This window comes from Mastigoproctus giganteus, chromosome 12 (assembly GCF_048544385.1).
Source record: "Mastigoproctus giganteus isolate SK-2022 chromosome 12, ASM4854438v1, whole genome shotgun sequence".
Classification (NCBI taxonomy): Eukaryota; Metazoa; Arthropoda; class Arachnida; order Uropygi; family Thelyphonidae; genus Mastigoproctus; species Mastigoproctus giganteus.
In genome coordinates, this window is record NC_143586.1 from 76,631,945 (window position 1) to 76,776,123 (window position 144,179).

Here is a 144,179-nt window from a genome sequence, read left to right on the forward strand (position 1 = left end):
TAACTAGACTTCCTTCTCTCTTTTGAATAGAGCCAAATGCTTGAGAGAAGGTTACGGGTCCCCGCCTTATTTCTAGAATATTTTTCACTGGTGAATTCCACATTAAACGTTCAGAGTCCTTCCCCGACTCTGTAATAACTGCAACAGGCTCCACCTAGCTGACTACTTCATCCCCCACCAGTATGCTACAGATAGTACAGTACCTGGATGCAGATCTCCATTAGTTTATCTACAATAAGAGAATTAGTATTAGTATAGAAATATCAAAATTACTTTATTATCCTACTAGATGTCATATCCTGCGAGAGTTCTAATCGTCTTCTTTCTCTTTCTGCCAACAGGTCAACCGTCCACTCGCCATGAAAAAGGAAAACATCCAAAGACGCAAAAGAAAACCAAAATCGGATGGAAAAAATGAGGATACCTCCCTTGCTTCACGTCAGACCTGGAGCGGATCGACAATCGTGAAATCGGAACCATCTGGTAAGCAGAATTTGTGCGCAAATCAAAAAAAGAATTGTTCAAGAATCACATCTTCTGTTGTTGTTGCTACTGTTCGCACAGATAATGGCCGCCCTCGGAATTAAAAAAAAATAATGATTCTATAGCTTATTTTGATGTTCTGATCAGGTGTGATCATAATGACCTAGAAACAAAGGCCTAGTCCTCTCAATAGAAGATTACATCTTCTCCAAGAACCAAAAAAAGTAGTACAGTATCAAGTGGAAGATCATGCTTATCGAATCTTTTGACTCGCAGAACGTTGTTCATTATGAATTTGTCCCGCATGGTCAATCAGAGAAAGAATAATACTGCAAAACAGTTCTATGGCGATCGTATAATGCTGTTTGAGGGAAACGTCCAGAAGAGTGGGTCTCGGGGCATTGGCGCTTACATCGTGACATTGCCCCAGCCACACTCGGCGTTTTGCAGAGTTGAACTGACGTTCAGGTGCCGTCCTACACTTCCTTAAAAGTCATAGATTTGCAACGACTGAGGAAATTATTCAGAACTGAGATAGGAACTGTTAGAAATTCCAAATGAAGGCGCTCAGGAATGCGTCCAGAAGCTTTGGAATCGGTGTACACAGTGCCAATGAGACTTCTTCGAAAAAGATCCATCTGGTTTGCCAGAAGCTTCATTTCCCAAATATTCGCTCTTCTTCATATCTTCATTTCCCAAATATATTTGTTCGAACTTTTTGATCGCACCTCGTATTCTATTTCCTGGAATTGTTTCAATAACGTAGTTACTGGTCAACACTTGTACTGCCACCTGTACTTTCATCTAGCCTTTTTCCATCACTTTTATTGGCCTTCAGCTCAGAGAACTGCTGGCTTGAAATTTTCAGTAAATCGCATGTATATCACGTGTAAAACTTGAATTTTAAGTACATTTTATGAACAAGCTGTAACGCCGGATTATTAGAAAATGCCACTTTTGATACCACACGAAACGTTGCATCTGATCTCAGAAGATGTAGTTTTGGCACACTGTAGTTTTAAGTTGTAATAATTTCTCTTACAGTAACAGAATTAACTTTAGAAATATAATGGCTAAATTGCTAAAGAGGAGAAAATTCTTGATCACTTAAAACTTCCCCGTCACCAAAAAGCTACTGTCCAATTCCGCTTTGTAGTTTACCAAACTCTTTCCCTCTAAAACTGTAGAAGACGATTCATTCCAGTAGTCAACAACATGCTACTCAAAGGTAAACTTCGTGAGATCCAGCCCTCTCTTACTCTCCAAAAGTTTGTTTTCTCTGGTTCTACTCTCCTCTGCAAGGGAAAATATACCTCCCTTGTTCGTTTTACTGATTTCCTTGTGAGCCTTATGTGACTCTAGATGGTGCTTAGCAGTCCGTACGCGCCTTCTAGGTCGTTCTTCGTATGGACAACAATCAGTACCCCTCACCAATGTTATAGCCCTTCTTTGGACCTTTAAATTTTGTCTTATTTCAGTATTCTAAGTATGGTCCCACCATCGTCTGATACAGAGGACCAATATACGAAGGGTGGTCAAAAAAAAGTGCTAAGAAAGGAGTGAAAGACATAGGTAAAAAATTCTGTTCTTTTATTATTTTTTCCTCAATATATTCACCCCGAAGTTCAATACTTATTCTATGTAATCTGTAGAGTATAATCGTTGAAAGAAAATTCTCCAGGTTTGGCATCAAACCAGGTTTCCACAACTGCTTTAGCTCTTCATCTTTAAGTTCCACGAAGGTGAGACTTGAGGTTTTAGCAATAATAGTCATCTGGAGTGCAGATCTGACCTTCACGAGGTAATTTGCTCAAATCCACATTCATAAATTTTAGCGTGTTGAACGCGGTCTTTGTGCAAGGGTGCATTGTCATTGGAGAAGCAAAACCAGATGAACCAACTTTCCTCGTATTGGCATAATACTCTCTTCTGTTACTGTGGTTTTAGGTGCAAAGTAATCACTTAACAACCCTTTCTTTTTTTTGCCCAAAAAATTTGAGGCCAACACTTTTCTAATTGATGGGTGAGTTCGAAATTTTTGGAGTTGGAGATGTCTTTCTCTTCTACCGCAACTTTCTAATTTGGATTCAGGGTCCTAAAGATGTAGAGAGGTGTCGTCACCAAACGGGATAAAAATCTATCTGATTTAGGAAGAATTAATTTTAAATTCTCTTTTGATGACTCCATCCTCTGATGTTTTTCATTGAAAAGTTCCGGGGAACATATCTTGAACAAACTTTAGACACTCCCAAATGTTCATGTATTATTGCTAATGCTTCAACTTCAGACACTTTAATTCTTCTGCTTTCTAAATTTTATTTTTCAAAGATTGCAATTATTTCGGAACGGATTGCCTCAGATGGCCAACCAGACCTTGGGTTATCGTCGACTGATTGCCGTCCTTATTTGAACTCTGACAACTATCTTGTATCAGTAGCATAACTGGATTATACTTCTCAAACACTCCAGTCATTTTTTCATGGATTTATTTAACATTTCTCTCCTCTTTGGTCTAAAATTTGATTACTGAACAATGCTCGATTTTCTGGATAATCATCCTTCTTCCACCTACCAATATAAAAAAAAATTAATATTAGAAATTGCGTAAGACATTGACATATTTTATTTCATATTTTATAACACATTAAGCTATCAAAATAACTTATTGTATTATTTGTTAATGCATTTATATATCCTGTTCTCAGAACCTTTTGACCACCCCTCGTATTATAGACAGAATACTATGTTCCTTTATATCCACCTGTTTACGCTGCATTGAAAATATCAGGTCTCACTGAATTATAACCCTTAAATCTTTTTCATCCTGGACTACTCTTAACTTCACTTTCTTCCCCTTATAAGCAACTCCTGTATTTGTGTTCTGTATGTGCAAAACCTTACATTTAGAAGCATTAAATGACTACTCCCTGCCTCCTATCTTTTAGTCAGCTCTTCATTGGACGATGGATTTTACCAATAATTCCAATCTGCTCTAGTTTATATACTCAGTGATCTTTGAATTATGACTATTCCATCCTTAATGGACTATGCCGCATAGCTCACAGTATAAAAAACCAAACAGCTTTCTACGCTAGAGCAGTGGTAATTTGCATCTGGTCGTGCAGTCCAAAGTGATAGAGTAGCAGTTAAAGAACGCAGTAAAGATTTCATGGAGCTTCAAGAGGGCATGATTGTGAGAACTCGTGCGTCAGGTGCTTCCATATCGGAAACGGCACACCTCGACGGTTGCTCACGGTCACTGTGGTTAAGGTGTACAAAGAATGGTGTCGAACGGGTTAAACCACCTTCGCCGACAGACTGTAAAGGATTACACGAAGGGTGAAGTGTGTTGTATGAGATCAACGGTAGGTCATTGTGCGACAGTTGATATCGCAATACAATATGGGGAATGTAAGAACAATATCCCAAATGATGATGCGTCACACACTCAGATGTATGGAGTTCCACAGCAGACGACTCAAGGGGCGTCTTCTCCTCCCCGCTGATCGTCGTCGACAGCGAATGCTCTGGTATCAAAAACAAGCTGGTCGAACCTGGAGGACTGAAAACGAGTGTGCTTGTTGGAGGAGTCCAAATACCTGGTGCAACAGTCGATGGACGCCTCCTTATGTGGCGCAAGCAACACGAATGCATGGACCCATCGTGCATATTGCCCACTATCCAGGCAGGTAAAGGTGGTTGCTTAATATAGGACATGTTCTGCTGGCAAGAACTACGACCCCTGGTGCGCATGGACCAACGTTTTGCTGGTGAGATCTGTGGACAAGTGTTTTTGTAAAGGGTGGTTCCTAGAACGTCAGTTCAAATCCATCTCGTGTCTCTGTAAAGAACAGAACCACTCTAAATGGGCCAGATATGTGATCAGTGTAAGTTTGTGTCAGGTCAATCGGCAACTGTTAGGAGATCATGCACGTTGCCATGTTGCACGATCTCCTAAAAGCTGCCGCAAGATCTCACAGGTGATCACATATCCAATTGAACACCTGTGGGATGTTTTGGAACGGGAAGTGGGGCGTATGGAAATACGTGCTTCAGCTACAATATACTGGGACTTCGACTTAAACCTTTAATGCTATTGAATTATCATGTCAATCAGGAAGAGGTCAGAGTTCTTTACAGATCTTCGTGCTATCGTACGTCATGATCTTCATCCATTGGTTCATAAAAATTACTTTTTTTCCCAAAGATTTTCGGCTTTGTGGTGTTAATAGACGCTCCCTCGACTTTCCGTACTCAAGGTGCTATAGGGATCCTTTTCAGGCAACTAATTTTCCCTGTTGACTGTTGCGTTATTATTTGGTCTCCGTCCCATCCCAGAAATATCTTTCGAGCCTGTGATTACATGTTCTTGAAAGCTGTAAATAGTTGCATCTCATGTTAATTCTTATTTTGTATTTCTTTGTAGAGACGAACTAGTGTTTATCACTGTAATTGCATGCATTATTATTAACAAACAAACAAGCCATAGAACATTTATTGCTGCAAATAAACTTTCACCAGAAACAGGTGACGTATCCGTCACCTGTTACTCTAAACTTAATTAATTATCGTAATTTCAGAAATAGACTTTATGGATCCTCTCTCTCTCTCTCTCTCTCTCTCTCTCTCTCTCTCTCTCTTTGCTAAGTAATTATTGAATTTTGTACATTTTTAGGAGAGCTGCCCTCACCAAGTGAAACCTACGTGAAGAGTCAGTCTTCTGCAACACAGCTCCTTCCATCTCAATCCACGTTCTACATGTACACCCCGGTGACTGCATCTACCTCTGGCACCATCCATCGACAGTCTCCCCCAGGGATTACTTCATCAGCTTCTTACGTTCCTCCCAAACTATCGGATGTTTCTTCCTACACCGTATCCAGTATCCAGAGGACGCCACAAACTGTAGTTTTACCTGCTCCTAGTTATGCTTCAGTAAAGCAAGAATTCCCAGGCTACACCACCTACACAAGTCTTCCGAGAACATCTCAAACCATACAGTCGGGAAGTAACCAAACACAGTTTGCAATACTTCCCACTGGTCGCGCTACTCTGAAACCAGTAACTATAGTTGGCCAAGATGTGGCGTTGTCTGCTGCTTCTGCTCAATCTTTGCATGTGAATTCTACTAGTCACTATTCCTCCAATAAGATCTCTTCGACGCCTTCTTCCAGCTATGAATCACCTCTTGAATCCCATCAGACATCTGTTCTGGAACCAGTTGAGGACCCTACTGGAAGGCCCCATTCGCATTCTCTGGATGAAGTGTCCCCTTCTTCTTAACTTGAAGGCTAGAAGAGATAATCATAAGAATTTATTTTTCATCAAATATCATGATAAAACTGTTAATTGATTTTAGTCGGAAGTTTGCCATGCTACAAGTTATTCAATATTAGTAATTCTCTTACTAAAAAGATTTACTCTACAGTACACCCATTAAGTGAAAAATTCGATGGATTTAAATGAGGTATCATGTAATCAGGGGGAAAAAAATCCACCGGTGATATTAAATACTTTTTAAATTATACATCGACATCGGTTTGATGGTGGCGCCTCCTTTTGAGCTGTAACGTAACTTTTTAGATAATTTAATAAAACGTAGAGGAAATTTTATCTAACTGTTATATTTATAAAAATTGTTGAAAATATTTATACTGCGAATTTTATTCATCTCAATAAATTAGCTACAACTGCTGATCAACTCGAATTAAAATTCTTCCAGTACGCACGTGAGTTATGACGCAAGAGGAGGCGATTATTATATGGCAGGCATAAATTCGCTGATTGATAGGTCAACAACCTCAAATATTTGCTTCAACTCTTGCTAACAGCTTCGCAGACACTTTTGTAAACATCTTGTCACTACGCTTGTTCGCTATACTTCTGTAGATATATTCTAGAATTCTGAGTCTAACGGGCAATGTTTTTCTGTTGCCAGAGTGCCGATTATTCTTAGTACAAATCCCTCGCGATCTGAGACAATAAATAAGATATCAGCTCAATGAATCTCCAATCCAAGCTATGCTGCTCAAAGTGATTTCTGTTTTAATTGGCTCACTCGTGTAACTGGAGTGGTTAATAATGAAATAACAGTTGCAATTTGAGAAGTTTATTCTTAAATAGCGGTTATTGTACCCTGTACTACTCTAATATTTGTTACAAATTAGGAATCTGAAATTAAACCGAGCAATAATTGGTATGGTTTGAAACTTTTCAGTGATAACAATGGAAAAGAATATCTTTCAATGAACTGAACACAGCTTCTAATTTCCGTGTTGCATTGTCTGACGTAATATCCGGTTTTTAATTATCATTTTAATGGCGAACCTCCAATTCAATGAAGAGCATACTCAACTGTCAAAGTTTTAATAATTCAAAGAATGGTAGTCTTTTATTAAAATAAAAAATAATAAAAAATAACGCACATGATGTATTTTGAAGTTGAAGAAATAAAATGTTTAAAGGCTGGTTTGCTTGGTTAATTTATATGATTACAATCATTCCGGTGTCATAATAATACCCGTATGTGTTTTTAATTAGAATTTTAAATTGTTTTAGAAATTTCTTTTTCAAATAACAAAGCTTATTTTTATAATTTAACAAGCACGTGTGATTTATTATTAACGTATGTGAATATTTGATAAAATTATCCCATTTAATTATACAAATTAAGTTTTTTTTTTTTGGTTTTTCGAGCTTAAATTCCATTTTAATAAAAAGAATAATATTTATTGCAAGTAGACAAAAGGGTTGTCTGCAAAACTATAAAAAGAAACACTCTTACCATGAGACGAGTACACACTACAATTAGGGTAAATTCTTTACCATAACCACTCTGCTATGGAGGCCTTAGAGAAACTGTCTAATCAACCACGGATCCGAGAACCAGTATTATGCTGGTTCTTTGACGAAACGGTTAGTATATGGGCTTGCCTAAGTTTTCAGGTAGGGATATAAATCATTAGACTACGGGAGATGATTGTGGTACTCTTGACCAACGGTTACGGAGTATTCTTCACCTGTATATACGCGATCCCTACCAAACTTATTTAGGCCCACATACGGATTCTGGATGCATGAAAGCATCTGCTGTGGAATAAATCGGTTGGATAGCAAAAAAGAGTATTTGAAGAGGAAACAGCTGCCGAGTTGACCGAAGATGAGACATTGAGATCCTCCAGGCACAGCAATTCCAGAAGGAAGGAGCGGAAATGAGACCATCCCAGCCAGAAGGTTAAACGGTACGAGGAGTTGTCTCCCTCTTCAATAATCCATCGAGCATTGGAGTGTTGATAGTGTGCGCCATGGATGTGGTCCGAGGCTGGAGCGAGAAGCTGAGCCAACGCTAAGATGCGAACATCAGTTTGATGATGGCGAGGGCTGCCGATGCCCATAACACAGAGTTGATAAAGTCTCAACCAGAGGATAGTTGTTAGTGGCACAGAGACCAGGCCTATTGAATGATTCTCTGCATGCTTTATCCGGAAAGATTCCAGCAGATTTGTTAGCTGATAAAAATCTTGGATATACTGTAAAGAAACAAATCACAAGAAAGCTAATGAGAATAGAGCTGGGGAAGTTGGAGCATACCCTATCCATCAGCATAGCTAGAAAATAAAATATCACAAAGTGTCTTTAGACTATGGCAGGATCCCTAGGATAAAGCAGATCAGGGAAGAGACACTTACAGATTTGTCTCTAAGGTGGATAGTGTTGATTTTAAGGGGAGGCCGTGGTGTGTACCGGAGGCCAGTGTGGTGATTTAATGACTGGTCATGAACTCAAGGAAATACTTTAATTTGATGGAAAGTGGCTTATGCCGTTGTGTATAGTTTACATGTTACATTTGAATGCCCGAATCATTGTGATCTGAGTTTTAAATTGAATATGATGGTCGAGGGTATTTACAGAAGATAATGTTAGTTGTTGTGGTGGTTTAATGGCGCATAAGCTGCTATGGCTATAATGCAATAACGTTAATAAATTGATTCTGTATAAAGTGGTTCGTGGCATTTTGTAAATTCGTAGACAGTTTTTAGAAGAAGGAAGTCTACAAAATTCAAACTGTACAATGTTATGCTTATGCATTATAATACATAACATTGCCACACTGATCCCTAGGTCGGTGTGGTTTTGAATATATAGGATGGAAACTCCTTCCAGGATAGGCTGGATGAGTCTTGAATGCTGTTTTAGTGAGATCGTGGTTTCTGATTTCTTTGGATTGATGCACTAGCCGAATTTCTACTTGGTGGATATTGGTCTGCAACAACAACGAAGCACTGTACTTTGTTATGGGTTTAATTAGTGGTGAAACTGAGGGCCGCGAAGAGGAAGTCAGATAGTACAGCATCTTTCAGAACAAAGAAATATTTGGGAAAAAAAACGAAAAAAATTCTAATTACGAGAAAAAGTATTTCAAAATAGCTTATCTATTTGTACTCAAAATAAAATCAATGTATCAATTTTAAATAGTCAGAATGCTTTTAACAGTGAAAACCTAACTCGTTCACAAGTTAGTTTGGAATCATAAATAACCCAAAGAAACTTGACAGAATAAACAGGAAAGAGCTGAACCCCATTCAACTAGAGATTTAGTGTAGAAGAATGACCCGAACAATATTTAATTTTGTTGAGGATTAACCAGTAAACTGAAAAAATAAGGGGATATAATTTAAAAGTCTTAAAGAAGAATGTTTTATTGAATATAAATAAAATTAACATCGGCTAAAGAAGATTTGAAGGAAACATGAAAACAAACATCATAAGCATATTAGAAAACTACAAGAAATGATTAAAAAAAATTATAACATCTAGAATGAAGTAGCTGCGTTAGTGAAATAAAAGCAAAAAAGAGTAGGGTAGACAACCTCAAGTTTTATTCCACATTCAGGATGATTACAGGTATTCAAACTTTCGCTCCTTAGTGACCTGATACATTCTACTGATAGAGATGCTCATCTCACAGGGGCCCAGCATTTTTCTGGTCAGTTATGACTCCAAAAGGAGAATTCCGTTGAGGTTAAATCAAGGTACCTTGGTGACCGGAAATTACACCTACATGGTTTATCCCAGAATTGGTCAGCATATCCATATACTGTATTCTCACACATTAGAAAGGGAAGAAGCGCCTCATCCTGTTCAAAAACGATCCTTGTTGCATGGTGGTTCATCAAAATACGAAGTACATGAAAATTACAAGTTAATTTTAGCTTACCCTGTAATATTCTCAATCTAACTTTATAGATTTGTGCTACTCAATTATTGTGGTCAAATTACATTAAAATAAATGCAACACAAAGATCGGAATAAATGTAAAAATAACAAATTTAGTCTACATATTACTTCAAAAATGCGCTTAATTACATTTTTGTTATGCATTACCCCTAAATCTTACATCATTTAAATAAATAAATATTCATTTATTGCAAATACAGCAAGCCCATCACAGCACATGGCTAGGGGCAGGTAAAAATACAAAGGGAATGACATAAAATAATCGAGTATATGTACATAGCAGATTTCATATAGATATTAACAATGGCTAGGAATTTTAGTTATGAATTTAAAAATTGCAGAACAGTTATGAATTTTAAAAAAATGCAGAACAGGACATTTGGCTTTCAGTTGCAATTACTGGGTTGGATTATTTTTCTTCATTTTATCGGAGATCTGGCTCCTGTAGGCTTCAGAGTCCATTAACCTGTTGCAATCAATGTTGTGATGATTTATGAGGTGAAGGGATGCATTGGGGAACATTCTGTCCATTTGTTTGAGCCTGGAGAGGTTGGATTTGAATTGCTGGTTTCTTGAATTTTCCCTGTTGGGGACAGCTATTATATTGGCTAAGTTTGGTGATTCGCATGCAGAGGTGATTAACTTTGCAAGAAGCATGACTCCAAACTCGTTGATCATCTGTTGCAGAGGCTTTGTTTTTAGGTTTTTATAAAGCTGTTGCCTGGATATTGTATGTGGAAAACGAAGCTTACTATTGAGCCATCTAAGAACCCAATATTCTAGGGCAAGGAATTTCTTGACGGTTACTTGAGGAGCACCAGACCAGATTTCGGAAGCATAGGACAGAATGGGAAAGATGCATCTTTGAACATGCTTAATGACTGTTTTTCTGTCTTGAATCGCTGCTGTTTCTTGTTTGATTAACCATTTTGCTTTTTGAATTTTTTGAGCAACATATAAATAGTGGGCATTAAAGGAGAGATTTTTATCAAAAACAACTCCAAGGTCTTTGTGAGCGTAGACTTTTGGGATTGGAACATCTGCAATTTTTATTTCTATGTGGTTGAGTTGTTTCTGAAAGGAATAAGTAATTTGAGCAGATTTGCTTGCATTTATATTCAGATTGAGATCTTTCAGGTACTCGGTGATTTCACAAATCTGTGAACTCGCATCATTGATAACTTTGCGAATATCATCACTGGGTTTGGAGATTATAAATAACTTTAGATCATCGGCATATGCCAGTAGATTTGGATTTTCTTGTAGAAGTGGTTGAAGAGATGCTGAAAATATAGTACTGGAGAGAACGGTTCCTTGGGGAATGCCTGTTGAGGTTGTGACGAGAATATTGTCAGTACTAGTGGGGAAGAGGAGAAGTCTGCGATTTAGGCTGTATTGAAGATAGGAAATAATCATTGTGTCACCGAGAAAATGACTTTTTAGTATTTGAAAAGCTTTTTTGAGATCTATATTGTCGAAAGCACCTTTGATGTCAAAATAAAATACATCGCATTGTGCCTTATCTTGAAACGCAGTTTGGATGCGTACAATGGTGTCAGCTAGGCTTGTTGTTATGGAGCGCCCTCCAGGACCAAAATGCATATTGACAGGTGCATTAGCGAACATTGCATGTTGATGATGTGGGAGCATGATTTTTTCAATAATTTTTTTAGCTCCTAGGACGAAAAATGAGTTGGACAGCAGCTTCATTTGTAAATTATATTTGGGCAGGGGAAGGTTAAAGTCGCCCATTATAATGATGTTAGTTTGAGACTTAAGAACAGTAGTGATCCAGGTTATTACTTCATTAATGATGTCATCAGTACGTCCAGGTGGAACATAAATATTATAAATTTGAAGCAGAGAATCCTTAACGTGGATTAATAGTGAAATTCCCTCAAAGTTGAAGGTATTAGAGTTGTATGTGTTAAAAACTTTAATAATGGATTTTAAAATTATTGCTGTCCCACCACCTCTACGATTAATTCTTGATGTCATGAATGGCGTGTAGCTGAGATTCTTCGGCAGTAGGAAAACATCTTGTAAAGATTCCTGCATCCAACTAAGCATATGATGTCATGCGATTCTTCAACCATAAATGAAATAAGCGTAGAGTGTTTATTTTTTATGCTTCTTACATTTTGAAGAAAAATGCTGAGATGAACATATGTGTTGGAAGGATGTTTGCAAACAGATGGATTAGGTGGCAAGTTAAATGATGGATTAGGATGAGAATCAAGAATATCATTCTCTAGCTATGCAGAGAGTTCAGCAGATTGAGAATTAGTTGGTAACTTTTCACTAGCCTTGTTGACCGATCCTCCAATAGCTCCATAAAATGGCATGACGAGTAGACCATTTGGCCACATGTCAGGATTTAGATATTGTTGTAGGTCACAAAAATCGTGGAGGTCCAAATGTTGTTCGGAATGTTAAAGAACTTTCTGGATCTTTTGGTTCAATCTTGGAGCGATTAAATTTCCTCGTATAGGAGGTATTAGTAACAGCCGGTACGAGTCGTGGCAAAGATGTTTATGTAATTGCAAAGAGGTATAATTATCGGTTGCATGTCAGCATTTCTCGATACGTGTGCTACAGCAGAATGTTTGAAACTTGTAAAGTAGACAACGAGTGAGAGCGTGAAAAGACACAAGACCTAGGGTTTCATTAGTCAACCATGGTTCGGTTGGCTAATGAAACTGACCGATAGCGGCGATTACATTATTTTTGAAGACGACCCAGCAGAAATTAAAATGGGATGCCAAGAAAACTGAAAACAAGAAAGCTTACAAAAAGTGCAGGCACTTTTTGTAAGAGTAGTTGAGCTGGCTGATTTTCCATGGAAGGAAGCAGCACAAGTCCCATATAACACCAACAATCGTCAAACGTTATTAGGAATGATACATTGATTATCTTTTACGTACTCTGGAGCAATGAAAGGAAATGCTATGGAGAGAAAAGCCACTTCGCACAATATCCAGATGTCATGATGTAATTTACGTTGGTAGAATGCACTGAGAATTCCACTTATCATAGTCCATTGTCCCAATAATCATTTTCGGAGCAAGAAGGGTCATGATGCGTGGATTCCTCTCATGGGTCGAAGTGGGAACATTAATCGCGGTGTCAAAGCCCTTCAATTCCAGATTATATGTTGAAATTTTGTACAGTCTGTCTAATTTACAATTTGGACCATAAAGAATAATTTGTCGTTTGTGGCGGGTGCTACTGCCTGGTTGTCTCTATCTTCCTTCTGATAAATGGTTCGAAATTCGGAACAGGACAACCTAGACTTCTGGGCCAGTTTAACCCAACTCATTATGTAGTTTTGTATCTTTTAAGGTACCATCCAGGTCTAGTAACACTGGTGAAACCAAAGAAAATAAACTTATTTTCTGTATCTTTCTGGTAGACACGTAATGCGCAGACTTTACATAGAGATTATACTCATGTATACCCTTAAAGAGATAAGCAGATGGAGCCGCATGACAAAAGCCTGAGTGATGAACTTTAAAATATTCAAATACACGTATTTTAATCGATCCATAGACATAGAAACGAACCACAGAATACTGAAGATAAAAGTAAAATAAAAATGGATGAATCCTTAGAAATGAAGTATATTGCCAAATAAATCATTTATGTGACACTAATCGCAGCTGTAATCTGAATGGTAAATTAGAATATGTTATTAGTGAGTTCAGTAATATAGAAATGGAAATTAGAAGCTGTCAATGGGTATTCAATATATTTTTTCACTGAGGTTCCACTTTAGATTCGATGTAATTAAGAAACTTCAAATGCCATCATGGATGGATCTGTCCAATGCCCAAAGTACAGTTTAACCGTCATTATTTTCCAAATATTCCTGTGACTTATTACAGAATGTTGAAAACTAAACTACATTTACCTGTTTGTTGTTCCTGGATGGCCGTGAAGGCGTTAGACTTCAGAACACCTCCGAGTCTTATCTCCTATCACCATGGCGATACCGCACAGGTTGTAGCGAACACAGTTCAGAGTTCAGTCCAAGTCAGATAGGGTGATCTGCTTGTTCAAAAAGAGGACAGAACCAATGAAAGCTAAAGAGAATGACATCACTAGACCATACGGAGGAAGTTCCTTAGTTGGGGAAAAAAGTAACGGTAGGTCGCCATTGTTAATTCGAAGCCATTTTGAAAAGGACTTTCAAGACTGGACGGTTCCTTCTCCATTTGAGACCTGGGCACCCATACCGTAAGGGCCGACGGCTGCCACTGCTCTGACCAAGGACCAAAACTTACCTACCCTACAGGTAAGAGAACTGATACGCTTAATCAGCTTAAAGATTAGAGCCTAGTAATAATGGCCGCTGCCGCAAATGGTCTAATCTACCTTAAAAGGCTTAGCTGTTAAGCTAGGTTTCGAAATTTTAATCAGCTACTGATATCGGATAGCCCACTTCATCTTATCTCCGCTCTAATATTTACAAGTCTATCCATGGCAGTACTATAACGTTATATATCTTGTTCCTAGAGAAACTGATTTAATTGTGTGATCTAGTTAAAACTGCCAAGACACCAAAACGTGGCATTCTAAGGAATTCCTTAGCATCCTTTTTCCTCTTTCCGTTCTTCCCAAAATTCGCTAGCTTACCAGATGACCGGATGTCAGCAGCGAAGGATCCTTTGACTCCATTTATCTAATGATTATTGGTCCATAAATGTTGTTCACACAAACAAACAGTGCACATGGCCCGTACGAATCCTACTGCTTCAGAATTTGGTTGAGTTTCAAAATGGCGTCTTTTCTCCATGTAAGCGTTAGCAAAGATCACGTCAATAGGCGGGAGAACTGCTGCACGAGGTGAGTAAAGAGTAAGTAATGTTGCGCATTGCTTTACCCCTATTCGGTATTTGGCTCTTTAAACAAATAATTATAGTTAGAGGATGTGATGTGCTTGTGTGCTTAATACGGCCTGAGTACAGTTGCAATCCAGACATCTGTCATTCATCGATAGTGTTCGTATTAAATGGGACAATAAGGTGTATGTAAGGGAGACTCATGATGGTTTTTTTCTTCTAATGGAGAACGGCGATTCTATCAGCTGTGCTACCCACGATTACATCTGTAATTTGCGTGTTGGTCGGTTCCCCCGTTTTGTCGGACCAAAAAAACCCAAGGTCCTGGAAGAAAAATAAAGATCTTCCCTTCCCTGCCCTCACCTCATTGATGGAATTTGAACTGAGTCTTTCCCCACCTGGTGTATTAAGACGGTGAGTATAACCTCTGTGCCATCGGCAAGGGTTGTGGTATACACACAACATGAACAGTTACCATACTACAAATTAATAGCATAAAACATTGAGTAGTTAGGTCCAGTTTATTGGACGATTATCCGGTCCTGTAACCGTCACGGACTCTACGATATCTTTTATTACTACCCAAATTAATTTAGAAGTATTTCCCTTCGTGATGTGTATGTAGTATATGTATTATTATATTTCTCAAAGAACATTTATAAAATAAGTATTTTCTGTAGCTGTCCTAAAAATCAAAGAGATAAATAAATGATTAATTATTCTTGTAAAACTAGACAGATTGTTGTGAAAATTAACCATTTAAATGTTAACAGATAGACACAAGTATCAAATGGCATATGGACAGAAGTCCGGGGTCCATCTGTTCTGAGTTTGACAAATGAGGATCCAGTACTCAAGAGAAAGGAATTTCTTACATGGAGTTTTGTAGCTTCTGATCAAATTTGTGATCCTTGTATGAGGATTGGGTTGATGCATCTCTGTACATGTTTTATAATGGTTGGCCTTTTGCGTATAGTGATTGTTTCCTGTCTAATCAGCCATTTGGCTCTCAGCAGTTGTTTCATGATCTTCAGATTTTTGTTATATGATGATGATTTCTTGTTTCTCATTTTGTGTCCTTTATCAGCTAAAAACTCTTTTTATTTATTATCAGTCAAGGCATGTCAGCGTTTAGATTTTAAATCTAAAATATTTAGAGAAACTGGTCTCATCTTAAAATATTATATGTTATAAGTTTATTTATGGTGTTGTGATTTGATCGGTTTGGTATAAACAAGTGAGAATTCTCTTGTGTTGCGATTATTGGATAACCTGAACTCGGACGACTTAATTTCTATGCCCTATAGGATCAGCTTTCTTTGATTCACAAATGAATATTTCTGTTGGTGAAATGCTTCTTTGGAATCTTTTCTGGGAATGATGATTATGCGGGTCTCACTGATAATATTGAATAATGGGAATCCCAGTTGTGACTGATTTTTGGATCATGTTTAAATGGAAAGAGTTTATTATTAGTTTCAGAGTGCTAGATTGTTATCCATTCTGATAGGCATGCAGCCTGCATCATTAGTGAATAGTCTGTTGCTGGAACAGGGATATTCGTTAAATCTAAGGTGGTTGGATTTTTTGCAGCTTTGTCGGCAAGTTCATTGCCTAAAATACCAGAATGTGCTGGAATCTAACAGAAGGTGACTAATAGGTGCCGTTTTTCAATCTGTAATAACAAGTTTATAATTTCATCTAGAACAGGGTGAACTTTATCTGAAGAATTACATAACGCTAAGATTGAGCTTAGGAAATCAGTGTAAATAACAGCTTTTAAAGAACGGTCAGAGCAAAGATTTTCTAAAGCTAATTTAATTGAATATGGTTCGGCTGAGAAGATACTGAATTCAGATGGAAGCGATGCTGAAATTTTGGTATTCTGAAACACTGCGGCTGCTCCAACATTTGAGTTAGATTTAGAGCCATCTGTGTATATTGGAGAAAAATCAATATATCTTTGATTGTGAACAGCATGACGTTGTCTGACGTTTGAAGCTTGTAACATATTCTTTCCCCTTTGACAGAGGTAAGTGTCGCAGGTCGGTATAGGAGGTGGAACCCATGGTGGCCGAGAATGGATGGAAACATTCCAAACCTGCTGCAGTTCAAGAAGTCGCAGACCAGCTGGTTTTACTATGCTAGGTTTATTTCTGTAGAGGATTTCTAACGGTGGATTGAAAAGGTATGACTGAATGGGATGAGAGGCACAACTTTGTATCTTGACAGAATATTTCAGTAACAGTGTTTTCCTGCGTAAAGTTAGTGGGGGCTCGTGAGCATCAATGCACAGACTATGTGCTGGCGACATTCTGAATGCACCAATTGCAATTCTCAAAGCACTGTGTTGAATGGAATCAAGCCAGCGTAATGCACTGTTTCTAGCAGAATCATAGATGGGGCACCATAATCGAGACGGGATCTCATTAATGCCCTGTATAAACGAAGCAGGGAGGTACGATCTGCACCCCACGTTTGGGTGAATAATGCTCTGAGTATGCTTAACTTTTTTAGACAGGATTTTTAATATGATTTTTACATTTTTAATATGATCTAGGAAATTTAACTTATTTGTCAAGGGTTAATCCCAGAAATCAGATATTACTTGGACGGAGACGTTATAAATCTAAAGTTCAGGATCTGGATGAAGTTTGCGTTGTCTACAAAAATGGATGGCAACTTTTTTCTGCTGCGAGAGTCGATAGCCATTGAGGCTTGCCCATTGTTGCATTTTATTAAGTAATGCCTGAAGCTGTCTTTCAATAGATGTCATATTGTGGGAATGGCAGGAGATGGAAAGGTCATCTGCATAAAGGTAAGTCTCAACTGTATTTGGAAGTTGTTTAGTGATAGAATCTATTCTAAGAGCGAAAAGAGTGGCACTCAGTACTGATCCCTGTGGAACACCTTCTTCCTAGATGAAAGTTTCGGAAAGGGCATGTTGGTATCGAACATGAAATGATCTAGTAGGTAGAAAGTTCTAAACAAATATAGGAAGGTTACCTCGTAGTCCGAGAACGTAAAGATCACTAAGTATACCATACCGCCAGGTGATATCAAAAGCCTTCTCTGTATCTATTGAAACCATTACTAGATGTTCATGTTTGACAAAAGCATTATTAATTGCAAATTTAGCCTTGACCGTAAGATCCAAGCGTGATCTATCTTGACCCAAGCCATATTGACTATGGCTCATTAGCTGTCCCGACTCAATTATCCAGATGAGTCTTCTGTGGATAATTTTCTCAAGGATTTTGCTGAGGCAGCTTGAGAGAGATATGGGTCTATAGCTATAGGGGTTGGACGGATCTTTTCCAGGCTTCAGGAATGCCAAAACTGTAGAGTGATGCCAAGAAGCTGGAAAAACATTTTCTAAAAATATACTCCTCCTGGTCTTTTACAAAAAGATTGTAAAAGACCAGGAGAAGGCGCAAGGCTTTGTCATTAAGATGTTGTAGCATGACATAATAAATCCCATCTAGCCCGGCAGCACCATTGCGGGCTGTTTTAATGACATGTAACAGTTCAGAATATTGCAGAGCTTTGTTGTCTGGGAGAAGGCGGGCAGTTTGAAACTTAATAGCATGCTTTTCTTTAATATTTTTATTTAGTTGGAATGAGGTAGTGTAGGCTGATGTTGCGGAGATTTCTGCAAAAGTATTGCCCAAAGCATTAGCTATATCTACTGGATTAGATAGATCTTGCCCATTCCAGGAGAGGATTGGAGAAGGTATGGTAGGAAACCTTACCAGACAGCTGTCTCTAATTTTTTTCCATATTATTTTGGGATCCATGTTTCTGTGAAAAATGGATGCAAAACGGGTCCAGGATTCTTTCTTAGCTTGCTTTTGTATGAAGCGTGTTTTTGCCCTTAATTTCTTATACTTAATGAGATTGTCTGTGCTCGGACATTGCCGAAACAAATTCCAGGCTTTATTTTTTGCTCTCTTTGCTTTGGTGCATTTCTCATTCCACCAGTAATTATAATGCTTTCGGCCCGGCGGATTTGATTGTGGTATTGTGTCTTTAGCCACATTTAGAAGATGCGATGTGATGTAATCTGTCACGTTATCGATATATAGTATTCTATCAGTACTCGCAAGATTCTAGTATTACTATAGTATTTTATGTTATTTTTATTTTCTTCTAAATTTATCCATTATCATTACTACATAATTTAAAATGTTATATTAACTATAATTTTTAAACTTATATTCTTGTATTAATTACACTTATATTCTCTAAAATTTTGACATGTTTGTTTTGTTAAAAAAACAAACAAAAATAATGTATGCTTCGTTATATTTAAGGAAAATCCTTGTCATTTATTCCTTTATATAATTCATAAATTTTAATTAATTTTTATTAATTAATTTTAATAAATTTGGATTCTTCATATTAATTTCAGTCTGACCCATTCTCATTTCTCTCTTTCTTTCCATATATTTTCTATAACATCTTTATAAGCTCTTTATATTCCTCCTTTTTGAAATATAAAACTTTTCAAAGATTTATCGGACGCACAAGCGTGCTTATTTTAACATGTTTCCATCACTTTAACCAACATTATCCAGTTCAATATTACTGGAAAGCGTTCTGGAAGGCTTAGCAACTACGTACCTGCTCTAAGTACCAAGGCGAACAAATATTTATCTTGTCAAAGGTCGACTCTCAACAGTAATACTCTGAACTCTAGAATATAGCTGGAGAAGACCCCTTGACACCAAAGAATATGAACCCTTAGTCACTGTGAGGATTGACATGTGAATTATTTTGAAGAACTGGAAATTATTTCTTCTAATTTTCGAAGAATATAAGTTAAACTAGATGAAAATTATTCCTTCTAATTTATCTTATATTTGCCAGTGTCCATTATGCAGAATGAACCAATGCATTAAATGAATCACATATACTGCCTCAGCAGAATAAAATGAGCACTCAAAGTTCTTTCATTGTAGATGATATTTATAAAGACCGATAACTGTAGTAGCATTTGGTTTTATCAACAGGAAAAAATTTAATGTTATCTGCCATTATCAGTTGTATGCTTGATTGTATGAAATTCTTTTTTATTAGGATAAATAAATATTCTGATTCTGTTTTTATTTATTTAAAAAACAATGAAACTATATCGTTTAATCTGTACTATTCTTATATAACGTATATAAGTGTATCCAGTCTTTAATTTTCTGAATACGATTTAACCAAATAAACTAGAATGTGGCGTAATCAAAGAATGCATTATCGATTATAATTTCATTTTGATAAAACTAAGTATTAGGGGGAGTTATCCATGTTTATAAATCTCGTTATTTACATTTACATTCGAATATGCATATTTACTTTACAATAAGCAACTTTATTGATGCAGCTTTTATTTAACAATTCTTAACTTTACAAATGACGAATTGAAACGTTTTCCATCTGCCCTACATTTATGAAATTCGTACTGTGAACTTTGCTATTCGAACACACGCACACACACACGTTAAAAATAAAAAATAAAAAAACACGAAAAATATTCCCAGAAAACGAAAGCACCTCTTTCAACACAATACACTTTTGGAGTACATTCAGGTGACTCAGAGATAACAAACGCCACCTACCTATGCATAGCGAACAATGCATTTGTCTGATAACAACACCGCTTTAACCGGCATATTTTTTATATTTTTTTGGACCTGTGATGCAATGCTCTAGAAAATATTCTGTTGCTAAGTGGGTACTTTGCTTTAAGCAGCTACGATTGAAAAAAAAAAAAAAAATGGAAATATGTCAGTACATTCTGGGATAAACATTTTGTCCTTCTGAGGAAGTTGACCATTACTTTTGCACTAAACAACTGCTTTGGTTCCAGCTGGATGGAGCATCTACTTAATAAGCTATCTGTGTTCATAAAGATTTGTCCTTATACAGCAGTTTGCTAATAGGTTTTAATGACTAAATTACGTACAGTGTGTGTATATGATCAGAAAGAAAATTATATATTTAAAGCCCTCATGGGTAGCGAATTCAAATCCCGTCAATAACAGGTCCACTTTGTCCATCTTCGGATATCCAATATCCTAACTCATAGAGCCCAAAACGGTAACCCACAATTGTATGAATGGTGCTGAGGATCGTATATGATAAACGTAAAGTAAGATGGTCATGAGACACTTTTTGATATAATGAATTATGATTTTGGTGGTTTTCATACCCCCATTTACTCCTGCTTGATGGACCAAATAGCGCCATACGTTTTAGTATTTGTGTGGGCAAAGTATTATTTAAATGACACGCCCTCGTCTCAAGTTAGACTCAAGTCCAAGCGAGATGAGACTTTTAAGCTTTTCCCATTCTTTATATTTGATTTCGTTGGCTGAACTCCAAGCCTACTGAATGTAGTAACCTCTCAAGCTGTTGCATCTATCGATTCCCTTTCTGTTGTCTGTTTGGAAGTTGATCAGGTCCTTTTGAAATTCTGAAATATTTCAAATCATCGCGCATTAACTGAACTCCTTAGGTGACGCAAGGAATGATTCTATAGCAACCACGAAAGGGGCTGCCGAATGAACTCTCCTCCCTGTGAAACTCCTGTGCATATTGTATGTCTTGCGTGCATGGTCATTTAGTTGATATAAAGATGTCTGTTGGGATTTTCAGGCTACCATGTGCTACCTGTACATCTAAGGATATGATGTAAAGTTGAGCTCTGTTTCTGATTACATTCTGAATTACTTACTGTCGGGTCAAGGAGATTTATGGATGTTGAAAACAAATCTCGACACGTTAGCGAAGATGTGGAATAGCTGAATGACCTTATCGATTATTTTTCCACTGCGCAGCTGATTGTGATGGGCAGGGTTAATTGCTTCTTTGGTAATCTGGCCAAAGAGATATAGCAGTTGGTTTCTAAAGGTGATGTAACTTATTACAGAAGACAGTTGTACAGTTTTCTGAAATTTTAACTAATAATAAATGTTTTTAATACACAGGCCTACATTAAAACATCTGCGTGGCTTTTCGGGGCTTAAGTAGCTTCTCTCGCGTTACTCCAATGAAATGTATGCTCTCCAAGAACCTATCTATATTTTAATTAGATTAAAAAGACAGCTATTAGGCTGTATTGCCGCTTGAAAATGTGGAAAACCTTGACATTAGTCTCGCTAGTGTGAATCATGCTGCTCCAACAGTTATTTAAAGATCCATAACATTTGTAAAGCGTAAGTTTCTGACTGAGCTTGTTTCAGAAACTTTGTCCTTGAATGCAAGTGTTGAAATAAGTCTTTTTGCACTGACCTGTTTTCTTGAATTGTTAAACGATATGTTTACTTAATAGGTTTACGTTGATATAAGCACAGTGATCATTTCTTTTGCTCAATTAATTATCAAGGATAAAATAGAGGCCATGCTAAGCGGCCTCCGTTGTTTGCAACCAAAAATGATACAATTTCTCAACAAAGAAAAGGCGAAAACCAATCATATATTGGAAATTCAAAGAGTAATAAGAAAATGTATAATAAATGAGGCGACTTGTCAGTAACTAAGACATGATTTAAGCTAACAGCGGTCGTTACTTCTAACATTTCGTAGATAGACAGACAGAATGATAGCGACAACATCTCTCGGTCCAGATAACAGATGACAGACAAACATTCTCAGATAAAGAGAGCTGTTATATATAGCCGCATCTGTCTGGGTGAGGTGCAAGTACCAAAGGGGTTTCGACCATTGGTCCCTTTGCTATCTGAAGCGGATAATCCGACAGAACCAGCAAGTGACCTCTAGGTCATGTACAAAGATAGTCCTCTGTTCCCCTTTATAGTGCCAGTCCATGGATGAGACAGACATATGTCCCGTGGAATGAATTGCTATACTTATCTATTATCCTTGTATTATCTTTGCTATGATTCAACATCTTATCTTCCGCTACTTGTGTCCATACACAAATATTTATTACTGCTTGTAGAATGTAATATTCACCTTTTTACTCGCTTCCGTGAAGATTACCTTCAGCTGTCCACACCTTTCTTTGTGTACGCTATCGTATTCCATAATGAAGGATTTCAATGAGGTCAACTATCCGATGGAATAGAGCCAATGAAGTTCTAATGTCCACAGTCATTATCCAGGTGGCCTTCGCAATTAAATTAATGCTTCCCTGTTCGCAGTAAGAGATGCATTTCATGATCTGCTTTTAATTTTAGAAGTCTGAAAAACTCTCGGTAACCCGGACCGAGTTTTAGAATGCCCGAAGAGGATTGAGGGACTGAAATACTTTGGGCAACCTGAAAAGCAGTGATAGGTTATCAACAATAATGACATTTTCTGAAGTGTTTTACATTTCTGGTTTGAAATGCTGTCCATTTTCAAATTATGCAGATTGGTAGCTTTTACAAATCGATAAGAATGGATTCTCATGGATAAGCACTTATGCTTGTGTGTGCGTGTGATAGAGAGGAGAGGACATTAAAAAAAGCACCAACTAAGATGTGTAAATAAATAATAAATGAAGGGCATTATACAAAAGGACTACAAACTAGAGGGGTTAAAAGGCAACTGTTTTCTCTACTTATTCCAACAAAACTTATCAGCTGGGTTGATATGAACAATAGGCTAGGCCAGCTTCAGCAAATAAAGCTCCCATTTGATAAGCCAGCAAAATAATCTCAACTGGCGTACACTCCAAGTTATGAATCATTTGGGTAAAGGACTGCAAAGAGTTGCTGAAATGATGTGCTTATCAGAACGGTAACATGTGTTATGGGATTTTCGTATTTCTTTGGCCATTTCTTTTTTATAACCAGATCCTGTTGCGTTCCCACAGCGATGCAAATAAACTTGGCCACGCAAACATCTTTATCTGAGATAGAATAAAGGTGTTGATAGAAAAAAAAAAAAAAAAAAAACATTTCTAAGAACGTTTTCTCATTATTTATCCTTGGGTGACATTTGGCACTGGATTGGTTTCTAAGTGAATTCGTTCCCAAGTTGCTTTGGGATACACTGATGAGTTTGAAAGACAGGTGCCACATTCATGACGTCAGCCATAGATAAACTATGGAAATTTCCATAACTGAACGTTCTTTCTTCTTAAACTGGACAAAAGCCTTCCAATTTAGAAAAGTCACTCTACGAAGCTGTTTTATAGAAGTTTATTATTGGCAGGAGGTTGAAAGTACACAATCATTAGTTTGAGATTTTAAAATCTGTATCGAATAGATATCAGAAATGCTACTGACCATTATCGAAGATAACGGTGTCTGTCATTGCAGAAGGAGATGATAAAAAATAAATCTGCTTTGAATAGTTTCTGAATACCTTTACAAGGTATTTATTTTAATTTTAAAAATACGGTCCAAATGAGACGAACTGAACCCGTATTTCTATATCAACTAACACAGCAAACAAATAAATAGCAATTTTTGTGCAATTCGAAGTAGGCTGATTTAATGTCAGGTCACACTGTTCGGATTATCTATTTTGTTTCTTTAAAAATCCGAATCTCCGGGAGAAGTATCTATATATGCAATACCGACTTATTTGGTCACAGAGTGTGGGGATAAAAAGTCCATAAAGCTTATTTTTATATAGTATGGAAGAAGAACCTTATGTGGTAGGAATAGTTCGTGGGGAGTAGCCCTCACGAACTATTCCTACCACATGGACATCAATGGGTTCTCCTCAGTTCCATTGAACACACCCTCACAGCCAGATCCTAGTTTTACTCTGTACAGTGATCATGTGTCCACATGGCAGTGTACGCTTTCAACAAGACAATGTCTCCTGTCACAACGTCTACATTATGCAGGAACAGTTCGAGGATCGTGTCCAAGCATTTAGGGTTTCGACTTGGCAGTCAAATTCTGCCGACATCAATCCCATCGAACATTTCGAGAGCTTAGTGTCAAACAACGTTAACTACGCCTGTAGTTTCTCATAGAAGTGGCCTGGTTATGGGAAAAGCATACCAAAGGAACTTCGTGAAGTACAGAAATGATGAAGGAAACAAAACGGTACAGAGGGACTTTATTCAAAAATGGCAATATAGCACTGGCTGCCATGATACAGATGCATCACTGCCAAAGATGGAACAAAGGGAAGAGGTGGTCCTCAGTAGGAGATATGGCCACTCCTGATGTCGATGCAGACTTTGCACCGCCTGTCCACACTGAGAATAATGTTGTTGATAAGTTGTTGCGGTAACATCGTCCATTCCTCTGTCAGCTGGTGAACATTTTCTGGTGGGTGTGGACGTGCCGCTAGGCGTCTCCTCAGAGCGTCCCATATGTGTTCGATGGAATTTAGATCGATGGAACGGGCAGGCCTATCCGTACGTAAAATGTCCTCACTTTCCAAAAGCATATCAACAGCTGCAGTGCGATGGGGTGTGGCGTTATCATCCATAAACACGAACTCCGGGCCAATGTCACCTCGGACATGGGACAGGATTACCTCAGTACAGTAGCGTGCACCGGTTACAGTACCGCCTTCCAGTATCTGGAGTTGTGCACGTCTATCCAAGATAACGCCTCCCCCAGACGAGAACACCTCAACTGCCATATCGTTCCTTTCAGTGATGTTTGCGGGGTGATACCGTATGCCAACCTCTCGTTTTATATAGGAGTGCAGAATGCAGAATCGCTGCTGAGACTGAATCTACTCTCATCAGTAAAGAGTACCTTAATTAAAGATTTTGTGGTTGTAACCTTTAGAAATAGTGCTAATCCTTAAGTTTTGCACACCAGTGTACAAAATTGTATTTTTGTTTTGAGACAACTTTAGTTTAACTTTATACAAATAACAATGCATTTCATGTCATGGAACTGTATTTCTCTAGCAGTTTACAAGTTAGCTTGGGCTATAAGTACATTTCCGGTAAATCAAGAAAATGTCAAATGACTTTTTCTTGGTTAATTACAAAAACGTTTACTACAAAATGATTTTGTAGTTAACGTTTTCTGACACTAACTCTCGATTTGTGGGATGCGGTGGAATGCAGCATTCGCGAGTATTGAAATGGTGCTCTCGAGGCCATTGCCTACTATGCAAAGTTCATCTCCATTTAGAGATTGGAAATCAATGATCCATAGCCACTGAATTGCTCGCCACTGGAAAAAAGCTGAGACCCGCTGGTTAAAAACTCAATCCAATCTTTATTTAAAACAATTAAAAGCTAAGAGCGAAATAACTGTATCAAAACAGAGCAGAAGTTACTGATATATGCAGCAGAATTCTTATTTTCAAATAGGATTTTTGCTACTGAAGAAAAACAAAGGAAGTACGAAATAGAAAGGTGTATATACTTCTTCCTCCTTAAGTAAACTAACTATTCAGTAACAATCCTTGAATAAATATTATAAATTATGAATAAAGTTGATATTATTTCTATCTTTGAAAATTCAATTTGTACCTTCTATCATTATTTAATGATTTTTTTTTCATCCTAATATAAAGAAGTTATAAAGCAGTTTCAAAACTTATTACTGAGCGCCATCTATTAGTAGGATAAAAAATAAACACTAATTTACAAAGTCAACAAATGACGCACTTTGTCCTAAATATGATTAATATCATCCAAAATGGAACAAAAGTGCTCCATTATCAATATGTACAGGCAAATAAATAATATAAAAATTTACATTCTGTCTTATTTTAATGAAGAAACAACATTAAAATATTTTAAAATGTACTTAAATGCACTAAATAAAATAGTAAGGTCCAGAAACATATCAAGCCTAAACTGAGTTACAAACGTAAGAAAACTAAAGTGAGGGACTAATACGCTGCTCGCTCCTCATGAGCTTTAAATAATCACTTAAAAAAATCCCCTCTTTCTCCCCTACCTTAATCGACACCTGTTTAAACGGGTCTTATATTAATTCATCCTTGATTTTTCAGTTAACTAAATGCAGAGCATCTTGTACTTAAATAACGAATTTCACAATACAGTTATATATTGTAGATGGCGCTATTTACAATGACATACTGTAAGTGTAAATTTGCCAATTGTAGCGAATTCAAGAAAAGGAATATCGTTTTAGTAAAAATAACTCCTCTAATGCTATATGGAGTACCGGAAAATAAACATAAAATCGATTTAATTAATTTTATAGAACGGGATCAGGATTGTTTCAATGCGTCAATCTCAAAAACCCATAATATAGTGACAAATTCGGAATGCCATAGATATTAAAATGAAAATATGTCAAACAGTATTTATGAGTTGTCCTGGTGGAGCGGCCATGACACAGATTAATTGTTGGGGAAAGTTAAACAGCATGATGTCAAGAAATTCCACTAACCCCGGGTATCGCCTAAATTTCAACATTGATATTTACAAAACCGCCAACTGTTATCTGTTTGTTTACATGAGGTACAAAAGTTTGTTTTTTTTTAAATTTAATTCGTGGTTGGAATTTTATTTAACACCCGCTGTGGCATACCAGTTTGTCACTTTAGACCTGCGGTTTCAATGTCTTACTCGTGATAATCTGGTATCATCTTGAAATTGTCCAAAGAACCAATGTACATGGAAATTTTTCAGACCGAGAGAGGATAAGATGGGTGGTTTTCGAAGTAGAATCATCTGGATGCAAAGCCATTAAAGATAAGCCTAACTTATTCTGACATTTGTTTTCACATCAGAAGAGGGTAATACAATCAAAGAGTGTAATACGAAGGTGTGTTCGAACTTTCGGGGACTGCCTTGTATCTTAAATTAGGGCACTGTACAGATGACACCTGTTTGCGACGTGTTTATGGTGACTCATCTAGAAACAGAAAAGCATGAATCACTGGTTAATCCGCAGTTAATCTGAATTAGCACACTTTGAATGGAAGGGTCTTCATGTGTTCTGCCACATTTTAAAATGACTCATTTTAAAATGACATTCTCAGTGACATTTTAAAATGACTCATTTTAAAATGTCACTGAGATCAACGGGAAAGGGGTATTATGCATTTAAACTACATATATATTACAAACTTCAAGGATATATATCACAAACTTCAAGGATATATATTACAAACTTTAAGGATAAAAATCTAAACTGTTTCAAAAGCTAACTGAAAGACATTTATGTTAAATTCTTGTTCATTTATAATTATGAAACGCAGGGGAACTTTGTTGTCTCCTATTGGATTTCTGCAGCATCGAAACCGGCTTGTAAACACCATGAGTTTAATTTACAATAGAACGAACTAGTCCTTACAACGAGTTGTCTTAATATTTCATTACTTTTAAATAAAATATTTATTTACAAGCTGAGATATTGCAATGATAGCCTGTTTCAGGAATAACAAATCCCTAACCAGATAGCAGGTGGTCCCTAGTTGGTAATTTATAATTTTAATATTTATTTAAAGAGTATTTCCGATCCTCACAAACCTATATAAAGAAGACAAAAATGCAAGCAATCAGAACAGTGATAATGATGATAGAGATGCTTTATGGACTTATTAGGCATCATTCAGTTAGCAAATTTTAAATTCTTCTCCCAATTTTCTCTGCACGCATACGATAAATGTTCACATTGACAAAACAAATTTGTATTCTTTCATGATATCAGGTCATCTTCTCTAGAAAATACCTGCAAAAAAAACAGCCACCGACCTACATTAGTGGAGGCGCAGAATGTTAATAATTATGAGTAATACTCATTCTGCTCTATTCTGTATTACATGATTTATATATATTTTGGTGGTTCTCCAAAATGTATTTTTGACGGAACAAGTATGATCATAATTCAATTTCAAATTTTATTTTGAAAGGAATTAATTCATTAATCACTTTCAAAGAATCTCTGTGGTTCTTTCTCTCTCTCTCTCTCTAAAGCTGACTTCTTAGTATTAGGAACATTTCTAAATTAAAATGAATTCTTAGATTTCCTAACGAGCATGTTTTGTTTTGTTTTTTTCCACTTATTTTAGATACTTGAGCTACTTACTGCAATGGAAACCTCCAGTGCCACCTGGTCCGAGAATAATCAACTCACAGCGCCCCCTCTTACAGCCGGAGAAAGAGACATTTCCAGATCTAATGATCACTCCCCGGCAGCCACCCCGCCACAGCCGCTAGTCGTAATCCGTCATCATGGCTCCTCCCCGACGGCTCAGCTGTCAGCGTCGGCTGATCCGGATAGCCCAACAGGTCCTCTGGGTCCCGCCCCGGTAGCTGTCGCCGCCTACTCAACAGACAGTCCGCTGCACGATTCGCTAACTCGCAGAGACTCCGTACCCGACATCCGGGATCTTAAAACTCTCAACCCGGTGGACACGCTCCCTAGCGGGGAGGACCGTGAACCTGTCTATCAGTCGCTAGGAAGTGCAAACAGTGGCGTCCCATCCGTGATGGTCAGTACTTACGGTATGGCCCCTGTGGCCTACAATGTCGCTACAAGCCCGACTTACGGCTCTTCTTCGTACTCCAGCCTGCCGATCGCTAAACATCTCTACGGCTACACACCCAGTCAGAGTTCAAGCTTTAGCACCATGACTGGTTACCATGCCGAAACTCAAGCGGGAATCATGCACTCCCAAACTCCATCATCCACTCTGTATTCCCCTCCCGGAGTCCTGCAGGTTGTGTCACCCCAGTACTCCTCATTGTCCAGTCAGCCCACTATGACTGCAGGCCAGCATGGACAGTCTTTGTGGGCATCAACTCAAACGTTAGATCATCAAGCGTCTCCAACGTCTTACGGCTTACCTTCGACCATTACGGTAAATCCAAACGGATCGGCGTCTGTTGATCCTAATGACTTTATCCGTACAAATACGTTCTTCCACGGAACGGGAACGTCACCGTATGTGCAGGACCTGAACTGGAATGCGTACGATAGGTCTCCAACAGTACAGCATAGCTCTTATCTAGAGACCATAGGACGTCGGCAGAGCCCAGGTGAGTAACTGTAGATAATCTGTAACTTCAATTAACATTTCTATAGATTAAAATAGATATCAAACCATCCGACATCCAATTACCATGAAACCATAAAGATGAAGAATAATTAATCCGTCATCATCAGACAACTACAGATGAAATAAAATGCTTGGATACTGTTCAACGAAAGAAAGACCCGTATTTGTTATTTAATTTTTATCCGATTCGGGTCATATCCAAGAATTTTATTTCATTATGAATCCCCGGAAGGGTCTTTCTTGAAAAAACTGTGCAATGTATGGTCTATATAATCCATTCAGCTGCTCATTAGTGTAATTATGATTCTAATTCTAATTAGAAGTCCTGGTTATAATTCAAGGTGTTAAATTGTATGCTAAGAACGAATTAAGGAACAAATAAATATTATTTATTTATATATGAATATTTATAACACTCATTATGGATCCAGGCTACGTCTAGCCTGTAAACATAAACTGGACTTAGCCTGGATCGCTTTGTTTCAGTAACTTATAAAACTAAAGGACCTACAGCCCCCAAAGATTGGAAATTTCCAAACATCCCTATTAGAATTTTATGCATTTAAATCCGTTATGCTTTAGTGAATTCCAATTGGAAAACATCTGCTGAGATAAATCATTCAATTTAATGCCATTTGACTGATGAAATTGGAATGAATCCATAAGAATTCTTCAATCACTAATCTTCAATCAGAAATGTGTATATATCGGACTCATGCGAGTAAATTTTAACTCGCGTGAGTCATAAGCCACATGACTCACATCAGACATTTGGTGAATTACAGGCGCGCTTGAAATAAGACATGGATATCAGCAGAAACCACACTCTCTTGTCCAGGAAATAATTGGATTACTGGTGTCCATTTATTCTGTATTGTGACTGCTCATTTTATAAATACTTCGTTCGTAACTTGGTATTTATTAACTTCGATAGACAAGTTATTTTTGCTTAGATTTTTGTATATCGGTTATTCAAAGGCCTTAACAGTTAGTGCCTTAACAAATTTTCTTCAGAAAAGGTTTTATTTATCTGCAGTTCTCGTATTTCTTCATGAATTTAAGTAAGCGGATTCCGAACATAGCTTTAGTTTTTGAATATAGCTCCAATGGTTTGCTCAAGAATGAAAGAAAATAAACATTCAAGACCACAATATTAAATTTATTAAAAATGTTTAAATTCTTTATGGAATAGAGTACCAGAAATCACAAATAAAAAAGTAGAGACCTCCTTGTGTTAATGAAAAATAATTCTTAAAAATGTGCATGTGACAGTCTTTATTTTTGTGGTCAGGTGATCATCCCGAACCAAGAACCAGATATAGTTGCCCGTCATCCAGATAAAGCATCTTCCTTGGTGCCTCTTTTCCAATGGCCGTATATCCTAGTAGAATCCCCCCCCCCCATGTTGTTTCGCTGGCATGGAGCTCGACTGAGATACTGTGTCTTAAAAAGTAAAGTGCAGCCATTATCAACCCACTGCAGGATGGAAGCCTCCTCAACAATTCATGCTGAGGGAAATGGACCATAATCTGCCACGCTGGTCCAGTGCGGGTTGGCAGATCGACCGTATTCAGCAGTCAGGGGTTTGAACCCCGATCTACTCAAAGATCGTGTGCTACTGCACTCCCGCTCCTGCCCACTCGGCTACGGGTCTTATTTTCCCTTAATTCTCAATGAACTTGTTAACTAGCCTATAGAGCGAAACAACTGCCAGACATTTCGCCATCAGTCATTTTGTCTTCCATTTCTTGTGAAGCCAACATTTGCTAAACTTATGGACCCAAGATTTGTGAAATGGGCCCCCAGAGGATCCTGGCTTACCTTTTGGCATCACTAGGTGGGCCAGAGTCTCTTTTGAGACATTACGTGCTCTACTGGAACTGGCCCACCTTCCCGTGGTGTGGACGAGTACCCAGAATCATCTGTCCAGGTGACTGATGCTTCTCGGTAGCCAAGCAGCCAGACAGAACAACAGAATACACACAAACCTACGTCACACACATATCTGGCCCATTTGTAGTGATACTGTTTTTCACAGAGACACGAGGCGGAGTTGACAGACGTTCTAGGTGCCGCCCTATACATATATACATGTCCACATAAACTTGTGGACCAAACAAATATGCCATCTTTCACTTTCATCAGACAGTTTTGAAAATATAGACTCTATATGCATGAAGATGTAACCCCGAGAATCAAATGCTTTAACAAATTGTTTGGCCAGTCCCATCTTGATGAATATTGGCTTTGAAGCAAGACAATATGTCTTGAAATCGAGGGATTGTTTGCTACATTGTGTGCGCCAGGCTTAAATTCAGTTTTGGCAGATCATTCTGTTACCCTGTAGTACTGATCTACCCCTCAGAAGCAAGAAAGCGAGAGATCTTAGTGAAACCTCGCAAACCAGAATGTACCCTAGCTCTTTGAAATCCCCACAGACATCCCATTAATTTTGGTCATACAGGCTTCTTTCTGAACTCGATTTCCGCAGTCTTCCTTAATATGAACAGAGCATGCAAGAGGACTCAATGGGTGTATATTCTTCTCATGAAGCAACACAGCTTTCAAATGTTTACTTGAACTGTCTAAAACACGTTATTCTTCTGGAATGTGACTAATACCAATTCCTTCATAAAAATCAGTTAAATCAAAACAGTTGCACAGGGACTATGCAGCGATATAAATTGTGCATTATCGAGATCTCAGGGGCTCTGTATTGAATTTGGTTAGACATAAGCCCGAAAGAATTTTCGCGGTGAGTTTTTATTATGCTCTAATTTTTGATAAAAATTCTAAAACGGTGATTTGATTTTATGCCATTGTTTTGTCTTTTAGATTCATTACCAAATTAAATTCGTGCTTCTTATTAAAATGAAATAAGATAATCGGATGAAAATATTCGTGGTTGAAAGTTCACAATCCGATCACTAATAAGTAGTGGATTTCCCTCAAGAGGATTCAGAGGTGAGAGGGGGGGGAGGAGTACATAAGTACCTAGAGGTGTCAATCTATGTTATGACTCGAAATCCAAAGCAGAGTTGATATTCACTTCATACCAGTCAGTTTAAACTTTATATGCAGAATGTCAGCAAAGTTGGAGTGGTCTGTAGCAGTACCTCTGAGTATATCTTCACGATGGTGAATCTATTTTATTTGATCAACTGTATACTCGGAACCTTTGAGTTTTTAGCAGTCCAAAACGTGCAAAGCAGAGCTGGCTACCAGTCAATGATGAAAACACTTCAGCAGTCTTCAAAGTTAGTTGGCGAGTAAGATGTTAATACTCTGAGAAAGCCACATAGGGTAAGAGGAGTATATGGCTGCTGGACTACAGTGTTGATCTCCAAGATATTAATATAGCAGGAAAGATTTATTATAATCTTCCACTTTTATGGTGGCTTGTATCTTCTCTGCTTGTTTGCTGCGCATGGTGATGGGTGTATCTTTGTATCTTTGCAAATGCTGGAGTACCACAATATTCTGGGCTTTCTCCTTTGTCCTTTTATACAGCTCTTGAAGATATGTAAATTGGACCTTGCAAGAATATCCTATCTGTAAAGAGATTTATAAACAGTGATATCTTCTGAACACTTAGATTTATCATGATAAAAATTTAACCAGATAATTTCGAATTTCAGTGTTGACATAATCAGTTGTTTATCAATGGATATTGTTAAATAACTCATTTAAGCATGGTTTAGAAACAAATAACTCGCTCAAGACTTGAATGAGTTATTAGATTTAATAACTCGTTGAAGATTGATTTAGAAATAAGCACGTAAATAAATTTTCTGTTAATATGTTGGGACGGCCATATAAGATAAAAGGAATTTTTAAGAATATTAGCATATTTAACAGTCATGTGGACTGCTAAATACCTGCATTGCCGTACTTTCGCGTTGATCATCCGATACTTCAGGCTGTTTCCAAATTTTGTAATTAATTATAATTCACTTTTTTCAGGTTTAGTTAATTTTTAATTCGACTGTAAATCTTAACCACTGTTTCGGGATAATGCAATCTTGTTCTACTCAAACAGAAAACATTATCTTCCACCAAAATCTTATACGCTGAGCTGGAGATTATCCTCCATGGGTGGTGAACAGCCCAATTTACTATATTAATGTGATAACTGTAAAATCCAATCTTGTAGAAAATTAAAAAATAATAATAATAAATGAATCGCCTTGTTTATCTCGTAGCGTACTCTACAAATCCCAAACCTCCCTGCCATGGAATATTGTACCTCCACCTAGAGAAGCGGTTCCAGAAAACTTCTATAAAACACCTCGACTCCACAAAGGAGAAATTCAACTAATCAATGCTTATTCTTTCATCGCTATTATAGAAAATTCAGTTTTTGGTACATTTTCTGGTATTGGTAGAGGATCGGATGGCTTTTCCTCCAGGTAATTTGGGTTTTTTATCGGGCAAACAAGAAAAACGAAAAGAGAATACATGCAATTTACAGATACGATAAAATTACGTCTCGCAAACTTGGCTGCCTCGTAACTCATCCTAAAAATCAAAAGAGGACAGAAATAGAAGAGATGAAGTAGACCTCAGCCCAGGTCTACTTCATCTGTTCTATTTCTGTCCCCATTGCGTCTGCGCGGTAGCACAGTGGTTATTAATCAATCCTCCTCACACCCAGTAAAAAAAGCTCCGGTTCGAATCGTGTTCAATGGTGCGAGTAACTTTTATGGGCTTTTTTTTTCAATGCATGGATGATTAGTTGGTCTCAAGGGTTGATAGAAAGGTTTTCCCACCCGGAACCTGGGTTTTTCGTCCAGTAAAACAGGAAGATCGACCAGAGAACACACGCAATTTATAATACGTTACATATGGGCAGATGAGTTGGTCCCCGAGTTGCTCTGACTTAATGTGACAAACAAAAAAAGTGTACGTACATCGCGAAAATTTTAACCAACAGAAATTGAAATCTGTCACTCAAATCTTATTTTTATCATTATTCTCTCATAAACAATATTAAAATTTCTGTAGATTTATTAACCTTTGGCTGTTAAGAAATTATTATAAAAATCGCAATGAATGAATAATTTATAGCGTGATAACCCAAAGTATTTCTGCTTTAACAAGGACTTTGTTGTTTCCTTTGATTATGCAGATGTCTACAGGAAGACAATAAATCTTCGAAGAACAAAACAATAGTGAACCGTGACGAGATTGCACTAACACACCATCCGATGAAAATTGCCTTTTATATACTTTGTTTCATAAATAACGATGTGCCTGCTAGCCTTAATTAAACATTTCCTTTTTTTGTTTATAAGCAGATAACAGTCGTGGAAGCTTGAACCCAGAGTCCAGTCTATATGAAAAATATCTGCGAGTTATAGCGTGCATAGGTAAACTCTTGAAGATCCATATTCCTAGAAATAAAATTATCTTGCTGCTAATATCACTGAATATCTATTTAAAGGAAGTGCTGAGGCTACCTCAAATACTCTTACTATTATTCTATAGCTGCTGTTTTGGTCTTTTTCTTAATTATAAAAAATCATACTAGAACTAAACAGAAGGGAAAAAATAATAAAATACAGCGAGCAAAAATTCTTTATTGACCTAGTCAGTTGAACTGCCATTAGAAGTATTCACCATCTAGCGTGGCCTCCAGCTAAGAAACAGTTGCCCAACCTAATTTAAACTTCCCTTTGACCTCGGGGAGAATTGCCATTTGGAGGAAAGAATTATCACTTGGATCTGGAAGCAGGAATGTTTTATCGTATTGATTTACCCAAGATCTTAACCTGACTTAAAACTTATGCCCTTCTTCTGTAGAGTATTTTAAATTATAACAACAGAGCAAAGCATTCTAAAATTCATTTTTTAATAGGGCTAAAAGTTATCTACATTTTTAGAATTTGTATGTTTTTCTCTGGTCTCGGGCATACCTTTCTGGGTGAGGCATAATTATGACAACGAAGACTTTCTGTACGTATTTTAAGTTGAAATGAGAAAAGATGTCCTGGTATCTTCGTGGGCAATGAAAATGTTTTGGAGAGACCATCCGTGCAAATCCAATAAAGCTTGAAGATATACAAATGGACAGTGACGTTGAAGGAATTGAGATCGTGGAAGGGGTTGGACCTATCACCATGCGTTTCCGATCTTTATACAGAAATGATATTTAGAGAGACGGAAGAAATCAAAGGGTCATAGGCAGAACGAATGTAGATAATCTAGAGTTTGCTGATGCCACTACTTTATTAGCCGAAAATTAAATGTAAATGCTTTAAAGAGAAAGAGTAAAGCAAGAAGGTAAATGAATATCGATTTATCTTGGAAATGCAATAACCAGTGATGGAAGCAATGGAAAGAAAATAAAAAGAAAAATTGCTATGACTAAACAAGATCTATATATACAAATTAGACTTGGACGAATCAATAAATGTTTTGTTTCGCTCGTTCTATCATAAGAAAGTCAAACTTAGACAATAAGTAAAAAGACAAAAGTACGTACATACTCTTCAAATCCAGGTATATCGAAGAATGTTGAAAATATTACGGAATAGAAAATTACGGAAACGAAAAGGTTCTGCAAATGATGAACGTGTTAAAGGAGTGGAAAATAGCCTAAATAAAGGAAGAAAAGAGAAGAGAGGACTTCCCCTGGACAATATCACAAATGTAGAATGTGGCGGAATAGACTGCCCCAAGCATAATAAACTTGAAAAGAGATAAGAGAGAAAAGTAAGATCCTTGGCATTCAACCTCCTCAGAGGAGAAAGTATTTGGCGGGTACGAATTTTGCTTTTGTATTCAAATAGTTAACCCTTCAACTTTCGTTGAACAACTTCAATTTATATTTTAATTTAAGTGCATTTATTTGTAATTTAAAGTCACTTTTATCTTTCATAGCATTTCATTTTCACTTAAATTCATACTATGGTAACCAGTAGCTCGAGAATGTGTTGGCATCTATTCGCAGGGATGAAAATAACCAGGTCTATTTGGAGTTCTCGAAATTGTTTCAACTATCACTTAAAACAAGAAACCACTCGTCTATCAGGTTCGCCACTACCACGGAATGTTCGCAAAGCTCACCGGAATCCCGTCACAGGGTGGGATAAGCCTCTCCGCCAGAACTCGCAGAGTGGAACTGACAGATAACTTTGGCAATTAGGCCGTAGGGTGTAGATCCGAAAACACCATAAATATTAAGACTAAGCGAGTCAACCGCAAGTTAGATTGCATAACTTATGTTTATCACGAACACTCTTACTAGTTCCTATTCGATAGGTCTTTTTATTTTTATTTTCAAGTTTATAAATTCTGAAAAAAATATTTGAAACACTTTCAGTCTATAAACCATCAAATCAGAAACGTCAAAATATAATCCCTGGAGGGATAAGATTTAATATTCAATGCCTGTGGGGAAAGTTCATTCGAACGATAGCTCATTCGATACAAAAGCCACGAGTTTCTTTCCAAAAAATATTGCAACTTTGAATATGTATTTCTTGGATTGGTAAATTCTACAGTTGAATCATGTTTTGTCTTGTGAGACCAACAGCAGCGCAAAGGTTCATTACAAATGAACATTACAAATAAATAGTACTGTACATCTCTTTCGACAGCCGCTATAATCGCTGATCCCAAAATTTAACCCAGCTTTCCGAGTACCTACTCGAGGTTGTAGTTATAGTGACCCTGGTCATAGTCAATCAACTGACCATAGAATTTGCTCATCAAGCCATCAGATGATAGTGTTTTTTTTAGTCCGTAAATTGCGTATATTCAATGGGCCGTTTGTCTGTTTCTGCTGAATGAAAAATCTATATTTCATGGGTTAAGCACTTATACAATCCTTGCTCGAGACCAACTAACTCAGCCATGTTATGAAAAAACGTCCATAAGAATTCGTCTCGCTGAAACGGGAATCGAACCAAGCCTTCTCTGTATACGATATGTGTTAAGCCACGATGCTATTCATCGTGCCACCCACGAAGGTCATGGCAAGGAGACTTTTACCGTTTTTCATTGATGACTATAAACAGGTGCGCAGTCACAAAGCGTCTACACGACAAATGCAATATCTCCAGGGGATTCTCTTAATTTTCACTTCAGGTATTTGGCAATGGAGTGAACCATGAAATCTGAGACATCAAGAAAAATATGTTCACGGAATTTTGAACACTGCTATAGTATTTTTCGATATTAATTTTGGCCATCTCTTTCTATGCTCTTCTATCCCTTTTCAAATATACTCCATGTGCTGTGTCATCTGTAATGACCAGGTCATCCACAAACAGGGCTTCCCAGCTGCTCCCTTTGTTATGTACCTCTCTGTGCGCATGAGTTGTGCCAATGAATAACAATGAGCAAGTCATGCTCCCGGGTCACACGAACTTGGATATCAAAGAACTCTTTTATCTTCGCCCTTGTTCTTACTCTGGTCTTCATAATTTGATGCATTGACTTTATTATCTTTTCTGACTTCTCTGTTACTCCCTCCTTTGTAAGTGCCCAACAGATGGCGTGTTTAGGTACGACAAGAATATTTGAAATATACGCTCATCCGGAGTACATAAAACTAGTAGATGAGCTTGAGATTTATGACAGAATGCGTGATGGTATCCGGTAGTCTTTCAAACCAATCCTATCTTGGTCCCTTCGGGCGTGCTTTTCATACACACCTGTTTGCTTTCGAGGTGGGATTAGCTTTTGCTTACAGCCAAATGGTTGCCGATTTCTGCATCATTTTTACTTCATAAATTCTCTTTACTATTATCTCCTCATTTTATCTTTGATTATCATTTTTCTTCTGATATAGTGGATATTGTTACTCTATAGTTTCTCTTTTGACTTGTCAAAATGAGAAGTATTTACGAATCAATAAACCTTTTACTTATATTTATCGATCTGATATATTTATTTAATTTATTCATATTTTATTATGATTTTTTGTGATTTACATCCATTCACAGAATTTACATTCTTATTTAGCTTGCATAAGAACTGTAACCCTTTAGGGGCCTTCATACGATTATGTCTCGGGTATGTTGAAAATGATCCAATTATCAAAGTAAGCTCCATTTAACAATGATCATCTTCATGGATTACACAGTTGGTAGAATCACTGTCCTCCTCGCACCAGGTGATCCTGATCCTCCCAACGGTGATCCTCCCAACAGCGATCCCGTGACCAGAAATAGCTCGTCGATGAGAGAGTCCAATAGAGGCTGATAAGGTGTGTGCAGATTAACATAAAAACTACGGTTAGTAAATAGCAATCCAGTACAAGAGTGGTACCCAAAGAGGACGCGTATCTTGTCGTGAATGGGTACCGCAACCGACAACCAAATGGGTTTCCACTCCTCTCATCAAAAAACAAGAAAAGTACAGTTACAGTTTTTGGACAGTGAAGGATCAGAAAATCGTTGAGTGGTCTGGTAGATCTTGCTATATTACGCCGATGGCAGGATTAAAATATGTCGAAAACAGCATGAGTCCAAGGGCACATCCTGCCAAGTGCCAACAATCCAAACTGGCGGGAGCATATAATAGTGTACAGAGTGCTTTCGTAGTGCCCATTAGATCCCCTCATATCAGTGGAGCATCATTTGGATACCACAGATTATCTGGAAACTGTTTCCTACCAGGCGCATCGCACCGCGGTTGCAGTGCATCCACCTGTTTAATGGGTTCTTCCAACAGGATAATGTGCCATGTACCAAGGCCAGAGTTGTGCAGATTATCTCCGTCGAACCAGAGAATTGGTTCCAAGGAGAATTGAGAGTAAGTTCAACCTATTCTGCGGTCTCCACTATCACCATATCTGAATCTAACTGAGCACCTGTCGGGTGCTCAATTGTATTCAGATGTGGTGACAGTGGAGGTGAAACAAGCTCTTCAGAATACAGATATGCAACCTTCCAGTTTGCAATGACTGTGGACGAAATTAAATGAACGTCGTCCAACATCCTTAAAAGGGTTAAAAGGATACCTACATGTTATTAGATAGGTGTACCTAATAAAGTGGCTACTCATTGTATATAATGATCAATATTTTTATGGCTATTCGTGGTTTTTATAGTTATTTATAGTTCTGCACTTATTATTATTAAATTCTTAATTGAAATTATGTACAATACTTGTGCGTAAGTATGCGAGGCTAACAATAGCCACTTATAGTTTTATTTATACATTTTTTTCCTTATATAGTTTCTAAGCACGTTTCTCGCAATGGCGTGTAGTATATATTAACTCCACCAAAACCTATGATTCGCTTGTTCGCATATAAATATGTGCCTCCAGTGCAATGGACTTTCGCGAAGTTTGATGATGAATTTTAGTGACAAAATGGTCATGTGTTGGATGAAATTAAAGAAGAAAAAAATCGTCGTTTACGACAAAATTAAAATTTGGTTGTACTGGATAATTGTACTGGTAGCACAGTTGGTAGAATCGTTGCCCTCCCCACAAAGAGTGAAAAAGAGACTTGATTTCAAATCATGGGTCTTTTTCACAACGTGGCCAAGTTAGTCGGTCTCAGGAAACTTGTGATTTCTTCCAGTAAATTGTAAATCGACAACAGAACACACGCAATTTAGAGACATATTATACACTGCGCAATATTGCCTAAGCTGCAGATGCTCCTAAAACCCTACAAACAACCACCCAACACAAGCTATCCAATTCTACAAGAATAGATGGCAATTTATTCCAATAGCTGATAGTGTTCTTTCTTTATTTAAATGCATCTTTTCTAGTTTGGATCACCTGCAAAAAAAAGAAAAGAAAATTCTCATTATTTAATTTATTCAAGCCCCCTTCAAGTCATAAATACATCAATCATGTCCCTAAGCGAACCTCTAACCTCAAGGATTTGCAACTCACAAATCTGAAGTCTCTTCCACTGTTGGAATGCATCTTTATATCAATAACTAACCTTGTTGTTTCTCCCTGAATCTTTTGCAGTGGATCCACCAATAGGGGGGAGGGTTCCTGACCTGTATAGAAATTGCCACCGCTGAACATCGTTGACAGCAAATGCTGTGGTGTCAACAACAGGCAAACTTTATCCGAATAATTTATGCAGGCTTGTTGAAGTAACATACCTTTACTACCCTCTCCACAGTTCCTGTAAACTGGGGAGAGGGTGGTAAATCAGCGAAGTGTGACATGAGACTAGTTTTTCCTACAATTTCGTTAAGGAAAAATATCATAAACTCAAATTAAAAAGTATCAGAGCAATAGCATACATAACTCTTTGTCTCATATCCTTAAACCACCCTTTTATTCACCGTATTATCTTTCTACCAATAGTGCATTTTTTCAGTTTATAAAAAAAATCGTTCATGTGAATAAAAACACGCTATACTCCAAATAAATTATGTAAAAATTATTCTTTGCATCCACTTCTTTTATGACAACCTCATAATACCTTATCAGATTAGTCAGATACGATTTTCCTTTAACAAACCCATGCTGTGTTTATCGCATAATTGCATTCTTATCCAGATGATATTGTAGTACATTCTTAATTATGAATTCCATCATTTTCTTTGCTGCAAAAATCACAGGTCTGTATTACCTATTTCACTTTTGTAACCAACCGTTTTTTTTTTTTTCAAACTGGAGAAACAATTATGACATTTTCAATTTGGAATTTCATCTATACGTCAAGATGCTGAAAAACTCTTCATATCATCGAAGGGATTTCAACTGAGGTCTCTGTCAGAATATTTAGCCGATTCCCTGGTATTTTATTGACTTGGATGAAGTGGATCAATGGGATAATTCACAAAGAAACATAAATTAGAAAGGCTGAAACAAATTCTTACTGGACTATACAGAATAGCTTATCCATTGTTTGTTGTAGGATTTTAAGCAAATCAGCAAATTCCGTCATATTGCGCCGTAGATAATATGTCTGCAAATTGCGAGTGCTCTGTGGTCAATTTGCTTGAGACCAAATAGCTCAGCCACCTCGTGAAAAAGGCCCGTAAAATTTCTTCATGTCATTGAAAGGATTTGAACTCGCATAACCTGCAAAGATCAATGGCTATGCCATTTACAAATCTGATTGTCTTCGTTGGAACATGATAGCCAAACAGCCTAGTTGATCAAGGGACGGACTTATTTACACTGTTTGCTGGACAGCGATACAAGCAGCTTTTTACACACTTTGCACGACAGAGCTGGTGAAAATTTTGAAACATTACTTCAGAATCGAAGGAAACTTACTTGTTCTAAATCAAATTCTTATCAAATATAACCATAGATTGAAGAGCACTACCACAACCTCTGTCGGCATCCCACAAGGGGGAGTTCTTTCCTCATAGTTCTTTGCCACAGCTTTAGAGCCCTTCCTTGCGAAGCACCCAAACTTCCTCTCATATGCTGATGATCTCAAGATGCTCGTCACATCAGATGATTCAGCAAAAGTAGATTGATGCAGTCGCCTCCAAAACACAGAACGTCCTAATTGAACTCAAGGATTATCTACGGTGTCTCGGGCTAATGTTGAATCCTCAGAAAGCAGCTCAGATGACGTTCACAAAAAGGAAAATATAGAATGAAATAACACTCAAAATCGACGGGTCCGTCATTGAAAAATTCACTCTCACACCGATTTGAGGTTGAAGTGGGATGACAGACCGATCTTCAAAGACCACCTCAATATGGCCAGGCAGAAAACGCTCGCGGCCCACTGGGCGATCCTACAGGAGCTGGTCGGTCTTAGGCCTCGAGGGTTTCTCTTGGATTACGTCCAAAGAAATTTGTTCCACGTACCGGCTGTATGCATCTGTGTTTTGGTCATGGGGCTCCTCTACTCAACTGAAGATTTCTTGGAACAGAGTATTGGTTCCTGAGATGGTTAAACAGGGCGATAGGCCATCAGGACAAGTGTATAAAGTAGAACTATTGACTGTACGACTTTCACAGTTTTGAAATTTCAGTGTCTATGTGAGCTTACTTTAAAATACAATATGTTTTCCTTTCTTTTAATTCAATCTACGTAATCGCCTTGAATATTTATAATGTACACCCTTCCAGCCAAACCAGACTGTTCCGGGGTACCCATTGATGTAGAAATAAAAAGATGTTAATAATAATTCTTCTGTTCGCCTTAGATAGAGCGATAAGTCTGTGATTGTCAGACACATCTACTTTTCCCCTGAAAAGTTTAGCAAGGATGACAATGTTCCGGATGGTGTTAATAAGCATCAATAGGACTGTTTCCAAGAGGAGAGCAAAGCCGCCTTGGAGGTAGCGAAGGGATTTCCAACTACTTAAATTAGCCATCTTAATATCCAGTACTCAAATCTGTTTTGTTGTTTCCAAATATGTTGGTGGAATCCATGTCCAAATCTTTCAAACATAAAGAGAAACCGGTGTCATGCAACTAATCACAAAAATAGTTTGTGATTAGTTCGATGTTTCGAAATCTAACTATCTCTTGTCGAGCAAACCAAAGAGCAGCAAGAAATCATTCATTTAGTTTCTGCAGGTCTCCCAGTGCTAAAGTATTTCCCGTTTGCTCCAACAGAGTATTCGAGGAACCAATGTATGCAGCTACCACACTGGATCCATTGTGACATTTTTGATGTAGTTAATGCATGATGACGACTGCCCAAGGAAAAAGGGCTATATATATATATATATATCCCATAGAGGTTGACGTGATTAATTTCAGCGCGAATACCAAAGCTATTAAACTGTGTGCAGAATCTTAGATAAGTTGATTCATTTTGCCCCATTTCATGTGATTAACTTCAGCGCGAATACTCAGAATGTGCACCTACTCATCTAATTCAAAGACAATAGCCACTTAAACAGCATTTAGGACAATGCGTTTAAAGAGCCTGTCTTCTCACATTACTTTCAAAAAGTTATTCGTGTTAAGCAGTGTGCTAAATTTCTCTCTGACATGATAAAAAATGCGGATTTCCTAATCATTGTGTATCCAGCTAATTCTTCAAATTTCTCTGATTGAGCTACTGGACGTAGAAACATTTAGGTCTGCGCCAAAATGGTGGGAAAGAAAGAGATCCACTTTGGATGATAGTATATAACTGTATGAAAATGGAAAATATCGACGGATATCAAACAGTTGAACCCACACACACGTTCCATGGGTGTAGCTCGACAATACCAAAAAGACTTTATAATTTACTTTGGATTTAATTAATATAAAGAGATTAATCAACCCCCCTTTTTTTTTCCTAAGCTTCCTTTTCACGCAGAAGAATATGGGAAAATTCCATATTCCAATAGAAATATCCTTCATACTTGTAAACATCCATTCCATTAATCACAATCTTCCGTTTATAGGCAATCAAAAAGCACATCGGGTGGCTTATCATCTAGTCAGTATACTTTTTGATTTGAGTGCGCCAGGAAAGATGGTCATATTCGATTCACTGTATGGGTTAATCATACTGGAAAAATGAGTTCGATTCCTTAGTGTGTCTTCCACTCATTGTGTGTTAAACTGGCTGACAGAGAAAGTACAATATTTAGATTTCTGACCAGGTTCCACAGCGGGGTTTTCAAACTTTTCTTGGCCTTTGAACTCTTTCTCAGAACCCTTTTTTATTTCAGACTTCTTTTCTTCTTTTTCCACCTGTCTTTCATTAAATCACGAAACTAAACATAACAAACATCGTAAAATAATTTGTCACATTAAAAATCTCACAGAGCCTCGACAAGCTCTCATGGAACCTAGTTTGAAAACTTATGTTCTACAGAATCATAGAGATGCTTAGACTGTGGACAAACTAGAGTTTCGCGTGAATCAATGAATATTTGTTGGGGATTACTCTGAAAAGAATCCAAAGTCACAGAATTTACCGATTCAGTCTTTGTTGATGCTTTTCTTCATGGCTTATGTATCGTTTCAGATGTCATCTACTCCTTTCCTTTCAACTGGATTTCCTATTGTTTTAACTAGGTGTAAAAGTAGTTCAGGAAGAAAAAGACAAGGGTTGCAATTCAGTCAAAAAATGAAAGTGTATTAACTGCCTGTAGTCTGTATAGGGGACTAACAGGCAATAAGTGTTGTGGGGTCCTGGTGACCTGGCCGCAGCATCTGCCAGTTCATTTCTCACGATCCCAATGTGGCTTGAGATCCAGCAGAAACGAATGTCGAAAGAACACTTAGACAGAGGTAGCATCTGCTGAATCCGGGTCAGAAATGGATGAGGATTATACCTCATACCCGATAAAGCCTGCAGTGTACTTAGAGAGTCAGTGTACACCATACATCCTTGATACCTATGGGTTTTAATGTGGTCCAAGGCTAACTCTATAGCATACAACTCAGCTGTATATATGCTGCATTCTTGGGGAATCTTTCCAGATATAGAACGACCTGGAAAGATAGCAGCAGATCCAACAGACAACTCCGACTTCGACCCATCAGTGAAGACAGGCAAGAAGTCGGAATATTCGGCCCGGTTGGCAGCGTACAGTTGGTGGTAGACAGAAGATTAAGTTATGGACTTACCCCAACTTTTAATGGGGAAATCGCATGATGGAAAGCGAGCATGCCAGGGTGGAAGTGGTTGCCTTTGTGACTGGGCAACATTGTCTGCCGTGATGTCGAGCTCTCTGAGCAGCTCTTGGACACGGATACCAAAAGGCCGGTTGGCAGTCTGACGAGTGTTATATAGGTTTTCCCAACGTGTCTTGAAAACGGATGTCCACGTAGGGTTGTCTGGCAGGGATTTTAATTTAAAAGTATATTTTAAAGACAATTGCTTTCGTCGAAATGACAGTGGTGGTTCAGTTGCTTCAACATATGAACTCTGGACAGGGGATGTTCTAAATGCTCCAGTAGGAATACAGATGGCTTGGTGGTGAACTGGGTCCAGCCACCTAAGTACGCTGTTTCTAGCCAATGCATCTAGTTTAGATCGGACAAGCGCACAATAGAGACTGAGTAAAGTGGAACGGTCTGCTCCCCATTTATTGGAGGAAATAGCACGTAGGTATATTTCAACAATCTCGTGCACTTTGTCCGCAGTTGACGGATAAATGGTAAAAAGTCAACCAGTATAAATAGGTCGCTAGAAAGACACATATGTCCTGGTTAGTTGTTGTAGGGTGTTAGGCGCATCAGAAACTTAGGCCATTTTTTGCAGTATATATTATTATGTATGTAAATTGCGTGTATTCTGAAGTCGATTTGCTATTTGCTAATTTTCCTCCAGGTTTCCGTGAAAAAACCCTGCTACCCTCTCCTGAGACCGACTAACTCAGCCACTTGTAAAAAATACCCTTAAAAATTCTTAGCGTCATTGACGGGATTCGAACTCAGGTCTTTTCCACCCTGTGTCGGGAAAACGGCGATGGTACCAACTGGTTGTTTGGGTTTTAGGAGCATCGGCGATTAAGGCCATATTGCTCCGTGTATAGTGTCTGTAAATTGAGTGTGTTCTGAGGTTGATTTTCTGTTTGCTGGACGAAAAACCGGAGGTTCCTGGAGAAAAACCATGCTGCCCTCGCTTGAGACCGACTAACTCATCGACGTTGGCAAAAAATTCCATAAAGATTCCTCACTTCATCGACGGGATTCGAACTCAGGTCTTTTCCACCCGGTGTGAGAAGGACGGCGATCCTACCAACATTGGGGGTGGTGCTGGTAGGATCGCCGTGGGTAGAACGTCAGAACTTCTAGGAAGAGTTCAGAGAAGCGCAACCAGATTGGTAAAATATGCTAATCGATTTCCACATGAAGAGAGGAATCAGCAAAATGAAAAAGGAAGGTACATTTTCACTGGTATGAGAAACAAGAAATATGGGTCAGAAATATACAATTTTGGGGAGTAATAGAAGACTAAATCTTATGAAGTTAACCTTCGGATAGGGTGTTGAAGAATACCGGAAGGAATTGCCTGCCACGGTGGTCGAGTTCAAAACGAAATCAGATAGCCACAGCCTCCCTTCATTTAGCAATTACAGTACTAATTCAATTCCCTGCATTATAGTATTTAAGGCCTAGTGTGCGGCTAAGATGTCCTTCACAGAGGACAATCTTGATGACATATGCACAGCATCAAGCAGACAACATCCGTAGTTAAATACGAAGCCTACAATTTGCATTCTGCAATGCAGCAAGTGTTATCTTCATTTATTGAACCATTTCTACACTGGGACATTTCCATATGCATAAAAACATGTTTGTGTAATAACTAGTTGTTAGAGATAGACAACTGACACAAGCGAAGATATGAAAAACTGTCATTTATCATTAAATGAATTGCAAGTTGTATTGAGTTACTACAGAATGCAAAATCTGTTTCACTTCGGCAGTCCTTGAATTCATTTTTTTTATATAATTTTACGTCACGACTGTCAATATGTCAATTGGTGTCGGTTAATAAAGAGCTGATTAGAATGTTCCCGTCACAAAATTATACACTTTATTGCAAAATTAACCAAAGATCTTTGGAAACACCTGCTAGTTGTTAGAGTTTTCTAGATTTTATACGAAGCCAAAATGATAAGCAGTTCAGAGTCTATTACGTTTTAGCCGCAATCACACATGTAAGGTGCCGGACTGTCTTTATAATGTCCATCTGTCCGCCTGCATATAACAACCCAACTCTTAGCGGATGGATTTTCATGAAATTTTACATTTTGGTCTTTTAGAAAGATTTTTCGAGCCAAAATTTCACTAAATTCTGATCAATAGAAACTCGACAATTTTCTTTTTTCATAAAATTTCCAATATTATCTATACAGACCAGTATTTATCAACCTTTTTCAACTGAAGGCACCCTAAAATGCGCTATAATTCGCAGCACCCTTTTAAACAGGAACATAACTAGGACAGGGTGGCGTAAGTCCCTAAATTTACGAAAGTAAATTTGTTCTACTGCAAAAGAAATTCTATCGAATTTCTTTTACAGTATAACATTTTAAACATGTTTTGTTAGTCCTGGAAAGGTTTCAGTACCAATTCTGATTCGATAACCACGTTAGTTTTTACCAGCAAATCATTGCTTTAAATTTTAAAAGATAGTTCACATCCATTTTAAAAATAGCAGGACTTATTTAGAATATTCTCTGGACCTTTGTGCCAAGTTTCATGTCAATAGGTTAGCCATTTCTTCTTAACCCTTTGCGTCTCCCATTAAAGAAATATCACTCCACAAATTCCATTCAAAGCTACCACACATGGCAACCACGAAGAGAAATTTTGGTAAAAACTTCTTCAATACATTTTAGAAGGTTTTATCCTACGAGATCCTTTGATCATTGAATTTGCTCATTGATCTTTGATCATTGAAAATATGAATTGGACCTTTGTACCAAATATCATGTCGACAGATTAGCCATTTATTCTTAACCGTTTCCCTCTCCCATTAAAGAAATATCACTCCACAAATTCCATCTCAAAGCTACTACGCATGGCAGCCAACCAAACCGAAAAGCAATTTTGGTAAAAACTTCTTGAATATAGTTTAAAAGGTTTTATCATATGAGATTCTTTGATCATTGATCTTTGATCATTGATCTTTGATCATTGATCTTTGATCATTGAATTTGCTCATTGATCTTTGATCATTGAAAATATGAATTGGTTTCTATGGTTTTACCTTCATATTTAAAGAAATAGGAGGTCAATAAACATTTTCAGCATAACTATAACCATGACTGATTGACTTACCATTTGATTCTGACTTTTAGTTCATACTGCACGAATAATTTACTTAACTCGCAATATACCATGTAGCTGACATGAAATATTTTACACTTTCAGTGTTTTTCTTTCACTGTCTTTTCCAGACCATACTGCCTACTTCAACTCCCATGAGGTCCACGAATGCGCTACCTGCGGAACCAGAACCAGTAACTTATGGCGGAGGGATGGAAATGGTACCTACCTGTGTAACGCATGTGGCCTGTGTAAGACAAATGGAGCTATCGCACCAATGTTACGGCAGACAAAACGACCGGTAAATAATTTAAAACATCTTTAAAATATTCAGGAATATAATTATTTTTTCTTTGTGATCTCTAACTTGATTCGTTCTTCATTTACAGCGATATTTGTGGCCATGGAATCATAAACTGTCAATAGCAGCAGCAGTGTTTGTGCATTGCTGTTTCACACTCCTAAACCCTCGTCAGAGAATACTACCAAGATAAAATAACTTTATTACTGGCTATAGAAAAGATAAGTTGGCACATTCAACGTAATGTCTGCTAGACCAACTTGGGCCTGTAAGAATGAAATTAGGCAATCTGATTTTCAAAAGAAATTTCTTGAGTTTTCATGTGGATTTGTTAATTTACGATCTCTAAAGGTTGGATTTTTTGGTGTTGTATTCAACCTGATGATTTTGTTCCAAAGTATTTAAGAACGTATATTTTTGAGCAAAGGTTTTCACAAATCAAACTAGATCTTGTCCAATTACATTTAACAAAATAATTAAAATTTCACATGTGCCTATGTGATTTTAATGATGTATGAGTGGCTAAATATTCTAAACATACACGAAAATACAAGCCCCATGGCTTGTATTTTCCTTCCAGCCATCAGTTCGAGGTACCAGGATAAGCCACTTATTAATTAGGTGTCAGAACCAATACGAGGAGATCTACAGTTCCCCTTTTGGCAAACTAATTTATGAATTGACAGGAACGAGAAAATTTGGGTCAAATTAAACGTATAAGGTTTCAGATAGGGACAATGACATGGGCATCGAAGTCTTATCTGCTAGACTATGTCCTCTATGAAACCAACACAATGTTTTTCAATAAAGATAAAAAAATATATAAATATGTAACAGTTTTTAAAAGATTCCTATAAAATTGTAATACTAATTATAGTATTTTGTTGTTAAAAACTTCTTAACTCTATGGGATAATAAATAAAAGTTGTAGAAAGAAAAGTTAATGAATGTTTTAAAGTGGGAAAACAGATGTATGAGAGTTCTACTATGCTGGCAGTTTATACACCGAATATAAGTATTGAAAGCGCGCAATCCATCATTTATGACAAGCAAAACTTCAGGAATATTTGGTCTCAACGGATTCCAAAGTTTTTGATAAACTGATAGGAATAAACATGTTTGAATGCACGCAAAAATCTTTTGGAAATCTTTGGAGTAGATGGTAGCCAGGTCATATTGCTAAAGATGTAAAATTCAGTGGAAGGACAATACACACAATGAACTATAACCTATTTTCAAAACAATAAGACGTCGTATATTGAGTAAAAGACAAAACGGGGTTGTCAGAATATTTCCCTTGGTGAAAACCTAAAGTGACACCTTCAGAATTTTTGGGAAATTGAAGATACTTAAAAGGGTACTTGAACTGATGATGGGCTGAGGATCGAATTTTATCGTTAATCAAATGATAGGCGCAGTGGAAATCAGAGAAGATTTCTTTGTGGGCGATAAAAATGCTTGAACATTTGAAATATTTTATTCAAAGAGAATAAAAATGTATAAAATATATTTTTGCTATCTGATGTGTTTATGGAAAAATTGTAGTCTTTTTGATCTTCCGGCTACTGTTGGCCCACTCTATTATTATCATTTGGACAAGTCTACAATGTTTAGATCCATAAATGAGTGGGATGAAAAACACAATTACTTGACCTCAATGCTTTAGCGTAGACTGTATTTCAAATACTAGTAAATTAACCGATAATCGTCAATTTGTTTGCATGTACCAAGCACGTTCTTGCATCGAACTCATGCAAGAGGATAATGTTCCGGAAAAGAATGCATTATATATATAACTGGAGGAAAAAGATAAAATTAGATAAGTGGAGATGACCCAATGATGAATACCTTGAATGTAATGTTGATCTCTCTCGACTATCGTATATCATGGGGAAATTGAATGACAGAGATAATGATGTATTGCAAAGCTATAAAAGGACTTTAATGAAGACTACACAATTAAGTTCTTCGCAAAGTGAATCTTTTCGGGGCGTGGAATGAAGGAAACAACTTCATTATACGTTGAAAATTTCATCCCGCTTTATTGCTCCTACCTCCTTCGTATTTTCTTATTGTCCAAGGAAGAAAGAGATGGCATTCGTTTATCTTTCATCGAGTGGGCGTGCACCAATTGCTTTACGACTGCTTCCTGTGTCATGTGTGTTTGTCCACCGGTTTCTACCATCATAATTTGTTCAGATATGTTTTCTTGAGTTAGTTTACAGCTGAGTCTGCCTGCACTTGTATGCATGTGAGTGTGCGCTTGTTTCGTCAGTCAATAAAAAAAAATAAAATTGGAAACAACAGTCTGTTAACGATGAAATTCCTTTTAAAACCAAAACTGATTTAAGAATGACAAACAAAACCGATTTTTCATCGTTGAAGAATCAACAACGAAAACTTTGTTTTATAAATAAACCAGATGACTTTCTTTTCCTCTAACATCACTCGACCGCCAATTCTATTAATGGAAGCGCTTTTAGCAGACCTCAGTTCAACCCATTTATTTACTTCAGTGCCCTCTGTTGCTACTACGGTCAGTATTAATAGATAGTCTATCTAAATATCTAAGCTCTGCCATTACAAATGACTTCTTAATCGAGCGTCAGCAATTTTCTTCTAGATGTTTGATTCCCGTGACGTTTCACTTAAGATTAACTGAAGAATCGCTCTCCTTCCCCCTTCCCCTTTTCCAAACCCTCTGCACAGCAAACTAACCGAAACAAAACTTCTTGTTTCCGTCTCAGAAGGCCCCAGCATCGATAGGGCTCCGTAATGAAAGAGCAGGAGATAGCGATGCAGACTTCGTGACTTGCTGGGGAGATAAACGTCCCTGTTATCAGACAGGATGCTCATGACCGCTTTCTTGTCCATAGACTTAAGAGACATCGTGGTTCGAGATCAGTCTTGGGAAGGATTGACCTTAACTATTCCGTTAAAGGATAGTAAACTTTCGCCTTGAAAAACAACCTATTGCTTAATGTGTGGTGGTTGGTCAGTGGACACATCTATGTATATTAAATGTACATAAGAACAATTTACGTACACATGTAAAATAACCTACCAAAATCTTGGGACGTCCCATTAACTTGGTAGCATAGTGTACATGCATGTAGCGAATTTCTAATTAACGAACATACTTGCCCATACTTTTTCCTTCCAGGATATTTTGGCTAGTTTTGAATATAAATCAAATTGCGATCCTTTTGTATGTTTTAAAGGGTCTTTGGTCATTATAGGCCTTAGTCTGACTGCTATATCCAGACCAGAGTAGAGTAGTTTCCATCGAGAGAAATTTAGAAACGGTATTTTTATTCTGTGGCCGAGATTTAGGAATTTTTCGCTTTCGGATACTTAGGTTTTTCATCCAAAAACATGCCACACCATTCACTAATTCACATTCGCAATTTATGGTCCTTAAACAATCAAAATGCGTTTAAAGGTCAGAAGGACATCGCAAATGACCTTAGCGTGTAAAATCCTGAGAATTAAAAATCAGTTACAGATACGATGTCCCATTATCAGAGTTCCAGCAAGCGGATGTTTCTAAGAACGTTCGAAAGAAAAGTGAAACACATTAATATCGGTACCATTTAGCAAACTCACAGATGGAAGGTGTCGTATTGGTGACTTTTAACGAAATCTACTCGAAGAAGAAAAAACAGAGGGGACAGATCAGGGGGAAAGTAACAGTTGGTGAAGGACTAATTCTTTACACTTCCTTAAAACATTCCAATTCCCAGTTGAAATGTGACATTACCATGCATGCGGTAATGAACACGTGGCTAAGTGTATTAAGTGGAAACTTTCCTCTCCACTGCAAAGGTCACCATTATCAAATGACGGAGGAAAGTTCGCAGTTTTTACCTGACTGACGTGTCCAGTAGGTGGAGAACACCGCTACACCCTTGGACACCCTTGGAACGGACCACTTTAGCACGCCTGTCACACACGCTAGGTGGGCCAAGGCTGGCGGAGAGGTCAGTTGCTTTCACGACAGATGTGACAGTCCGTTGTGCGCCTCTCCTTCATCCGTTACTTATCTACACCCCGGGGGCCTCCGACACAATGCCGCCACGTCCTCTGTCTAATTTATGGACTGCGGCCATGTAAATAATGAATCAGTGGGCAGTGTCGGCAGAACGACTCCCTTGACCTCTGCATTTCCCTGGCGGAGGAGCCGGCGGTAAGTACCGTCATTGTTCTGCGGTCTGCAACAAGGTGATGTTTCTCCCCGGGTGGACTGGCAACTATTAACACGAAATGGGATACCACACAGTGAGCTTCGGATAATTAATTATTTACAGACACTTCGATAACGAAAGAAATGTCTCGTTTGTTTTTATTTATTTTTCTTTCACTTAATTTGGCGTAATTTCCATTGCGAGATAGATATCGCTCTGAAGCATCCTGGATTCGAAGCTGTTTTGTGGTATAATAAGATATCAATGCTGGTGGAATATATTTCTCATTTTTAAAAATCCTGTTGGGATTTTGGAGTCTAAATAATTAACTCCAAACATTTTTGCCCTTAATTAAATTTTCCTTAGGACAGATCCATTTACCAATCAAATTTAGAATTGCATTGAAACATTGATTCCCGAATTGATCTCACCTGGATTCTAATGCAACGTTTTCCATTCTCCAAAACTCAATATCAACACCTCATTTTTTTGCTATTTCATCTACCCGAAAAAGACTAGCACGAAAATATTTTGCCTAATAATTAAAATTAATTAACTGTAGTTCATCTGGGATGACATTGCAGTCTGCATTTGGTTTCTGATATCTTATTTGCCCGTATATTTTTTTTTCCTGGAATGATTGAAACAATTTTATCTCCTTACTTGTACTGCCTTTGAAAATTCTGTCACGTTTAAAAAAAAGCAGAGGAAGGTACTCCTTTGATCAATGCCCCCAATGAGACATCAAATCATTCGTCTTTCAGACTGTTCTCCTATTATAAATAGCCTTAAGGAGTTGTCTCTTTAATAGACAAGTCAAGCAGATCGTGTTGAATTTTCTGTTTATCTCAGAGCGTTTACTCCTCTGACCTTAATGTGTCCATCACGGAATTTTGAATCTACTTTATATTTTGACTTTGGTGGCAAAATAAAGTAGACTTCATAGCGATCCACTGGAAGCACGGGTTTGACAAAATTGCGCCATCCCACGCCATGTATTCTGCAGCAGGATAAACAAAAGTGTCAGTTAGCTGGGTGATGTGTTTGACAGATGATTAGCGACATGTCTTCTATGAAAGGTCATAAATTATAGCGTATAAGATTCCACTCCTTTTCAGACAGAACAGTTCGCTGTTATACTGGATACAGGTGCAGGGGGGGATTGTCAGCTGGCGAAGATTCGCCACTACAGACAGTGTATATGTTTTCAAAATAACCGCAGTGACATTGCAACGCTCGCCCACATACAACACACCAAGTAAAGATTGTTATGCGGAATGTGATGTGCTGGAATAGCCCCCAAATTAGAGTCTGTTCCCTTCCCTCCTTCGCTGCTATTTACATATCATCGCACTTAAAGCATTTGAAGGGATGCTCGTTCTAGTCAGATGCTAAAGTGCAGCAGGTTATCTGCGAATAGTTAAATTAACAGTTGAAAGAATTCCACAAGGAACATGGAATGTGTTCAGGATTCTGAAGATGAGAGCAAAGATTCAAAGAAACAAACAATCGGTTTCAAAATCCTGTACAGCTCATACAGCTCTATAGAAAAAATAAAATAAAATTTCTGTTTATACTCCAAAACGACCACACGGTCAAACGAATTTACGAGATCGAGAAAATACAAGAAACATCGACGTATTTAGCAGTTACATGACCTTGAACCAAGGACACACAAAGCACCTGTACTTATGGACCTTCGTGCTTCACCACTCGGCTAGAGTGGCCTTAGGTCTTTGTAGTCACTTGTAAAAAAAAAATGGAAATAAAATTTTAAGAGTTTTTTCTGGAGGGTTCAGATATCCTCCCGAAATAATACAGGAATATATATTAATTTTCCATAATATATTTCTCTGTAATATATTCATAGCCCATCAATCTACATCTGTAAAATTTTATCCACGCTTAATGCAATTGTAGAATTCGTGTTTTAAGATTGTAACTTGCAATTATATCTAGAATTGCAAATTGCAATCCAGATTTGAATAACTCTCAAGAGGCGCTCCGTGTACCTTAAAGAAAGTACGCAATATATAATATTGCTTAAGAGATGTGGGGGAAGGGATTCCCCAATGCATATCTTAAAGGAGTGGGAGTAATATGTAGAAGAAGCAAACCTTCAGCGAGTGTGACCAACAGCCATTTTTAAGCCGTTGGCACAATAATGAATTTTCCAAAATTAGGTCTACCTTTCCAGTACTGTTCGCTCTCCTCTTTTGCTGTGGCATTAGTATAAATTGCATCTGAATGTGATTCATAGCTAGCATTACAGGGACCGAAGTATAAATACACCACATCGTCGCATGTGTACTGAAGCGAGCCGAACTCTAACTACGACTATGGGCAGTTCGCGTGTGTAAAGATAATATTCCTACCACGCTCATAATTAGTTATCCTGACCAAGGTTAAGTTAAGTATTTCTTCTGTGTTTCCATTTGTTATCTGCAGTTTTTAAGTCTCCAGCTATATATTAACGTCATGCCATTCAGTTGGGTACACTTCGCGGAACAGTCCTATACTTTTAATGGATTGCTTTGGGCCGGTTTTCAATCAGATAATCAATAACGTTCTTTTGGTGTGTGAATGAACCAAGCCATCTCTCACTGTCATACGTACCTGGATTATTATTATTTCAATAAAAATCTGTCGCCATAGCGACCACACGTAGCCAAAAGCCAACTACAGAAAAGAAGAACTCTGCAGAATTCACTACGCAGACATTTCAACTTTTTTCTGGCAGGATCTTAACCTCATTTCAGCTATTAGAATTTGGTTTTAATTATTCAAGATGTTTCTGTTCACCAGTACTGATTTGACCACTTCGGGTTACTTAGATTTAATGACCAGACAGCTGTCATGAAGTGTTAGTCTAAAGAAGGGAAAAAAAAAAACCAATTTTTATTCTTCAGATTCGTAACTTAATTTTCTTTGGTCACACAAAAAGAAAGTCCTAGTCATTAGATTTCGAAACAGCGGATAGAAACAAATTACATCGTATATTATTAGTATTTAATTAATAGGTATTCTTACTCAAGTTGTTTAGGTCATGGTAATCAATTGATGGTACTCATATCCTAGGGGTTCTTTCATAGGACACGGGAACTATCAAAATGGATTATACTTTTGTTGGAATTTTACCAGTCTAAGAATACAAAGTTTGGGATCCACTGATACAGGAATATTTTTAGTTATCCTTCAAGGAATCATTTTTCAATAGAAATCCCTTAGAAGAAGGAAGTATTTGATCTAAAAATTGGAACGTTTTCAACTTTCCTGGATATTTTGTGATCACGGCCGCAACACGAGAAGAATTGGCATTCAGACTATAAATTCCCCCCACCACCAACACCCTCCGGCTCCCGTGAAAGCTTGCTGTTTCCGCACGTTTAGTTTGGCGTAAAGGCGCTAAAAGCATGATGGATCATGTTTTTAAAGGTTGTGGGTTCGGGTTCTACAGGTTGATTTGCTTTACAGACCCTTGCCCTACACTCGACGATGAAAAATCCCATAATATTTGTCCAGTCATTGGACCCTGGACTTTTTAATTTGAGAAACAGAAATCTTGAATGAGTCAGGGGGACCTGGGGGGCTTTTCTAGACAATCCAATACAATCTTCAAAGTTTAAACAAATGCAAAGATTCATTAGTTTGTATCTTGTCCAAATATGAGCTACCAGTACATCCACCTGCTTAGTAGATAGAAATAGTTACAATTATTGATTGACGAATGAGTATAATAGATATTTAATGTTTTTTTATGTAATTGTAATGTCAATGGTACATCCGATATGATTGTTAGCGAAGGGCACCCATCGTCACAATCATGTCAGAAACATTAATCCAGAGTTTGCTCGCTCTGGTAATTTCTTAGCTTTGTTTTTTTTTAATTTTTACTTTTGATCCCATTCTTCCAAATATCACGTGATGTCGTGCTTTGTTTACTGCCTGGCAAAATAGCGCAAGAGGTCCTTTAGACATCTCACCATTTCCTAATTTATTCTTGCAGAATAATAGTCGGCGTGCTGGTATGACATGCTCGAACTGTTCCACTACCGACACCACCCTCTGGAGGAGGAATAATCAAGGGGAGCCAGTATGCAACGCCTGCGGGCTGTATTACAAACTTCACGGAGTAAGTTGAGCTCTGATTTTTTATTGGTTCTCTTAGGAGTAGGATTTCTTTTAGCCAGCGAATCAGAATGTAATTCATCGCGATGGCATAAATGCTTACCTATAGTAGTTAGATCAAGCTAACATCATTAGTAAAAATGGACCGTTTTTTAATCTTTCTCTGAGAAAACTTTCTAAGAATGCGTTTTTTGGTATGCCCCAGTGATCGCACTACAAGAAATCACAATACTTCGTTCCACAAGAACTACGGTTTTAAACATCTCTAAAATTGAGCAACAGAATAATTTAGGTTTTTTTTCCTGTTCACCCCACCCCTCCCCGTTCTTTCATGCACCTCAGGAACTCGTATCAATGCGAATTAAAAAATGCGGAACCTAGCACCACTTCTCTCTATGAATAATTGTTTTAATATTACATCACAATGAACTAATCGATGTTTAAATATAATTTCTACATCTGGAGTAATATAGTACAATTTTGAATAATACATCGATAGTTTACACATTAAGCAATAATTAGTAATCGTCCATATTAAAAAGCAGGAATCTTTCTACAGATTCAATTTATATCTTTAATATTCAAAATATTCTTATGAATATCCAAGCAAACTCTTTGTTTGCTTTAAAATATTACGCAGAGCCTTACGAATATGAAAAGAATGTTAGGTTTATCGTAAATGAAAATTATTATGGTACTTTGTCACCACTCATTCGAAATAAATGAAACTCATCTTGTTTACAAACTTCATTCTGATAAAGTACCAATGGTTTCAACAGTTTGATTAACAAAATGTTTCAAAATACGTCAGTAAATCAATGAAAAAGTAATGTAGCCAATACATGATAGGTAATAACGATAAAAAAGAAAATGCGGCTAAAAGGTCTTAACAATGAAAAATGAAAGTGCGGCTAAAAGGTCTTAACAATGAAAAATGAAAGTGCGGCTAATAATGAGATAGCAACAAAGAAAAATTAAAACGTGGCTAATAATGCGATAGAGAGTAACAATGAAAAAGAAAATGCGGCTAATAATGTGATAGGTAGAAAAATGAAGTACTTAAAAAGTACTATTTCTAATAAAGGGCGTTACACTTTTTTTTTTAAGTCTGTAAACGAATTTTATATTAAAAAAGCATTCTGAAATTTGTTGTGAAAGTGAATTTTTCCACTGATGAACAGAAAAAAATAATATAATAAAATAATAAAATAAAAATATCAATAATTTTATTATATATTGTATTACTGTCATATTCATTTGAATTAAATTAGAATGTTTACTAGAAAATTCTCATACGTAATTACATTAAATATAGTCATATTTATATTCGTAATATGCGCACTTTTTTTGCATCTAGAGTATTCACGTGCTAGAATTTTTTAGGGATTGCAAAAAAAAAAACTATATTAGTTTTGGTCTTGTTCGCACTTAATGTGGAACTGAGAGTACGACATAGTGTTACTTATTGTAATTTATCTATTATAACACAATATGACTCTATATTTTATACTATTATTATATATATTTATAATGGACTTTTCATTTTCATCTTTATTAAATTATAATTCGTTGTATAAAATTCGCAGTGCTCATAAAAATATGCTTCAACTTAGTCAAAATGAAAATGATCCTTTCAAGAACTCGTACTAAATTCATACTGGTACACACTGTTCGTCAACCACAAATATTCAATAATGAATTGGTTTCATTTGGTTTTTATTATGAGTACTATGCTGAAATTACGAATCTTCCAAGTCTAGCCAGTGCTGACAGGCGCCGCTCTCCCATACCATATGAAAAGGCTTGAATTCAAACACCAACCAAAATCAAAGTTAATTTCCTATGTTTCCAACATAGAACAAGATACGTTGGAGACGAGATGGAAGGAGGAGGAGGAGGAGGATTATTTTTTCTTTCGCATCTTAGCCAAAATATTCAGTCGCGGGAGGAGATTGCATGGTTTTTCCACCCTGTACACAGGTCGTTCATGCGGGGGTACAACCAGGCACGGCGCTAAGGTACGCAGTGCCTGTGGCAAGTGAGGCACTGCCTAAAATGGGCGCTGCTAGATGCACTACTGCATATATATGCGTGTTAAGATACAATATGAATTAGGCTCCGTGACAAGGTTTTGCCTCAGGCGCCACAAACGCCAGCGCCGCTTCTGGGTACAACGAACCCGATAAAAAGTATTCTACTTTTAAAGGGCATCTTGACCCATTCAACGAATGAAATCCAAAATCGAAACTTTAAATTAGAACGCATATCGAACAGTTAACTAGTTATGGACATTATAAGGGAACCTAAACGTGAATTTCTCTTCACCACTAAAACCTTGTCAGAAAAGCAGTGGTGGTTGGTTATGCCTTAGAAAACGTTTCGTGATTTTTTCTTTTCTTGTTTTACCTGCAATGAGCCAGCTAGCAGCAGACTTAAGTTTGTTTCGAGTATGACACGAAGCCATTGCCAATACGACAAACCAGGAAATCTCAACCAGTCTTTGTGTGGCTGACAATAGATGAGTCCTTCTTATCACGGTAAATACAGCTGCTTATCTTTCACTTTCTTGATAAAGTCCATTGTTAGTCAACTCTAGTGGAAACCATCCCACGACTATTCCAGAATATCGCCACATCTCCATTGTTGACAATGGACCACAAACAAACAATTTCCTCTTCCGGAAAGTGGTTCGTATTTCCAAGACCCTCCCCCTTCACGAAATAGAATACTCAATATATTAATTTGGCATACCCTTGCTGAGTACGTCATCCATTCCAGGCCATTAAAGAGCGAATTACGATCCCCGTTTAACAGCAATTCTTTGTTGATTTGCTGGTGGTTGAATCATTCAGTATTTCCTTATACTGCCGCCTCTTACCTGCTGGTAGACACACTAACACATGGTTTTCACGCAGAGGGGGATCATCATAGAAGTTTACAAGTGAAGTAAAACATTTGGACTGTGTTCTTCTCACCCGGAGTACCTTCTGTAAATTGAATATTTCCAATACCATTCCCAGTTCCACTATGTGCTCTATAAACAGCTGTTTAAATGAAGCTTTTCTGCAGTGACGATGTCTTAAATTTACATGCGAGTGATGGATGACCCTCAGAACATCATCTGTGTTATTAATATCACAAAGAAAGGGTATACATTACTAATTTTAACCGTATATTCCCCGAAAATTATTATATTTACAACGTAGTATTAAAAATATTAATATTTTCAATCTCTGATACCGATTTCTGCTCGAATCTCTTTGGAGCACTTTTATTCACATCAGCGACTTTCTATTTTTCTTCAAAACGGTCTCAAACCCTCTGGTGGTTTTCAACCACTTCAAGACGAGCACACTAAAGTTTCTCTACTCTATATCAGACCAAATATGGTTCACGAAAAATCTTAATCCAAGAACATTGATTAAGCCCCGGTTAACCAATATCAGCTCTCCAAGAACTTTGAAAATACGAAAGTTTAAATTAAATATGCCTTCTGGTGCATTGAACAGTAACTCATGGGGATCACAAATCCGACTCTAGTTGCTCTTTGTTCAATCAAGTGCTTGTATTCCGCGTCCTCTGCACGTACATCGTCTAGTCTGCAGTCTTGTTTTAAAATCTCCAGGAGGTTGAACCCTTTACCATCTCGAAAGCTTCCCTTCACCTCGCTGTTAATGTTCATCCATGATAGCATCTCATCGAGTAGGCAAACAATTGAATCCTCGTGAAACCAATTAGTTATGAATTGGCAGAAACATTAAGATGACATCCCTTACTTCAGCCTGCTTCCCCAACTGACAATACTCGCTCCGATCCTTGCTGTTCTCCTCGACCTGCGGAGGCATATTCATAAGTTAAATAAATTTTCTGTTTCGGGATGACCAAGGTCAGAGGAATTCACAAAGCGATATAAGAATAATATAATGGTCATGCAGACGTGAACCACCCAAGCGCATGTACTTGAGCGTCCTCGCTTCGACCACTCGGCTACGCCAGCCGCCTAAGTTGACGAGATAACTTGAACAGTTCTTCAACCCATCCAAACTCTATCGTGATAGCGAATCTGATCAATCCTGTAGTGACAAAATTCTTACAATGAATAACTGAATCTGTATGAACTGCAAAGCTATTTCTCCCTGTTTCTTGACCATTCTCTAATCTTTTCGCACTTTAGGTGGCAAGACCTTTGGCTATGAGAAAGGACTCCATCCAGACCCGGAAAAGGAAACCTAAAGGTTCGAGTCAACCCTCGAATAAAAGGAGTTCGTCATCTTCATCGAACAATCCTTCATCTGGTAGGCAGACCTTAATGTGAACATATTCAAACAAAACAAACTATTCTTTTTCTCTGGAGAGCATACGACTCTTCTTGTGTATAGTATAACTATAACAACGAAAGTGTATTCGATCATTTGTGTATTATTTATTCAATCTAAATGTCATTATTATTTTTCCCTTTGCAAGTACCATGATCCTGTAACGTGTTAAATTTTTGCACATATTTATGACATTCATAACATTTTCCTTTTATTGGGTTGTAATATTGTATAGTGCTGTACTATTAACGTCAAAAGGGATTTCATTATTTGGATTTAACAAGGTTGTAGTCATGTACACTGTGCTGCCACTTTATTAGGTACATCCGTGCTGTGCACAAAAATGGTTTGTCCCACAACGTTGCAAGTCACATGACCACAGTTGTGAATATAAATGCAGCAGAACAACCTTTCCAGTATCAGTTAAGCGTACAAACCGTAGCAGGAATGATGAAAAGGAGTGATCTAACGAACTTCGAACGTGGCATGGTAGTAGGTGCAAGACGTGCTGGACAAAGCATCTCTGAAACGGCAGTTCTCCTGAATTTTCATGCACCACAGTTTCGAGGGTGTATCGAGAATGGTGCAACGAACAGAAAATATCCTCTGAACGGCACTCTTGTGGAAGAAAATCGCTTGTTGATGAGAGGGGTCAGAGGAGGATGGCTAGAATTGTGCAAGCAAACAGACGGGCCACAATGTCGCACATCACGTCAGAATGCAACCTTGGTGCGCAGAACAAAATATCGTAACGGACCACTAGTCGCACTTTGTCGCGAATGGGCGACAACAGCCGATGGCCACATTTGGCCATCGGCTGTTGTAGCCACGTACCTTTGTTATCAATGAAGAACAAGACAGCACGCCTCCTGTGGGCACAGCAACACCAGCACTGGACTATCGAGGATTGGAAAACAGTTGCTTGGTCTGACGAGTCGAAGTTCCTGGTGCATCATGTTGATGGAAGGCTCAGAATTTGGCGAAAACAACATGAATCCACGGACCCATCATGTCTGACGACTAATGTGCAAGGTGGTGAGGGCAGTGTTATGGTGTGGGAAATGTTTTCTTGGCACACATTGGGTCCATTGATGCCCATAGATTCACGTCTGAATGCTACATCGTACCTAAACCTCGTTACTGACCAAGTGCATCCGTTCATGTTGACAGTTTATCCTCAGTCAGATGGTTACTTCCAGCAGGATAATGCGCCGGTATACAAAACCTGAATCACTATGGAATGGTTCCAGTAACATGACAACGACTTTTCTTTGCTGCAGTCCCCGATTCTGAATCCTATTGTACATCTTTGGGATGAGCTGGAAAGGGCTGTTCGCTGCAGGCCTACACCTCCGTCGAAACTCAAGGAACGAGTGACACACTCACGTCTGCATGGTACTACATTCCTGCACAACGTTTTCAGCATTTTGTTCAATCCATGCCTAGAAGAATTCAGGCTGTTTTGAAGGCTAAAGAAGGTTCAACACGCTACTAGGTAGGTATACCTAATAAAGTGGCAGCAAAAGAACAGTGTATATCGCCCTCATGGGGAGAAAAGCTCAATCGTAACCTACCTACCAAAAAGTACGAAATGCTGCAGTTCTTAAATGTAATTAAGTGTTTCTCTTCTTCAGTTTAGAAATATCAGAATATAGGATCATGATGTCACTTGATATCATGATCCTTAGAAACTGAATAACTTTTGGGTTGTTATCCACAAAGTATTTCGCATTTTCGCCAAGCAAATGACACCAAATAAATCTCCAAATTATATTCCCTTTTTAATCGTACCTCTGCAATATGCTTCATACTACAATAAACTCAATTTATAATGTAATTAGTGATTATACTACAAATTGCGTTTACAGTATGATGAAAAATATGCATCACCATAAATAGCAATTGCGTGGGCTGGAACTACGGTCGACTCACACGCGTGTACTGTTGATCCTCGCGTTGGATCATTGGGCTAAGACAGTGCCATATTGTATAATTATTAAATCATTTTTTGAACCATTGGGTTCATCTTTCAGAAGATGATCCCTATGGTTCAGAAGATGAACCCAATGGTTCATCTTCTGAAAGGTTTGCTCACTACAAGGAAGTTAAAAAGCTTCCGCAGCACGATTATAGGGAAGAAGGATCGGTCAATTCGAATTTGTTTTCTTTTTGACACAGTCTCCATGGTCATAATTCTGACCTGGGAATTAGTGTTACAAGGTGAGTCAAATGAGAACGAGAATTATTCTTTTTACCAATAACTAGTGCTTTATTTTTGAGAACAGGCTCCACCACAGTTTAGATACTCCCATCTCTACAACAGATTTTTCATCCCCGCTCGTAAAAATTAACTGGTCACTGTTGAGTTTTACATCATTCTTTACTACATCGTGGAATCAACGTCAAAAACCCTAAAAATCGCAAGTTGGAATGCACGGAGGATGTGCAATCAGTTCCCAGCGCAGTTTCTGGACAGTTGCCGAAGTGTATCGAAGAACAGCATGATCGTGACCTACCCAGTGTTTCCAAAACGCTTGAATGTCTGATGATGCAAAACGCTATGCTGATGACTGATGTTTCCACTGCTTGCTCATTTTCTCTCTGATTCAAGCTACTGCACTCTGTCTCATTCAAAATTACTATGCATCTAAGAAGCAATTTCCTTCCTCGCTAGGCGCTGCAAACGTAGTCCATTCGAAAACGTTTCTGCTGAGACACTCGTGTTTCGTTGAGAAAAGATCTTCACGCAGATCTTCATGGACTTGAATCTATCATGAATAATGGTGTAAGGACTCATGATGAGAATCCGCTGCCTGTTCATTATAATCAATAGTGACAATTCTCAGACTTGCACTCTTACCTTCCTGGAACTCAAAATTAATGTTATTTTCGTTTTAATTTGACTTACTTTCGTATATATATATAAACAGTGGAGGAGAAAAGGGATCTGGGAGTTATAATACGGGCAGACATGAAGTTATTTTGAAGAGTGTAAGCAGGCAGCGAGGAAAGTCCATGGTGTCCTATCGATGATTTATCAAACGTTATCCTGTAGAGAGGGAGGTCATAATCCCACGGTATAAGGCAATTGTTAGATCACATTTGGAACACTGTGTTCAAGTATGGAGACCTTATCAGAAAAAAGACATTGAGCTTGAAAAGGTCCAAAGACGGGCAAGTTGAATGGCATGATCTACAGAAGGATGACCAGTGAGTCGTTGATTGCTGGAACAAGTTGCCCACGCAGGTAGTTGAGTCTGACAGTTTGAATCAATTCAAAGGTCAACTGGATACTTAACTGTGTGAGGAAGGAAGCATATAATTTGCATCTTCTCATACGATACAGAGTAGTATAATAGAACTTTTCTCCATGTTTGCGTTTAAATACCAGTGTAACTCAATGTTCTGCACTAGGACCTGTGTTGTTTAGCATCTATATTAATGATTTAAATTAGCAATCAATATACAATAGTATGAAATTATTTGGACCATTTTATATCGAGAACTGCATTTGGAACTAATGCAATAACCTCTACAATGCCATTTGCCGATCCCAGTACACACTCACGAGTTACATAACCACCACTTATTTCTTTTAAAATTGCAATCAACATTCTACGTGCTCCAGTAGAATATTGATTGTGACTTAAAAGTCACCTTCTAATGAAGTACGTGGAGTTCTTAAAGAATATAGAGGTTTGGTTTCTAATATTTTGGCTGAGAAGTGTAATGTTCATTATGTGATCGCTTGTACAAAAATCAGAAGAGGTGGGGTCGTCGTAAGTTTAAAGAGTTTCTCTTTATTTATTTTATATATTTCATTGAGACCGAGCTAGTCTCTACACATACCCTTAAAGCACGAAGAAAAAGTTTGGCACTCTTACAAATGCTTAATTGGCAATACAATCATTCCTCCAAATGTTTGAGTTGAAACCTGAAACGTTTGCCCGAGTGATCATTAAAAATTAGGTTAAAATATTCTTGTCCTTGTCCCACTAATTGAAGATATTTTTTGCGCTTTATAACTACGCTGCATTTCAGGCAATGAATTAAACGAATTTGATATATATTAGTGAACGAAAAAATCTCAACGGCCAAAGGGGGATTAAATTATCAACAAAAGATTGAATTATTAACAAAAAAACTGCATTCGTTGCAATGCCAAACATCGTGCAATATAAAACCAACTTCTTCAAGGTAAGAAGATGGTAAGACTCCTTCTGAACCAATCAGAGCCATAAGAACAAAACTACGACTCATTTGAAAAACGTGTCAGTTGGTCTAATAATAATTAGACCAATTGACACGTAATTAATTTCTATTTTTCTTTTAGTTTTCATGGCCACATTTTTGTTCAGTTGAACAACAGAAAGGGATCATATAAAAAGAACAATTTACCAGTTAACATTGCTAGAGATATTCTTAGGCATTTTGGTGTTCGTTAGAGATTAATAAATAAACTCAGAAAATGGCAAATAGTTTTTGAAATCTGCTTGATGTAACCAACAGACCTTTTCGAGGGCTGAACAACCTTTTGATTTCAAAGATAACAAGAGATCATACCCAGCGATCTCTCCTTGATGCCAATTAAAATAAGTCTAAGGATCCAACTCCAAAGAGTAACAGGCTGCAACACCATGGAAACCAATTACAAAAATACCCATAGCGTTTATGAAATGCCTAATTTCAACTTTTTATGATTACCTCAAAATGTTCATAGATGGCGCCACATTAAAAAAATCTGAACTTGCTTTTTCATTTTAAGATGTTTTTGCATTTTAATAAAATTGTCCGTTTTCTTTCTCTCCTTTTATCATTCAGCTATCACAACAACGACAACCCCCACCTATACACCCCAGTGTATCATTAGCGGTCGTTCGGACCCCAATTCCAGCCTAAGTGACAGTGACATAGTAACAGGAAGTCCCGGATCGGGAGGTCGACCCATCAGTTCACCTTTCACCCCATCATCTGTCACCCTGACCCGTCAACTGCAAGGTCTGGCGCCGCTTGACCAGCCAGGAGGGAGCCCCACCGCTATGACCACCGTTTATTCCACTGGTACCAGCGGCATCCCACACGACGTCTCCGTTATCTCGTCCGTAGTCAGCGGCACAGGGGTTATCGACAGCACGACCAGGGTCATCACCTCTGCTCAGCTAGCTGGAATAAAGTCGTCTCCCTGAGATCACGGTTCACCACAGGAGAGCTGTTGAGGGTTATTGTGAATCCATGTCAGCAATTCAATGTACAGAAACTATACATATAATATATATCCATATATAGGCGTGCACTTATACTTTTGCATAAGTCTACGCGCGTATATATGAATATACACTAAGCTCTCTGTTGTTATATAAATATATATAAACTGCTTGTTTTATTTTTTTGTCTTTGTTGTTGTTGGTAGGTGATAATAATCAGACTGTATACTCCTTTCGTTTTGTTTGTCAAATAGGTCATTCCATAAACGTATTATTATTATTCTATTAAAAGTATTTAAACGCAAAAAAAAGACAAGAATATTTACCAGCAATTACATCCAAAGTAGAATATTTTCATCGTTCACTAGTCCAAGTACAAAATATTGTTTTGAGGTATTAAAGGTATGTATTTATTGCTAACAGCTTTTTTTTTATAATATTAAGTCATTAGTACATCTATATTAAGCGTATATGATTTCAGGTGTTCATAAATCAAAACTATAATGATAATCAAAACAAAATCAACCTTTCAAGCCCTTCGGATGATCTAACAATCAATAATTAGAACTATTCTGACATTTATAAACAATCTTTGCAATGGGCTACTGAATAGGGCGATTTTATAAAGAGCTGGTTTAAGATTCCTCGTTAATTCTTGTTGTAAGTCATTTTATGTACATATATACCTATAATTCTAAAAATAAATATATCGTTCCGTCCTCGGTATGTAATTAAAGTCGTTATGGCATTTGATAAATACCCTAAAATTATTCAAATGCAAATTTAAACGAATGGACTATCCCTGTTTCTTTTTTTGGGGGAAAATTGTATTAAATAAACTCAAGAAATAGTATCGTACAGTATTATTAATGATACCAGCGTAGATATTAACTTTATTTGTCTTTTCTGGTATCCTAAAGAAAATTAAATGCAATGGAATACGTAACTTTTTTTGTAGCGTTATCTGTTATAAAAATGTAAATTTATTCTTGCAAATAATATCGAAGTACGTTCTTGTAGAAATCATGTAAACTTTAGTTTAGCTTGTACATATACAGTATATTATAGAAAAATTTTAAAGTGGTACAAAATGGGTAAACTTTAAACCGAAGAGTTTCAGTGAATATTTAGATAATTTAACTTTATATGAAAATAAATGCTAGAAACAGTTATAAAAATGATAGCAAATACGCAGAAGAACGCTAATAGAAATTCCGACTTGATTTCGAATAGATTTTATACAATTTCATGATGTAGTACTTCTAGCTATCTAATATATTGTCCACAAAGTTAGATATAGGTAGAGTTTTTCACAAAGATGTCGCATTTAAACATAAAGAGTGCAAAAAATAATTGGCTAAAAGAATTGTTTAATTCTAAACCAAAAAGGGATAATACCAATCCCATTGGTAATTGAAGAGTCCAGAGAGTACAGCGCCCTGAAAATTCAAGTGTCTTGTCATTTTCTTCAGCTTTTTGTAGCTAGAATTAAATAAATAAATTGTTCTAATTAAACATTCAAACGATTCATTAATAAATATCACTGATTCCATTAGTTCATTCATCAAATATTTGATATTACCATGTGGAATATGAAGGATTTGTGCGTAGAAGTATTGTCTGGAAGATGTTTAACTCTCTAGGGATTTTCATCCAGGACAAAACGTAGTTCTGTCTAAATACCTGTCAAAACAGAATGGATTTGATTAGCGAGTGCAAAATGGAGTCCTTTAAATAGATTAAAGAAGTTAAAAACAAGATTATGTAAGAGTATTTGAGTAATTTCAAACAGTAGATGAAAAATTGTCAATAAAAAAATCTACCATTTCATATTATTTATACCAAGATTGTGATTTTCTTTTGATTTAAAATAGTACCATTGAAGATTTCTCAAAAAAGCTATTGAAGATCATTGAAGATATTTCTCTTTCTTCTAAAATAAAGCAATATTTTATTCATCTCATTTGATTCTTTGAAAGCCTTTCAGTCTCTCATCTTTATGTTCTACACACATTGAACGACTTTATGAAATAATACTTCAAAAACCATCGAAACAAAATCGTCAAAAATTCCTATTTGATTATTTAAAAGTCGTGTGGTTATTTTTAAAAGAAAGGTACGTTCTTAATTGGTTAAATACAGTGCTGGACAAAATATTTTTAATAATTTTAAAACCAATTAAATACAAACCAATTATAAGTATAATTATTAGAGAAATTCAATAAAATAAAACAAATACATCAACAGAGGACAATCGAGAAAACCGAAATTAAACTATATTAGTTAGGAAATATGTTGCTGGAGGTTACAGTGCATTCATCATCAAGTCCATTTCAAAATGGCAACAACCATAAATATGAACTTTCTTGGGTTCATTTAGTATGGATGTTTCCATTCCAAAATGAACCTCATCTGGATTAGACTCACATTGGATTCATTTTGGAAAGCAAAAGTGGAAGATTTAGAATTCTCTGCTGATTGAGATAATACATTTAATTAACCTTCCAGATGATAAAAATTGTTGGTAAATCTTTCTGGAGAAGCAGACTCGATTAACCCAAATCTAATAGTTATAATAGATATGTATTCTAGTTTATCATAGCGATGATTTGACTTTTAACAAGAAATCATCCACCTTTATAATAAGTTCCAGAAAAAACTATGGTTATTTTTACATCCATTATGCCTCATATGTGTTTTCTAACCATGATTTATGGCAAAGTATAAAGTAGGGAGTTAAGATTAACAAGCAAAATCCGTGCAGCTATGGTATAATTTATTTTGGTCTTTCAATTTCAATGTTTGTTGAATATAAAGAAAAAGAGTGCACTGATGATATAATCCGGGGGTTTATTCTTGACTTAACTGATTATTTCGGATATAAAAACGTTGCTTCATTTTGTTTCTGTTGGTATAAATAGCATGTTGTCTGGAAATTAAATTTAGGGCAACTGTTAATTAACTGGCTAAAGACATTATGTACAACGCTTTCATTGTCTATAAGGTTAAGGATTTGGGAAAAAGAGAATGTGAAAAAAAAAATTGAAATAAAGATTCTAATCACATGATATTTGCAGTTGTGATTTTTTTTCGCTGTTTTTTATGGTTTTTCTTTTTAAACAAACACAACTAGACATTTGTTAAATGAAATGGTGGAAGTTACAAAATAAGAGTACAGAGATCGTCATAGTGTGCAGTTGGGTTGTGATAGTAACCGAAAAATATCAAGATGAGATTTTTCAATTACGCCAAGATGGTCCTAAAGAATCTCAGCGACAAAAGGGGGTCTTCAGATTTTACCGATAAGCTTGTTTGTTTCTAAATCTTTGGACGCAGAACAGACTATTTCAAGTGGAAATTTTAAATGTATAATGTCCCAACCAACAACACGTTTCATGAGATTGAAAGAACCGAAGAGAAGCAGTGGTATCTCGTGTAGGCGCTGTTCATTGCCATTTGGGTAACTGCGTCAAAAAAGCTGAAACAACAAATTAGAACCATATCATTTAATTAGGACCATGGAGGTTGGGCTGTATGCAACAATCTATAGAAAAGTTGGCAAATCAAAAAAGTCACGTGGAAGATGTGTAGGAAAGTACTCTAAGACTGTGTGACTCGATTAGTGCTAGAAGCGCAAAGGATGAACGCATGAGGGCTGAAGGCAAGTTATGTGGTCTCACGAGTCCAATTTCCGCTTTTCGGCGCTGATGGAAGGGTACCCATATAGAGGAATCCACTCGAAGCACTGGAATGTGTTGTGTACCGACAGTACAAATTCCTGGAAGAGGTGCAATGGTAGAGAGTATGTTTTTGTGGACCATTCTTAGTCCACTGATTTCATGTGGCGTTTTTCACCAGAAGTGGGAAGGATGCTGACGATACCACTATGCTACCAGGGCAGACATTACGAGTCTTAAGTGAATATCAAATATTACATTAGATCTAAGATGTACGATGAATACCAGGATGACTTAAACCATCTGTCGTGGTCAGTCGAATGCGCGTAACTCACTCCCATTGAGCATCTATGTAATGAATTGGAAAAAAACGTCAGCACAGTCCTCTGTCCATACACTCAAGGAATTAGGGAGAGTTTTGTTATATGGATAGTCTAACATTCCTCGTGGAATTCTTCAGCAACTTGCTAACTCCAGCCTCGTGATGTCATGGTGATTATTCGGACTAACAGCGTCTTAATGCTTAGGCCTAAATGCTATTTGTCTGTCGCATTTAATGATAAATTCATATATACGTCAGAAAGCTGATTAATATTATTATGGCTTATCCAAACTTTAACAGTGAAAGGTCACAATTTCATTTCGATATAAGTACATTTGAATCGTCAGTGATTACTTTTGAATTTGAATTTCAAACTAAAACACAGCAACTGAAATTAAAGTAAATTAAACGATATTACATTGCATTATTAATATAAATTAAAAGATACAATTATTAAACAATATGAAAAAGATAAAGGATATTACAAGATATTACAAGATTCCTCTCTTTTAAGATAAGAATCTTGACTACATTTTTTATACACTGCAAGTCAAAAGTAGTTTCAAAACTTAAAAGTCGATAAATGTGTTTAATAGATCAACAGGTGCTGACAATAGAAAACACTGGATTTTTCATGCATATTTGTTATCGATTTTTGAAATAGCCACCAAAGGCGCTTCTATATTACAAACATAAATGGCGTGCAGAAGTAACGTAATACATTTTTAAGGTAGAAGCAAATTAAACGGAAAATTTTCGGTAAAAGTCAACCGAGCAGACAATCGATCTAGGATTGGCACAAGACTTTTCGGGCTAGTGGATGTTTGAGGTTGTTTGGATCTCCACTTCCCAAGTCAATCGATAAGCCGTACCGGTACGGTTCTGTGACCAACCCGCTCACCCGATCTTATGCCACTGGACTTCTTTTTGAGGAGTTACGTTAAGGACTGGACATACCAAGCCTCCCTTGCCAACTGAAGTGAACAACTTGAAGGAAAGGACCAAAACAGGTACTACAGCTATGTTGCAGAAAGCGTCTGGTAAGAAGTTGATGTACCTTTGGGACAGTGGCTCATTACTGCTGAAAATCCCACTGCAACTTTGGGTTTGTATTAATTTTCGCCCAGTAAAATATTTATATTTAAGCAAAAAGGTTATAAATCATCAAATGTGAGAAGATACTTTTGACTGATCTTATACACATATTTCAAAACATAAAAATACAAGTTTCTTTTCCGTACCATACTGATATGGAACACTTCAAAAGAAGAAGCCTTTCCTTTTCCAGGAAATCTTCACGAAACATCATAACAGTTACCCTATAGTCTGCGTTTTAAAACCGAAATAGACTCCAATGCTGCATTTCACATGGATGATCTGAATTCCATTGGTAATTGAGAATTCCAAACACTCCATGAACACTTGATATTCAAAACTCTTCTGCATCCATACTATCTTCTTAAAGTAGTTTACTGATCCCAGATGAGTTAATCCGGGATTTTCAGCCTACGCAGCATGCGAAGTTAACCTGTGAACACGCTTATAGGGTTATAATACACACAGCGCAAGATTGCACTGTACGCTAATGCCCAATAAATAACAACAACAATAATCAATATCTTAATTCCTCGACTGTCAATACAGGAACTTTTTGAACCAACTCGTGCATCAAAAACTTGAATTAATGCGATTAATGTTTGCATTCAGCATTTTATGCTGATCAACTCATCTGTTTATTGCTGTGCTAGAGAGTACAACGACCACTTTGCTAAATTTCTGCAAGATGTATAACATTTGGCACCACTTTCTTTAACTGATCCCCACAAATAAATAAATAAATAAATATTACAGGCGTTCCCATAGGTTTAACTATTTAAGGACTTTTGTTCCCTGCTCTCATTTGATCCTCCTTATAATGTTTATACAAGCAAAATACAAGTATAAATAATGCAAAGAAAAGAGGGAAAAAAAAGGAGATCAACAACGTTGCCCCCCTCATTTCATTTATCCATTTCTTTCAAGTATTTTTCCACTCGCTGTTTAGCTTTGATCTCCACCTTTCACAAGAGTAGATGGGAGTTTATTTCAACAGCGAATCGCTCTATGACTACAGGAAAATTTTGGCCATTCTGTTCCACGGTTGTCCCCTCTCAATTTAAATTTATTCTCCCTCGTGTATTCCACGTGACTAAGTATGAACAAATTCCTCTTAATTTTTAGTTTATTAATACGTTTATAAACTCGTATAGGGCTAACTCCCAAACTTCAGAAATCAAATTTATCTGAATGAGAATATCCCTTTAGTGCTCGTAATCTCTTCCCTCTTCTCTGTATCCGCTCGAACAAGTCCACATCTTACTTCAAATGGGGCTTCCCAGTCTGTATGCAATATACAAAATGTGGTCTTAGTGTTCATTTATATAACTGAATAATAACTTCTTTATTTCTACTGGCAAAGTTTCTCTATACTTTTGATAGATTCCTATAATCTATCATAATAACTTAACTACATTTTTCAGAGAACTTCATATGCGATTGTATAGTTATTTCAAATCCCTTTTCAGTAAAAAAAAAAAGTAAAGTGCAGCCATTATCAACCCACTGCAGGATGGAAGCCTACTCAACAATTCATGCTGAGGGATTTGGACCATAATCTGCCACGCTGGTCCAGTGCGGGTTGGCCCCTTTTCAGTACCCTTCCCTATCTCTTCCATCATGCAGTGTGATTGATGACTTTTGAGGTTATGATGAACATCGTGGCGAGATGCAATATTCCTTAAATTTCGAGGGTACTCTAAAACGGTGTTCGCAGGCCGGCCGCTAGTTAGTACACCGGACCGAACCTATTGGTAACTCTCTAGGAGGCTTCTGGATCAGCTAGTGTATAATCTTGCTACCTCTACTCTGCCAGATAGTGACTGGAGGGAGTCCGAGTAGTGTGTATGCGGGGAGCATTGTCGAGGCCACGTTATGTCAAGGATCTGGGTATATTCTTACCACGTGTACGCCATATCCAAAAATTTCATTACTTCATACAGCATGTCCCACCTACTTTTTCTTACTATTGAACACACCATGAATTGTCAAACTAATAGAGCAAACTTATCTGCGAAAAGATCTAAACCTCCCAAGCACTTCCTAATTCATTTCACAAATATACGTGGTCTCAAAACCGATAACTGATTTTCTGACAGAAAATCAGTTATCGGTTGATTCAACTACTGTTCATCTCAGTTGCCCAAATTATTCGCTGTATGATTCCTTTCGCCTCACAGGTGGTACTTGTGCATATGTCTGTTCTGATATTCCCTGTCAGAGACTTGGCAATTTGGAATCTCCTCTCTTTGATTTTCTCTGGCTCAAAATCTCTCTACCTCATTGTGTCAAATTCATCTGTTGTCTCTACCGTTCTCCCAACTCCACTAATCACTTGGAGCTCTTTGACTTCCTCTCTTTACAACTTGACTTTCTCCAGTCCAACTTTCCTAACAGTGATGTAATTTTCCTTGATGATTTTAATGTTCACAACTCCAGCTGGCTTCCTTTTTCATTTACCTACAAGAATACCGGACAATCCTAATCATACAGCCAATACGCTTGATCTTTTTCTCACAAACAACCCTTCTAAGTACACGGTCGAAGTGAGAGGTCCTTTAGGCACTTCAGATCACAACTTGGTGATTGTCTCTTCTGCAATGGAGCCTTTATCTCATGCCTATTCCCAACCTCGTGTTGTTTGGCATTACAAGAATGCAAAATGGGATGACCTGCGAGACTTCTTTTCCTTGGTCGGATTACTGTTTCAAAACTTCTGATGTCAACGTTTGCTCAGATCGTGTCAGTGAAATTATTCTTGCAGGAATGGAATCCTTTATCCCACACTCCACTTTAAAATCTCGTCCTTTATCTAAACCTTGGTTTTCCAATAAATGTGCTAAGGCTGTTCAAGAGAAGAATGTTGCATATCGTAATTGGCTTGTTTCTAATTATTCAGTTTCATTTCTGCCTACACCAAAACTCGCAACAATTATAAAGCAGTTATTAATCAGTCCAAACTAGAGTTTGAACAGGCTAAGAGTAGAAAACTTGCTTCTTGCCCTAATGGTAGCCGAGCATTCTGGTCTCTTGCCAAAGCTATTGGCCGCAACCTTTGCCCACCTCTGCTCCCACCTCTGTCCAAACCAGATGGTTCTGTTGTCACTTCAGCCAAGGATAAAGCTGACGTGCTAGCATCCCATTTTTCTTCCAGCTCATGTATTAATAATCTTGGTAAAACACCTCCCACCATTCCCAACACGCTCCATTCAATGCCTCCTGTGGTCTTCCGTCAAAAGGATGTCAGAAGGATTTTGACGAATCTTGATGCTAAGAAAGCTCCAGGTCCCAATGGTATTTCTCCATTTGTTCTCAAAACCTGTGCTCCTGAACTTACTCCTATTCTTTGCAGCCTTTTTTCACTTTCTTATTCCAAAGGTGTGTTTCCTTCTGCTTGGAAATTTGCTCATATCCAGCCAGTTCCTAAAAAGGGTGACAAATCCCTCCCATCCAATTATCGTCCCATTGCAATTACTTCTACTCTTTCTAAAGTAACCGAGAAATCAATTAACCGCCAACTCTTAAACTACCTATAAACCTTCCGTCTGATCAACGATCGCCAGTATGGATTCCGTCAGTGTCGATCCACTGGTGATATTCTGGCTTATGTTACCCATTTATGGCTTAATTCAATGGAAAGGTTCGGTGAAACACAAGTAGTTGCTCTTGACATCTCAAAAGCTTTTGATCGTATTTGGCATAAAGGTCTTCTAAACAAGCTTCCACCTTATGGTTTGCCAACTGTTTTTAGTAACTGGTTATCCAGTTTTCTCTCTGATCGCTCACTGAGGGTGATGGTAGATGGCTCTCTGTCTTCTAACTTCTCCACTTATGCCGGTATCCCCTAAGGTTCATTTATTTCCCCCACTCTTTTCCTCTTGTATATTAATGACCTTCTTCCATTGACTGGAAATCCTATCCATAGTTTTGCCGATGATAGCACATTGCATTCCACTTTCCATTTTGAGAAACCTTGCCTTGTTCAATCAGCTTCAACTTCTCGAAAATCTGCTACCAATTCCTTAAATGCCGATCTTCAGGTAATTCTCCAGTGGGGCAAAGACAACTTAGTTGATTTCAACCCTTCTTAAACTCAGTCTTGTCTTATATCTCGCAAAAAGGAATCTTCTGCTCCTATGCTTATATTTAGTGACACTCCGATTTCTAGGCAAAATGATATATCTCTTTTGGGGATTACCCTGACTTCTAATCTCTTTCGGTACAAGCACATTACAAATATTGCTTCCTCTGCACTAAAAAACTTGGTTTTCTCTTTCGCTCTCGGCGTTACTTTTCTCCCAAACAGCTGCTCACTCTGTATAAATCGCAAATTCGCCCTGCCATGGAATATTGTTCCCACATCTGGGGTGGTGCCCCCAAAACCTCTCTCAGGCTTCTTGATTCCATTCAGATTAGGTTAATTAATGATTCATCTCTAACAGAGTTTCTCCACTCTCTGTCTCATAGACGCACTGTTTCTGCTGCATGCCTCTTCTACAGATACTTCCATGGGCACTGTTCTTCTGAATTGGCTTCTATAATTCCCGCTCTCTCTTTCAAAACAGTCCGAACATGTGCCGCTACCAGCCAACATCCATTTACTGTCCAACTTGAAACTCACAGAACCAACTTTTCATCTTCCTCATTTATTCATTCAACTGCCGTTTTCTGGAACAACCTTCCTTCATACGTATTTCCTGAACTTTACAGTCTACAGAAGTTCAAGTCCAATGTGAACAACTATCTTCTTTCGTCTCCTCAACCTCCAACCCAAGCACGGTACTAAGTACTATAGGTTCTAATACCTCTCGTGTTTGGGGTTTACATAAAAAAAAAAAAAAAAAAAAGTATCAACTACGTTGAGTTTGACGCTATCCAAGAGGTAGTTAATCTAGGATTATCTCTGATGCAAAACCACTCACTTTTATCCACCTTGACCACCTCTATATTGTAGGCATACTTAGACATTAAATTTGAAACACCGAAATCATTAATGATTATTAGAAATAGTAAGAGGGCCAAGAACCAAAACTTTGGAACTCCGGTCATAGCGCTTGTCATCGAAGAACAGCGGTAAATTAATAACTATTCTCTGTGTCTTGACCACTCAATCATCCCTTAACCAGAGTTCTAACTTGCCTCTACTGAAATCTATGTAAATGTGAGATAGTATGAAAATTATGGCTGACTTTAAGTCCAGGGAGTTGACTCTCGTTCCACAACTTCTTGTAGGATGAACGCTTTCTGCCCTCCAGACGTCATGTACCTAAGAAATGACATTGCCTTCCTGCAGACAGATGTACAACCCTCCTGGAGCAAAAGTTGTACAGGGGTTAAAACTAACTACATAAATAAATAAAAGGTTGAGTTAGCCCATAAGTATCTAACGAATCCCTTGATTTGGGAACGTAGCCAGAATTGTAACAATTTTTAATTATTTAACATAATTAGATTATTAACAGGATTTTATAAAACTTTCTAGAAAAATTGTACCTTAAACCAATGTTCTAACCCCACAGGCCTGAAGACGGTATACAGTAAAGTCCCAAAAAGTAGTCAAAATTGTTTTTGTTTGACATTGAGGTGTGTGATATTTAAATGGTGTCATTTCAATAAAAAATTACTTAAATCAACCAGATGATATAATAGCGTAGTCTCAATTAATTAAACTTTTCTCTGTTCCATTCTGTCTTGAGCAGTTTAGTGAATTTGGGTTTCCACATTTTGATTTCTGAACATATTCGATTTTAGTTTCTTCAAAGAAACACACGCACACATGCGTGCGGCTGAAAAGTTTTGTCATTCTTTCTCTTGCCTTCATTCTTACAAAGAGAAAAATGAATACCGAGTGGACGAATAATCTTAAAAAAAAGTTATCAAAACATACAGATTTTATACACGGAATCCCTCCTTTATTATGGAACTCGTCCATAAATGAAAGTCGTACGAAAGACAAATGGATATGTACTTTTGTACATACAAAATCCATTAGAAAAACTTCTCCTATACATCCAGCCTGTTTTATAATTAACGAGATATAAGTTCATGCATTTTTCAAGAAAAAATCATTAAGTTTTAGCCTCAATTATTGTTGCTTAGATTCGTGCAAAAAGATGGCAGATGATCTGCATGAAGACTAAATGGGTACGAAGAAAGACAAAGAACCCATCTATGGCTGAAAACAGACTCATTCTGTTTATTGTACGTATTAAAAGACACCGTTTATTGTTAAAAGTGGATTCTCCTGTAGCTCATTAGCATAGCAAAATACTCCAACTGGGTGTTGAAATTGTATATCTGCCATGCTAACCGCGACATCCAACCTTCATTATGTCATAATATTGCGTACCCTTTTTTCATTCACGCAAATATTTCACAGGATGCACCCGAAAAGCTGATAATCCAACAATAGCCTGCCCATTGAATGAAAAGGTTAACTCTTCCAATAGTATACGACAAAGACATTATACTAAGGAATGGAATTCTTTGAAAACCCACACCGTGTCCGCTAACCTTGTAACGGGGCGTGACCTGAAAGGAGAGATATTGGACTATCACTCGGCCGATTCCGAATCGAGAGATAAAAACACAATAACGTGAATACCACAGTGGGATGGGCGATGCGATAGCCATTGAGCAACGCGGATTTGTGTAATACAGGACATAAACCCTTCGTATGAATCACAATGGTACTAATGCAGAATGAACTGCTTGAGTCACCGTCAGGGCCACCGGAGCTCACTGGAGACGAACCCCTCGGATAACTCCAAGTTTGGAAATTCCAAAAAAATGGCACGCCCAATGGGGCAGTGTAATTATTCAATAAAAAGGTGAAAATTGTTATTCGGATTAAGGGCATGGGTGTCAGAAGTGCCCCTTTTTCATGTGACATTGACTCTCCATGGTTTTTACGAGTGGGTGGTTGGTTCCCCCTCCCCACCTGTAACTCGGGTTTATGACGCAAACAAGGCAAACAGACAATACAATATATGCAGTTCACAGGCATTACATACAAATGCCTCATGATCTTAGTTGTTTGGTGCAAAAATAAACACCTTTTTAACTACCGTCCTCCATACTAGCTAAGTGTGTGTTGGCATACCACCCCTTAGTCAGTAACATCGAGAACTGCCACAAGCGCGTAACATTCATAGAGTACACCTTCTACTAATTTTACGACTACAGCACTAGATACAAGCCAATTGTGATATGCAACATTTCTATCTTGAACAGCCTTAGAACATTTATTGGAAAACCAAGGTTTAGATAAAGCATGAGACTTTACGTTGACATCAGATGATTTGAAACAGTAGTCTGACCAAGGAAAAGAAGAAAAGAAATCACGCAGATAATCTAATTTTGCATTCTTGTAGCGCCAAACAGCACGAGGTTGAGAATGGCCCCGAGATGAGACCATCACCAAGTTGTGATCTGAAGTATCAAGAGGACCACTCACCTCGACTATGTACTTAGAATGGTTGTTTGTGAGAAAAAAGATCAAGCGTGTTGGCTGCGTGGTTAGAATTGTCTGGTATTCTGCTAGCTAAATGAACAATCTGCGCGAGGCCATCAGTAATTGCAAAAGCCTCAGCATCTGGATCAGTCGGGTCCATGTGGCTACAAAACGGAAGCCAACTGGGGTTTTGAACATTAAAATCACCAAGGAAAATTACCTCACTATTAGGAAAGTTGGACTGGAGAAAGTCAAGTTTCAAAGAGAAGATGTCAAAGAGTTCTAAGTGATTAATTGAGTTGAATAGAACGATAGAGGCAACAGATGAATTTGACAGAATGTGGTAGAGAGATTTTATATACTCAAATAATTATAAATAAATAAATAAAATAAAAATTTGTTTATATTCCAACAACGTAATATCAGAGGAGTTAACAAGATAAAGAGGGTGCAAACACATCATCATATTTAGTAGTCTCATGTGGGCTCAAACCACGTTCATCGAAACCCTATACTTCTGTCCTCTCCTGTTTGACCACTCGACCTTGGTATGATCCTTACTCTACGCTTGTTGTAATCATCGTCCTCCCATACTGGGTGGAAAATACGTGGATTCGAATCCCCTCAATGACCGGTGGAATTTTTATGAGCTGTTTCACTTTTAGATACGCTGTCCAGTTGTATTTCAAAGGTCTTTTCATGAAAAGGGAAAAGGAAGGCGCTACCGGCCGAATTTGCTTTATTTTATTTTATTCAAAAATAATAATAAAATAAAATAATATAAAATGGAATGCAATACGTAAAAAAAAAAAAAAAAAATCAACCTTTCAAGAAACTGAACCAGAAATGTCTTATAAGTCAAGGAAATTTTTCAAATATTAATTAGAATTAGATAATCATAACAAAAAGACGATGTGGTACAACACAGATGAGCAAGAAACCTAAAGAAGTCTTTTCGGAAATGTTACTACTTCGACTAATGTTTCTATTGCGAATTTATCAAAATAAATCCACGGTGAGTAACGAAAATCCGCAATGATTGTTTTGCGTGGTGAAATCTTTGTTGAGTAGTAATGAAAAATTATCAGCGATACTAAACTGAACTGTTTGCTCGATCCAATCTGATGGATGCCAAGGCATTAATCGAGATCTAAGACTTCGGTGAGACCCAAAACTTCTCTCTCTTTCTTTCCCTATCGCTTTCGCTTTCCCCTCAATGCCCTTTGACCTCGCCAAAGACTCTTATATCTTCATTATACAAAGGATAATGGAGAACTGACCTCTTTAAAATTGAGCCATAGAGAGAAACGCGGAAAAAAAAAAAGAAGAAAAGTTTCTCGGTTCCCGTTTGAAATCTCTGCGAACCTCGCGCGTGGTAACGTCACGGAACCGAGATGGCTCTCGCTGTCCCGTGTTACAGTTTCCAATTATCTCCTAATGACGGATCCCATCGAGAGAAATACGTAATTGCAGTTATTAAACAGTTGCTACAATTGGCATTTTACGGTCTCAATTGGACTGCAGTTACATTCACCCCGCGGGACCATCGGACCTACCGCTGCTGACGTTCGCAGAATCACACACACACGTACCCGATCAACCAGACGGCTGCAGAAACGAAGATAAAAGCAATGACACAATACGTATATTTTCGTATCATTGAAAGGTACACCATTGGGTAAACCGTGGAAAAGTCTGTTGGTGTGGGCTAGAATTTGTTTGGTCGTTTATCTTGACCACAATCAGAGGGGTCTGTGTGGTCCTGACAGGTCTAATATCTGTTTATTATAGAAGGACTGACCAGCAATCATCTTCATATATTTCTTTTATTGGACTGTGACATGTCGATCCCAGGAAACACGGATCTTTTGTAAAAATTGGCCTACTTAACGGATCTTCGAGAACACTGCAGGTCTTTCTTTTCTTGTCTCGCTGCTTAGGCTTTTGTTATATTATTTCCTTGCCAAAATAGCTATCCGGGTCTGGCAGCTGAACTTCCAAAGCCATCGTTATCTGCAAGTGTCGAAAAGGCTCTTTCGAAACATTTAGAAATTTTGTATTTGCATGTTGGAGAGTTCTAAGAAACGGCAAACCATCTACTTTATCATCTACTTCAGAAGCGTTTTGAAGAAGAAAATTACGTGAAAATAGTACCACAGAAATGGACAAAGTTTCCATAAACTCCATTTTATTGGGCAAGGCAAAATAATCACAGAGACAGAAGTTCGCATCTTTGGTCTCATTTCTTTTTATTATTACGAATAAGATCAATACCAAAATCAGATTCTTCGCCCCTTTGAGAACTGGAACGCTGAATCAGGGTGTGGCCAATATGTCGCTCTTGTAAACTGGCGACTATACTGAAGAAGGAATGGACACAAATTCTTGCTGCCCTCCACAAGGAACTGGCTGGAAGTTCGACACGGTATTGATGCTGCCAAGGGGCAAAAGGTGGACCTACCCTTTATTAATATGTTCATTAAAACTTGTGTTTTTCGAAAACATAATAGTTGAGTTACTCTTGCTGGAGTAGTGTGTAAGTAAATTTAACAATAGCTGCGAGCCATAATAGCAAACTATAGTTGATGTATTTCAGATATTGAAAACAAAATTAATCTTCGATTTTATGTGGAACAGTTGTGTAAGATCGAAGGTGGTTTTGTGTTTAATGGTCAACGAAGTCGCGATACAATACAGGTAGTAGATTGATCTTAATGAATGTGATGTCATTACGTTGAATTGCTAAGAGACAATTATGTCAAGTTATGGTTCTATGAAAATATAACGTGGCTAGGTAGAAAAACCAAAAGTCAAAAGTGTTAAGATTGTAGTCAATTATGTGCTGATCAACATAACTGAAGTTCCAAGCAACATAGGACGCTGCCAAAGATGAGATATTGTTCCCTCCATCGCGAATATGGGGTGCTATATATATTAATTCAAAAGCCAAAGGCTCATAATTCGCTTCCTAAAACATTCTGGTAATTGAAGCACAGCGTCCAGGGTGTTGGCTTTTCATTGGTTGTTTGTTTCAAATAAACGCAGTGATGACTAGTTTTATGTAGTCTTGAAGGTCACTTCAGAAGCAACGTACTCTGATTGCATTTTTGATGTGTGAAAAGAAGGCGACTGGAAACATCCATAAGCACTGAAAGCATTCATAAACACCGTCCTAATAGAAAGTATTTTGGATGATGCTATCGTGGATAACGTCCGGAGAAAACGGACTCTGATCTGAGAGCAGTAATGCAGATCGTAGTGTCCATCTTCTGCAGAAGTTAACCTCCTGGTTAAGCGACCTAATGTGCTTTATAGGACAGTATCGCTTCTGTACCTTTCTGGGGTCGATTATGGATGTTTTCAATAATCACCAAGGGTTCAAAAACGTCTGATACACATCCATGTGTTTACGATTGCTAGAGCAGCCCTGCTTGTGGGAAGACGATGCTATTATCATAGTTAAAGGCAGAAAATATATGTCATTGAGATGTACAAGTAATAAAACTATGGAATAAATATAACCTTTTAAAAAGGAAAAAAAACTGTGACCTATTATTTTGTAGTGACATTCGAGCCAAGCAGAAGAAAAATAGTTTCGTTATTTGACGCTGTTTAGCTCATCGGTGTGCAAGATGCAGCTTTGACAAGGAATGGAGAAGGACGAAATTTCCTCAATGAATAATATACAAACGAGATAGTTCTTTACTTTATATATACCCTCGTGGGTAGCACAATTGGTAGGATCGCCGTTCTCGCCAAACTGGGTGGAAAGACTTGAGTTCGAGTCCCGTCAACGACCTGAGGAACTTTTATAAGCCTTTTTCACAACGTGGCTGATTTAGCCGGTTTCAGGTGAGGGCAGCATGGTTTTTTCTCACAGAAACTCGAGATTTTCGTCAAGCAAACAGAAAATCGAGCAGAGAGCCCACGCAACTTACGGACAATATACATGGAGCAATGTGGCCTTATTCGTTGATGCTCCTAAAATCCTACTACAACAACACCTTTATATATAAAGTAGTAGAACTATAAGAGTAGTTTTCAGTGCAGCTGTTTCAAGAGGAATAAAAAAAAATCTCATATTAGAACCGCTCAAGAACTTTTCAAGAAGAATGAAAAGAATATCATATTAGAACCATCCAAGAAATGTCATATTAGGGCCTCCGAAGATTAATTAACCTACTCATGTGTAATATATCCTTAATTTCGTGTGTTCTTTGCTCGATTTGCCTTTTTCAACAAAAAGGTAGCTGTTTCGAGGAAGGAAACCTTGCTATCCACACATGATTCCGACAAACTCTGCCACGGAGTGAAAAAAGCTCATAAAAGTTCCTCGTGTCAATAGGGATTCGCACCCAGGTATTCATTCTTCAATCGGTTTTGGGGAGGATGGCGGTTATAACCACAGTGCCACCGTGCAGATTTTCAAGAAGATTAAATAAATAGCATCCAGTCCAGCTAAGAAGTTATTCTAGTAGGTTGCGCGTCACTGATTTCCAAAACAGTTTCAGTTAGATCAGCTTGCGGGAAATGAAGCGTACTTTGTACTGATTGGTATTTGGTACGTAAAATTTAATTAACTAAAAATAGATTCAGAATAAAAACGATTAGCAAACATATTGTTCTGGATCAAATTATTCTTTAAGATTCACCATTTTTCATGAAGATGTTAGCGAGTTCTTTAACAATTTAGGTTTATTTAATGATTCTCAGTTTATGCAATTTTAAATAGAGAAACTCTTCTTTCAGAATCAACTTAAAGCCACATACGCTGGTCGATCAGCCCTAAAATGTGCGTTTGTGTGTTATAGCTGAAAACTTAAGTGTTCTATTAGGTCGATGTATTTGTTTTTAGAAATGAAAATTATTGAGTACGCTCTGGACTCGAACTTAGACCTTTAAAATTTCAGGTTCGCGTGCTGACTACGTCATGGACGTAACCTTCCATCATTACAAGAATAAAACAATCAAACAGAAAATCGACCTCAGAACACACGCAATTTACAGACAATATACACGGAGCAATAGGGCCTTACTTGCCCATGTTCCTAAAACCCAACAACTACTAACCTAAAGTCATTTCACCATGAGCCATTCTTTCTCAAAGAATAAATACAATATTTTGTTATTACTCGAACGTTTTGCACTGTACTAGCCTTTATTACGTGGTAAATATTTTAATACATAAAATAAAGACGCCTTTCTACCTGAAAATTTGTTTATTGGAATACTACGAAAAGAAATTAGAGATTACTGACTCTGAACATATCCAACAGCAAAACTAAGTTGATCAAGTTCCTGAATTCATTTTTGAAATTCATCGTCTTGATGGGAATCACACTAAGTCCTTTGGAATATCTGGCCCAATGGCAGAATTAATCCAGTCAAAACTAACCAGTTTCTATTACTGAAAGAAGAGAGTCCAGTCCCAATTAGATCAGTCTTGTCATCTCCAAACTAGTAATTTAAGGATATCTAAATTTGCCACAAATGAAACGTTTAATATCAGCTGCGTTTGGACAAGGAAAAGTTTTTAGAAATCTCCTGAGAATTATCGGGTCCCAAGAAAATAGCTTTTTTCATTTTTGAAGTTATAACGGACAGCTTTATCTTTCTACATCACAAGGCTTTCGCTTCTATTTCCCAAAAGTTTATAACGGTATTTGAATTACTGCCAATTGCTATCTTTACGAGAATAACCCACCTCTCTTCATTGCGCGTTAAATATCCTCAAAAGGATCCATTACGTGTTAACGCCTATGTAAAAACGAAGTACACTTACAACTACCCATCTTTACACTACAGTAATCACCGAATCAGATGATTATTAGTACTTCTTATGGCTAACACAACACATTCCTTAATACTCAGATAATGAGTAACTAAATAGTAACACTTGATATGGGTGTTTAAAGCTATAAAACAAATTAAGTATTATCAACAATACCGGCGCCTGTAATCAGGACAGAAAGCCAAAATATCTCACCAGGGCGTGCCCCAAAATTATCGACATCCACATTGGACCATTGTGTAACCTCTCTATTCGAAACTCCATTAGCCTTGTAATTAATCACGAACAGGTAAATTTGATAGGGATTGTCTGCTCCCATTAACAGTGTTAGGGTTAGCGAGACTATAAATTTATTTACGCCGACCATCCATCTACTATTAGCACACCGATACGGTGCTAACAACAGAACCTGTTTGAGTGGCAATCAAGAACCAACAGGCAGTTTTTGAGTAGTCCATTGCGTTGTTCTATAAACTATCTATTCATAACGAGGAAAACAATTCCAGGAATCAGTTGCAGTGGCAGTTTTTATGCAAAGGAAAAAAAACGTAATTCGAGTTATCGGGTGTAGGGTAAGATTATCCTCTGATATTTGTCGTAACACTGTGGGTCTCGTTCACCTGTCCCACGCAGGGTACCTTACGACCATTTGTCTAGGAATTCGAAGGTTCCCAGACACCCATTTGATAGAATACGTATATTGTGTATTAATGTTATATTACCTTTATGATTACAGTATTGTGCAACAAGTTGGTCAACCCCACTCAACAATTATAATTCAAAAAAAATTGTAACACCAGCGATGTTCGATTATCCCAAAAAATGGACTGTCCGAAGTTGGTCTGTCACCAATTAGCTCGTATAGTTCATATTCTAGTGCATCAGTTTTGTCTTAAGAGTATCGGTTGAAATTTCTTATCAGATAAAGCGATTTACCACAAATACTTCAGTGGATCTAGCTTTTCCTAGTAAAAAATGATGAAGAAAGATTAACAAATTATTTGTCTGTAATTGTGAGTATTCTTCGGTCAGTTTTCTGTTTGCTGGATGAAAACTCCAAGTTTCCTGGAGAAAACCCATACAACCCTCCTCCGAGACCAACTAACTCAACCACTTTGTGGAAAAAGGCTTAGGAATTTCTCGCGTCACTGACAGGATTCGAAACTCAGACATTTCACAGCAAATATCTCAGACAAACACAGTCTTCTTCTCAACGAACCAGAATAAACAGATTCTGTTTGAACTTGAGACACCTCCAGAAAAATCAGCAGATTGAAATGACTTCAATCAAAAGTTGCCAAATTCAGCACATAACAGCGCATCACCACTGTGGTAAGCAAATTTGATAGACACAAATATTGGTACAGAAAATCAAATTCCATTCGGCTGGAGATGCTGTAACAACGCAGCTGAAATACTCGGGCCCTCTCCCTCTAATGCTAGAAGGAGATGTTAATGGACCTACCTACAGAAATCAAAGCGGCTACTTGAGCAGAGCACGAAATAAAGTTCAGGACATAGGGAAACCAGTCAGAAGAGAAACATTTTCCAATGAAAAATCCTAATATAACTACAGCCAAACTATGGCTCTTGAAGCCATCGAGGATATTACAATGGATATAATTACTGTCCTCCTCATACAAAGTGGAAACTGCTTCTGTTTAAATCCTCTCAATGACGCAAGGAATTTCTGGGCTTCTTTCATAACGTGGCTGAGTTATTTGGTCTTAGTTGAGGGTTGCATGGTTTTATCTCTCGGAAACTCGGCCTTTTCCTCAGCAAACAGGAAAATCGACTATGAAAAATAAACAATTCAATATACAGACAAAACATTCTGACCCTCACAGCCTTAATTGCTTTGGCGATTAACATAATCACAATCACATCACAAAATTTAACGAATACTTTTGGAAATTCATCATCAATCAATTGATGAATCAAACCTAACAAAGATTTGAATTCAAAATATTTTATTTATTTTAAAGTCTACGTCGATCTTACGGTCAGTATAGTACTGATAGTTAGTACAATAAAATACTGTATGTTCCTTATGTCTCAGTTATTACTTGATCTCTTTTCTTTGTACATCTTCCAGAGGGCTTACAGTCGATAATTTTATGAAAATCTTCTTTTTCGTTGTATGAGAATAAAGAGCACTTGAAATCCTGCAGATCGATGGTCTTTCTTTCAGTAATTTGTAAAGATCCTTATCACCTAGGGCTACTTACCTCTAACTGGGTCTACCCTGATTTTACTACTGAGAAAATCGAGAAGAAAGCCTTCATAGCAGATCCAATAACGATGGATCCTCGTAGATTGTGGGCCTATAACGATGTCATCGAATTGCATTTAGAAGAAAATTTTGACTAATGACATCCACATTATCTCCCCTCTTCTTCACGGATGATAAGAGACAGACATGTAGTATAGATAACTGTAGGAACCTGCAAGCTCCTCCATTCATGCAGCTTCCCTCTCCGTTGCAACAAATTAGCGAAATACACCTGGATAGTGATTACTGTAGTCCATTCATCAATTGTAACCGTTCGAGCTCTGAAAATTAGTTCTATTGTTTCAGCCTTTGTCTCTCTTTCTCCCTCTCTGTATCCATCCAGTGACAGCTCTACTTCGAAATATCAAGGGTAAGTGTATTGTTTGTTGAAATATGTTGCCGAAGCTCCAATTTTGATGAATTGGAGCTTCTATTTTATGTTACAGTTTTGTATCAAAATGTGTACTTAAAGGTATGGTTACAGCCAGTCGGTTTAGAACTGAAAATGGCTTGATAAGATTTGAACTCAATACGGTTTATGACAGCAGTTCCCCGCAATTTGAACTGTACAAACTCATTGCAAAGAGACAGCATTTTCTGAGAAAAACTGCTTGAAATCGTTGAATTTTGAGGGTCATTGCAAGTTACGGGTAGAGCGGTTTGTACGCTTGTCCCTGGAGCCCAAATAAGCTCACTGGCGTCCAGGGTGCCCACTCACTGTATTGCCAACTGAGAGAAGACCATGCGCTTTCTTGAGATGGTAAGCGACTATTGGGTAACTTGCATATTTGTGAATAACACTGACTTTGAGATTGTGGCTGGTTAGGGTTAACTTTATTAAGCCACTGTTCTAAATTGAGGAATTTGCTGATACGTAGGTGGCCTACAGGACCGTAGCCAACCAACAGAACTGGTGTTGGACATCTCTGCATCTACCTTAATAGTTGGATTAGCAAATGTTATCGTTTAAAAGACAGAAAATACTTTCAGTAATAATTAGTAGTTTATTCTTTCGCCTTAAGTACTCATCCTATTTTTCAGTAAAATATTGCTGCAATGTCTTTGTACAGAACCATTAAACTAATCAATAATTTATCGTCTATTTAAATGACGACTAACTTAACGCTGTAAAGCTCACCGCATCTAAGTCTCCAGAAAGGTGATATTTTATTTAAATTATTGCACGTCTCACATATTAACCTACTGACATTCTACTTTTAGAAATGCCTAATGGTTATCGCGTTATCTAAATATTGTACTAATCTGGGCATTAAGTTTTTCTGTTCCAGAGGATTAGATATTAAAACTGTAAAGCACTGTGGGCACGTGTAAAGTCCTTTAAAGTTTTAATAACACACAGGCAAATATCCAGTAATTGACTCGACTATTATATGTACCATTCATATTATTTTTTTAACGTCTCTCTGCTACTTAATATCGAATTGGACAAAGAAATAATTCACCCTACGGTAATCCTTTGGCAGCATTGAGCGGTGTTCAGAAACTTTCAAACCAATGGTGTCTTTGTAAAATGAATGATTTGCGTTTTGCAAACATCAATTGCTTAGGATGCTAAAACTACCTCATATGTCAACTACTGCTAATGCCTGACTTTTAGCAGTTTATAACCTCGACGTTAGGTACTGATAAGTAGCCAATATTCTTTTCTATATCCCTATTTTCGTGTTAAACAATTAGGTTCTAATATTCTGGAGTGGTCATTTAGTGCCAGAAGAGTTTAAGACAAAGCAAAGAAAATCCAAAAACTTCACTGTATTTAGTATTCACTCGGACTTGAACCATAGACTGTCCACAGTCCACTCGTATGTGTATAGTAATGTGCCCTAGTGCATTAGTCGAGCACCTACAGGGCAGATTTATTGCATGATGGAGTTCTTAACTTTGAGATATTCCCAAGGTCTAGACCATCGTCCGCAAACGAAGGTAGTTGCCAGGTCAGAGTAACATTGAACAAGGAATCCATGTATCTTGATGACATGGAATCATCGAACAGACAGTTGTTTGTGTTGCCAAAAAAAATCACGGCGAAAGTTCCCCAAAAAAAACTTATCAAAAATTCTGGAAGAAGCTTCTGGAGGAATGGGAAAGGTTTATTTGGAGCGATGGATGTGATATATGTAAACGTTTTTCACACGAGAGAAGGTGGATGTGGTGCTAACTCTTCTAAATCGCTAACAAATTTAAAAATAAAAAGGCTTAATAGTATCAGTCTGATGGTTTCAGCTTACTCTTTTTGTGGTACAGTGTTGAAATGATAGTTTTTGGTTGATATAATAACCATTAAAAAAAGAAGCGATATTGTGAGGTCCCTGATAATGCCGTTCTCGAAATACTGGTGAAATTTTATAGAATAGGATGTTATGTTTTCAACAGATCAAATTGTCCATGTATTCGTTGCTTGTATTCTGTTTCTTGATATAAGTTCCGTGTCTAAAACTTTTCTTAAAACTACCAAACAATTCACTTTTGAATTTTGCTTCTTAATGCAGTATTCATATTAGTACTGGTTTGCAGCTTTTTTTAAAATAATGGGATAGATTCCTTCAGCCCCAGGTCCTTTGTTCATTTTCAGCTGAAGTAGTTTCTCTTCCACCGACCCCATATGAACGTGGGAAGAAGGCGAAGATAAACAAGTAGAAGAGTTTCTCTTCCATCTTACTTTCTGTTATTATAAAATAACTTAAATCTAAATCACTATTAGATCGACTTCTGCTAGCCGAATCTTTGAAAGTTTCTTCAAGAGTGAACTTATATGCAAAATATTTATTAAATATTCAGCAATCTGCGCAGGATCATCAGTAGTTATTCATATCCAGTGGAGCAACGTGGTTTATCCATTTCCTTATAGTGCTAACATACGCAAAATTTCCTTGATCTTTTCTTTGCGCAGTTCAGCCAATGACTTCTCATAATCTGCCTTGGCCTGTTCAACCCCCTGAGTTGTTGTACTAGTAAGGTTTTAGACGTATCAGCGACTAAGGTCATATTGTTCCGTGTATACTATCTGTGAATTGCGCGTGACCTGAGGTCGCTTTTCTGTTTGCTGGACAAAAAACCCGAGTTTCCGGGAGAAAAAACCATGCTGTCTTCGCGTGAGACCGACAGCCTCCTGAGTGACTTGACTATGAACTAGTTTATGCTTATTGTGGAACTCTGTATTCACTGACTATTCGAAATCATCCCATGTATTTTAATTCTCTGCCACTGAGCTCATCAGTTCATCTGACTTCCATTTAAGACTAAATCTTCAACAATTTGTTAAAAGCGTTTAGTGGCTTCTACTTATTCTCTGAACGCCTTTCATTTGGCATTTATATTTATAAGATAAGCTGTCCCCATTGGAAAGAGTTTTCCTACGAATGTATTAGGAATCTCTGCATGAAGATCTCTGCTTATTGACATCATTAAATTATTAATCAGCAAATATCCTTTCTCTCCTATTTAAGCATATCCCAACCCTATAGAAATAGCCCGTTTGTTAACAAGCACTAGCCATTCTGCGAAAAAAATTGTATTCCATGAGTCTCTCCAGGACCGAATTGACACATAAGGCCCTCATCACATGTTCCCTTCTATTCCTTTTTTACCAAAACGTACAATACCATTTGTGACCTTAAAAGATTATAATTGTTCAACAATATTGCCATTCGTACCCTGGTCCTTTTCTACCTATCCTTATTGCATTAAATATTCCCCTCCTCCCTGACATTAGAGTCACCAATAATAACTGCTGTGCACCCACAGGGTAGGCTCTAAGATTAAGATGTACTGAGTAAATATTCTCGTTTGATACAAGCTTAAAATCGATGTATTAGAGTCATATAAATAAATCTGTTCTTTATGAACTGGAATGTACGTACCTAACATCTAAAATTAGATTAAAATTTCTGTTTCTATGAGCATAACAGCTATTCAAACTTCTCCTTAAAATAGCGATTTACCAAATGCGTCATCTAGGGTCCTTATTTCCATAGTGACAGTATGACGTTGTAGATTCTTAAAGTTCCTCTTTCACATTGAACTTTTGTGATTAACTTATGACCACGTTATAATTTAAACGTTCTCCAATGCACAGATGTGAATCGTACTCTGAGTGGGCCATGTATTAAAAACATTCTCAACGTCCCCTTGAAAACTAAGTCCATTATTTCTTGTACACAAACACGATGGTTTAAATCCCATACAGATGGGAGAAAGGCGGCTGCCTTATACAGATACATTACTAGGGAGGATTCAGCGCATCGACATATTCTATTATCAAATGAAATGTGTTCGAAGATAACAAGTACAATGCGGCTAGCCTCCCCTAACGGCAGTATCAAAGGAAGGGATATTTTATTGGCCATAAAACCTTGAAGAAAAAATGTAGGATCTTTAAAAGCTCACGCCGAAGGTGAGACTCCACTCTCAAGCGTTATCTTTCTTAGAACTCGTGACAGGAATTCATTAAGGAAACAATCCACAACAGCATGCTCCACGTGCTCAGTAAAAATAAAGTTTCCCCACTGACGTTTCCATTTTATGGAAGAAAGAAACAGTTGGAAAAACAATGAAGTTAAGGAGGAGTCATGAATCTTGTGACGTATCTTCGTGGAATTTTGTAAGGTTTTCTCACAAAACTTTGAATTCAATTCCTTGGAAGAGAAATTATGACATTATGATACCAGCGAATGTAATTATGGAAAACGTCTAACCTGGAATGCACAGATTTTTCTCCTGTTTAATAAAAATACCCGTTTGCTTGAACTAGAGCGTTTATAAATTATTTGATAATTAAAAGTAATCGTACTGTTAGATTTCAGATGTGAGCTTAACGAATAATCTCATTAGCGTGTGTCGATGCTTCTTCATTAGGATTTCTTTATCATCATTCACTAGGAAACTACAAACCCAAATCCCAAAACACTGAGTACACCTTGCTAGATATGAATTTAATCACAGAAGTTGCGTGATCTCTATCAAGTAGTAGATGCTAATGAAAATGAAAACTTATAATCTGTTTTCTTCGTGAAGGAAGCAGATTATGTCTATAAATTTAACCCAATTCCCTGTGCCAATAATGACACTTAATTTTCCTCATAATTTCCACAACGAAGACAAGCTGTCGTAAATCAGTGCCACGAAGATCTTTTTTTATGTTTTCTCACAATCATACGACCTTGTAACCTTTCTCGTTTAGCCAAGAAATTAGGATCCACTTTTAGGGATAGAAGACCTCAAATTATCTTTCCTGGAAACACGTACGTTTCGCCCGTATTATGCTCTGATGTATGCCATTACGCTAAGTAACACACAAAGGTAAATGCAATCAAAATCCAGCGCGATTTTGATTTACAAGACATATCCTAATTCCCGAGCTATTTGCACGTTCTCAACGATCGCACCCCCTTTATGACCAAATGAAAGTGCATAAAATTGTTCAAAAAGCAACCAAAACTGAAAAGAATTATCATTTAGTACCAGGATGAAAAACTACGAACTTCGTCCATATCAAAACAAAATTTCATCAGTAAAGAAATCATATGAGGTCCGAACGTGAGAAAAACAAATAATACTCCATCCCAACACCCACTTAAAATATGGAACTCTCCTCAAAATGTACAGACTGTGCAAATACACAAGGGAGCTCTAATTCCAGTTATTAAAGTTTCATGACCATATTTGACTAAGGAAGAGAGAAAACCCGGTTCAGCTTCTCAAGACTCCATCCTCACTTTATTTAAGGTAGTCAACGTTTTATCATATAATTACGATTCCTTCTCAATATCACTTTCTTATACGCGTCTCGAAATTTCGAAATACTAGAGGCGGGTACACGAAATTAGGCTTAGTGCAATTTCTTCGATGTCCAAATTATTTATTTCCAATTCCCTTTCATAACCAACTTCTAAAATACTGCAAGTTCCAAGGTTCGATATATATTTCGACCCGCCACTTTCTCCCTGTGTCCTAAATGTCAAAGAAGTGAGTGGAGACTGAATTCTGGCTCAAGAATCTTCGACAAACGAAGAATCAAATAGCAAAAAACATTTAAAAAAGACATCGTGCAAAAATTCTAGTTATTTTGGTTAGATTATTAAATTCTTCCTAATGTTGTTGTGTAAAAGTCAATAAAAGGCAAGAGACAAGTCTAAATGTTTAGTTTTTAAATTAGAATGTAATTAAATAATAATACAGGATGTTTTTATAAACATGTAAACCCGGGAGGAAAAACTAGAAACTCAGCTCTCTCTTTTGAAAACAAATTTTAGCAAAAGGATTAGACCCATGACTTAACAAGTCATGGGTCTAATCCTTTTGTCCACAACACCCGAGTCCACATGAAATGCTAGTTTATATATTCTTCATCACGTATTATATCTTTTCACGTGCCGATTTGGACATTGGACCAAAAATCGTAGAATAAACACTATATTTTACTCTCTCTCTCTCTGAAGTCGATTGACTAAACCTCTGATGAAGAGACGTATAGAAATTCCTTCAATCAACGAGAAGATTCAACCAAGATTTATCCAAACGAGTGACAAAGTCATTATACCTTCACGGACTGAAATCAGAAATCGAAAGTCAGCTTGCAATCTTACAGTGCTCTTTTAGCTACTAACTATGCGTTCTAAATTTTGAGCAAAGCTAAAAACTATTCCTAATGCGCAATGTGGTGGTTAGATTCAGAGATCCGTGAGCCTGTATAAGATATAAACTATCCTTTATTACTATACGCTTGCTTTTTTCGTTGGCCTATACCCTTCGAAGCGTGTTGATGTCATCTTCTCAAGAATGCACAGTAATAGTGCAATTTATTAAAGAAATTCTCTCTGATTCGTTAAGTGTTATTATGGTAGGTAATTCTCAATGAGAGTTTAGTGGATTCGCCATTTGCCACTGGTTTGGAGAGAGAGAGAGAGAGAGAGAGAGAGAGAGAGAGAGAGAGAGAGAGAGAGAGAGAGAGAGAGAGAGAGAGAGAGAGAGAGAGAGATCTGGGTTAAAATCCCATAAGAAACTAAAGGAATTCAAGATCTCTTCATTTGAGCCGTGGCTAGCTGATCTGAGGTGCAGGGGCAGGATTTCTTCTCGTGAGTTACATGGAACGAAATCTTACTATTTGCATGTTGTATGAGCAAAAAAGGTCTGCAAAGTTATATTGCTTTGTTGTCCTCACAACGTGAAAATCGCACTTGAACAAGCACTTCTAAGTGCTTGTTCAAGGTGCGATTTTTCTTCTCAGGCCGCGTTAATGAGCTTTTGCCATTTGGAGAAAGACCACAGATTTTTTTCAGTTACAGAACCTTGTACATGCCAGGCTAAACTGAGAATGAGAAAAGCAATGTACACGTAAAGCGACGCTGGCATATTTTAGTGAATGAACTTGCCCTTTGTAATGGGCATTGCAAATTCAAAGTATCGGAAAGGTACTTACAGAAATTTAAATCTTCTTGGTCAAATGGAAGTACGTTTAACCATTTGATTTTCTGTTTTATTCATAAAGATTTTTTTCCACTTTGAATGGAAAGTAAATGTGAAATTGAAATCATCGGTACAGAAGTTTATAATTTGTAGGAAATTAAATAGGCAAAGATTGATACCACAAACAAATGTTAAAACTCTAATTGTAAAATTCACCATTGACCTCAAATAACAGCAGATTCTAGGAAGTAAAAAATAGACGGTTACTTACATTTTAACCCATGGCAGATACAACTCCACATTTTCAACAATTTAAGCTCAATGTTTGGAAATGATATTTCATATTCAGAAATAAACACAATCGTTGGCCTATTCCTGGACAGCTGGTAAAATCTTCGATCAATTCTGTTAGCAGCTATGAAAGTTAACAAGATTTAAATCACATTTTCGGATGCATACATCTAATAACTCACTGGAACAAACTCCAGAAATATAAAATTATCTTGATGCGCCACCTGTGGGGTTAGTGCTCAACGACAATACGTACAGACCCTACTTTTGTATTTTCTTGTTATCAACTTTTGCCCAAAGAATGCCAAGTATTACACCTCAATCGACAGGTACTCCAACGAACAAAACACACTTATTTCGATGGATATAAGTCATTGTCTTAATTCTCTGTGCCATCGGATATTCTTCGAACGTGTCCACCTACGCACTGAGCTCTCTTCCGACACCCGTGAGCAGTTCCCCGACATATAAGGGGTAAGTAAACTCGCCTTGAGGGTCAACTTGGGGATATCTCTAACCATACGAGTCACGACAGCTGGAACGCTCTAAGGCCGTCCGTTAGAAGTCAATATCTGACGGCAGATACGATTATCCCTGCCTTGTCTGTCACGGTGACCGCAGAGAAGCGGGAGACAGGGTGAGGCTATATCTAAAAGCACGCTCTTTAAAACAGTTCCCGAGTGGATAGGCCCACTATCTGGGCTATCTACTAGAGATTACAGCAAGAAAGAAGTTGAAATACTGCGGTCTGGGTTCACCGTGAAAAATGAGAATATTGTCTTTTCCATAGGAATAAACGTGAGTCTTTAAACTACACTCTTCTTACATGCACTTTGTTTAGATGAAACGTTTTATAAGTCCTGTCCCCTTTGATACCTTATTAAGATGATGGAAAATTTATATTATCAGCAAATGCCATTGATGCTGTAAGATGTCATTATAGTTTAAGTTTATTGATGTATAAATTGGTATCATCATTCTTGAGAACTTCAATTAATTTTGAAGATTCTTTAATCCCATTACCATACCTTTTTAAGAGTTCTGTAGAGTTTGTTGTAGCCGAGGAATTAAGATTAATATCGTATGACCAGAGTTAATTAAGGTTTGCGATTTTAACTTTATCGTAGTTAATGAAGAATGAGTTTTTAAACTTTTAAGTGTCTTTGGGTGATAAAGTAACATATGGTGGACAGTTAATAAGAGGGATTGTAACAATTCTAGAAAATATAGCTGAGTTATTCTGTAATAGCTTGGAAACGTTTCATTCTTAGTTTAAGAAAAGATCCATGTCTATTTAACGCATACGGACTAGACCAGTAGGACAGAGTGTGGGTGTGGAGAGAGAGAAGAGTCATAAATCCCAACTAATATCAATAACGTTGAAGGTTGCAGTAATGACATCTGTTTATTTTGGCAGCCATTTCTTTTGATAAACAGAAATGCAAAATGATCCGTCAACTTTTGACAGATCAATTCAGAAAGGGTGTTTCAAAATTGCGCTGAACATAGAAGAATATTCTGCAACTGATAAGAGAAAAAAAAGTTCCGATAAACATATATAAAATGTCTATCGGAACAGCAGCAGTTCCAAGGGACCTCCATTTTGTTCAATTCAGCAAGAAGAATACACGATTCCTTGCCATGTCCTGTCGTTTCAATGCTGTTCGTAATGGTTTCAGCATCTTCAGAAAGCGATTTCTCAGTTTCCTTGCGTGGCAATACGAGTACAATAAACCATGGATTTCATACAACTCCACACAAAGCAATCTAAGGGAAGGGGATCAGTGATTGTAGTAGACATTGTAAAGGGCCGTTCTGCCATTGTATTCCGTATTTAAAATGCCAGAAAAATTACGGGTAACTCCGGCTGGTGCTCCTTTGTACATAAACTACACCCTCTGCCGATTTCCCAGGGCTCCCACAAAATATTACACAGAAAATATAGGTATGCCATTCCTGAAAGCCTCTGTGGTAAAAAATAAGCACCAATCAGATTGTTCCTAAGAACACCACATAAAGGATATGGTATGTTTATAATAAACAATCGTATGTGGGTTTCATTCTGCTCAGTGTTTTGAGGAAGTTGTGAATTCCATTTCTTGTCCTACTTCAGTGCCATTTTGAAGCGTCCTATATTAGTTAATCTGTAATTTGTTGACCTTCTAAGTTAACAACCAGAAGGTCTTCCATCATAAAAGCTAATATGATAAAAGATATATAAACAAACTGTAGTATTAGACCAGATGTGTACAGAAAGGAAAGATCTGGATATTTGGATTAAGTAGCCATTTTAGAAATTATTTTCGCTTACTTGAGAATTTATAATTTATTTTAACAGCAAATAGTGGTGTTAAACTAACGTAAGGTAATCAGTTTATCTTGCAATTAGGAATAAATAAATCATCGATCATTGGAATTGTTAGTATTAGTATTAGTATTAGTAACGGCCGCATGGTGCAAGAAAGCCTATGGCTTATGCTGCACCAGCCAAAAAAAAAAAAAAAAAAAATCCGAACAAAACAATGATAAAAACAAAAATTAAATAAATAAATAATAATAATTAATAAATAAATAAAAATAATAAAATGAAATTAAAAAGTAAATAAAAAGGAAATTAATCCTATCATCCTATGCGCTTCCCTTACCCGAAAGTACTATCCAGATGACCTTTGAACTTCCCCAAACTGTCGGCCCCCACCACCCATGAAGGCAACTTATTCCAGTAATTTATAACTCGCTGGCTAAAATAAAACTTCCTGCAGTCCAATCTAAACATTTCCCCCCGTAACTTGAATTTATGTCCCCTAGTTCTAGCATCATTTATAATCTTGAAAATTTTGTCCTCATTCATTTTACTGATGCCTCTCAGAGCCTTAAACACCTCAATCAAATCTCCTCTAAGGTGTCTAGTTTCCAAACTCTGCAACCCACATATTCGAAGTCTTTCTTCATAAGGACGCCCTTTTGCCGATCTCACCAGGCGAGTTACCCTTCTTTGCACCCTTTCAAGAAGCTCGATGTCTTTCTAGGTGCGGTCTCCATACTTGAACACAGTATTCCAAGTGTGGTCTAACATAAGCCTTATATAATGGGATTATCACGTCCCTATCTCTACTTGCAAAAGTTCGATAGATAATCGATAGGACACCATGGGCCTTCCTTGCAACCTGTTTACAATGCTCAGAGAATTTCATGTCTGACCGTATCGTAACACCCAAGTCCCTTTCCTCCAGTACTGGGTTTAGTTGAACTCCACCAAGTGAATAAGTTATTTTGGGATTACTGTTTCCCAGGTGTAATACCTTACACTTTGTTGGATTAAAGCACAGCTGCCATTTTTCTGACCATTCTTGAAGTCTATCTAGGTCTCTCTGAAGAAGCTCAGCTTGACAGTGATCATTAACTACTCTACCAATTTTAACATCATCTGCAAATTTAGACATCACGCCCTCTATCCCTTCATCAATGTCGTTTATGAAAATTAAAAACAACAGTGGTCCTAATACTGATCCTTGGGGAACCCCACTTCTTACATCAACCCAATCTGAGGAATAGCCATTTATCACAACCCTCTGCCTCCTGCCCTGAAGCCATCCTTCTATCCATCTAAGTATTTTCCCAGTGATTCCAACCTGTTCCAGCTTATAAAGCAACCGCTCATGTGGGACTGAGTCAAAAGCTTTGCTGAAATCTAAATAAACAATGTCGAAATTATTTCCTAAATCCAGCTCGTGAGTGACCCTTTCGAAATAGCGAACCAGATTTGTTAAACATGATTTTCCCTTTACAAAACCATGCTGAGTATCCTTGAGAATTTCAATTCGATCCAAATGATCCTGAATTCCACCCTTGATCAATGCCTCCATGATTTTCCCTACTACTGAAGTCAGACTGACAGGTCGATAATTTCCCACTTCACTTTTAGAGCCACCCTTATGTATGGGAGATACATTTGCACTTTTCCAATCCAAGGGAATCTCCCCAGAGTCTAGTGATGCTCGCATAACCAGCCTCAGTGGTTCAATGCACTCGCTTGCCGCCTCTCTCAAGATTATAGGGTATATTCCATCAACTCCAGGAGCCTTACTGGTCTGTAGGCTTGAAAGTTTTTTCATTAAGTAATCTTGCGAAATTTCAATATCATTAATTACATATTTTTTAACTTCGCTCCCACAATTTCCCATTGCCACAAAAGGCTTTTCATTTGTAAATATCGATGCAAAATAACTGTTGAGTTCATCTGCAACGGCAGCTGGTGTATTTATTACTATCCCCTTTCCCTTACGTAAAGGTCCGATCTGGTTTGTCCTGCTCTTCTTGGCATTTATATATGTGAAGAATTCTTTATCCCCCCTCTTTGCTCTGTTGCTAGTGATTTCTCATAAACTGCCTTTGCCTGTCGAACCTTTTCTGTGGCTCTATTACACATCACCTTGTAGCTGTTATAGGCTTCAGTACTTTTTATTGCTCTGTAACGTTTCCATGCCACCTTTTTCTGCTCAAGAAATGCGGCAACTTCACTATTCATCCAACTTGGAACCCTTCTCGTGGAGTATTTTTTTAATGGTATATACGCATTCAAGGCATCTGTGATTAATGTTTTAAAAGCGTACCACAGTTCAATTGTATTCATTCTCTGCGCGATATCTACCCAGTTAATAGAGGCCATGTAGTACCTTAAGGCATCGTAATTTCCTTTTCTGAAATTAAAACCCATTCCTTTGCCTTTTACTTCTGCTACCTCTCTCGTCATCATCCACCGTAGAACTCCGTGATCACTTCCTGCTACTGGTTCCTCTACTGTCAGCCCTGTTATGTCATCTGATTCATGTGTGATGATGAGGTCTAGAATATTCTTTTCTCTCGTACTTTCCCTGACATGTTGATACAAATAACAGTCATCTAGTTGATTTAAAAATTTTGTTCCCCATGTTGAGTTTCCTTCCCATTTACTCCAATCAATTAGAGGCAAATTGAAATCACCCATAATAAGGCATTGACGCTTACTTGCCCATTCCATTTGCATGTAGAGGCTTTTGTCATAGTCTTCACAATCACCTGGTCTGTAGATTACTAATACTGTCTGTAGATTACTTATTGTTGGATCACATTGGTACTTAAAATGAAGTGTCGATAAACCTACTTGGATCACACAAATTGAATTAAAATTACACCCATTTTTATTTATGGATCATCAATATTATTTATGGATAATCAATAAACAAAAATGAGTGCCAATGATTAACGCATTTTCCACATTTGATTGTTTTGGGGATCTCTTGATGCATCAACACAAATTTCGTTAGAAAAACAAAACTGGCATTGAATGTAAAGATTCATAACAATTCCACAGAATTCACAATTGTTTTTGAAAATATTTTCTGTAAATTGAAGTCTGTTCTGTAGATGAAAAGGAGGCACCAACAAATAAAATGTCTTGAGGCAGCTTTCTTTTATCACTTTTTTGTTCTTTTATAAGAGAAGGATGTGGGAGAACATCCAGAATACCATTTCCCCCACTTACCATGGATTTTTCATCTGATCTGTTTAGGTATAATGTTTGGTTGTGACTCGTTTACCACAGCTAGATGACTGCGCATACACTAGTTTATGTGTACATTGCAGATGGTTGCAAGTTTATCCAACGTCATCAGTATTGTAGATCTTACAATTTGTGGTACAACGGCCTCAAATGGAACAAACTATTCATCAGGAACAATATAACCATTCAAGGGTCTCATTCCAGTGATTTCAAAACCTTTAACAGCATTGCTTTCTGTTGCAGTTTTATGGTAAACATTTTTCCAAATCGAGATTAAGAGAGTGGAGAAAGAAGGTTGATGTGCATCCATGTGGTAAAATATTTTCAGCTGTTTAAACACAGAATGGTCAAAAGGTTAGAATAGAAGACATGAATTGAATTCGAAGGCAATCAAAGAAGTTCAATTGGACTTTCTTAGCAGCATTCTATGGCTGACAACAAGTCCATTCATAATCTACAGGTTTCTGTGTTTTATGTTTGTAGAAATGGTTTAAAGAATGAATTCTATTTGGTAATCAGTTTCCGTCATAATAATGTCATTTGAAGGCAGAAAAGCAGCAGTAAATTTCTCAGGGAGGGTAAATTATACCAGCATATTACTTTTTTAAAATACCACAGCACAGTATGTGTCTTCCAAAGTCCACTTTTTACGTTTTCGGTACTATTTATACGCCGAAAGGGCTCAGAAGCTTACACCTCAGGTCATAGGAAAGCATTTTAAATTTCAGTATTGAATTGTCTTTAAGAAAGAGTGTTCCATGGAGGTCTAATGTTTAAGAAAATAATTGCTCGATTGAAACTTGACTGTCACTGTAATACTCACTACTAACGTTAGGCCGGGTTAATAGTGAGTGGTAAAGTGATAGCGGTTCTGACTACACCAGCGGGTACAGGGAGCTGACAAGCTCCCTGTTGTCTAGGGCGCTACTAGACAACAGGTACATGGATCTGAAAATAGATTTCTTCCGGGCCCTCGCTGGTATCACGATGATTATAATCACTGTGCTCCTACACCGAATGGAAAAGGCCTGGGTTCGAATCCCGTCAATAACCGCGATGAATTTTTAATGTCTGTTTTGCACAACGTGGCTGAATTAGTTGGCCTCATGGATCCCCTCCACGAAACTCTGGTTTTTCGTTCAGCAAATACCAAAACCAACCGAGGAATACAAAGACACGATACATTGCCACCTCATAGCCTTAGTTGCTTTGGCGCTAAGCACACACCTGATGCCGTTTTACCTTCAGCCGGTGCTTAAGTTCTGACCATATAAGCGTTAGAGAAATTCACAAATAGAGAGAATACAGGAACATCGCCGTATTTAGTAATCACGCGTGAGCTAACAAAGTCACCCAAACGCGTGTATGTCTGTATCCTCACCGTAATCGTGTTTTAGCTGTCAGATATGAAGCTTCAGAATATTTTATATTCTAACAATCAGTCATGGATTTGAATTTCAAAATATTTGATAAAGTCATGACTTTAACAGGACCACATTTTATAATTAGAATAAACTCAGGTATGAGGAGAGTATAATGAAATGGTCCGAGTGTACAGATGATCTCTGGCATAGATGATCGTATAAACGTTTGGTTGATGTTTGTAGATTGGATAAGAGAAGATGAGGGCGCAGCCTGTAAAATTGCATTTTAGAGGATCTGTTATTGGATCTGAAACAATCGAATTCTCCAATCTAGAATTGATAGAAATTAATTCTCCAATCTAGAATTGATAGAAATTAATTCTCCAATCTAGAATTTTAAAGATTCTAGATTCTCCAATCTAGAATTGATAGAAATTCATTCTCCAATCTAGAATTTTAAAGATTCTAGATTCTCCAATCTAGAATTAATATAAATTAATTCTCCAATCTAGAATTTTAAAGATTCTAGATGATCTCTGGCATATTAATTCTCCAATCTAGAATTAATAGAAATTAATTCTTCAAACTAGAATTTTAATGATTCCAGATTCTCCGATCCAGAATTAACAGAAATTAATTCTCCAATGCAGAATTCAAAGATTCTAGGTTCTCCAATCTAGAATTAATAGAAATTAATTCTCCAATGTAGAATTGAAAGATTCTAGATTCTCCAATCTAGAATCTAGAAAATTTCTAAAAGAGTAAAGGAATTCTCTAATCCAGAATTTACAGAATTGTTTCTAACGGGTATCAAAGCTCACCTGTTTGAAACGTTTGATTAGTTCATCTATAGATCTTACAGTATTGAAGTTTGGACTGTGATATATTTCAAGACTTATGTCACAAGCTGTCTCTTTCTTAGCGTGTCAAATGTCGTGGAGCGAAATACGAATATTATGTAAAAAACGTATCTATTTTGTTTTGTTTTTTATTTGTCGAATAAAAATGTTGATGGAAATTTAATTTTCAGTTTGTAAACGACTCTGGCTGGGACATATGCTACTCATATTTACGAGTAGAATATTCACGTTTGAAATGAATAAGGACATTATCGAAATAAATATCTTTACCTTTGCAATCCTTAATATATTTATCTCTTAATTCCCTCTAAGTTAAAAAAAAGCAATCGTTTTATATCCCTCTCAAACATATACTGCTGTTCAAGTTTGTAACTTCGAATGAATTAAATAGAAATTTTATAAAAATGATGGTTAAATTTCGGTTGTCTAATTTTAGATTGCACGCGTCTATGGGTGTAAATTTAGGATTATACGTGATTCAACCAGACATTCTTCCTTGGTACTCTATCGACTTGAATACGCTTCTGTAAAACTCCAAGACTGCAAAATCCTTTCGAATGGTTAGGCACGTTGTCCTCAAGGCTCCATGAGTTATCTAAAAATATATTAATGCATGTAAAACAAGTATAGCAACATCTCCCGTATAATGAATTCGTCCAACGAAACAAGCAAACCAACCTTAGAACACGCGTACTTCAGAAACACATTTAATGATAATTTAAAGCCACCATACTCAAACCTTTCCACAGATTATGCAGCTGCTGACAGGTAATCCCATCGCTAGGTTGTTGATATGAACAAATATATTCATTGTGGAAACTACGCGTCTATCTAATTTCTTTAGGTTCTCCTGGTGGCGTTTACAACTCAAAGGGCATTTGGGAGCCCATTTAAAATTACAGTAAGGGTGAGTAAGTTTTTGGTGATAATGTTCTGTGGCTAGGGAAGTGATTTCCAAGTTGATGCACAGCATTAATCTTGAAATGACGTTTGATTTCCTTCCATCCTCTTTATCCATTTTAGTATTCAGCAATCCAGATCGAGAACTTTGTTAAGGTGTGTCGTGGAACCTTAACGAAGAGGTACTGGGATGTATAGGCTCTAGGTGCCTTGAGCATCGAGGATGAAATTATCGAAGCAGATAATGTAGTTGGATATAAGTATCTTTGGACATGACTGGTGATGAGTTTTGTAATTGACATTTTAAAATCACGTCCTTTGAGTGTATGTGTGGAAAAGATGTATGATAAATACGAGAAATATTCCGCTTGTGAATAGTTGTGAGTGAAACTTTTCTACAATCCTGACTGTTGATAACACCACTTCGTTAATAAGATTCATCAAAATTGTACGTAACCTTTTCACAACATCCAACCCTATTAATTATGAATATTACTTCTAGGTCATTCGTATTATATTACACTTGAAGAACAATTTCAAAACATATCATTGAGATACTGTTTATGGAGAATTAATTATTTAATCAATGTATTTGGGAAACATTATCGTAGATGTACTCATAATCTTGTCACAAGCATAAATTAATTTGAAATTTCCTATACAAATACATTGCACAGGAAAAGCGGAATCCATTTTCTCAAACCGATGTAGATTTTGGTAGACCAGCCTCAAGATGTACTCTCTAAACTTCAGAGAACTACTTTTAAAAACCATCTTATAAAGCCCTCGCAGATAACGAAATGTTTAAGAATGCTGTATGCAAAATGCAGGCATCCGAATCCTGTGCTACCTCTAAAGGTCACCATAGCAGAGTGGCCAGCGCATGGGACATTAGTACACGTGCTTTGAGTGACCGGGGTTCAAGCCCGTGGCTGCTAAATACAATGCTATTTCTGGTATTCTCTCTATCTTGTCTAGTGGGAACATTAAACAGATAATCCTTGACGAGTTCAGATCAAGTTTGATTTTAAAGTCAAACTATCAGAGAAACTAGGGACAACGCTGTTATCGTACAAATTGGGAGTACCAGAGATGTAGAAATGATGGAATCTAACCCTTTATGCATTAAATATTCTACATCTTTCGATTGTCAGAAATATTCAAAGGCTGAACTTCTTTAGCAACTGAGTTTACTTAAGAAACTCTTAATTTGTACTTCAATAAATATCACAGTTATTAACACGAATAATGTTCTTATTTATGAAGAAAATACATAAAGATATTTTCTTCAAATATAAGAAATAAACCTTCCGTAATGTGTATTTATTTATTTATTTTTATGTAATTATTTTTTGGAAGCAGGATGGACTCTCAGATTACAGCTCATTAACCACGCCAAGACCCAAAATATCAAAGGTTGAAAAGTTTTTGCTGTTTCTTAAACAACATGGATATGGGCCGAGTAATTAGCGACTGAAATTTTGCGTTTGTGTTGCAGGAAAGTATCTCCAGAAATAAAAAATCGGGGGAGGGGGGAGAGGGGAAGAGTACATTCTGTTTGCCAGTCTTTGTGTTGGAAGATAATGGAGAATTTCCTGTTTGCATGGCAGTGTAATTACCTATCAATCACTTATCTCGGATATATGAATAGTCTCCCTGGAGATTAAGTCAATTTATTATTCGTACGAAATGATAAGCCCAGATAGGCAAGGAGCCCAAGGCGGAGCGCCAGAGGCATAGACCAATCGGATTGCAGCAACAGTCGTACCTACAGACTCCACCTACACACCAGATGGTCGAAGTACCTGTCTCGCCAGGCTTAGCGATGATGTATGGTTGGAATCACGCAACGCAGAATTGCATTTGTCACGTAAAAATATCATACAGTCACACATGCACACGCACTTGCTTGATGACCTCGGCTTTTCAGGGAATTTTTTTATTTGCAGATCAAGTACTGTAACTGCAAGTACAATAAAGAACAAAGGCAACGTTTCATCATAGGAAACTTCTCCTCCCTCGACAAACTTTATGTTCGCCCCAGAAAATGGCTAGTTTAGCCAGGAATAATGTCGCTATGACGATACCTTGTATAATAATTTCAAGGATGCATTTTGTAGTGTGCCATTCGCAAATTTCTCTGAATATTTTTAATACTTCTTCGAATTTAATTTGGTAGCATTTAGGTGTAACATTTCTTTATTAATTAAAGTTTACTTGATTAATTATAACATTAAAGTTTATTTGAGTATAAAAGATTATATAAAAAACTTGCTTCTTCTTCTTCTTCTGGAAATTATTTCGTCTATTCAGGAATTGAATTCGTCAGGAATTCAACTTTTCATGACCAAAGTGGTACCAATAAATATTTTAAACAGTTGGTTGATCATCTTGTCCCATAACCCCAACTTTTAAACCAGATATCACCTGTTGAATTAGCACGAGTCAATCCAGACCACGAACCAACAGTTTGTTGTGTCTGCCCTGTATTCTGAGTCTGGTTTACCTATTTGTAGGAGAAAAATAAATTGCGAAGCAATCCCGGGATGAAAAACTCTACATGCCCGCTTATGACTAGCTAAACCAGTCAACTTTAAAAAGATAACGAGTGATGTATTGACCGAGATCCCCAATACAACCCACAGAGGGTTTACCAGATCTTCTGACACTATGTTGTCGTGGTGTATAAATAGATAATATTACTTTTATATGATTTCTCCCAGGTTTTCTGTTCATAGTTTGTTCCATAAACTAAACAGATATTATTATCTCGATAATTCCAATTGTGAGAAATATAATAATTTTCCCCTGTGTGAAATGAGAGAACAAAGAAGGGTATTTATTATTTCTTTAAACTTTTAAGAATAAAATAAAAGTCAATTCGAGCGAAGTCATCTAAAAATATCTGATATTTTTCTCACACGAGTCTCGAACTTATTTTGCAAATTTAGATTCTCTTTCTTTCACCTATGCGTCAATTTATGTCTACCTAAACACACAAAATCAAAAAGTACTCAATGAGATGTTATCCAATGCTTTTATTGCGAGCACATTCCACGAATATGTAATGAACCCTTTCGGAATTCAGCCACGTGTAAGAAAATTACTATTTGAGTGAAAGAAAGAGAAGAGAGATGGGATGCTTTTGCATCCAAATCACGTAACACCAAACAATGATAAGGGGTGGACAGCATGGGGGGGAAAAACAAAAAAACACGCTAGGGAAGAAACTAAACGGCTTTTCTTTCCAACATACGATCCTAAAGGTGTAATCCGGTTTATCTGAACCTTACATGTGTTTTCGAGGCAGGTACACACCCTACTGATCACTTTTATCTCTGTCCTCAACTACTTCCGGGGAGCTGTCTGCTTCCGCGAAACTCTTATTTCTTAAGGCCCATCACGTTCTTGGCAATCTGATAGAGGCCTATCACTTCCCACCTGACACTTATCTCAGATTCTTTCTCTGTAGCTCACTGATCCAGTCTATCTGCAGCTATCGGTGATTCCAGTTACCTGCCAAGTTGCGATTTCGCTTGCCTCTAATCGGTGAGCGCCACTGTCTCAAGATACGACGGATACGTTCTTGGCTGATATCTAATTCATTTACTGTTAACACTCGAAGATGGGCAACGCATTCTCTGACCGACTTTCCAGAAACAAATCGCGCTAAGTTTGCTCGCGATAAACGTATTTTGTCAATTCAAGTTACAGGAAAATGGATTGATATTTCATTAAGATTTTAAGTTGTCCACGGATAAAGTAACCCAGATGGCGCCACTCACAATTCGAGATCGGTACTTCATAAATGAGCACTGATCCTCATGACTGTTCCAACATACAGTCTGCTAAATACAGTTTAATTTTCAATTTTAATATTGGTCTTGGTTTTCGCACACTGTTCTACAAAACTCCACGATGTTACAGGTCATCGTAGTTTCAACCTTTCGTATAAAATTGTGGTCAGCAAACAGCCCTGATCTGAATTCTATTGATAATTGTTGGAACAGTGCCAGAAAGCTTGTTGTAATCGAATCAAAATCCAAATTGATCTGGATTTGTCTTGCTTTGGTGTCCACACATTCTGCCAATGATTCCTTTTAATAGTATGCATTTTGAAAATAGAATAATGCAACGTGAAATATCAAAACTACTTCGTTTTCAGATAATAGGATTTCGATTGATAAAGAAGTAAGTTTGTTTTTCATCCAAAGAACCAGGAATTCGTCATTAATGTCGTACCGAAGCCATTATGGATTTATTATCCAGTTCCTTGAGGGGATACGAAATCTGGAATTCAGCAAAGTTGACTCCTGTAATTTAATGAAGAAAAGTCAGTAATTTCTTCAAAATTGTTGGGTAAAACTCTTGACGAGATGAATCTTCCAAACCATCTCCAATTACTGCAATCCAACTAATTAGCTTGCAGTTAACTTACATTTGTTCTGAGCCGGTTTTAGACAAAATGGAATTCGTAATTGTTTAGAATATGCACGTGCACACTTTTTTGTGTTAATATGAAATAAAAACAATTGAGTCTGCGAAGATTAGGTTAGTAGCTTCAAAGCAACCAAGGTTTAGTCTGTGAGGTGTCGTTATTTTAGGTGCAATATATGCATAAAGCATATATTGCAATAACTCGTCTGTTAGTGGATCGCTTTTTGTGAAATTTTATATTTGGCGATTTTAGAATGATTTCTCGACCCTTTCCAAATTTCCTTAAAATCGGACCAATAGAAAAACAGCAATTATTATTTCTTTTTATTCATACATATCACATAGATGATCGATATGCTGTACATTGTAGCTGAAGTACTGGATATTGTTTTTTGTTTGTTTTTTTTCGTGCGCTGATTAGAGCAATAAATGAGCATTATAACGAATGCGCATAAAATTCGTTGCGCTTTTTGTTATCAGTTTACTAAATACATTAATCTTAAATTATTAATATATCCTTATTATATCAATCACAGCAGAATCGTTAAATACACTTTACATTTCAATTGGAGTTAAAATCGAGGAAGAAATAAGTAAACTGCATTATGAAAGCGTTGACAGTACACTAAGATTGTTTAATGTTTAATTTATTAAATCACAGAGCTTGAAATATGTGCAGTGAATTGGAAACAATTACTTTTAGATATTATAAGTTAATCAATTAATAATTGATTGCTAACAAGATAATTAGTTATCTACTTTTCGCTTCTATTAATAAAAAAATCAATAGAGAAAAGAAAAATCATTTAATCTAAGAAATAAAACTCGAATGCGCTTGACATGTAACGCACTAGATATGTATTAAAATTCAGACCGAACCAAATGACATATCTCCAAACTCTTGTTCTGTCTTTATGGATATTATGCAAGTCCTAAGCAGGTGTTGCATCGTTCGTAGGAAAGCATAGGAAGCCTGTTTTGGAATAGCTGAGGGTGACCAAGACAATTGGTGTTTACTTGAACACGCTTCTGGGATTACCCTTTAGAACCCTGTTGCTTCAGAATGAAAATGAGCACCCGTCTATCCCTGTTATGCAAGATCAAGTATGGCCAGTATAAATGGGATGTCTATGGATACGTCATAATGCTAGGGTGTCAAGGTTCTGGGTTTGCAAGGTGGCTTTATTAATTTCCCTTGCTTTTTCTGTCTCTGAACAGCACGGCAGTTAATCTGAAGACACAGAAGAGAACATTCTCCCAGAATTGGGTTGCAATCTGGAGTACACAATGACTGATACTGAAAGAAATGCATGGCAGTCGTTTTGTCTTCTACTGAGTGGTTTCTTGGTAACATTAAGATTGAAATTACAAAGAACGAGTTGAAAAGTTGATTAAAAATCACGAAACAATTGGATGCAGAATGCTAATCAAGCTTCATTATTTGGGTTCTTATCTGGATTTTTTGAAGCCAAATCAGGGCGATGTTAGTGACGAGCATGGGGAGAGATTTCACCAGGACATACAGCCAATGGGTAGGAGATACCATGGAACGGGAGGCGAGGAGAGAAAAGGAAATGAGACTATGATGGGCAACTGTATCTGGTTCTTGGTTCGGGATGATCATACAAATCACAGAAAGCAAAAAAGGTCTAATGCACATCTTTAAGGATTTATTAATGGACAGGGGTTCTCCTTTCTAAGTAGTAATTTTTTACCTTGTTATTTACTCGTAGAAAAGATTAATACTCAATTTTGTACAGTTGTTGTTTTTGGGTATAAGGTACATCAGCAACTTAGGCAATATTGCGCCGAGTATAACATGTCTGCAAATGGCGTGCCTTCTCTGGTCGATTTGCTGTTTTCTGCAAGAAAAATGCCAGTTTGTGGGAGACAAAGAATCATGCTACCGTCGCCTGAGACTAACTCAGCCACGTTGTGAAAAAGATCCATAAAATGCCCAGCATCTTTGATGGGATTCGAACTCAAGTATTTTCCACCCTGTATTAGGAACACGGTTATTTTACCAACTTTGCTACCCAGGACGACTTTGTATGAAGGTTAAATATTGTTAAAAAATCCGGGTATTATTGAATGTTCATGTTTTTTTCATTTGTGGTAACAAATGAAATTAATGTTATGTAAAAACTGAGGTCATTTTAGAAATCGCCATGCCCAAATTCATACAGAAGTACCAAGAAAGCAGACAAACAGAAACTTTTTAAAAATTTATTACGTATGAGTTATTCACCCCTCTTGTTGATTTAACAACCAAGTGGCTGCTGTTAATGTCTATAAATAAATTTTCCATCAGTGGCTGTGATACAGGATACAATGGAGATTCAATCATCTATCCATTTATTTCTATTTCTTCAACTCATGTAATTTCCCCTTTCTTGTTTTATTCTTAAATAATCCACTTTATAAACACTGGGGGAGGGGGGGGGTGGCCAAAACTGCCATACTAGAGCTAGGATCTTATTAAACTGATAAAATGAAAAAGAATGAACTCGTGTATGTCATCATTTGCCTTCAAAGTTCTAACTGTGGGACCTACACCTTCGTCAACTACTCCTGAGAATTTCATCCACCCTGTGTATAATGCCCTTGAATTACGTACATTCTCTGGTCGGTTTGCCTGTTTTGCTGGAATTAAAACCCGAATTACCAAGAGAAAAACCTCGCTATCCTCATCTGAGAATAACTAACTCAATACCATAGTAAAAAAATCACATAAAGTTCCTCGCGCCATTGATGGGGTTCGAGCCTGGAACTTTTCCACCCAGTGTGGGGATGAAGGTGATTATAACCACTGTGATATTTGCGAGAGCGTGCTGAAACAAAAGGACCAGTGGTCCACTTCGGACGTTTTGTTCCAGCATTCCACTTACGGAATGTGTTCTTGCTCAGATTGTTTCGCCATCGATGAATATATTAATGGTTATGGTCTTAAACCAAGGCCATGGATCTTGTTTTAAGACATATGGCGAGTGTATTCTAAAGTAAATAAATGTTATTTAACTTTACACAATGTTGTGTTTTCGTTCAATGCATCCCCTGCCTGTACAATATGCAGTTCTGTGAATACAGATTTACAAAAGGATTGCCAAACTGGAAAGCAGAATGTACAATGATCAGCAAACTGCGAATAGGATTTCCAATCAGTGGAAGTCATTGATATATATATACAGTATGAAAAGTACTCCGTAAGAAGCCACATGCTGTACGCTCGGACTAAAGACGCACTCATGGACACTTCATTCGAAGTAACAACCAGTCTCATGAGTATGAAATGAGTTGCAAAATTTCGGAAAAGTGTGGCCAGAAATCGACGTTTGACCCTCAGAATGATGGCTGATGTGTTGGATATGAATAAGGAGATAATTCGCCAAATTCTGCAAGAAGACGTAGGCAAAAGGAAGGCCCGTGCAAAATTTGTGTCGCACTGCTTCATTGATGAACAGAAGCAACGAAGAGTGTCATCGAGAAATCCAGACTACTCAAAACAATCCTAATTTCCTCGACTGTCACTGGAAATGACTGTTGGGTGTTTCAGTACAACCCAGGGACGAAGCGTCAGAGCATGAAATGGACTTCAAAATCATCATTAAGGCCCATCCAGGATTAAGAAGATGCTGATCGTGTTTTTCGACAAACTGGGTGTGATTCACAAGGAACATGACCTGAAGGAGAGAGAATTAATTCTACGTTCTACATAAAGGTGCTTTTTTAAAGACTACTGAAGCGCAATTTCATGGTAAGGCTGCAATTTTGAAAAAAAAACACAGCGCTGGTTGTTGTTGCACGACAAAGACATTTCTGACGAAAAATGGCATTGCACCAGCGGGCTTTCTTCCTCTCAAAGAAAAGAGATTTTAAGATGGTGAGGATATAAAGAAAAAACGTAATCGCTAAACAGAACACCATGCCTTTGGATATCGTTGCTGACTCTTTTCAAAAACACAGTGCACCTTTCCTCGAAGCCAACTGACTCGACTCTGAAAAATAGCCAGTAGAAATGTACAGTCAGGGTGGGAAGTATTTCTCAAGTTCAGTTTACGATGAGAATCGAACCGAGACTTTTGCATAAAGACCTTTGTAGCAAATGACAGCAAATATTTATTTTTACAACTTTTTGGTCTACTTTTAAAGGGAAAATTTAATTGTTGAATAGACGTAACCCTCAGTTGAATTCAGTCTATCGTGAGAAATACAGCGCTTGACAAATTAACAGAACAAAAGGTTTTTCATAAATATTTTTTTGAAAACAGTGTCGCTGAAGCAGAATATTTGATATAACAGGCATCCTGGAATGCAAATTCCGAGTATCCAATAGAAATCGATCTACCACCTTACAGAGCAGCACGTTATGTAAATTATTCATGCCTCGAAAAACGCTGGTTGCGACCACGTCACGTTTTTTGGCTTGCTCAATGGGACAGCCACATCTCCCAGTACTCAGGATGGCAAGTCGTCGTCCTTTAGATGATTCTTTGAGATGGCGGGCCGTTGGACGACTTGAAGCTAGCAGTTGCAGGCAGAGGTGACACGTTGGCTTAATGTGTCATGCAATGTCGTCTCGGCACTCGGCACTATGGAAGCAGTTTCGGGAGACAGGAATCATTACAAGAAGAGCTGGCCAAGGTTGCCCGAGGGCTACGTCCACCAGAAGAGACCGCTATCCGGCTGTGAGAGCAAGACACAACCCTACAATGTCCGGTCATCAAGTTTCTCTTGAGCTTGCTGCATCCACAGGTGAAAACATTTCCAACCGGACTGTGTTAAGAAGACCAACTCAAGTGGACTCTATGCAAGGAAGCCAGTGGTTTGTATCTCATTAACGCTCTTCGAAACTAGTGCCACTAACATGTGACCTAAAGACCTGACAAATGGGGAACAGTTCTGTTCTCTGATGAGTCCCGTTTTAAATAAAAAGCAGATTCTAGACGTTATTTCATCTGGAGACAACGAGGGATGTGGTACAATCCCTCCAACGTCAGAGAAAGGGACACTTACTGTGAAGACGGCGTTCTCGTGTGGGGCGGAATAATGATCAACGGGCTGCACTCCTCTTCATGTTTTTGATAGGGGTACCTTAACTGCGCAGAAATACCGAAACCAGATCCTCGAACCCTATATGCGACTTAATAAAATAAATAAATTTTCTGTTTATACTGCGGGATGACCACACGGTCAGAGGAGTTCATACGATCGAAAGAATACAAGAAACAGCACCGTATTTAGCAATCACGGGCTTGAACCCCGGGAACTCAAAGCACGTGTACTTATGTACCCTCGCTTGTCGTGCAAGAAAAGATCTGTTTGACCCAGATTTTCTTTTCTTGCACGACAATGTCACTGTACAGAGAGGAGTGGTGGAGGAATTTATTGTGCGGAATATCTTTGGGATATCTTGAAACTGAAGACATCCAATGACTGCCGTGGCCAGCACAATCCTCAGACTTAAATCCGATCGAGCATATGTGGGACTCCCTTAGGAGTCACATTGGACGCCGACAGCCAACTCTTCTGTCACTTGGTGAGCTACGATCTGCGCTAGTGGAGGAATGGAATTTGTTGCCACCGAATCTTATAGACACCCTTATATCGAGCATGATTCACTGCTGTCAAGGCTATTTGGCAGTTGGAGGGATCATACGTCGTACTGATATCGTGTGACCATATTTTCAAGTGTCTTGTATCGCTTTCTGTAATGTGACCTTTTTGATAATTCTTATACAACCCCTATAAATATCCCTCTCTGAAGTTTCTCGCTGTCTCCTTATCGTCATTCTATGGTACACAAGTTATACCACGTTTTCTACGTGTTCTATTAATTTGGTCAAGCAGTGTAGGTATTTCCTTTTGATATATAATTCACGTTTCTTCTTCTTTTTCCTCTTTTTTTTTTTTTTAGATCCGCGTTTTTGCATACTAATAATAAGTTATTGAACGAGAGGTAGCGTGCTGCCATCTCTCGGTTATTAAGGTCATTATTATGAGAATATCACAAATTTTTAAAAAAAGATAAAAATAAATAAACAAATAGATGACCTTAATTCACAAATAACTTCCTTATTAGGAGAATTTTCATAGCGATTAATTGGATTAGCTTCCACCAAGTATCGGATTGTATAAACAATGGAACAACTGGTCTTCAGCAGCTGGCCTTTCAACTCATGAAATTCAAGTCACTGAGGAAAACGGATGTATGCAAAAAAACGATAATTATGAATAATTTTAATTAATTAGCCTGTAATGAAATGTTGAAAACTTTCGAGGGAAAACCTATAATAAATCTTCTAAGCTGCCATAAAAACAAAAGACGAAAATGGGAAGCGAATACAAAAAAAAAATAATAATAAATAAAAATACATCATATTACACTCCCCACTATATTTTAAAGAGACAGCAGAAGAAGGAAAACCATCTTTGATGGTTTTATTAATAAGTTAACAAACATCTGCTGTTCAAAATCGAGTATAGTACGCGAGGTCTCGAGCAAAAATAGGAAATGTAACACCTGCAAACCTATTTAATATTGGCTAATAAAAGTGATTTATAGCCTTAGTTAGTGCTGACTTTTTCTGCATATTTATTTCCTTACCTACTAAGATAAGGGTCGCGATAAACAGCGCTATCGGAGGAAAACATCAGACCGCAGGCGCGTGGTCTTCAACCTACAGATGTCTGCCTAAAGGGAGGAGTGCCTGACCAGTGGAACGGGTTGGTTTATTTCCGATGAAAGTAATAAACCTTTGAGGATGTTAATGATTGACATCATTACGCTACCTAATAAATTTATAGTCGCTCGCTCTGAAGTAGTAGTAATATTAACTGTAATATTTCTTGATGTTTATCAACCGGAGTTTTGAGAATTATAAAAATAGAACTCCCAGTTAATAGGCAAAAAAAATTGCTGAAATTTATTTTATCTTTATTATTTATATTTTGTTGTCCCGGGAGCAAAAACCATGCTACCCTCACCTGAGAACGACTAACTCAGCCACATGTGAAAAAGGCCCGTAAAAATTCCTTTTAATCTTTCTTAATAGATTAAAAGAAATATTTAATTAATGCCAGTGAGCGTGCTTTAGTACCATGTGGGTGTTTCCTAATTTACATGAAAAAGAAGCCCGTCTGTCAAACAAGTTTAATAAGAAGGCTTATGCAGATAGCAGAACAAAAAATATCTTTAAAAATAAACATCTGTCCGCTACAGAAATGATTCTGTTTTTATGTAGCTGTGTATAAAGATTACAAATAACATAGTAATCTTTGAAAACAGAAACGCAACTCATTCTCCCCTCATTTTGAAGATAACATAGACGCAGACTCTTTTAAGTATTCAAAATCTTCTCTGTGTTTGATATCGCAGTTTCCTCGATTATTAATTGGTATTTTTTGAGTTGCATTTATGTTCTTTCACGGTTTCTTTCTTCCCCTCCCTTTTTTATTCTGTAACTGACGAAAAAAAACTAATTTATTTATATATTTAGTAGCTTAAAGATTTGCATTTTAGACGCATTAAGAAATCAATTTCGATGCTGGTTCAAGTTTTATTAAAAGATAGATGGAGATAAAGTGTTTTTAAATCTAAAGGCCTTTATATTATGAAAGAAACGATCCTTAAATTTGGACTCTTTCAAGGTTCGACAACAAAACTGTTGGTCAAACGAACAGGCCGAACGCTTTTAACACCCCCAGCCCTTACTCCTTACCCTTCAAAGAATGACACACAACGTGCTGATCAGTGTGTGGCCGAGTTAAGTACGTCTACCGAATTGGATGCTTGACCTTTCATCGCAAGACGGGATCCACGCAGATAACCCTGCCTCCTCTTTCCCACCCCTCTGTCAAGAGGATAGGCCAACTGGAGTGAGAGCTACATAAATCACGTATGCGACGTCTTAATTTGTACTTCTCTTATGCCAGCGTAATATTATTTAATGATGACGTATGGGTATCCGATCGTGTACTACATTACGGCCCCGACGTGCTGACCACCAGCAAATAAACAGAAGCCCACACCTCGGGAATTAAAAGAAAAAGGGCAAGAAAGAATGGAGAGAAAAAACAGTTGGTTCTGTCCACGCAGTGCGAAATTGTCTCAGCGCCTTCTTCAGCATGTTCCCATGCTCAGCACGCTGCAGAGCCTCTCTGGCCACCTGTTTTCGTTTGCCTCCCGGCTTGCTGGCGTTCGTAGTCATTTGTTTTGCTGCCACAAGTGACGATCGGTGTTCCGATAACGCAGGCTCCGTGAAGGGCTTTTGTCTGCCTTAACGAACGCCAAAATAGATGCATTTGGCTTCTCAGAGCGGTCGTCAGTCATTTGAGGTAAAACTCTAAACAAGACAGTCGAGATTCCTTGGAAAGAGAGCAGAAATAAAACAAAGAAGATCGAGTCAAATAGACAGATGGAGAATCTCCATGGTTTCGGTTGTGTGTTTGGTTCAGCGCTGGCTGTCCTCGTGAATGATATCAGCGCTGAGCGGTGGCTCAAAACCGGGCGGGGGTCTCTCCCTGATAAAGTTCTGCAATTTTTCTTTGATGGATAGCTCTCTGACGGTCCAACTACGACAGAGAAGAATGCCTGCCGCCATTGTAATATCTTTTCGTGCACGCTAAGTGGTCAGGGCCAAATACACAGGCGTGGGACCCTTTCAGAGCGAATGAGAGCTTTCATGAGTAAACGACCTGGCGATACAAAAATACGCGTCCGTTTCCATGAAGGAAACGGATGAAATATTCCATTAAACGCATTGGAGGTTTGAACCACAGTGGGCTTATCTGTGTCATGTAAGGGTAGTCAGAGCTCACTTCACACAATAATGGTTTTTTTTTTCTCTTTTGGGGAGGCATTGCGTCACCAAAAATCAGCCACGATATAATAATTTGTCTCTTTCACTCGACCCCAGTTATTCCCTCCCCCCCAATCAGTGTCATTATTCCCACACAAATAATATCAAAGTTTTTTTGAAATATCCAATAATTTGCGAGTACACCGAAGTTATGACGTGATTTCCGTTTTGATATTATTGGTTTGGTACCGGAAGAGTTCTTCGACCATAATCTGCGAAAATGAAAACACGCCATTGTTTATTCATTCTAAGTGTTTGTTACAATGATTATTAAGTTTACTGCTTTTATTTCGATATTAAATGGCAATTAAGGCACTTTCAATCTGCCATTTCTTTGTGACATTTCTCCTGTCATTCTTCAGTTCTTAATTTCACTTTTGCATCGCTTTTTAAAAGTGAAAACCTTACAAGAATTAATTAAAAAGATGAAGAGAAGATGGTTTTATAAAGTCCCGAGTGCCCTAAAAAGAAACACATCGAGCCAGTGTCTATAGGATAAATATTTTTAGAAAATAGAATTAAAATTAGAAAATGTAATTAAAATACTATTGCTGTTTAATGACAACCATCTAGAGTGCAAAATCGAGATTAGTTGCGAATTCCACAAGATGTATTCGCGAACCTCATATTTGAAATTACGTTGGAACGTTCAAACTGTTCGCTTACTCAGATAAACACAAAGACATCCGGGGTTACCGGCAGCCTTTAGGTTTTTAATCCGGCAAGACCAAGGTGTCTCAGACCCTAAGTTGTTTTGGCCCACAAAATACAATTATCAATATAATTATCACTGTGGAACTTACCCTAAAACTAGATAAGTTTATTGACCTCGATTTGGTATGGGTACTAATGGTGGCGGTCAATAAAGCAGAAGACGAAGGATCTTGTTCATACAACCCTCAAAGTAATCCATAGAATCCTCAAACAACCCTCAAAGTAATCCATAGAATCCTCAAACAACCCTCAAAGTAATCCATAGAATCCTCAAACAATCCTCAAAGTAACCCCTGCAATCCATATTCAAAACTTGTTGGCCACAGAATCCTGAAACGGTTTAACAAGATCACACACTGAACTCCTACCACCTCAAAATACGTTTCGATTTGTATTTAAAATATGACAAAATATAGACTTATTTGATTTTATTTTTTTTCGGAAATGGTTTGTAATTTAATGTTGTTTTTGAAATAAAGCCATTCTTTTATCACAAATGTTTAATTACAGTTGAAATAGTAATAATTAAACCTAAATCTATTCTCAATTTTATCTACGCGAATATTGATTTTGAAAAAAAAAAAAAACGTAGTTTGTATTGATTTTCTTTTCTTTATGTTCAAAAGTTAGTCGTTGTTGGGTTTTAGGCACATTTTTAACTTAAGCCATATTGGACAGTATATAATATGTCATCGAGTATAAAAGGTCCTTAAAACTTCCTCGCGACATTGATGGATTCGAACTCGGGTCTTTTTCACTCGACGTTGGTCAGGATGGCAATTATACCAACTGTACAAACGCGAGGGCTGTCAAAAGTTAGGACTCTCTTATAATGTATTCCTTCTTATCTTATATTATTAATATACAGTACATCTCATATATTATATAGCTTAAAGTCTCATTCGAATCCTCTAATAAAAACTAGAACAGTGATCCAAGAACGGACCCTCAAGGATCGGTTCTTGGACCACTGTTGTTTCCCATTTTCTAAATGACACAGACGAAGGGACAAAAGGCCTGATGTTAAAAGCCCATGGTCAGCATTATCGGATGAATCTAATCGACAATAATAATCAGCAGAAGGATCTTAGAACTCTAACCGTCTCTCCAGTTGACAAGACCTCAGAATAAAGAGAGAGCCCATGCGATACCACGAAAACACTTTCCAGGGTCTCCTCTGGAAGTGTTAAAGGAGAAGAGCGCTAACCTCTCTGTGAAAATAACAGAATTCGGAATCCATTGCCATGCGCGACTTCTTCCACAATCTCACGTGTCCATCACTGTTGCAGAAAAGAGAATATCTATAGGCGGATAAAGGTCTTTCGTTAGCTATTCTGCAACACATTCAAGCTACATTTCCACCCCTTATCATCAACAAACAGGAGATCCTAGACACTGTCTGCAATGTCTGGAATCTTCTGCCAGTGGCTACAAACATAAGGCCAGCGTTGCCAACCTTTCCGACTTTTGATCTACAAAATAAACAAGCTTTCTGATCACCTTATTGCAATTTTTTGCAAGCGAACTCTGGTTATAGAATTATTATATATTTTATTGATTATAAAAAAGCATTAAATAGGCTCATAAAAATTTTAAGTAAACTTACAAATTGTTATCCTAATCAAGAGATAAAGAGATATACACGTATACACCAATCATAATGATATCTCCATACTTCTTTATATAATCACGATTCTATTCTTGAAAAAATGTTGTTTATAATTTGCGATTACGATTTTAGGTGCTTTGTAGAATTTATTTTCAAAAAACCATTATTTTGAAATTAATTTATTATCTTCTAATTATCTTATTATCAGGGAAAAAAAATTTAATTAGTTATTTCTCAAATTCCTTTAACTAATTATTTTATGTAGCGTGCTAAATAGATGCGCTATGTTTAAAATAAATAAATAAATAAATAACTTGGGAAACGCATTAAAAAAAAAAAAAGATGTCGGGTTTTTATTTGTTCAAAATGAATGAATTTTGGAATACCTTTACAAATCATTTAAAAACCAAAAATATAAAAATTCCTGGATATTAAAAATACAAAATATATATTTGATTATTGCAAGCCGAGTTATTACATGTAGACGAACGAACGGACATGTTGAAGTTAGCAGACGCTTAACCATTTTCTAAATGCACCTACAAAATTGTTAAAGAACTGTCGATAATATATTTTTTTAACTTTTAAATATCGATAAATGAGAAAATGCAATAATCAATTTGCAGAATTAAATTATTTCTTTATTATTAATTTATAATATTTATTTAAAGGGATACAGGAATTGTTTTTTTTCCGCTGAAAGAACTGTTTTAACAGTTCTCTTTCTACTACAATCCAAGATAGAGTATATGTTGCAGTAACTGCGATTTTAAACGAAAAATTCAATTTTCTTCTACACATCGAAGCCACACCTCTGTAGTTCAGTTAACAACGAACCACATTCGTCAAGGATTCGAATCCATTGATGTCTGTAATTAAACTCTTTTTTTTTCTTCTTCTGGCTCCATAACTTTGTATAAAATGGTGTTTACTTGCAAAAGTATTTGAGTTATTTGATATGCTGAGATCGTACAGGACAAATTATAGTGATATGGAGATAGCAGAAAACAAACATAATCTGAAATAGGCGAATGCAGTTAACAACTTACTCATTCCAAATGACTGGCGATAAAATAACACATGACACCGGTGTTTTATTTCCGCTTTTTCTCCCTAGCTTTGCGATGTTGTAAGCCTTTATTTTACACAAATTTTTCATCCAGTTATCTTATAACTTTTTAACCATTAACTTATAACTTTACGCTGAGAGAAAATAAAGAATCAATGATATGTATGTTGATGAAAAAGGCAACATATCGTGCAGTATTCCCAAAGGTCATACGGTTAGATTTAATGCCATCTGATAGCTTCCAGCAAAATTGTGAATCATGCGTATGTGGAACATTTAATGATTCAATAATAATTATTAAATTTCTCTCCATTATTTTGACCTCATCTCCAGAATATGTTAACTAATCTTGGCTTCTTTTACTAGCGAGCATTACCTTAGCAACATTTATTCAAATTTTTATTATGTACACTAGCATTCTTAGTGTATATTTGGATTTATTTTTATTTTCAAAACACTGTTATACGCACTTAAAAATAAAGTATTTTATATAATCAATTTTGAGTCACATTCACATATGAATGCTTATGTTATCTTCGCCACGTCCGTCCGTCTGTCTGTCCACCCGTAATAACTAGACTGCCATTGGATGGATTTTCACGAATTTTTATATTTCGGCCTTTTAAAAGTATTTATTGAGTAATTCCAAATTTCATTAAATTAGGACAGATAGAAGTCCGGCAATTTATTATTTCTTTTCTTTTTTTTTTTTTTTTTTTTTTTTAATAAAAATTGATTGGAAAAAAGAAATTCATAGCTTAAATATAGTTTTAATGCAGTACTGTTATGCAATGTTATTAATTTTAGAGAGAGAGAGAAAAAAGAAATTTAAAATATAGGGGAGAAGAGTAATAAATATTTTACAGTTGTAATTGAATTGAATGGCTACGTTTAAAAAACGTAAAACCGCTTTTATAGAGGTATAATCTTAGTAATAATTGATAACTATATTTACTTCCCAATTCTATTAATCGTAGAAAAAGAACAAAAAATTCAATTAATTTAAAGGAAAAAAAATGAAACCCGCCTTAACTCACTGTGTACATTAACTACCTCGTTTAATACAACTATGGAGATTAAATCTGATTGTATGAGGAGCTACTTGGTTTGAGATAGCCGCTCCTATTTAGTGGCGGCTTCTCTGGATTCGAACCCACAACCTATAGACCTTGCCAACCGCCTCAACCAGCCATCATGAAATAAACGGTTTCACCATATATGCACTGCCACACAGAGCTCAATATTTGACATTGAAAAGCAGTTGCCACTCTGTATCAGTTAATGAAGAAATAGCTCATTCTGACCGCTACGTTTCAGTCCATTAGTACTTTCCTTCCACCTGCCTTGAATGGGGTGTATGAACAACATCATTTAATGGGCTAATTAAAGTGTTGTCTACAACTCCCATAAAAATAATTGGAGTATAAATCATATGTCTCGGGACAGGTCCCAAATGTGTTTACTTAACCTCATATTATAATTGCGGTCCACGTTCGATTTTATCACGTGATTTGTTCAAGATGAGAGCCTGAGTTCTGATCTCTTTCAAACCAGCAGAGACAGAATTCCTCTGCTGGTATGATGCGTATTATGTTTCCCTACAGATCTTAAAGAGTTTGTAAAGGACCAAGAAAACCTTTCTCCTTTTGAAACCCTCCCCCCCCCCAACACCACCCCTGAAGTGGGTATCTGTAATCACAGTTTCAACAATTCAAACAGAACAGTATGCACCTGCTTTTTCAAAATGGCCATACTCAGCTGAAGCGCATGCGCACTGGAGATACGTGCTGCCACCTTTCGGCTACTTTATTTTGAGCTATACTGTATATTATAAAATATTGTTTTTTTTTTTTTTTTTTAATGAGGGATATCACTACTTACAGTAAGAAGCATAGAAGAAAACCCTTAAAATTAGCGCATTTGTTAATTAATAACATTAAAGCCGTTTTAAAACACTTCATATTAAAAAAAAAAAGGGTTGGTAAAGTTTTAATAATTTTAATTAAAAGTAGTTAAAGGTAGAATTATAGAAATATTATTTTTAATAATAATATTTTTGTAATTCTACCCGACAATAATGCATTTAAGTCAAACAACAGAATATTTTTGTCGATACTTAAAAAGAAGAATAAAACAAAGCTTTCTTTCATCGATATTACTGATGATCATTGTCAGAAACCGTAGTCCAAAATACGTATTAATTACTAATTACAATCAATATTATTCAAAATAAACATCCACTTTTCGCTCTCTCCATGTATGAGGTCTAATTGTGCGAAAGAACAGCTGCTGTCCGTGTTCTTTACAAGGCGTCAGCAACACTGAATGCTTCTTTTTATGATCTGTTAGTGATAACTGGAACGTTTCAGTAGAAAAACGAATCTACTTCCAGTAGACACGGATGCTGCCACAACTGGAAGACTTTACCCTATCATTAATTTACTATCTCATTTCGAATACTGTTATCTTAGGTAGTATCCGTTGACAGGTGAAATTGCCAAACCAATGTGTGTGTGTGTGTGTCAAATTTACTTAGGGATTCCACAGGAAACGCCTGCCTCTTACAAAGAAAACTTCTCGCTGTAGATAACAACTCAACAGATAGCAGAGTATTCGGTTAGTAAAGAATACGATGGTCTTTATTTGCTAGTGATGTTTTTAGAAAACAGATGTATACTCATGATCTCGTTGGGGGGATGGCAATAGCGGTATGCTCTGTAGATGTTGCTGAGTTGTAGCTCATCTTTTTTAAATCGAGGATCATTTAAAACGTTCGCATTTTGACTACGGAGGAGTTAACATACTGACCTTCTTAGGATAGGGTGCAAAATGAATAAAATCTTTGCAATGATCGGTAAGATCAGGTGAAACAATTCCAGTAGAATAATAGCGAGAGATTTTTGACTTATTTAAATCGAGAGAGATTTATTTTTGTTGAAATAGTCGATTTGTTTACAACGGAAAACTATTCAGAAGATGGAAACTAGGTTAAGTGTCCGTCTTCTGCACTCACAAAGACGGATACTCTTCTGTACATACTGGAAAATGTTATAAACTAGTCTAATTGCCTTGAAGACAGTTTTGTTAAGGTGACCTCCATCCAGACTTTTGTGTAATAATAGATATTGGCCTATGCAGAATCTTTAGGAGAATACAAAATGAAATCTCGATTCGTGACTGATAAATTCTGATTTTCAATGTTCCCTCAACAAGAAATGAGGAAACTTCAAGTCCGGAGAGCTGAGAGGCAAAGAAATGTCTCCAAATCAAAGATAAGACTCTCAAGTCACAAGTTTCTTGTACTTAGAGCGCACTGATTAAAATAGTTTTTGTCCACCACTCTTCAAGAACATAAAAAGGACTGCAGCTTGGGAAAGGAAGCATTTCAGGACACATGTTTATATGAAGCTTTTACTTGTACAGTTAACCCTATGCTGTTATGAGATCATTAATACAAATGATAAAAATCAAGGGCTCCAAAGAGGATCCTTATGGAACTCAGAAGGGAAAAAAGAACTGAACAACTGCTTCGATGAATCTGCAACTGCTTTAGTAATTTAATAAAGGACCAGTTACGATGCATGTTTCTGTTTTGTGAATTCTAAGACAAATATGTCCTTACAAAAATTGCACATTAATAAAATAATTGCAGGAACACACAACCAGGACCTCAAGATTGACATTCTTTCATTTCAGTATTTTTAAATGAATACTGACCTGAAAGAACATCCATCTAATCTTCCTGGTAAGGATGTCTGTAATGAAGACAGACTAAGTCTTCGTGTAATATGTGTGCAGAGACAATGAAAACTAAGCGACATCAGTTTATAAGAATTATGTCCAAAAACAGAAGCCGTTTGTCTCAATAATTGGAATCTGGACTTGATTTAGTTTTCTTTTATTGCTGTATATAATTCATAGTATTGTACAGTTTAATTAAGAACTTATTGGGAGATTGGATAAAGTTTAAACAATATAATGAAATTCACCATCATTCTAAGTATAGTACTTCCAACTCAAAGAACAAATCCATCAGCAGTGGCTGTAACAAGAAGCGTACTTCTTAGCCACTAGTCTTGAAAATAATAATAAAAAAAGTAAATGCCCATTGTTCTATTCGAAATTCTGGTAGTCCAGTACCCACATATTTTCTAGAATTTCTGATTAAAGTTTATCTTCGATGTACCAAGCAAAGGAGAAAAACATTGCTCTCAGAAATATTTATTAGGGCTCACCAACTTTTGATTAATGATTTCTTTTAACAAGCGACAATGACTGATAATGTTGAATACAGCTACAGAGCAATCATCCGTCTTCAAGTTAAGACTAATTGCGCTATTCTTTCGACCAATTAGCTGTTATCCTGATTAAATAAAAGAATGCAGGTAGTAGTAATTAAATTAAACTTATTATATAAGGCCAGAGAGGTTCCGATAATCGTGGACGAGGGGGATGGCAAATGTAATGAGTACAATTAAAGGAATTTAAGGGTGTAGATAGCAACCATAAAAATAGATGATTTCTTACGTCGTTATCCTTAATGAAATAATTAAGACAAATCAATCAAAGTCAGATGCCCTAGTCTGGAGGGACACGGTACACAATCTTCGCATTTAATAACTTTGGGGTTTGTTAGCACGTGAGAGAACAATGGTATGAATCAGCTACAAGACGGCGCCTATTTTCTGAAATAAAAACAATATCGGGAATCTGGGTTATTAACCTACGGTTGCTGCTTCGAGAGAGTACTTCCATTCTTCGTATTTTGTTATTTTCTGTAATTGTTTTTCAAGTTTTTTGGGCTTCTGTCACAAATATTGGAGCAAAGACTGATGGCTCATTCGTGCCATCAACAGAAAGGCTTGAATGCAGTGATCACATTTCTCTTTGTAGAGCAAAAGAGCCTCAAGGCCTGAGGCATAATCAGCATAGAGAAAACGACACCTAGAAAGTTTTCTGTAAATTGCGTCTGTTCTGAGGTCGATTTTCTGGTTGCTGGATGAAAAATCCGAGTTTCCAGGAAGGAAAACCATGCTAACCACCCGACTAACTCAGCCACGTTGTAAAAAAGACCCATAAAAATTCCTCTCGTCATCTACGGGACTAGAACTGAGGTCTTTTCCATCTGGGGAGGACAGAGATCCTATCAACTGTGCTACCCACGAGGGCTCTTTATCTGATGAGTTATTTAGAGTATTTCAGCCCACGAGACATTCATATCGGTCCATGAATATAACGTTCAGGGACTTAATAACAACTGTCCTCAAGGGGCTTAGAGGGGAACAGGTATCCTGTGTGTTATCAGACACTCAGCCTAAAACACTGATGGATCCAATATCTCTCTATTACAGAAGATTTAGGAGAAGTCCGGTTGGCCTGCCTCCCTAAAATCCACTCATGCACACCTTCTCGATGGTAAGCCCTGTTACGTCACTTAGGTGGCAACGAACGTGTAGAGTGGTTCTCTTCAAGACGCCTGGTCAGCGTGAAGAGGAAAAGACCAAACCCTCCAGCAATATGAAAGCACGACGACACAAATGGCCCTCAGTCCCCAGCAGCTTTCACTCTCCCTCTTACGGCAGCGAGAGGATTAGAGTGGAAGCAGAGGGTGCTAAGAATCTCTGGGTACGACCAGGCTGCCATGCACGGAAACTGAACTTGGCCTGTTATAACGTAAGAACACTCATCGGTGAAGACAGGATATTAGAGCTGGAAAAGGAATTAGAAAATGTGAATTGGAATATCATTGGTTTGGCTGAAACAAGAAGAAGAAATGAATCACTTATAAGTTTATCAAGTGGAAATCTGCTGTACACCAATGGAAACAGTGAAAGGAGTGAAGGTGGAGTTGGGTTTCTGGTCCATAAAGATTTTAAAAACAACATTTTGGAATTCAAAAGTACATCACCAAGGGTGTCAAGACTAATACTCGAGATTTCTAAGAGGTACAAGCTAAAGATTATAATGATTTATGCACCAACATCGAGCCATGATGATGAAGAGGTTGAAGAAATGTACACCGAAATTGAGAGTCTTCTAGATGAGCAGAAAACCCACTACACTATTATTATGGGGGACTTCAATGCTAAGGTTGGAAAAAGACAAAACAGCGCAGAAAGGGGAACTATAGGAAATTTTGGAATTGGTGAAAGAAATGAAAGAAGTGAAAGACTTGTGGAATTTGCAGAATCTCAAGGACTGTCAGTAATGAACACTTTTTTCAAGAAACGGGTGAACAGAAAGTGGACATGGAAGAGTCCAAATGGATTAACTACTAATGAAATCGACTTCATCCTCACTAACAGAAGATATATTGTGAATGATGTTACCGTCCTGAATAAGGTAAATGTTGGAAGTGATCACAGAATGGTAAGATGTACACTTGATATAGATGTAGGAAAGGAAAGGAAAAAACTGACTCGAGTAAATAATACTAAGGTCTTTGAGATAACAGAAGAGGAGAAAAAGCAGTATGTACTGGAACTTAAGAACAAGTATGAGCTTCTGCAGACTGCTGAGACCAAGATATCGACGAGGAATATTACAACTTTTTGAAAGTGATAAAGCCCAAGAAACCTATAGGGAAAAAGAAATCCAAAGAAGAAAAAATTAGTCAAGAAACACTTGTCATGATGAACCGAAGACGACAAATGAAAAGCAAGAAAAACACTGACAGGGAGAAAATTGAGTATACTGAGTTATGCAAAGCCATTAGAAAGAGACTCAGAGAGGACATAAGAAGATTTAACACAAGAAAAGTAGAACAAGCATTAAGGGAAAACAAAGGATTTAAATCAGCAGCCATGAGCAGTAATACAGAAAGACAAATGATACTGAAACTGAAGAATAGCGATGGTGTACTTATAAACAGCAGAGAAGGCATAATTCAAATAGCAGAAGACTACTATAGAGAATTATACAAGGAGCAGGGGAATGATGCCAGCAGTGGGGAAGATGGATTGCAAAGTAGCAACACATACGACATACCCAATATTCTTCCTGATGAGGTAGAACATGCATTGAAGAAAATGAAGAATCAGAAAGCCCCGGGGGAAGATGAAGTTACTGTAGAGTTGTTAAAATTGGGAGGAAGAGACATAACACAAAAACTGGCAAGGCTCTTCACAAAGTGCATTAGAAAAGGTGTGACGCCTAAGCAGTGGAATAATGCAATCATAGTTTTGCTGCATAAGAAAGGAGATAAATCAGAAATTGGAAATTATAGACCAATTAGCTTGTTATCCCACATCTACAAGTTGTTCACAAGGGTCATTACTAACAGATTAGAAAGAATACTTGATGAGAATCAACCGAAAGAGCAAGCTGGCTTTAGGACAGGATTCTCAACTATGGATCACCTTCATGTAATATCACAGCTAATGGAGAAAGCAAATGAATATAAAACACCATTATGCCTGGCATTTGTGGATTATGAAAAGGCATTTGACTCCATACAGCATAAGGCAATGTTTCGGGCACTGGAAAGACAAGGCATTGATACCCCATATATTATGATTTTGAAGAAAATATACGAGAGTGCTACCTCCTTTATTAGACTAGACAAAGACAGTAGGAAATTTAAAATTGAGAAAGGAGTTCGACAAGGAGACACAATATCTCCGAAGCTGTTTACTGCTGCCCTTGAGGAAGCTTTCAGAAGATTAGACTGGTCGCAGAAAGGAGTCAATGTGAACGGAGAGTACCTAAACCATTTACGATTTGCAGACGACATTGTGGTCATAAGCCATGATCCCAAAGAATTAGAGGAAAATCTTAATCAGTTATGCACAGTTAGTAATGATTTTGGACTAAAGATGAATATGGCTAAAACAAAAGTAATGATGAACAAGTATGCCACAGAAAGGGAAATAATGATTGAAGGAGCAGTAATTGAAAAGGTGGAGTCATATACTTATCTGGGACAAGTTATTAGCTGTAATAATGATAAATGGCTGGAAGTCAAGAGAAGAATAAATTTTGGATGGATAGCATTCAGGAAATATAGTCACATACTGAAGAGCAATATCCCAGTTTGTCTGAAACATAAAATAATGAACCAATGTATACTCCCCACCATGACTTATGGAAGTGAAACTTGTGCACTCACCAAAAGAATGGAAGAGAAGCTGAGAACTACACAGCGAAGAATGGAACGAATCATATTGGGAATCAGACTGTTAGATAAGAAGAGAAACACATGGATTAGGCAACAAACTCAAGTAAAGGACATTCTTTTCAAAACTAAAGAACTAAAATGGTCTTGGGCAGGACACATAGCTCGAAGACATGATGACAGATGGACTAAGAAAATAACAGAATGGTACCCAAGAGGAGCTAGAAGAAAACCTGGAAGACAAAGGCGGAGATGGATAGATGAAATTCATGAGTTTGTGGGTAGTAAATGGATGTCCAGTGCTCAAAACAGAAGGAACTGGAAAGTTGCTGGAGAGGCCTTCATCCTGCAGTGGATTGAAAATGGCTGATGATGATGATGGTGATGTCCTCAAGTCATAAACTACGCACGATTGAAAGGTTGAGCGAGTCAAATTGATGGTTGCAGGATAGATGTGCAGAAGTTTACGTTAAGCCAAAGGTTGTTTCATTATTGGAATAAACTTGCATATGATGTTTTTGAGGTGGGTAGTTTGAGTAAATTAAAGGAAGAACTAGGCAAACTCTTAGAGGGTTTTTTTTTCAGACACGTTAGCGTATATATATAATGCACCTATTGTCCGTCCACACTTAACAACTTGACTCCCAGTGGACGAACTTTCATGAAATTTTATATTTGGATCTTCTAAAAACACTATTTGTACAGCCATTCTAAATTGCAGTGGATTCAAGAACACCAACCCTGGACTGTGTAGTATTAGACAACTTTTCTTTTTCTTGGTATGACGAATCACCGTTCCTGCTGTTTTATGGTGATGGGAAGACCAGAAAAAGAAAAAAAAAACATAAGTCTATGGTCCCATCTCGCCAGGTGTCTGGTTTTCAGAGTGTGCACATTGAGCATCTTGACAGCAGTGGAGCAACAGTTCGATGCTTTTGTCTGTAAATTGTTTCGAGAGGCACATCCCTTCATGACTGCATTGTGTCGATCTGCGTTGTCATCCAGACGTTGTCACAATGTCAGAATTCTATAAAAGACAATTAACGCTGTCTTGTAATCTTTAACCTCGGTGCAAGGGAGAATCTGTTTGAACTAGAATCAACAGTAACCATTCAGAAACAATAAATGGAATCGCTGTTTTTTAATACTCGAGTCAAGATTCATCCTAAAAGCTGGTTCTACATTAACTCTTTTCTGGAAATATTGATAAATTAATGAAAAGAACAGATATGACCAGTGTGGTTCGATGGAGGAAGGATGGACATTGACATTAATGGCAACAAAGACATATGAATGAAATCCCAGTTCAACTCTTTCAAAATCCCAGATTTTGAAAGAGTTCCTTTTCAGAAGTTAGCCGGGAATATAGACAATATTTCAAGATGTGCGATTTATCAAGTAAGTCTAACTTGCAGGCGAATTACTGGCTGTGAAACCGACAAACCGCAGAGATATAGATCTGAAATGTCCAGTAGCTACATCCAGCGATATCTGGAAATGTTTTGAGAGGTTCATAGACCAACTTGATGATTAGAATGTTGGGAAGGATATTTCCGACAAGACGTCCCAACTGCACACACACACACACACACACACACGCACACACACACACACACACACACATCTGCGTTGGCACTACAAAGAGTGAAATCTGCGTTTGCGTGATCTCCCAAGGGATCTTGGCAGCCAAAATCACCGCTTATGATTTTTTCCTGTGGGGGATATCTTAAAAACCGGACATTTGTGGAAAATCCACTTTAATTTATTATTTGGGACATGTGTCGGGTTCTGCTGTTCTAATACACAGGACGGGCCATATGTTAATTTGACCCAAATTTAAGCCTAATCAAAATAGGTACAGTTGTTTAGGTACATTAAAATAAACGGTGTTTTTTATAAGTTTTATCCTTAACATTCGGGTTATTTGCGTTATTCTCTAATTTTCAACATTCTCCAACGTGTATTAGTAGCAATATTTAATTGCCTTTTTCTGTTTCATGAATTGTAATTCACGTGCTTATTGCCCAATAAATTATGGATAGGTTCCTCACTTAAATCTTCTGTGTGTTTTTGGTTATATTTAACCATACTTTTCTAAATATTAATCATACGAATGCTGTCCTAAATATTTGATATTTTGGGTTGCTGATTAAATTTTGGACTTCTTCTTCTGGTAAGGGCAAGAAGTCTAGGAACTGATCTAGCAGACACTTTACTCATATTGATGATGTTCTCCACAGACCCTATTAGCGAGGGGTTCTGTAGCTATTTCTTTGACGCTAATATCGCGAGCTTCCAGGATTAATGTCTCAATTTTTGAGCAGTTGATGGGCGTCCTGGAATTTCTTCGTCATCCACTGAGGTTCTTCCACATTTCAATTGTTTATACCAATGTGCAACAACGCTGTAACCTGGGGATACTCTTCTCCATAAACAGTTACCATTTCCCATTGTAGAAATAAAACAAAAGATGTGTAGGTACAGTTGTTTCAATACATCCGTAAATAAATGGTGATTTTTATGTTTTGTCCTTGATTTTCGAATTATTTGCGTCATTTTCTAGGTTGCGAAATTCTCTGACGTGTATTAGTATCAATACACAATTGCCTTTATCCGTTATATGAATCTAACTCATGCGCTTAATATTTCTGTGTGTTTATTTTTTTATATTTAACCATACTTTTCTAAATATTAATCATACGAATGCTATTCTAAATATTAGAGATTTGGGCTTACTGATTAAGTTTAGGGCATCTCAAAGCTTAATCTTTGGGAAGCTCAAAGTACAACACGCAGATGAATAGGCGTGTTATTTTTTCAAACACAATGGTTGAAATTAAGTGAGCCGAGGTAGAAAATATGTGACTCGAATAAATAATTCTTAAAAACAGTAGCAGTAATGCCCATTATTTCTATTCAGCAGCATCCACATCAACAGTAGTATAAAATATGATTTAATGATAGGACTTCGTCCACTTTGGTATCCACGGGTATAACGAGCTTGCCCATTACTGAAATGAAACAAAACGACAAAATATCTGCATCGACTTCAGACAAAAGTTATGCAAATGTTTGTGATTACAATAATGAGGTTAAATCTTCGTAGAACCAATAAATGAGAATGGTGAGTATTGAAAGGATTTTTCATTTTCTGATTTGCACTCTTAAGAATAGATCTGGATTTCATATTCCATGGATTATCAGCGATCTGATTTCGATCTGAGATATCATTAAAGAATATTGGTGCGAAAAATAGACCAATTTCAGTACCAGTGACTTCACAAAGACAATTCTTTTTTCCTGAGGTCTTCTCTTTGATTTTTCTTTATGAATTAAACTGTTTTTAGCCTATCATTGAAGTATGAATCGATTAATGTGAGGAAAAAACTGCGGTAATATTAATGAAAGTTAATGTCATCGATAAGGAGAGGTAGTTGGATGTCATAGAAGAGAAGAACGTAGCATACAACGAATTTCAGAGTTCCCAACATTCCGAAGATCTCATCTGCAATAGTGTACTGTGGAATAAAACGTTTTGATTGCTATTATTTGATATTCTAATTTACCTTTCACTTTCTTTACTTTATTCTTTTACGCTCTTTGTCTTAATATTGTTCTGTGACAATTTTTGTCAACTTCAGCTTCTCCCATAGTACTAAGATGCTGAAATTCCTTGTTATAATCTTCACACTGATCAACAGATCCAAAAGCTGAGAGGAATTTTTCAAACATAAGTGTATTAGTACACTTTCACCACTCAGAGTCTTATTAAACTTCAACGAAGTCCCTTCTAAGGGATCTAGTTTCCAAGCTCTGAAGCCTACGTATTCCAAGTCTTTCCTCATATGGACGCCCTTATTGCCAATCTCACCAGATGATTTACCCCTCTTCGGACCCCTTTCAAGAAGCTCAATGTCTTTTTTTAGATGCAGTCTACATACCTGAAGACCACACCTGGAAAATTTACATATATTCCTCTTACCAATATCATAAATCCTTCATACATTTTTGAAATGATCTCTCAGTCCTAAGAGACTCTCCTTTCCTAGAAATCCTCAACCTCTTGTTAACAACCTCCCCTTAGTATGTTCGCTCAACCCAGTGCACGAAGAAATGCCCCTTGATGTACTCCAATTGCTTTCTAAGGTCTCGATTGCTTTAATAAAAATTATTACATATACATGGTATCCACAAAATTCATTTACAACACGAAAACATTATTGTGTGAATAGGGTACACGATACAAACTTTAAACCACTTCTAGGTGATGGAGGATATCTTCAAGTTTTTATTCTTCAACTGAAAAATGTGCACGCTAAGGCAGATGGCAGCATAATCGCAAAACTGTAATCATAACGAAATTTGCCAATAAATTCCAACTACTTTGTCGTTGATCGACAGTTTATGTGTGAGCTGTAATTTATATGCTTTGGTCTTAAGACTGCCCTAAGCCCTAGGGCAATCTAAAAGAAATCTTCCTCAAGGTTTCTTTTAGCCAACGGGTTGCTAACTCTAGAATAAGTTGCCTCCAGGTGCTGTTGAGACTGACAGCTTGGGAACCAGGTGAGAAAGGTGTCAACAGATGAGTATTAATTCATTAATCATCACTTTTTTGGGATTGGTTCAGCAAAGACCTCGAACTTCCTTGCACCATATGGCTAATACTAAATGACCTTCAAAGACAGTGACGTAATGATCTTTTCTGGCTGGCAATAGCGAATTTTGCAGTTGATGACACATCATTTTTACTACATCAGTTCGTAGAAAATTGCTAGAAATGTAATTATCTATTACGGCATGAAAACATCCCTATTTTTATTCCATTCACATCGACCATAAAACCTTATTTCGTTACCTTCTCTCTATCTATACATACGCTGATATCGTTTCTAGTCTCCACTACCAAAGACATTTTTGACAATCATAATAGGATGCCCCAAATTCGGCAACTAGGGTCCGGACCGGTGGCGAGTACAAGGAGTCCACACACTATGGGTATGTATGTGTCTCTTTATATTCAAACGAAAACAAAATGAGATAGCTTTGCTCTCATTCTTGGAAACAACCTCTTAGATACTTGTTATTGTCAACCATAATATCATCACTCTTTCTACACTTACAACAGGAAGATTAGATGTATTTAACACGCCGATAAAGCCCAGCGAAAAGATAGAAAACATGATAATGCAAGTTGCTATAACATCTGTTAAGGTTAGACACTGCTGGAAACAATTTTTCCTCACAATGTTGGACACCAGACACAGTTGCCAAGTTGTCAGGGACATTGGTAAACTAGATTTTATAAACGAGCAAAATTACGATATGGAGGGTGGAAGCTAAGGCTGAAAAATACTCTAAACAGGCTCAGAAGGTTAAAACAAACTTTGATACGATGAACAAATACGTCTAAAATACGTAACTTTGGAGAATGGCAATACTTTTACTATGCGATGTTATCACAAGGTTGGAACAAACGAGAAAATTACGGTTTATGGGAGTCCGAATTAACGGTGCCTCGCTATATTGCTGAATTCATTTCTTGTCCTTGAAGAGCGCCGACCGTGACCATGCTTTTCGTCTTCGCCTGCTCTTTCTGTTACTTAAAGTCATGGAGCACCCCTGCAGCGCTACATGAATGCGTTATTAAACTGGCAAATGGTTTTTATGGAAATAGTTCGCCTCTTAACTATCACCAGTTCTTCAGTTTGTTATTTTCAAGATGCATTTTTACATGTTCGAAAAATATTTTGGAATTTAATAATAATAATGGTAACCGGACATAACCAACCGCCCCATGTATTTGGTACCAGTGCTCGCCAAAGAGTAGAAAAAATCCCATAAAGGAGAAAAAGTTTTATAATGATAATAATACAATACTTTATTTGGTATGATGTTAAATTTATTACGGTAAATTCCTACATCGATTACCGCAAGACTCCGTGTCTCATAGCTGGCTAATAGAGACGCTGAAGATTTATAAAGTCAATCCGATAATGACAATTTCCTAGAAGAGCAACCATAGCAAAATGGAGTATAGCCGTCAAGGTCGAGAACATCACAAAATGGAGTACAACCGTCAAGGTCGAGAACTTCACAACCAGACCGATCACCATCAGGAGAGGAATCTTTTAGGGAGACGCTCTGAGCCCACTATGGTTCTGTCTACCACTCAACTGGCTATCCATCATGCTCAACAACAGCAAGTATTAATATAACCTCAAAGAAGGAAGGAAAAATCTGTACACCCTCACCCAACTGATGTACATGGATGATATCAAACTCTAACTGGCAACCGAGAAGCAGGTCCAGCCACTACTCCGGATGACCGTAGAATTCAGCAATATCAGGATGGAATTTGATCTAGACGAATGCAAGACCCACGGATTGCAACAGGGGAAATTAGTCAACCGAAATTACCACCTGCAGATTGCTAAAGAGATCGGAGCCATGACAGGGGGAGAGATCTACAAATACCTGGGAATGATGCAGGCTCAAGAGTAAGACCACAAGGAGATCAAGGCCTGCCTGACCGAAAAATACCATCAGAGACACAGAAGCCTGCTGAAAGCAAAGCTGAACGGAGGGAACAGAGTTAAAGTCATAAACACCTATGCAGTTCCAGTGCTAACATACTCCTTTTGGATCATAGATTGTACTAACACCGACCTGAAGGGTATGATGAGAAAGACAAGGACAAATGATGACCAAGAGCCGCCAACATCACCCGAAGTCAGCAGTGGAGAGACTGACAATAGGTCAGAAAGAGCGAAGAAAGGGCCTGATCGACCTCATTGAGCAACATAAGACAGCGATAGCTAACCGGAAGGATTACTTCCAGAAAATAACAGCAGCACTCTACCAGGCCAAAAGGAATCCAGACAAGCGTCATACCCCACTCAATCTAAGCGAGGATCCCCCTTCCGCCCAGACGGCACAAATGAAGCTAGAAAGACGGACCAAAAAAGACAGTCCATGGTAGACACTACAATGACCTACATCAAGGTCATATAGATAAAATGGCTTCCATGCATTGGAAGCCATTTTATCTATATGACCATTTTATCTTATAGATAAAAACTTCTGTCTATATTTTAGACAGAAGTTTTTATCTCACCAACTAATCATTTGCGAGAGTGTGTTTAGTGTCAAACGGCACCAGGGGTTCCTCCATATCCTCTTAGTATACATTGTGGGTGTGAACAGAACACTGTCAATGCCAGAGGTGTGTGTGTTTAGGGTCAAACGGCACCAGGGGTTTCCCCCATCTCCGCCCAATGCCAGAGGTGTATGGATTTTGTATATGTGTAGTACCGATGGCTCACGAGAGGGGACGCTCTACCCCGAGACTGAAGGATTCATGCTCGCCATCCAAGACCAGGTCATCGACACCAGTAACTATAGAAAATACATCTCCAAGGAGCCCACAGTGACCAGGTAAGCAATATAATACACTAGAAGGAACTAGCAAGGAACAACCACCCTGTGTAGGGTGGGTGTTATGTAGGGTAGTAGTACCCTTCACGGGGTGGAACTCCCCCGCCCAAGCAGGGAGAAATAATATGAGCAATAATAATAATTTCGTTAATAATTTCAAGTGAAATTATTAACAAAATAGATTTATTAAACTCATATAGAATTCAAACTCAATTTCTACACTAAATGATTAACAGGTGACGTTTCGGGATTCTTACTGAACCCCATCTTCAGATCAAAAATGCTATTTAACAACTACGTAAAATAATTTCTATAATTTTTTTAAAAAATATATTATAAACAAACATAATCCGAAAAAATTAAAGATTTAAGTTGTAATTACTTCTGACTAATTTTCTATTAATTTATTTTAGATAGTGGTTAAATATTCTTCTATTCCTCCACCCCCCCCCCCTTCCACTTATGATCCAAAGATGGGGTTCGGTAAGAATCCCTGCTTAGTGTAGAAATTGAGCTTGTATTTATATGAGTTTAATAAACCTATTTTGTTAATAATTTTACACGGTATAATAGCATCCTTTATTATTATATAATTTACTACATAATAATACGTAGTATGGATAGAAACCACGTAACTTCCTTCCCCAATTATACCATAAATTTATTACATTTCCAACTTGTTAAGGATTACTAAATCAACAGGTTAATGAATTATGCAATTGCAGTTCTCAGAATTCATCTTTCAGTCTACTGTCATGGCAACTAATCATTCGCAGTTAGTTACAAATCTATTCATAGCTTTATTGCCACTCAGAGTTGTCCTGACACTGAAACTATGCAAATCTTGCCTTGCAGAGGAAGAAAATTTCCTTTATCGATAATTAAACAAAAATAGATGAGCGCAGAGAGTGAGATAATTAAGCATTTTTAAAATAAGTTTCCAGACATAATGATGTCAATGAGAAGTTCATTTTCTGACAGCTTCCACAAGTGAGTTCTTTGAGAAAATCTTCGAGGGGTTTGCAAAGTTTTCTGGCTAACTTCGTGCCCTAGTTGGGGGGAAGGGGGGGGTATAAGTATTACGGAGTAGACCTCATTATCAGCATTTCTTTTTTTTTTTTTTTTTTAGCCCAAGTACAGGTTTCCGCTGGAAAAACAACGGACTTGCACCGAGCGGTTCAGTAGATTGGGAAGTTTGATAAGGTGCGTGTTATGTCGTGGCCGACCAGATGCCGTTAGCGTCCCAGCGATGGTGTGGGCGCCATGCGCGCTAGGGTTTTTGTCTACCAGCTTGTGATTTATAGTGACGCGTACAGAGATAGCAAAAAGGTTTCGACTGCTAAAGTAGAAAGCAGAGGTAAAGTCGTTCTAGTGTGTGTGTGCGCGCGCTCTAAGAGTTCCCTGAAGTTTTTATCTCACCACCAGACAATAAGGAGTTAAGTTCGGCTTTTATGTGGCCATTGTGTATCGGCCATTAAGCCTAATTGATGCTACGTTCCCGGATGAAGCACGCCCAACAACAGGGGTGGACGCAAACAGAGAAGGCGGGTCGAAGCCACACAAACGAACACCGAGAAACGGAATTGTGTCCACTTTTAAGGAATATTTCTTACTATTCTGCAGGATGCCGGTTTCTTCGAGGGTCCACTGATCGCAGGGGTTGTTAACCCCCCCGCCAACGGTTTCTGGCGAATATTCCAGCGAGTCGACTCGTCAAACTTACCGCGATTCGTAACCACCAACGCGACACCGTTCGAACGATGTCCGTCCACGGAAAGAGAACTCGAACGGGCGAAGAAGAGTTTTTGAATTTTATAATCGGATGTTCTCAAGTCTCCTACGAGCGCTCGGCAGTGACCTCCTGAAAGCAATCATCGTACCATGTGACTAAAGCCTCGCAGGTAAGGCAAGGTTAGGTAGCTAATAGCAGCTTGCTAAGTAAACTGTTTATATCCCTAGGCAGATTGATCGAATGCTGATAAGGAATTTCACTAAAGGATATTTTCTCTTATACTGGTAGCCCTGCTCTGTAATTTAGATAATTATGACGTAGACGCGAGTCCTGGCAGTGGGTTCGAAACATTTACTCCACTAATACAGCAGGCAGAAGCTACAGAAGAGTAGAAAATAGTATGATGAATTGAACGGTCACCGGGGTGAATTCTTGGTTAACTTTCTAGAGTAGAATTAAGTTCTTTGAGATGACAATTGGGTCAGGAAGTACCATCAAAGTGAATCTTTGTCCACAAGAGAAATAATCATTTTTATTATACGTATACAGCTGTATATCTACTTGTCCAGAGTATAACCACACCAATCATAAAGATAATAATATTAGGAATGACCTTTCCTGTAGCAAAACCCAAAAAAGTGGGAAACATTAACCAATTTACAAATCCAGTACTTTTAAAAACCACCCAACTGTTACAATTCATATAAATAAAATCGTTTTTATAGTCCATTAATACTGGGTTTTAGTTTGGCTGCAAAGAGTTAAAGATAATGAGATTGGGTTGGTTTTGTTACATCATAACTCCATACTTTAGTGATAAACAAAACTTGTTCGAGTATAATCAATTTATAACAATTCATAAGATAATATCCACGCCACAGCTTTAATATTTATTACTTCAGGTTGTTAAAATGCCCGTTATGTTTTCTTGTATTTGGTGTTTTATGAAGGTTAAACCGGTTTAATAATTAATTAATAATTCTCGTATAGAAATGATTTATTTATTGATACGATTCGACTGTTTCTGATAAGTCTCGTTTGAATTTTAACTGTTGTCCAATAGACATTGCAGATCTTTTTGCTTGCCATTATAAATTTTTCTTAATTAATGCAACGTTGCCTATTAAACGTTGTTTTAATTGTGTCGCGTTAGTTGTTAAACTGATATGGTGGGACTGCAAAGCAGAAGCAAAAAAAACTACTGAAAATATATATTTTAAGAAGCTCTTTCAATATAGTAAAATTTTATTAGCACCTTAGCAACTTACATTTTGATTATGAACTGCTGATTGCCCTGTTCAGATCTTACATTCGTATCATACATATAAAGATTCCTTATTCAAGCTAGTCGAGTGGCCAAACTCATACTAAGGTCCCTTATTCCTTCTTCCATTTTGGTTTGTAGTTGAACTGGTTCCTGCTCTAATCCAGGAGTGTTTCTTGAACTCATTTTGCATTCCAGTATCTGTTAGAATACAAAGTGAGTTCTTTGTATTCTTTTGTATGTGGAACATTATTATCTAATTATTATCCAAAGATGGAACTGAAATTTTTCATTCTCAATGTCCACAACTCACATCCTATGACATTGGTATTCCCCAGAAATCTGTGAATTAATTGAAACTCGTAGGTTTGTCACTCTCTCAGTAACAGTAACAAATGGGAAGTGTGCAGGGAAATAATCAGGGCAGTTCACGGTTTATATAAAATGGATGCCAGATGAACTGATGAGCTTAGTGGCAAAGAAAATAGTGCATCGGTGATTATAAAGTTTCGGTGGACAGAATCTTAAAGTATAAATTTCTGGAAATCAACTAGCTTAGGATGTTATCTAACCATCCTATGCTGCCATGCTCATGAGAAATCCTTGGCTAAGAGACTGGGTGTTCAATAGTTTCATGATTACTAAGAAGAACTGAACGACAAAATGCTTCAGCTAAAAGTCAACAAGGCACATGGTCTTGCTATGATCTGTCCAATTATATCAAAATAAACAACAATAGAGGCCATCAAACTTTTATTAATAACAACAAAAGCATCCTTATTTCAGAGAAAAGTCCCTACAGATTGGAATTGTGAAAATCTCTCTCCCCTGTTCAAGAAGGAACAGGAGGGTTATGGTTCGAAGAGTAAAGTCATTACAGAACTATAAATTTTACTTCTGTGGCAGAGAAATTGGAATTTTTAATTACAGAAGAAGCTCAAGATCATCTGAATTATTAAGGGAAGACCATGCTTAACTGCCAACTCCAATTTCAGTAAGATATTTAATATAATCCTACACAAAAATTGATTTTAGATCAGGCGTGAGTCAGCCTGATATCAAGATAGAGGTATAATCCACTTCAAAGAGGTGGATTTAGTTACGCCTACCTATATTACACACATGCAATTGAAAAATGCTCACCACCATCTCCAACGTACATTGCACAATAAGCGTAGTGTTCTGCGTCATAATCAGTTTCCTGTCACTTTATTTTTCGCTTTTTGGGTTGAACATGTAGTGCGAATATCGAAATAACTTTAAGTATATGTTAAAACTATACACATATATTACAGCTATAATATATGTGTACACACATGCACATATACTGTAGCTGTAGTATGTTCTAAAGATAATTCTAATTTGCCTGAATATTTTGATCTTCACTCTTGGGCAGATGATATACTTACAGTGGATTCTCTGATTTAGATAATCCCTTTTGAAGGATGTTGCTTTTAAATGTTCGGTATTTACTGTTTATGGTGAAAGCAATTCGACTGAAACTACAGTTGAGGTGTATAAAGCCTTGAATGGGTTGAGCATGCTGAATTCTGATGGGATTCTGCTTCTTGCTCAGATTACAAACCTGAGGGGATATAAACTAAAATTGAAGAAAGACAGTTGTTGAATAGATGTGTGTAAATTTGCCTTTAGCCAGCGGGTAGTTGATTGCTGGAACAAACTTCCATCTGTCATTGTGGAAGTTGATAGCTTAAATAAATTCAAGGAAGAAGTGGACAAACTTTTGGAGAGAATGGATGGGTAAAATGGGAAGGGTTTTTTTTGGCTGTTGCTCAATAAGTTTTCTTTCTTGCATCATATGTCGATTCAGTAGCGTGTGTGAATGCATTAGTTTCTAGTGTATTTTTATTTGTGGGCATGTAAATTGAATTTGGATAAGTAGAAACACAAAAGAATCTATGTCATATATAAGAAGCAGAGGCACCAACAGGCAAAGCGTCTTGATTCAACTTTCTTTTATCTCTTCTTCTTCTTTTCTTTTCAATGAATTCTTTAGAATTCATTGCTGTATATTTTTCCCCTTTTTGTTGATTGCTTTATTCTTTGGAGATATCAGATTATTGGAATTCCCTTTATATGTTCTTTTATAAGAGTTAATCTCAGGAAGAAAGCGAATATTAACCAAAATCTCCTTTTGTCCAGTGATTTTTATACAATCTGTTAGGTTTAAACATTATTTCAGTGTCTGAAATCCATCTGGTGATTTCAACTGGATCAACTGCCACTTCCGAGAGTAATTTGCACAACAGAGATGTACATATTATCCTGTTTTATTAGATGTAAGGGACTGAACTTGAAGTTCTCGTATATTTGTTGTCTGGATATTGTGAATGGAAACCCTATTTGCAGTTTAGCCATCTCAGGATCCAGTACTCAAGGGAGAAGAATGTTTTTATATCTGACTTTTGGAGCTCCTGACCATATTTCTGCTCTGTATGTGAAGATTGGGTAGATGCATCGCTGTACATGTTTGGTAATGATTGCTGTGTTGCCCATTGTGGCTGTTTCTTGGTTGGTTAGGACTAAGTTGAAATCGCCGGAAATGATTACATTACTTCCTCTTATGGAAGTTATCCAATTGAGGATTTCACAGATGGTGTCATCAGTTAGATAGGGCAGTAAATATTGATGATCTCCAGACAGAGTCATTGGCATGCACAATAATGGCGACATCTTCAAAATGATTCGAATTGGAGCCAACTGATTGCTTGATGGTGAGTACGTTCCTAATGAAGATTGCAGATCCTCCTCCTTTGCAAGATTTACATGAAGTTAGGAAGGGAGAAGGCAGAAGCAGATTGACCTCTAGCTCAGAACTGCTCCAAGTTTTGAAAAGAGAGGTTATAAGATTGGCTGCATCAATCAGCATTGCCAGTATGGTAGAGAATTTATTGTTAAGGCTTCGTACGTTCTGCACATAGAGGTTGAGGATTGAGAGTGGTACAGAGATTGACACCTTAAGTTTGACTCTCTTTTTTGTGTGGAACTTATACGATACAGGATGTTCTGATATCAACTGGTGAGTTTGTAGCTATGCATCTAAAGGGTCAGCCGCCATTTCTGGTAAAGTAACTGTTCTCCCAATTGTCTTGGGGTAGTATGGTATGACAAGCATCCCTGCTGGCATAGCTTTGGGCTGAGTTATTGTTGAATATCTCTGGTGGAAATTTCAATCTGGAATGAGGTATATGTTGGGTGCTTGGTTTTAATTTTAGTGGATTTTCCTAGTATATGTAACTCTGTTAATATAGGCCTTGTAGTTGTTAAAAGTGACTTTCAGTAGTTTCTGGGTCTAGGACCTATAAAAATGCTTTATGTGTTATTCTTTGCTGCATTGCCTTGGCAGATATTAACATGAATGAACTGACTGCTGGTTCCGATAATGCCAACTTGGTTGTTGGCTTTGCTCTTCTTATTTTTTTACAGATTTTGGGGGATGTTACTAGGGAGATTTTTTGAGGGGGAGAGCAGTGGAGAGGGAGACAGTATGTGGTTGTACCGATGAAATAGGAATTTGGTAATATGTAGGATAGATATCATATCAGGGTGGAGAAAGGATGAAGGGAGTTGCAATGGGGTTAGTTTGGAGTGGGTGGGCTGTGGAGCAAAGTATATTGAGAGAAATATTTTTGAGATTGAAAAGTAGATGACATGCCTGTAGGGACAAGTTCCCGGCAGTGGGGCGAAGAGAAGGCTGGAGTTGATTGTGTTGAGGGAGGACGAAACCGAAGAACCAAGATTGAGCTTCAGGGGAAGAAGCATGTGGAAGGACTTGACTTGTTCATCCTCACGCCTGAGAATATGTTCCTTAAGTTCAGTGTTCTCACTGTGAAGCTTTGAACGAGTTGTTCCAGTGCAGGCGGAGAAGGTCATGTCTTCTGAAAAGAAGCAGAGAAACGGGGTTTTGGTAAGAAACAGCTCAATTTGAATAAAATAAATATTCTGTTTATACTCCGGCACGACAACCAAGTCAGTAGAGTTTACAATAAATCGTCAATACAAATATTTATCGTATTTAGTAGTCACGGGCTTGAACCCCGGTCCACTCAAGCAACGCATGCTATGCATTCTCGCTCCTGACCACTGGGCTACGTCAGGCCTTAGTACTCTTTTCAAGATGATCAATGTCTTTTTTAGGCGCAGTCTCCCTGCTTAGACAAACGACTCCAAGTATGAAGACTGCAGTGAGATTATGATGTACCTATCCCTACAAGAATATGTTCGATAAATCATTAATGGGACACTATGGGCCTTCTTTCGTGAGCCCTCGTGGGCAGCACAGTTGGTCGAATCGCTGTCCTCCCAACACCGCGTGGAAAGGACTGAAATCAGAGTCCCATCGATGACGTGAGGAATTTTTATGGGCCTTTTTCACCACAATCGGGGTAGTGTAAAATTAAAGATCCGGAGACGGATAATTGCGCAGTCAGATATGAAGTTCTCTGTGCAGTCCAGACAGGCTGCTAGACCAGCTCATTGGGTTTTGTCAATGATATATACAGAAACTTTGCTAGTAGGTTGTCATTCCATTGTATAAGACCATTAGTAGGCTAGGCCGCAGCTTCAGTATTGCATACAGGCCTGGAGTCTTCATTTGAGAAAGGATTTGTTGGAACGGGTGCAGAGATGGGCAACAGGATTTGTGAAAGGAAATCAGAAGGGTGGCCTTACCAAGAAACGCTTCAGTTCTGCAAAGTTTAACGTCTGGAGGCTAGGTACCTGCGAGGTGATCTGATTGATGTGTACAACACTTTGAATGAGTTGAGCAAGCTCAGTGCTGATGGCATGCTTCCTCTTGCTCAGACACATGAGAGAGCATAGATTCTAATTGAGAAAGAATGGTTGTAGGTAAGATGTGTGAAGGTTTGCCTTCAGCAGGCAAGTGGTGTTGATTGTTGGAAGAAACTTCCATCTGTTGTTGTGGAAGTGGGTAATTTGAATAGATTCAAGGAAGAACTAGACAAAAGTTTTTTTCTTTTGAGGAGGGATAGCTGATGCTGTATAAGCTTGCTTGCTTTCTTGCATCATTTGATACTATTAATACTAATAACACTCACATACACTAAAACTCCTTATTTCTTCTTTGCTTTCTTAGCAAACAATTGTTCATACCCGTATCAACCTCATCTTTTCTGTGGGATAATTACAAATACCCCCACCCTTGAGTTATTCCAGATTTTTCAGCCAGCACAAATCATGGCACAATTTGGTGTGTCACTGCTGCGCCTTTAACCCAACCAGAACAAAACAGACTGAAGGTCATGTAGCGTCTTAAATCGCCATAGTCTTCTTTCTTAAAATTAAATCCCCATTCCTTTACCTTAATTGTTAAAGAACAACTACAATTAGAAGGTGATTTTCCTGCTCATTTGCTCCATTAAATTGAGGTCAAATTGATGAAATCAAAAGCATTATTTTATACTACATCCTCCACCCCTTCTAGCTTACCTATCCTTCCTTTTTTGATAACTTTTAAGTATTAACATCAAAGTATTTGGTATCATGATAAGAACCGATTCAACTTTTTATTGAAGGTTAAAAATTGGTGCTGTTGCAAGAATAGATTTTTCTTTTAAGATGGAACAAAATTTATTTCATTTTGTGTCAGTATCAGCTGTTAGGATGATGCCTGGTTTTCATCGGAACTATAATTTGCTTATCAGCTATTCCTATATTTTATATACTAATGAGAGATGGTGAT